At 39.8% G+C, this 144,179-nt stretch overlaps 1 protein-coding gene across 1 annotated transcript; it reads right to left on the bottom strand.

Annotated features, from left to right (window-relative positions):
* Window positions 1-35,455: 35,455 nt before the first annotated feature.
* Window positions 35,456-98,557, bottom strand: runx3 (RUNX family transcription factor 3). Its single transcript, XM_052036149.1, has 5 exons — window positions 97,554-98,557; window positions 95,807-95,963; window positions 89,734-89,838; window positions 55,021-55,194; window positions 35,456-40,743 (listed from the first exon to the last, which is right to left on the bottom strand). The coding sequence occupies exons 1-5, from the start codon at window positions 97,821-97,823 to the stop codon at window positions 40,220-40,222; spliced, it is 1,230 nt and encodes a 409-aa protein (XP_051892109.1). The 5' UTR covers window positions 97,824-98,557; the 3' UTR covers window positions 35,456-40,219.
* Window positions 98,558-144,179: the final 45,622 nt, after the last annotated feature.

Raw genomic sequence — 144,179 nt, 5'->3', positions numbered from 1 at the left:
TTTGGTTCTATAGTCTTCAATGGAACCAAATTTCAAAAAGTAGTGTTAAATGAGGTGACACTAAAAAATGTATTTTGCACTTGTGGTCAAGAAGGAATTTCTACTTTGAGACTGTGGTTATCTCCTTTCAACAGTGGAAGATTTAGTTGAGCAAATTTATATCTAATCTGAAGAATAAGTGATGATGCATGACCATCTCCTTGCAGATTTAAAAAAACAGTAGAATTCCTATGCTCAGGTGAAAAATATTCCAACCAGTTTTCAGATCAGTTTATTCAATCTACCTTGAATGACAGTGTTTGGATGTTTTAATTCTGGTTTTAATATTTGGTTTCCATAAATTTAGTGCTGTACTCAAAGTGAGAAGCCCACATTTAATGAATCATGATAGGCAATATATTGCTTTTGTCTAGAATAGTGAAAACCACTCACTCTGTGGGGCCTGAAGTACAAGGCAAACAACTAGTCTGTATGGTGCCAATTTTTCAGCCACTCCCCAGGCTAGTAAACTCCACTTAAAGGAATGCAGCAATCCTGCTGTTATTTCCAGGCGGGAGTGCATACCATATGGGATAAACAAGTAAAATATGCATCTTTGCCCATGCTTAATGTGGGCGTTAATCCTTTTAGTTGTTGAGATCCCTTCCCTGAGACTGGATTGTCCAGAGGAAGCAGTCTACCATTGGCTCGGCAAGGCCAGTTATTTGACCGCTAGGCTCAACCAACGAGATGAGTAACGTACCTGAATATAGAGCTTGGAGGAAATGGCAATCTCCTTATGACCTCATGTTAAATCATCTAATTGTCACCCTTCACCATACTTGCCATTCTCCTCATCGTGAGCATTCAACTCCCTAACTTCAACCTACCTCAATACTCATCTTCTACCATTTGGTTGCTTCACATAACCCTGCCTGTATCTCCAACATGACTGCTAGACCGGCTTGTTTGAGGGCTGCTGTAACGTTAGCATCAGCATGGTTCTATACTCATTCCAGGAGGTTCTTGTTGTCACACTAGTTCTATTTATAATGAAGTTCAAGTTCACCCAAGTGAAGGAATGTAGCCTGGGTGTTCCTGAACTTCTGGCCCAAAGTTTGAGCTGTTCCTCAGTGATCACCCCAACAGAATGTTTGTTCTAACCTTTCTCATAAGATGATGTTGGATTGGTGCTGATGCAGATACCAAAAACACAATAGCTTGGATTAGCAGAAGCCAGCATAGATAAACAATAAAGAGTAATATTACTGAGATTCCAGCCTGCACAGTGATTTATCTGGAGTTCAGAAGATACTGGCTGCAGATTCTTGAATTTGTTTTCACCACAAATGTTGGTTTCTTTGTGTGAAATGCATAGTAAAATCATCAGATCTGTTATATGAAATATGATTCCATTCTATGTAGTGAATGTGGTGAATTATAATACAAATGTAAAATACTTCAGATGCTGGAAATCTAAAATAAAGTGAGAAAATACTAGAAATGGGCAGTTTTTCAGGCAATGTCTATGGAGTACAAACTGACATGTTAGAAATGGAGGGAATCATGACCATGTTGTGAGAAATTACAAAAATGAAAATTTTTATTGTGTTTGAGTCTGTCTGGCCTTTAACAAAATTGAATATTTTTGGATTAAGTGCTGCAGTTCTTGAGTTAGGAATGAATTATTCGGAGTTGGGCACTTTTTGTCTTGGAAGAATAAATGACTTGATAGGAAAGAAATTGTATGGGAAATTTAAATTGTTCAGTGTACTCTAATATTTCATGTATTTCATATTTTCCTTCTGAGGGTATTTTGCTGTCATCACACTGTCATCCTACAATGTTGGAGTACAAGAAGTTGCTAGACTGTCGACAGAGTACAGCAGTGGAGAGTAATACCAACACCAGCCAGAGAAAAGTAGAGCTCAGCAAACCCACCATAGAGGGAATATCTTTTAAAAGAGGGGTGGGGAGGAAAAGGTTTCTGTAAAATATCTGCAGTTCTCAATAAAATCCCAATTCACACGAATTTCCCTTTATGGGAAAAGCTGATAACTAATAAAAGAGGCCAAGTTAGGGTGACTTCCGTGACATGTCTTTTAAATTTAAAATTGATTCAGAAACTGGAATAATCACAGTTCATGATATAATAGGAATATGTGCATCCTCCCTAGAGGAGTAACTTGCTATCATCTAACTATTAGCTTTCAACACTACTGATCTGAGGAGGAGATACTTGTATGTTACTAGGGAATGCTGGCTTTGGGCAGATAGTGTACTTCTTTACAATTAAATGGAGTAATATTGAGTTTATATTGTTTTATATTTGTCAGTCTCACTAACTCACTCTTGAAGGCACTCTCAGAAGCAAGCTAACAAAATTACACCATCCTTTAAAATCATAGATTTCACAGGTTTTTGAAAGTAAGGCACATAGCATAACTGAGCCTGTGCCCACTCTCCCTCTGTTACCTCATCAAAATACTCAGGCAAGTTAGCCAAACTTGTTCTGTGCTTAACAAATCACTTTTGGTTCCTTTTTATTTTTCCATGTTTTTCTAAGTGGCCATTCATTTTCTACTAGATTATATTTTTCCAGAAGCTTCCCCCACCACCTATTTAGTCTCCCTGTCTTAAATGACAATACATTACTCATGGTACTCCATTCTTCATGGAATATCTTCATATCCATGGAGGATTGAAAGATTGTGGGTAGTACTTCCACAATTTTTACTCTTGCCTCCAACCACAAATCTGTAACTAGGTATCTGTACTAGTATTACAGTTCCTAGCTTTTTTTAAAAAAAAATCTCATCCAATACCTCATGCCCTCTTTGTTTTCCATATATTTGGCAAAGTCATCTTGCTTGGGAAAACATTAATGCAAAGTACTCTTTCAGTGTCTGAGCCATTTTGCTTCCATCGGCAGATTTCTATTTTTATTCCTATTTATCCACACCATTTCCAGCAACCCTGTGAAACCCATACTGGGAGGGATTCCTTTAAGAGATTCTGTGATTCTGTTGCACTTGCCTCTCTCTAATGGTCCGATGGAAATGGATTCATAGATGGAGAACCACAATGTGAAAATTGTTGAAGTATAAGTGACCTTTTCATTTGGTTTGCAAACATTGGACAATGTCTGTAGGCACTTCTGTAGGTAGAATATGGCTAACTGTACCTGGAAAAAGTGAAGCCAAGTAGAGTAGAACGCTTGATTGTTGAATCTTCAACTTCAGATAAATAGCTCTTTCTTTCTGGTTTGTATCAGAACCAGCCACTTCTACATACCATTCCTCTCCTCCTTCCCCTTTTTTAAGCTTGTATATACTGGCCTGCTTAGCATGTCCCAGTAGGCCAGACTATACACCACCTAGACTTCACAACACTAGACACACATTCCACAGACAAAGGAGCATAATTGTCCATTCAATGGCTGCATCATTTCACCCCATACTGACATTTCATTTCTACCACCCATTGCCCTCTCCCACTTTCTCTGTTACTCGGACTTGCTTTCTCTTTCTCAGTTCAGCTGAAGGGTCTTCAACCTGAAATGTTAACTGGTTTCTCTTTCCACATATGCTGCTTGACTGGCCGAGTCCTTCCAGCATTTCTGTTTTTAATGGACAAGAGTAAAGGCAGTTGTGGCCCACATATTCAGGACTTGAGCAAACTTTAACACTCGGCATGCCTTGGGAGAACCAAGAGGGATCTGTAAATGTACAAATGTGAGCAGAAAGATAACCAATGCGCAGTTGTTGAAGAAAACTACTTCTTTTCTTCTCCGAAATCCTGTGGCTTTTGACTATGTACTAGACTCTGAAATTCATATTACATTAGCATACTGGACTCACACCCAAAGTCTTTGGAAATGCAAATGGTGAAAGGAAACCCATTATACAGCACTTCAAACTGCAGACAAACGCAGACCTTATGACATCAGTATAGTTTTATAACACTGTGTGGAGAATGGAGATGAATGATCATTTGGTTTTGCATTATGGTCTATTTCCAAAGTAGAGACGCAATACTCACTTGACAAAGACTTAGCGATTAGTATTGGTTATTTGTATATCTGGAACTTCATGATTTTCAGAGATCACAAGACTCTCCAGCATATTTCTGGTGAAAGCCAGAGTGCAGATGTGGGTGTTGGGTCAATAAATGAAGAAAGCAGCAGGTAGATAAAATCTGTAAACATGGAAATGTCAATTATATAGTTTTGCTGTAGCATTGCACTGTCTTGACTGAATGTTTATGTATGTACGTTTTCATCCATATTAAGGCAGAAGGGATTTGATAAGCCTTGTTGAGTGAGGTTCCTTTAAGAGATGTGATTCTGTTGTTATGCACTCCCTCTAGTGCGCAGATGATAGCATAAAATGAAATGGTTTCCCAAATAGAGATACATGTGATGAAATTGGCTGAACTGTGAGTGATGCTTTTATTCAATGTTTGCAGGCAGTGATTCTTGATGTTATGATATAACCCTTTAACTCATAAAATGTCATTGCAATCTTTTATGTTAGGATGCACAGTTTAAAAAAAGTTTCAACAGCTTTCAGTTGGCAATTTTAAATGCACATGTCTTTTCTGTTTTAGGATTCTGGATATTAGTCTCTGAATCAATTATCCAGGATCCTACATTTTTGAACTTTATTTCCATTTAAAACTGATAGTCTTTAATGAGCAAACAAACAAAATAATTGTGTGTAATACCATTTCAGCAACTCATCATTCCACATACACAGGGGGCCAAATCTTCCCTGCGAATGTGGTCAGTAGATGTCCCATGAAAGGTTTAATTTCTCTTTGGCGCCTACTGTCGGGACTGGAGCCAAAACAGCAGAGGTAAGTAATGTTTTTGAAGCACATATCTATACATGATCTTGCTAGCATGGTACACAAGTGGGAGGACTGCATTCCACCAAAGCTGTCTAGGGTTTTTCTTTTAATTTCAATTGCAGAATTGTGACTGGAGTCTTTAAAGCATTAACCCCTTTTCCACCCACTCCTGCTGCCTGGATTTCAACAACGATCATGTCATTCCTAGTTATTGCATACACAAGATGTTTTTGTGATGCAGTCAGATTTTCCAGGTGCTGGCAGATCATGGCAAACTTGACACGAGGTGACTAACTCCCTTTTTGATTGCGAGAAACTAAACACAATGCAAAATTTTCAAGAGGATAGAGAACATACAAGCTCATTAATATCAAATGCTATGTGACCATTCGAAATGTACCATTTTCTCAACTTCACATTGGGTTTAAAGGTATGACAAGCATTTTAATTTGAGGAGCAAGACAGGTTTAATCCACGTGTAAACTGATTTTCCATACAAAGTTATAGAAAAACAGTATTTCTGAAACTGATCTTACCTGATATGCTCTTTTCTTCCCCTATCAAATGGCTGACAGCATCACCACCCCCACAACACCACACTCTTTCTTTACATTGATTTGTTCATTGTTCAATCTCCAATGATTTGTATCCAATTGTGAATAACTTTTTAAAAAAAAACTTTAAAAATGTTACATTATTAAAATAAATGGGCAGTTGTTGGTTCAGGTAGTTAAAATGTTCGAAGTCTTCTGAGAAAGGGGATCCTGTAGGCTGGATACGGTGGGGGTGGGGGGGGGTGGCGTAGCGGCGGGGAGGGGTAGGTGGTGTGAGACTCTTTAAGAGTTAAGTGAGAGAGGAAGATTTGGCTAGGATGTCAAACACCATTGTAAGTGAAAATTACCCTCTGGGACACAGCAGCACTGACTCATGAGAATTTGGCAAGCCATTACTTAGACACTGTGCAAATTAAAAATAGGCATGTCTAGATTGGATGATGATAAGAAGCCACCATCGCACTTCCTTTGGCATCTCTGCGCTCATGTTATGGACTACTGAGGGAAACCAATTCTCTGACCCCCACTGTCTCCAACAAGAGTTGTTTTCTTCCCATTTAACAACCACAACAAATGGAAGGTGACTGGTTTGCTATATGCTGTACCTGTGATCAGCAAGAATACATCATCCAGGTAGAATCCAGTATGCTTCCAGTGATGTGGAAAGGAGTCGAGTATCATGCAATGAGTCACTGAAACAACTTTCTCAATGACTGATCACAATCTGCACTGTTTAAAAACAAGTCTCTTCTGTGATGGTCACTGTTTTCCTTTCGTTTGTTGGCATAGCCTTTCATGCATTAGACCAAAATATCAGCATTTTAATTATTTACAGGGAGAGATCCCATCCCCCACATGATTCCACCATGAAAACGTGCATGTATTGTACTGTATGAGGTAGTGGGCCTCAGAGTTGATTCTTTTCTATTCTCACGTGTAGTCGGGAAGTAATCACTGTAGAAGCATCAAGTGACCTCGTTACATTTTATCCCTTGTGTCCACCTGTCATTCTCGCAGACTCCATACTGTCTGTCCTAGTATAGTGGCCATTATTTTAGTGCAGCTATTTTATTGCAGTTTCTCACCTTGCTGCCAAGGATGAGGGATATATAGCTTTAATTATTTGTCTAGACGATAAAAAATCAAGGACAGGATATTAAATGTCAGCTGTACCTGACTTCAAGACCACTAGTAGCTCTTAGATTATTCACTGTGCTCTTGTTAAATAACTAACTTATTTTTATCGGTCCTGCTTCTGCATTTCCTAGTACCTTCTAACATTAATGCATAACAGAGGCCATGTCATTTGGATTCAGACCATAGGACTTAAGAATACTAACAAAATTAACGGTGTTTTTAAAAACAAAAAGGGCACAAAACACAGAATAACGGCTGTGTGTAAAATGTAATTTTGCTGTCCATTTTAACTCCTTTGAAAGAAGGCTGAGCCTATAGATGGGGATGGGGTTAGATATCATTACCACAAAACATGGAGGGAAAAGTCATAGTGTAATTCGCAGAGGGTCATCAAACAGCCAGACCAACATGTGGATTTTAAGGAGTTTCAAGGGAGAGAGGTGGAGAGGGATTCCAGTGAATGAGAAACTGAAGGCATAATCACCAATACAAAATCAACAAAAGAATTTAGATATAAACAAGTTTGGAACAGAAGGGAAGGAGAGTTTGGGTAGAGTTATGAGAAAGTCAAGATCATAAAGGCGCCTCTTTATTTCAATATGGACATCAGGATGTAAATTTGAGGTCTGGGACCTCAACATAATTCAACAAGATCAGGAAATATGGGGAGCAGGATTTAAAGCAGGTTAAATTTGATAGTTCCCTGAAAACAAGCTTGGAAATCATATTGTGCAAATAGTCTGTGCTCGTTGATTGCAATGAACTGCACTTTTGGCAGCTTGCATCACAGGAAGCCCACATACAACATGCTCACACTATTGAGGGCTCACCAGCACTGCTTGGTGCTGCATGAGGTAAAAGGGACGTTCACTGAGTTGGTGACGGTTGTACGGATGTGAATCCAGTGAATGAAGAAAGGTGCAACACGGGAGAGTGGCCTCCAGTGTTTTCAGATGTTGCACTGGAAGCCTTGTTCAAGGAGGTGGAAAGTGGAAAGGTGTCTTATGCCTACAGGAGATTTTGGAATCCTCCAGAATCACACACAAAGTAGAGGAAGCAGATGGTCGTGGAAAGCAATGTCAGAAATCACACCTTGGTGACCTTGACCCAATGCTGCAAGAAGTTCAATACCTCACCAGAGGATGAGTTCAGTGAAAGCATCTTCAAATGCCACATCCTACCAAATATTGTGGTGGCCTCAGACATCGCTCAAAGAACCACTACCTCTCTCTCAATGCAACAATGTTATCTATCAGACAATCATATCAGAATATTAATATCGGGATTCAAATCCAACATTCATCAGCCCCATCTCAAATCTAACGTTCATCAGCTTCATACTTTTATCACCATTCCAAACCTCACTCCTACAGTCAGAGAGAGAGCACCCTGCCAGCAATGCAACCATGGTAGCCACATCACCTAAACATACTACACAATGCTCATTGAAGCACTTCTCTCTTGCAGGAGAAAGTGACCCATAACTCAAGGAAAAGGGAGATAACCAGGTTTACTCAACCATTCCAGTTGACCTAACTACCAGTGGAGGAAACCGTGCTCGTCAATATGAGGACTTCTAAGATCAAGCATGTTGGCAGCTAATGGTCTGAAACCATGCACGATGCTGATATCACCTTCTAATGTACGGGCTTCACCACAACCTTACCCTTGTGCTTTTCTTCATTCAGATACCCAAGAGGTTTATACATAATGAATTGAGATTAGATTAGATATCTTTATTAGTCACATGTACATTGAAGCACACAGCAAAATGCATCTTTTGCGTAGTGTTCTGGGGGCAGCCCGCAAGTGTCGCCACTCTTCTGGCGCCAACATAGCATGGCCACAACTTCCTAACCCGTATGTCTTTGGAATGTGGGAGGAAACTGGAGCACCCAGAGGAAACCCATGCAGACACAGGGAGAACGTACAAACTCCTTACAGACACTGGCCGGAATTGAACCCGGGTTGCTGGCGCTGTAAAGAGTTACGCTAACCGCTACCAGGTAGCCTGCACCATGATACCAGGCAGTCTGCACTGGTGTCCTTGGGGGGGTGGTGTTGCACTATTTCAGCACAGAGCCTGGAGCCCATCATTTCAGTCTGACCAATGTTGCAATAAGCAGCAGCTGCCCCCACCCCTCATGCCTGCTGTCAGGCAAGCTCAGAGAAAGGACTTGCTTGGTTTTGTATCAGTGGAAACAGTTGCCCAACAGCTTAGCAGGATCGCTGGTGCTGAGCACTAGCATTTGTGCTCCCACTTTCATCACCTCAGGTAGCCAGCCCTAGTCACCGTCCCTCAGGCCAAGATACTGCATCCAAAACCAGGCTTTGTTGATCCAGAGCCATTCAAGATCATAAAGCTGATCTGCAATCTCCTTACCAAATCTCTGTACCCTTCCACCAACCACGTTGCATCTACCTCCTTGCACAATGTAGAGAACAAGGAGAGGCTCAAGGATAATTAGTTTACAGCAGTATGCTGTGGGCTATAAGTCCATTAATATAACTGGTTTGAAATGTTTATTTTGCTTTGGATTTTATTTTAGTGCTCTGGCCAAGCAGATGGTAAGTTGCAGAGGGAATGTGAAGTATGGGATGGCTGGTAAATGGTGAATTGGGTTGTGATTGCTGGTTATCTGTAGTGCATTGTAGTTTCTTCAGAAGTGAGTATCAATGACACTCATTCACTCACTTCGACATGAAACATCAAGTAAAAGGCATTCTATTTATTGTGGCAGTTAGTCTTTGTTTGAAGGTCCAATTATAATGTGAGGAAGTTTCCATGATTAGCCACGTGAAGCAAAAAAAAAAAGCATATGCTGCAAATCTGAAATAAAATAGAACATGCTGAAAATACCTGGGAGGCCGGGCAGCATCTGGAAAGAGAGAGAAAGGCATAGTTAATATTACTGATTGATGGCATTAGTCATGATGCATATTGGACCAAAATAGATCGAATGACGCAAAGGGTGATGGTGCTAGCCAGGGGAGGTTGGTGAAAGCTTGTTAATTGCAACCAATCTCCGTGGAGGGGATGTAACCAGCAAAACAATAATGAAAACAAAGAAAAGAAACAATCCTGGAGCCATGAGCTACAAAACACTACAGAAGCTAGAGATCAAAGATCAAAAATAAAAACCGAATGTCGGAAATACTCAGCAGATCAGGCAGCATGTATTGAGGAAGGAAAGAACAGGTAACAGACCAAAGTTTCTGAATAAAGTACTGGAAGCTATTACGTTTGTCACCAGCAAATTATCCAAGTAAAATGAATTCCTGGATGTCTGCCAGTTGCCAAATGACAGTGATGGCAGAGACCATCTATTCAGGAGAATTGACATAAGGCTTGGTCCAAAGGATCAGACGTTTATCTGATTTTGCTAAATTCATTTTTAAGTTTGGAGGGCTACAATATACCTAGTCAGAAGATGAGATGCTACTCCTTGAGTTTAGTTTTGGTTTAATGAAACAAGGTAAGAGGCCAAAAGGAGAGGTCCGAGCAGGAGGGCGATAGAAAATTAAAGTGACAGGCAATTGGAAGCTCAGCATCACCCTTGTTCACTGAATGGTGGTGATCTTCTGTGCCTGGTCTCTCTGATTCAGAAAAAAAAATCAGACTGTGGGCACTGTATGCTGTATATTATAGGAAGTCCCCGGGTTACGAACGCCCATACTTATGAACGGCGGGAAGAAGGCGCGGAATTGGGCGCAGAACGGTTTGCATGTCAGTGACTTTTTCCAGGTGGTGGAGGTGGCGAATGGCTGGATCGTGGATTTCATGTGTTACAGTCTGTACCGCTATTTCGGGCCAGGGATGTACGAGGAGTTCCAAATGATGAGGGATGAAATGAATGGTCACCAGCCCCCTCTCCTGCTGCCCCCACCCACCATATCTGTCTCTCTATCTATCTCTATATATCTCTCTCTATCTCTATCTCCCTCTCTATCTCTCATCTATCCACTACTCGCTCTCCCCGACAGGTCGTCCCCGGGTAATGACCGAGGTCCGTTTCTACAGATGTCCTTAAGTTGATTTTGTCCATCAGTTGGAAAATACACAAAATTCACTCTGTGATAACTGTACCTCCACAGTACTGTAATGAATGACACCAAACGCACATAAGACTGATGACAGTCTTCACTTGGTGACCTCTCAGAGGGTGAGCAATGAAGAGCTGTTTTAAATAAGTCCAATTCCAGCCGGGATGGAGACCACCATATAATGTTCATTGCAAGGGTCACCACGACATCCATTGACAACAAACTCCTTTATGTTGAGATATACTACAGTGTGGATGTCCTGTTGGAAGCAAAGGGACCCCAAACATTGTTCTTCACTGACGTTTTTGTTGAAAGATGCTCCCTGAGCAAGTGTGGCCTGCCAATGAGAGGCCTTCCATAGCCCTCAATTTCTGTTTTCTGGCATCTTGCCCTGCTCTGCATGCCACTTGTTCATGCTCCCATGAACAAGAGAATGCCTAACTTTGCATCATATTTAGGAGCAACTGGTATGTGCAGAACCTTTGAAGTCAAGCTGATGCCTTCATCAAAGTGGCTGCCGTATATGTGCTTGTGCCTATCAGATGCCACTTTGATATTCAATCAAATGAATGTTACCAATCCCAAATCTGCATTCAGCAGATGTTAGGATATGGATGATTGGAAGAACAGGTTATGGGGGTTGAACAATGGCAAGTGGCTAGACAGTATGGGTGCTATCAGCTGTGGAGGGGAGCACACAGATCTAATGACACGAGCAGAGCTTGAGCAAAGGCAATGGTAGAAGTCGGCATCTCTACCTTGACTGTAAGTTTTCTCCATGAAAGTAATTAAAGCACCAATTTCTTAAACTTTTCATCTGCATCATCATCTTTAGGTCATGGAATCATTCTGGTGATTTCTTTTTGTCTTTGGAGTTAGCAGGGCCAAAGGGGAATTCATATACTTTTGTAGGACCTACTTGGATCTTTGCAAAATTAATTTCTTACCAGGTTTAACTTGCGCAGAAATATATCCTGTAATATTGAATATTGTTTTTAAGTATTTTGCTGATTCAGAGCTGGAAGCTGCTTAGTAAAAATGACCCAGGTTTTTGCTGTAGCAAGGCATGTTAGTAGTATCTACTAATGGTCCAATTTGTTCTTGCGCTTTGTGAATTTGCATTTTCTGGATAAGGATTTGTAGCAAATGCTCACTGATATTGCAGTGCTCTCAGAACATGAGTGAACATGGAAAGCAAATGTGAATCTTCCAAACCAAGCAGGCAGAAAGATTGAGAACAAGAACATAAAGGTGGAAGAGGATTCATAAATTAGGATGGGTGAAGTCCATGTAAAACAAAGAAAAATAAAGCAAGGGAAACAGATGTTACATCGAGGTGGAATGGTTCGAAAAGGAAATGAAACGTGAAATGTAGTTTTTAAAACTTATCAGGCCAAAAGTTTATTCCCACAATTTTCAGCGGTGTTGAAACTCAAGTTAAGGCAGAAAAGTGCAAATTTGTGCATTTTTTTTGGATGCCCTACTGTCACTTAGGAAATTCATCTTGTCATTTTTTTTGGTGGAAAGTTTGGTCTCACTGGTATTTATTTCCAGTATTATGTTCCCACAGTTGATGAAACAGCAATGTAACATGCAACATTCATTTTGAGTAAAATTTTTAACATCACTGTTCTGAACAAAGAATAACTAGCTTTCATGAACCCTATTTCCCCTTAAAATGTACTATTTAAAAAGGCCAACACTCAAACTGCATGCTTTGTCCTCAGTAAGGTCTCTGATCTCTTGCAGCCTCACATTAATCTCATACGTGTACCTTGACTTTTGTGCATGAAGGTCAAGGTCGTGATCACCCTCTGCTTCCAGGACTCGGGATCATTTTAGACTACTGCTGCTGATTCTGCCACATCTCAAATATGCTTCTCAGTGCTCCACTAGGAGGACCACCCAAACTCCATGGAGAGCAGACTCATCACCTATCACCTCCCAGCCTCTGTCGCTATTTCCACTCTTTTGTCCTCCATCTAAATATCACCCCTCCTCACCTGGATCCATCTACCACTTCCCAGCTCTTGCTCCACCCTTTCCTCTCACCTCTTTATACAGACTTTCTCACCTCAACCTTTGTCCAGATGAAGGGTCTCGACTTGAAATGTCAATTGTCCATCTCCCTCCATAGATGCTGCCTGACCTGCTGAGTTCCTCCAGCATCTTGTTTGTTGCTCCAGATTTCAGCATCTTCAGTCTCTTGTGCCACCCCTTCGGTTGTCACTTTTCAATACAGGTCCTCCCCGGGTTACAAATGCCTCACTTATGGACATCCTGTGGATATGAATGAGTGTTTGGGAAACCAGTGGGATGGACGGGTATGGATTTTCCAGCCGCTGCAGTCTGCAGGCATCTTTCTGCCTGATGGGAATGGGCGCCTTCTCTCACCAATCACCCTTGGCCTCACCCCCAGTCTGAACCGTATTAATCTGGGCCTGGGTTAAGCAAGAGCTGTGAGCACTGAGCAGACTCACTCACTCACTCACTCACTCACTCACTCTCTCATTAGTCAGTGAGGCCAGCTGGTGGCCACTCTTTCCATGTCTACTCACTGTCCTGTCACAGTTGTTTCAGTTATCCTCTCCCACACACTGCTTTTGTTCACTTCTGACTTTGGAACAGTTCTGGTTACAAGCATTTCTCAGGAACAGAACCCTCTCGTAAACTGGGGACTGCCTGGTGGTAGGTAACAGTTATCACGTGGATAAAGGAAAAGTTGTGCTTGTAATAACAGCATTTGACTCTGTGGCAAGTTTAGTTTGTGCCTAATACAGCAACTTGATGGCATTCACAACACCACTGATAAGCTGCCAGTGAGAATGCTGCTTTCCCAAAGCTGTCCATGGGGCAGTGCTACTCACACAGCTGTTTGGCATTGGACACATTTGCTCCTCACCTGAAGTTGCTTTACTCTTCATGCTTTATAAAAAGCAAACACCATTGACTTTACAACTTTGAGAGCAAAACCTGAGCCTACATAATTTAAGCAAATCTATTCTTTTCAACAGTGGCTTCCATCAAGAATAGGCCCTTTTCTCCTTTTTGAGAACAGTGCAATGCAATGCAATAACACTAACACGGGAACAGCAGGCTGTTTGACCTTGAAGAACCTGACAACCCAATTCTGCTCTCATCGTCTGCACAATAGGCACAATTTTTAGCAGGTGTTGCCTGCCACCTTGGTCTGGCCATTGCCAATTGAAACTGAATAACATTTACAGACCACGGACTTTCTAGACTGTAGCTTTGCACCATTTGAGTTAGCGGCTTCATATATTGAATCGGCAAAGAAGTTCTTTGCTTAAATGTGTGAATAAAGCAGCCTCAATTTCTACTTTACAGCTACTGTCTTGAAATGGAGCTGTTTGCAATGGCATCTACGAATAAGTCTCTTTAAATTAATTTCCTAATGTGTTCTGTGCCATATGGTATGACTAAAATACATTTATTATTAATATAATTGTGCATGTGCTTAAAATGTTGAACACATCCTCATTTCTCGCAGCCAAGCATAATGCTATTTCTGGTGCATTTTTCAGATATTTGTGTTGTGGTTCAATACACTGCAAACCACAGATGGAATGAGAGCTGAACCACCACCTACAGCTTAAAAGAACAATTTGCGCCTGGTGTAGCCACATGTTTTTATTAACATTATTGTTATCTACGTGGAGCAAGAAAAATTCCAGGGAACGATGCTTTAGAATATACTGGACAGATTGTTTTGGGGAGACTGAGCACATCAACTTTTAAAACTTCCTTGACATACCAAAGCCATGTTTAGTTCACATCCTAATCTCATTCTAACAAAGCAGGGCTGTACTTGGAGGGCAAATGCTTTACTCCTCATCATGCAGAGTGTACTTTATTACAATCACATGCGAATAGATCATATTGTCTGGGGGGTGGTGGGGAGGACAAGTCAGGGTCAATAATTTGACAATGTCTTGCACTTAAATTCATAATGCTGCAGGAGTGTTACTTGTCCTGAAATGGAAATTGAACAAAGCACTGTTAAACATTAGTATTTGGTTTGAATTATCTGAATATTAAGCGAGCCAGTACAAAATGACAAATTTGATCACTTGGAGGACACTGATCCTCTCACCCTCTCTATTCCATTTCCTGAAATTAAATGTGTTTTTACTGTTAAATATTGATAGGACAAAGCTATTTTTACCTACTGGTTGTCCTGGATCAGACCCATGTGACCAACCTATCTGCCCCAGCTTGCCAAGATGGCATGACAAAGCAATCAATACTAACCCATAAGGAATTGACTTAAAACAAGTAATTCTGGTCTGTCCAATCTGCAGTGACTTGCAACTGTCATGTTCTTCTTAGCAGTCCATCAGGATTAAAAGATCCCTTTGTTTTACTCCTGTTTTGCGGGTTTTGAGGTGGCTTATGAGGGAACTGCAGACTCTTCCATATCTGGGGCAGGAGGTGGTTGACGGGGCAGTTGGTGGAGAGTTTGTGAGTCCTCTTCTTTGCTGCTCACATGGAGCCCCTACGTGCTCCCAATGCATGTCCGTCAGTTTCTCTATGCCTTCCAGAGTGCTTCTTCTCCACTTTGAGCAGTTGTGGGACAGATGTTCCCAGGAGCCAATGGGGATGTTGCATTTCTTCACGTAAACCTGTTCACCCATTCCTGGAATGAAGCATTAGGAAGAATAGTCAAGAAAGGCTCTTTGATCATCAGTGGCAGCAGGTACTTAAAAATTAGCTTGTTTCATCAGATTAAAAATTTCTGGGATCCCCCAGAAACCAGGGTGACTTCAGGAGTAAAAGCAAAATAAGGCTGGAAATCTGAAACGAGGAGATAATATGCAGGAAATGACCCTTAGAGCAGGCATTATTGAGAGAGAAACAGCTAGTGATTCAAGTCAATCACATCACAGCTCTTATTTTTTTTAAAAAATTATCAATCTGGAACATTAGCTCTGTTCCTCTTTCGTCAAGTGTTGCCTGACCTTCATGTGGAGACCTGAATCCATTGACTTGGACGTTATATGATTGAGGAGCTCCACCTCACCACTACACTAGATTGATACTTGCAAAAGTTGGACAGGGAACACTTGTATCCTCTGAAGTTTGGAAGAGCATATAAGCTCCCACAGGGTTTTGACAAGGTGGATGTGGAGAGGATCTTGCTTGCAGGAAAATTCAGCATTACGGAGTCACCCATTTAAGACACGAGGCAATTTTATTTTCTCTTGGATCTTTGTGAATCTTTAGAACTCTCTTCCTCAAAGAAAGCAGAGTCTTTAGTTTTTCTATATGTGGCACAAATAGATAGATTCTTAGTACGCATGAGGATGATACCTTACAGAAGTGAAATGGGAATGAGAGTTTTTTTGTTGTTTCAAATATAAACTTTATTTGTAAAAAAATATATATGCAAGAAATACAAAAAAAAGTGCTTGGCATTCTTTACACTCATAGTGTTGTCCAGTGTATACATTCAGTGTTGTCAGGTTAATACATACTATGTACAAAGCACCAATACCACTTTGGATCCTTTGGACAAGACACACTTTGTGTTTGAGGGGCTGTTGCACAGAACACAGCTCCTCAGAGTCCAGTGGCAGTCCTTCCCCCACAAAGCCTTTGTGTTGGCGGCACCAAGTTTCAGTACCTACTCCTGCAGCCTGCAGTGGTCCAGGAGGCAGCATTCCCTTATGGACATCCTACACTGGAAGACCAACAAATTTCGGGCAGACCAAATTGTCTATTGGTGATCTTCCAGCACCACTTAATGTTGGATATTAGGAGTTTTTTTTAATTTCAAAAATAAACTTAATTCAGAAAAAATATATATGAGAAATACCCAAACAGTGCTTGGCTTACATAATATTCATATGTTTTTCAGTGTATACATTCATAGCATTATGGGGTATATACATTTATAGTGTTAGCACATTCTACATAGAAGGCACCATTGCCACGCAGAGTATCTTTAAGTAATACAAGGAGGTCTTTTAATTTCAAAAGTAAACTGTATTCATAAAAAGTATATACCAGAAAAACAAAAACAGTGCATGGCTTTCTTTACATTCATAGTGTCGTTCCGTCAGTACATTCATAGTGTTGTCAGTTCTATATATTTTTAGTGTTGGGACACTCTGAGTACAAAGCACCAATGTCATTCATGTGACCTTCTGGGGTGATGCAACTTCACGTGTTTGAGAGGCTTCTACACGGGCCCCAGCCTCTCGGTATCTAGTGGCAGCAGGACCAGAGATTTGTAGGCCTTCCCCACAAAACCTATGCATCGGCTGCACCGACCTTCAGTGCATCCCTCAGCACGTACTCCTGCAGCCTGGACTATACTAGTCTGCAGCATTCCTCACGGACATCTTGTACTGGAAAACTGACAAGTTTTGGGCAGAACAAAGTACATCATTCACCATGTTGATGGTCTTCCAGCAGCACTTGATGTTTGTCTTGGAATGTGTCCCTGGGAACAGCCCATAAATCAGAGAGTCCTCTGTTATGCAGCTGCTTGGAATGAACCTTGACAAAGACCCTTGCATCCTTTTCCAGACCCTCTTTGCAAATAGACAGTACACAAAGAGTTAGACAATTGTCTCAACATCAACACAGCCGTCTTGAGGGCAGTGTGCGCTGAGGGTGAGATGCCAACTGTACAGAAAGGATCTGACAGTAAGGGTCCCTTTCACTGCCAGCTAAATGAGGACTAGGTGCTTCTTGGTGAATCTTGGGGATGAGTTTTGACAATGAAGAGCTTGTCCACCAAGGACAGGTAGTGCAGCAACGTCCAACAGAACAGACCATTGTGTGGCAACAAGGCCAGGCCCATCCTTCACAGCACCAGGAATAGGTAGAACCTAAGCATGCAGTGATACTTGTGTTTGCATGGTTCAGATCCACTCATGACTTGATGCATCCACACATCAAGGTGGACATCAAGTCGAGGGCCATGTTGGGTACATTTCCCACCTTCCCCCCAACCCCCATCTGTTTTCTGGTGACATGTGGATCATGGCCCATTGGACACCCTCCATCTTATATCCCCAGATGAAACAAGGTGGCTCTGGTGACTGCAGAGGATCTGGGTATGATCCATACCTGTGCCAAGTACAGCAGCACTAGGAGCACCTCACACTTTGAAGTTACAATTAGATCAGACATGACCTAATTCAATGGCAGAGCTGGTGTGAAGGCCAGCTGGCCTAGTCATACTCCTCATTTGCATCCAGGGATGTTCATATGTACTTGCTTGCTCTGACTGTCAATAACTGTAGGGCTACAGGTAAATGTGCTATTCAAATGACTAGAGATTGCAGTTTAGATGGCAAAAACTTTGCAGTTTTGTCCAGTAGAGGTTTTATTTGCATTTGGATGATTGGGATTGGGTGAAGTATAATTTAGATTTCTCTCAGTTTAAACAAAAGCAGAGAGTCAGTTGCCATTATGGCCAATGGTGTTTTCTAAACCACCTACCCATGCTTACTACCAGTTTGCTCCAGGTACAACATTCATGGTCCAACAGGCAGCGGTGACTCTTGCCCTCCTATATGCTCCTGAGACCTGGACTATGAACAACGGGTACCTCAAAGCACTGGAGAGATACCACCAATGCTGCCTTTGCAAAAAACCCCCTCACCAATGAAGCCCTAATTACATTCAGTCAGCTACACTGGGCAGGCCATATCACATGCATACCTAACACCAGACTCCCGAAACTCTGTTCTGAGTTCTGCCATGGGAAGAAATTACCATGTAAACAGAGGATAGGGTTCAATGGTGTACTCAAAGCCTCCTTGAGAAAATCCGACATCCCCACTGACTCCTGGGAATGTTTGGTTCATGACTGTTCAGTGAAGGAAGAGCATGTGGGATGCTATTGAAAACCTTGAGTTCATGCACTGGGAGCACATAGAAGCCCTGTGTAGGGAGGATACCACCTCACAAACTAACCACCCACTGCCTGTAAGGCCACTTCCTGCCCAATCTGTGAAAGAGTCCGTGGTTCGTGCCTTGACCTCATCAGCCACTTCAGAACCAGGGTGGAAGCAAATCATTCTCGGTGCCAAGAGACTGCCTCAGAAGAAGAAGACAGGAGGAACTATTAAGTGATTACCACTCATTGCTCAAATAATTAAATATCAGTACAAAATTCACACTGAATTGGAAGCCAGATTGGCAGCTGTTCCATATAAATGATCTCATGGTATCAGGTATATGCATGACTGCAAAAAATTTGTTTGTTGCTCCAGATTCCAGCATCTGCAGTCTCTTGTGTTCTCAAAAAAAATCTGTAATTCTCTTTTAAGACTGATTCGATTTTGACATTTATAGCTTTGCAATATATATATATATATATATATATAAAAAACAAGATTGTCTGACTTACCTTACCAGGACAGAGACAAATTATACTTTAATATTTCTCATTTCTTCTTGTTAAGTGGCTTTTAACTTCAGATTTTTCTCTCTGTAGTCTTGATTGATATCAGAAAATTTGTGCGTAGGTTCTGTAATAATTACCGTAATGTTAAACATATTACAACATTGTAGCACCCATAGTTCAAGGAAAACATTCAAAATTTCAGTATTTTTGTGCTTATCATGCAAGAATATTATGTCAGTAGGTCATAATTTGCTATGCTGGCTGTTTGCAGTTAATTAGACATGTTTACGTTTTTAGGCTCTTGAAAGTATACAGATAAACATCCAATGGGGAACAATGAGACCCATGTGAACAAGAGTGTCGGCTTAATCACTTAGACTGTGGGGTTATATGAATACCAAGTGTGGAGTGAAACATAGAGTGGGGGATCTCAATGTTTAACCAATTCCCTTCAATTACACATCAACATCAACCGTGGCTTTTCATATCTCCTTCACAGAACTTTTGAGGGATGTGTGGAATGGCCCTTGTGGAAAGAAATTGGTTAAGCTATTGCCAATGTTGATTGCATGAAATGGGGAGGTTAACTTTCAGTCAAATTAACGACATAGTATGATGGGAAAAGATAGAAGTAAGTTTAAAGGTAGACAAAGATTTCTGCCCGAGAGGCTGTTTTCACCGTTATGTTCACAACCATTTACCTTGTCTCACCATTGAAATGCATGGAATGTCATGAAGTCGGTATGGTACTGAATGCATGCAATTCTGAGACATGTGGTGCATTTCTCCGTTAAATCCATCAGGGTCTATGAGCCATTTGCTTATTTTGTGACATGGGAAGCTGTCAGATGGACTTAGTAAGAATGGATTCTGAATCTCAAATTAAATAAAGCTGAGTTGGAGAAGCATAAGCAGAGCAAGCTAGCTGGACTGTAGTATGGCATTCTTTGGATTGATAATGTATATACTTGTTTAAAGAAAATAAAACAAATGTCTCTCAGTTTATCAGTTTATTTGCTTTTTTTAAAGAACAGAAATGATTTGCAAAACCGTCCCTGCATGGAATAAGCACTAATTTAGACTGGTATTGACTTACCCTTTTGAGAATGATAGTTCTTTCCATGCCTGTCTGAATATTTTGACAACACATCATGCCTAAGTACATCACATGCTACACTGTTCTTTCATAAAATACCCACAAATTGGTCTTCTATATACAAATAGCAATTAATGAAGTCTTCCCCATAAATAGATTGGCATTACAAATATTGTTAAGGAGAGATACACTGTCAGGCAATTTAATTCCCATTGTGTCTCTTTGTTGTCCAAGTAATGAAATATATAAATGATAGGATTCATCTTTTGTAATTGCATCCGCATCCAACATTTGTGGTCAATCACTTATCTACAAAAATTAGACCTTTTAATTGCAAGTTTCATGTTTATTTAATAACTTTTAATAAAACCTCAGCAGACCCAAAGAGACCCTTTCACATCAATTTCTTTCCTCTGGTACAATACAGCCTGTTCAGGTGATCATATTATAAGGAAAGGGGACAACACTGAACATTTTTTTTTGTTGCTGACAAGTTAGCATATGATATTAATTTAGAATTAAAATAGAGAGACACTTGTAATTGAGTGCGATTGCTGATGATATTGGAATCAGCTTCTATAGGTTGGTGGAGGACATGCTTCAGGACAAATTGGTGTCTGCAAATCCTCCGTCAGCCAAATTGACACAATCATGTTCTATTACTCTTTCTACAGTGTGCCAAGCTTGTCTCTTGGCCGTTTCCTCCCAGGTCATTAAGTCCTATGCAGCTTGATGTAGTCCTTGTTACAGAGGTTGTGATCACCTATCTTCTTACTTCTTTGTACAGAATTCTCTCAGACAGTTGATTGTTGTCCAGACTTAGTGAAGACAACCCAGATCATTTGCTCTGTGCTGGCATGGCTCCATGCTTTGCATGGCTGCTAGTCATACTATGTGTTGTTCATCTTGCCAGTGATTTCATTCCCATAATGGTGTATAGGTAGCGTTACTGCAGGTAGTTAAGTCTTTATGGTTACAGCAGAGACTCTAACAGGATTAGGAGACAAAGAAACACAGCAGCTCCATAAACTTGGAGTGTTGTAGTCACTTTGACCTCTGTTTTGTCGGAAGTCTTTTTAACTAGCATCTCCATAAATTATTATCTCAAAAAGAATGTGTTTAATAAAGAGTTAAGGAAGTCGCTGTCAGTATTACAAAACTTTGTATTTGCAGCACTGACTCTAGATGAAGCTCACTACGTGGGTTAGCATGAAATTAATAGGAAAGAAGACATTGGTGCACCATTTTAGAGAGAGCTCTTCGCTCAACTGAGTATATTTGTAAATAATGCTTTATAGATTATATCTATATACGTTATGGCAACATCATGACCACTTTGATCACTTTGCACTGCAATGGACTCTTTTTGTTCTCTCTGTGTTCTTTCTTGTATAATTTTGTACAGTTTATGTTTAATTTATGCTTTTCTTGTGAATGTTGTATCTCGAATTCTCTGTGCCTGTGATGCTGCTGCAAATAATTTTTTCATTGCACCTGTGCATACATGTACTTGTGCATATGACAATAAACTCGACTTTGACTTTACTTCCTTTTGTGTAGTTCATGAAACTTTGCACTGTGTGACGTATTTTACCTTACTGAATAAACTTTCTGTATCTTCACGGTGAATCTCTGAAGCACAAATCCCTGTGTTGCACTGATTTCCCAAAAACACATGATTTGGTGCTGTTGTAAAGAACTCTTCTTGGTCATTGTATCATACCAGCCCTTTACAGTTGTCCACGAAGGATATATTTAATTGGATGGGAAGAGCAAATATCTGACACAGGCAAGAATGAGCTTCTGTGTTGTCATTGTATATGGTGAACTCTCCTCCACCTCTTTGGTTTGGGATGTGTATTAATGGTAAACATTTTTTAATGAAATTACTGCTTGCAGCCTATTCTCCTTTAGTGCACAAGGACATATCACTGAATTCATAGCACACAAGGCTGTCATGTCTGTCACTCAAACTCAATATGTATTTATACTCAAAAGTCCTGTTTAATTTCTAAGCTAAAAGTGGGGAAACTGGGAAATTTGTGGAAATCAAATTGTGCAGAAGCGTCTTGATTTTTGGTCTGGTTTGGATTTGGGGAAAGTGGGAATTTGGGCTCAACAGCTAAGTTTTAAAAATCTAATAATAAATTGCTTGTACTAATCTTCCTGGAGCTGAGTGGCCTTGCTGCCTTCAGCTCTGTAGAAGCACTGTTATCTCTTGTACTATTACTGAGTCAGACAGTTGTGGGTTTAGGTTACACACCATGTTCTTGAGAATATAATTTCATTGTAGTGAGGAGGATGTTCTGCACTGTCATAGATGCATCTATTTCAAATCAAGCTCCACCTGTCTTCTGACTTGAATACAACATCCTGCAGCTTTATAGGAACATGAACCTGGAGTTTTATTTTCCTTTATTCTGACCAAGAGTTTTCCTCTAACCAACATCAATTAAAAAAATGTAGAATCAATGTAGAACCTTGCAGTGTGTAAATGGGCTTTTACATTTCATTTGCTGCAACTGTGACTAAACTTTAGTTGTACTTCATCAGCAGTGAAGCAGCTTGGGGTGTTCTGAGATCATGAAAAGTGCTATATTAATAAAAACTATTTCATCCCTAGTTAAGGAGGCAAATTTAGAATTGTACATAAAACCTCCAAATACTGCTTCCCTCCACTGCCTCTGAACACATGCAAATGCATTTCCAAGTGGACTAGACTTCATATCGTTCCATGATGCATGCCAAATAATCTTAGAGAACTTTTGACTCAAAGTAATCAGCTTTTTCATGTACAATTCAAAATAATTTTATACTAATCTATGTTCAACAGATTAAACTGATCATCAACTCTTGCGTGCACTGAGCTGCCAGTGTCCCCACTCTCCCGCTTCCCTCTCCCCTCCCTTCCATTTCAAATTGCAAAGTGACTTGTCAGAAGGTTGGGGACTGTCAGAAATCTATTGCTTCCTGTCTCTTGCCCTATGAATTTAACACTATTATAAGGAAGGTGGTTTTAGGAGCCAAAAGGAATACGGTTTCCACATTATTTTAATAAATCTATGTTCAGATTAAAATTGAATGGGATGAAGTGTTTTTTTATCAGCTGCTTTCAGAAATGGGTTTTGTATTATCCTGCCTGGAAATATATCACCTTTCCTTTGTCATTGCTGGATCAGAATCCTGGAACTCCCTAACCAAAAGTGCCGTGGGAGTATCTTCAGCAGAAGGACTATAAATGTTCAAGAAGGCAGCTTGCCACAATCTTCTCTAGGGTACTTGGCTTATCCCATTATCAAATAAAAAGGTTAGCCATAAACAGCTTGCAATAATATACCTCCCATCACAGATCTCATTGAGAAGCAGTCCATGATGGTATTGCTGTGCATCCCATTCCAGAATCTTATGACTATAATAGGTTCTAAACAAACCCCCATATTGCCAATGAATAATTAATGTCATTCAACAAATGCTTTGTAAAGAGCATAAATTTAGACTTTTGCCTGTTGACAGGTTAAACCTTTGGGCAGCATGCAGCATTGCAACAGGTTGAGTTGCTGGATTAGATTGGGTCCAAAAGAGATGTTTATTCTTCAAGTTATTGTGTGCTAGACACTGATAGAGGCTGTATTTGTCAGTTCAATGGACCCTTGCAATTAAAATTTTTGGAACACAGGCATTTCTACAGTTGGCTGCAAGCTTACTGGATGTTGTTTGCATTGTTTTTACTAAAATTCCAAAAGTGGACAGAAAATTCTTTGTAAAATTCTATCCCAGACTTTGAATGTGGCTCTGGGCATCATACTTCTGAGCCTTATATTTTTGATTTTTCTTCACCATAAATGCATTCTGGTAAAATACAGCAAGCTGCCAAGAAAATAGCATTTCAATCATTTTAATGTCTTACAAAACGTCCTGCCAACAGTGAAGATTTGCAGACTATCTCTGGGTTATAAATGATGCATTTTTTTTGTTACCCATAATGAAGAATGTATTAGCCAAAATGCAAAGTTAGGCAGATGTACAAAAGTTTGATGTACGGAATAAGAAATAGGCAGGCTCCATTAGGGCTACAAATTTCCCCTTAGTACTGTGCCATCAAGTAGATCAGTTACTTATTTGGCATGTGAGTGTGTTGTTAGTTGAAGATTAAATTAGATCATATTTCAAAATTCTTCTTGAAACAACTAGAATCTAGATAAACTGTGGACAAAACCCCTGAATAAAAATCAACAATGTTACATATATGGTGATTGTGACATTACTCTCATGCTTCTGAGATCAAATGACTGGCTGCAGGGGCAGACAGCCACAATGCTTTAGAGTAAGATGCCTAACTGGAATTATATTTGAATGCCAGTCTAAATTGGCATTTGGACCTAATGCTTTTAAATTTTGCCAGTCTGAGCTGGGTCATGTATTGAAGGGGAAGGAAAATTTTCTGGAAACGTGTCCTTTTCCACACTGTACAGATGTGCCTTCTGTAACACAGACCAAGGAACTCTTAAGCATTTAATGTCTACTGTGATCAGACAGAACAAATGAACAATTAAAAGCCTCTGGTGCCTGCAGTTTTCTTGCCTGTAGTTGTGCTGAGTAGCAACACTAAGAGTTGTTTCTTCTGCCAAATCTGTGTGTCAGTTACACTCAAGTTGATATTGTTTTTCTCTAAATAAGATCTATAGAACAAAATTATCAGAATAGTAATGGCAAAATAAAGATTCAAAAACATTCAGGTGTTTAAAAAAAAGACAATCCCCTAAATCCAATATTTAAAATTTTTCTGATTGATAAAAGGACTTTATGTGATTATGTGATTGTAGACAGTTTCTGGCTAGCTGTGCTTTTTGGGATCTTGTAAGAAACACTGAGCTCCTGCTTTCACTTCATTGTGGTTTCTGGATTAAAGTGTTTGGTCAATATTCTTGGTCATCAGATTAATGGCTGCCGCTGGTGCAAAGTCAGTTTACCACTGCATTCAACATGGGATGTTGAGTTCTGTATTAGGGAAATCAATTTTGGAGTAAAAAAAGATTTGAAAATTACCAAAAAAAAGTTGATAGAATAGGAGAGAATTCCTTTTAAACTTTACCTGGTAGACAAAAAAGGAACTTGTTGCCACAAAGCATGGTTGAGGTGAATCACAGAGAGGCTCTTAAGAGGCAGCGAGATAAATATGCGCAGGGCAAATGGATAGCAGTAGATGAGGTCAGTACTAGATAAGGAGTAGTGAGGATGGGTTTGTAAAGCGTACCTTCCAGAATAGCATGTTTTTCTATTGACCAACAGCACTGATGTTTTTTGGCACTTATCAGCAAGGGAGGAACTTTTCTTCAAGGGATTAAGTTGCTGCAATCAAGAATTAAATAATTAACTCTGGAGGCACCCTTCTTGATAGATGCCTGTGCAGTGGCAAAGACCCATTTCAGGATAGAGCCATACTGCACAGAAGTAGGACCAACTTATCTATGCCGACCAAGATGCCCATCTAAGCTAGTCCCATTTGCCTGTGTTTCAACCATATCCTTCTATACCTTTCCTATCCATGTAAAACCTTCCCTATCCATGTAAACATCCATGGATATTTCTTTCGAACTATTGTTTGAGTTACTGCTAACCATAAACACAGTGGGCAACTAAGTCAAAGTCAAGTTTATTGTTATATACACGAGTCCATGTATGCACAGGTGCAATGAAAAACTTACTTGCAGCAGCATCACTGGCACATAGCATCATATAAGCAGCATTCACAAGAAAAGCATAACAGTTACATGTTCAATCTCTGCACTGAATGCACTTGTTAAATAAATCAGATGAAATAGTGAGTTGTAAAAAAAGTATCCTGGAAGATGATTCATCTTCCTGCTGTGGCATTGTCATTACTGGTGCTGCTTCTGAGCACCACTTACAGACATTATTTAGGCAATCCAAGGGCAAGAGAAACCTTATACTCATCAAGCCATTACAGCATAAAACATGTCTCTGCAGGACACTGCTAAAAAAGGACATTACTATGATTTGACCATCACAGGAGTATCACAAAGGCTAGACTGCTGGCTGAGACTGTGGTGAAGTGCAAGTCTTAGTTTCAAGCTAAAATATGTTCTTTCAAAGTTTTACAGCTCCACATATAGCCCTACTCCTTTTAGCTAGTCCATATTTTTGACAGTGTCCTCCACAATACCAATTGAATTTAGTAGATGGAAAACAAATAAAATTGCAGATGCTGGAATCTGAAACAAAAACAGAAGTGCTGGAAGAACTCAGCCAGTCAGGCAGCATCTGTGGAAAGAGAAACCAGGTAATGTTTCAGGTTAGAGACCCTTTATCAGTTCTTCAGTTAATATTGGAGGCATGGGAGATGGCAGATGATAAACTGCTGGAGGAACTCAGTGGGTCAAGCAGTATCTCTGGAGGCAAAGGGATGGTCAACATTTCGGGCCTTGATCCTGCATCAAGACTGAGAATGTAGATGGAAGATAGCCGGTATAAAGAGGTGAGAGAGAGGGGTGAGACAAGAGGCTGGCAGGTGATAGGTGGAACCAGATGTGGGGAGAATGATGGGCAGATGGAACTGGGTGGGGAAGGCAAGAGGGAGCTGAGACACAGGCTGGTATGTGATAGGTGGAAACATAAGGAAAAAATGGGCAGAAGGAGCTAGGTGGGGAAGGGGACAGGAGGGGAAAGGATAGAGACTGAGGTTGGTAGGTGATAGGTAGAACCAGATAAGGAAAGGATGATGAATAGATGGAAACAGGATGGGGGAGTGCAGTGTATCTGGGTAATGAGCAGGGAAGAGATGGAAAAAGTGAACAATGGTATACATATTGAACTTCCCAGTTTCAGGTACCTCACACCCCCTTGTTCCCTTCACGCTCCCACCAGCTCCCCAATGGTTTATCTCCCTTTGTTCAGCTTTTCCATTCCTCCCCCTCCCCTCATTACCTAGATTCATCACCCTCCCCCACCTGGTTCCATCTGTCCATCACCCACATGCCTGAATTTCTTCTCCCTTGGTTCACCTCCTCTATCATCTCCCCCACCTGGTTCCATCTGCCTATTATCCCTTCCTTATCAGGTTCCACCCAACCTCTGTCTCACCCCTCTCTCTCAGTTCTACACACTGGCTATCTTCCCTCAGCTCTCTCAGACCCGATACAGGGTCTCACTCATCCTTTGCCTCCACAGATGTTGTTGGACCCGCTGAATTCTTCCAGCAGTTTATCTTTTACTTCAGTTATTATTGTTTATTGTATTATTTGTAGTTTTCTGTATGATGCAATTATCTGACTTCTTTTGTCACATATTGTTGAGCTGCACACTGAGATATATTGTTTCTGAAGGCGTCATTCACTTTCCTTTGGCCTGATTCTCCATGTGCTGCAGAGCATTCTTGGCTGAAATGATGAGTGACAAGACAAGAACACCCTAAAGTCCTTTCACCCAGCCTGGAAAATATCTGGCCTTTGTTTGGGGTGATCCCAAAGTGGCGTGGCCGAGACAAGACCTGTGTATATGGAAAACTGTATACACGAGTCCTGTTACACGATGTCATCGTCATTAAGAGGAAAATGACAATGCAGGCATGAAACACTGAATTCTTATATTCTTATACACTGAAAACTAGTTTCAGTAAAAATTTGGTAAAGTACTCCTAATGTTTAGTTCATTTTCTCCCTATTGTCAAAACAGGAACTTGATAGCAAACCGTGTTCTTTTGACTTTGAGCTCTGTTTGGGAATGACAGTTTTAGCAGTTAGGGCTTGGTTCAGACTTGGTTTTAAGCATTTGTTAATCCCTAATGTAAACCGATTTTAAAGACTAAGCTCCTACACAGACGCCTAAAATTTGCATCCAGACTGTCGGGACATTGTTTGCTGGAGATGAGTAAATAGGACTCAGATTTAACCTCTCAGACTGGTTTCACCCAGTACGGATTCTGCTCCATGGAAGCCAGGTCACCAGAGTAGGACACATGGCCTAGATCCAACTTGTCTGAGATGTGAATTTGAATTCCATGAAGAATAGAGTAATCTGACTTTTTAAAATTAAATCTGAAATGAAAGTTTTAAAACTTGGTTGTGGACATGACTCAATTGTTTTAATCAGGATTGAATGGGTTTGATTGTTTGGTCTAATATAATTCTTGTCCCAGTAATTGCAAACATGATATCATATCAAACATTGTCAATTGAATTAGGAAGCTAGAAGGGGATGCTTTCATTTTATTTTGAATATTGGCATATTTACTCTTTTTGTTTGGGTGTTGGATCTGTCTTAAAGTTCTTTTTCATGCTTGTGTACAGAGCAGTGATCTATAAAATGATGAGTGATGCTGTACCAGTTCTGAGTGCGCCCATCTGCCACAGACAACCAGAATGCTGTCAGGGGGACAAAAGGCAACTCAGATGCTGCCTACTGGAAGTGAGACATAAAGGAGTGAGGCAATGTTAGAACAAAAAATGGGCAGCAAGGACCTTTACCCAACTGCCAACATATGGTGAAAAACTATCGTCTAGTGACCCCATGTAGATGGAATCCCAGGCAACATAATGCTGAGCTCTTTCTTTGATATGCACCAGCTGCAAAAAAAATTGGAATTAGATTTCCCTTTCATGTTTCAGGATTCTTGATGTTTGGGCCTAAGAGAGATATTTGCAGTGAAGGATTTTAGAAAACAAGGAGACTAGACTTGAGTATCTCACAATATTTCTAATGAGTTTGATCAGGCCTTCCAAAGCTTGGCTAACTGCTGTTTACTGGAGTATGTACACATTTGTAGCATTGGCAGCTGGTCAATTAAATAAAAGGCAGTTCAATTCTCTTGAGCCTATTTCATTTTCAGGTGCTGCCTGATCCGCTGCTCATCTCTGGCAACTTAATGTTTCTCCTTTTCCACAGCAACCTTGGTCCGGAGTAATTATCCAATCCTCAAAGTAGGCACACAATGAAATTATAGCTTCTAATTTTAATGCACAATTATCTTCTGTTTCAACTCCACATTATTGCTAAGTAAAGCTTTGTTAGTGCTTATTAAAGTTAGACCAAACTGGTTGTTATTTACTGGATGTTGGAATTGACTGCACTGAGCTCATTCAATTTTGTTTTGAGAATCTGTGTAAAATTCTTGCTGCAAGTTTTTTTTATTTGCCAGTGGGTTAATTTTACATTGTCATGTTATTCTTTATAAGGAGATATTTTGTGATAGCTAGGATTGAAGTCACTGCACAATATTTGGTATAGAACTCTTTAAGAGTGCTGTAACTCATTAATTGAAGTATTAGAACAGGCTGAAACACAAACAGGCTGCTGCTTCATGGTAGACATGTGGCACTCAAGCAGACTGTGTTCTATATTCCTGAATAGGAAATATGCAGAAAACATGCAGCTACGTGACACTGAGTGCATGCAGCCTAAATAGGCTGAATCTCATCTTTTAGATGTCATCATAAGGATTAGCAAGCAACTAAACCACCACGTTTTAAAGTCATCTTTATGCTTAAGTCTTACTCTGCTCCAAGGTCTTTGTACACATAACATAGCCTAATGTCAGCAATAGGGAAAATGGTGGAACCTACAATGAAGGATATAATAACAGAACACATTAAAAAGAATATTTGCATTGAGCAGGGTCAGCTTGGAATTAAGAAGGAGTAAGTAAGAGGGAACCAGTGTCATAGACTCATACAGCACGGAAACAGGCCCTTCGACCTAATTGGTCCACGCTGGCCAAGCTGCCCCATCCACGCTAGTCCCATTTGCCAGCATTTGGCCCATAACCTTCCAAACCTTTCCTATCCATGTACCTGCCCAACCGTCTTTTAAAAGTTGTTATTGTACCTGCCTCAACCACCTCTTCTGGCAGCTCATTATACATACATAGCATGATGAAAAACACCAGGAAAGACACTTCCTCAGGACTGAGGAAGGGTCCTGACCCGAAAAGTTGACCACCTGCTGTTCTCCATGGATGCTGCCTGGCCTGCTGAGTTCCTCCAGCATCATTGTGTTTTTCATCTAGATTCCAGAATCTGCAGTTCTTTGTTTCTCTATACATACATACTACCCTTCATGTAAAAAAGGTTGCCCCCTCGAGTTTCTATTAAATCTTTCCCCTCTCACCTTAAACCAATGCCCTCTAGTTCTAGATTCCCTAACCCTGGGAAAAACACTGAGTGCATTCACGCTGTCTATGCCCATCTTGATTTTATACACCTCCATAAGATCACCTTTCAGTATCCTATGCTCCAAGGAATGAAGTCCTAGCCTGTCCATCTTCTCCCTATAACTCAGTCCTTCAAGTCCTGGCAACATCCTTGTAAATCTTTTCTGCACTTTTTCCAGTTTAATAACATCTTTCTTATAGCATGACAACCAAAAATCAACACAGTACTCCAAGTGCAGCCTCACCAGCATCCTGTACAAGCACACGATAACCTCCCAACTTTTATACTCAGTGCCCTGACTGATGAAGGCCAACATACCAAAAGCCTTCTTCACCACCCTGTTGACCTGTGACACCACTTTCGGAGAACCATGTACTTGAACTCCAAGGTCCTTCTATTCTATAACTCTCCCAAGGGCCCTACCATTCACAGTGGATGTGGTGTATTTTGATTTTCAGACTGTTGATAAGGTCCCACACAAGAAATAGGACAACAAGGTTAGAGCACATAGAGTAATATATTGACATCAGTAGAGGTTTGTTTATTGGGCAGAAAGGTTAGCAGGCTGTGACTAGTGAGGTACCATTGGGATCAGTGCCCGGTCCCAGCTATTCATGATCTATATGAATGATTTGGCTGAGGGGACTTGTATTGCCAAGTTTGCTGATATTATGAAACCTGATTGAGTTGTATAAGATGATGAGAGGTATTGATAGGGTAGATAGTCAGAGGCTTTTCCCCAGGGCTGAATTGGTGGCCACAAGAGGACATAGGTTTAAGGTGCTGGGAGTAGGTATAGAGGAGATGTCAGGGGTAAGTTTTTTACTCAGAGAGTGGTGAGTGCATGGAATGGGCTGCCGGAAATGGTGGTGGAGGCTGATACGATAGGGTCTTTCAAGAGACTGTTAGATAGGTACATGGAGCTGAGTAAAATAGAGGGCTATGGGTAAGCCTAGTAATTTCTAAGGTAGGGCATGTTCGGCACAGCTTTGTGGGCCGAAGGGCCAGAATCGTGCTGTAATTGTTCTATGTTCTATGTCCTTGGTGGGATTGTGAGGAGGAGGAGGATGTAAAGAGGCTTTGAGGGTATATGAACAAGATGAGTGAGTGGGCAGGAACATGGCAGATAGAATATAATGAGAAAAAACGTGAAGGTATCCACTATGGTGTACTAAACAGAAAAGCAGCGTATTTTTCATTCATGAGATATTGGGTAATTTTGATGTTCAAAATGAGCTAGGCACTGCAATCAATTAACAATAGAAATGATACAGTGGCCTATATCATGAGAGTAGTTGACTCCAGGAGTACAGATACCTTACTGCAATTATGTACACCCTGGGTGAGACTGCACCCATTTACAGCCTTGGTCTACTCACCCACTGAAAGGATATACTTTCATGGAGGGAATGCAGTAAAGACTCATTCATTCCAGGCAGTCAGGTTTACTGGAAGAGGAGTGATTGAGAAAACTCAGCCTGTATTCTTTAGAGTTTAGAAAATTGAGAGGATATCTCATTGATCCTTACGAATTTCTTTCAGAACCCAAAAGACAGGATGCAGTGAGATGTTTCCCCAGCTAAACAGTCTAGAACAAGGAATCACTGTCTTAGAATAAGGGCTAGGCATTTAGAACTGCAAAGAGGAGACATTTCTTTACATAAAGGGTGGTGAATCCATCACATTTTCTATCCTAAAGGACTATGGCTGTTCAATCATTGAGTTCATTCAAAACAGAGTTCAGTAGATGAAAATAAAAAAAGCTACAAATTCTGGAAATCAGAAATAAATGTAAAAAATGCTGGCAACACTCAGTCGGACTGACAACATCTGTGGTCTGGGGCCCTTCATGCGAATAGGGAAAGAGAAATAACAAATTAGTTTTCAGTAGCAGAAAAGGTGGGGTGGGATTGGTAGAACAAAGGGAATAGCTCAAAGGGTGAGACCAAATGAGTAATTGTAGCAGTAAGAGTAGCAGTCTGTGTAATGCATTGCTGATAACAAAGCTGTGGGACATCCCCAGCATGTCAGACCATAAAACTAGACAAAGAAAAACTGACCAAAATGATGATAGGTAGAAATGGCCAGTTCTGAACCAGAGAGAGAAAAAAAGTGAGTTACCAAAAGATGGAGAATTTGATATTGAGCCCTGAAAGTGAAGGGTAGACTCCTGGTTATTAAGGGTGTCAAGAGATATGGAGAGACTACAGGAAAATGGTGTTGAGAAAGAAGATTTACTGTGATCTTGATGTATCGCAGAGCAGACTTAAGGTACCAAATAGCTTATTCCTGCTTCTAATTCTTTGTTCTTATAATATAACAGAAGAGAATATTAAATAGACAAACAATCTGCTGGAGGAACTCAGTGGGTCAAGCAGCATCTGTGGGAGGAAAGGAATTGTCAGCATTTCGGGTCGAAACCTTGCATCAGAACATTAAATATCTTCTGCTAAGCATAGAGGATCCCCATTTGTATAACATGTGCTGCATTTAGTGCTTTCATCTTTATCTTGTTGCATAAACACAAATTACATAGTGTTAATACATGAATATTATCCCTGGGCACTGCCACTTAACTCAGTAAGTAGGAATCTGTTGTCAAGGGAAGTTTTTCATCTTGCAATATTCTTGATTGGGCTAAAGTTTGTACTTAAAAGGCAAAAGAAAAATTGATTTGTCTTTTCAGTTTGTTTAGATTTGATAATGTATGGGCCTTTATGAGGATCTGGGGACAAGCAGTTTTTTCCCTGCTCCTTCCACACATGTTCAGTGTCATTATTTAAACAGTGGCAAATATGAGGTGCCGCTGTATTTGGTGAGCGGATTATAGTGGCTGGAATGGAGTCACTCTTGGAACTTAAAGAAAATCTGTGTTAAAATTCACCAGGAGATTAAGAAGTTGAAGCAGAGAGAAATCTGATATTTGTGGCAACTTCATGGGTAACACATGTAACTTCTTTGGAAGTTTCTCCCTTCTACAACTCATGCTTAATTTAAAATTCAAAATATGACCATTTGAACTTTGTGTTGTTCTTACTGCAACTTGGTTCAGATGCTCAGTTGTAGTATATTCTTTGATTCAGATCTCTCCATTTTCTCTATCCTTCCCTCGACTACACTTGAATTATGCTGTACAATTCTCCACTCCATATATGAGAGGATATATAGAGATATAGAGGATATTGGGTGGAGTTACAACCCAGAGTCACAAGGATGATTTCAGAACTGAGAGGACATATGTATCAGGAAGTCTGGACAGGCTCTTTCTTTTGAAAAAGAGAAGGCTAAGGCATGACCACGTACAGATCTGTAAGGTAATGAAAAGTTGTCCAAAATTGAATAATGCAGATTGGAGTGTGGTAAAACTGAAATATACAGTTCTGAATGTAACCCAACCAACTTGCAGGACAAGTAGTTATCTTTAAGTGTGCCAGATTATTATTCCAATGTAATTTATGCACTAATATAGTAAAACAATTGGGATTTCAGGGACATTTCCAAATGTGTTCCAAGTGGGAATCTAAGATACTGATTTGGTTCTTGTTAATCACGACGAGACTGCAGAGAGAAGTACCTCAATGGTTTCAGACTGTGAATATCTCATACTTTGATAAATCAACTTCCCTTTTTGATGTATTCATTCAAGAGTTGTGTGCTTTGCAGGCTTTCTGCACCACTGTAGCACTTATAAAAAACATAGAGAATAACAGCAAAGTGCAACTTTTCACAAAATTTGAGCCTAGAAATCATAGTCACTAACTAATACAATAGAGGATTCAGGGGAAATATATTTGTTCCGAGAATAGTATAAACGCCTACACACTACTACAGATAGTATGGCATGTAAGGGGAATCCAGGTAGGCACATTAGGAGAAACAGGAAAAAAGTAAGTTGATAGATGAGATGATGATAAGTCAGAAGGAGCTTAAGTGGCATCCGGCTGGATAAACCAAATGATCCCTGTTACTATGCTGTAGACTTGATATGATTCTTGAATTAAAAAATACAATTGGCTTTAGCAATGGACAACAGCTGGAATTTGTTGCATGCCTATCTCATCAGGTGTCCTTCTCTCTTCGTATTTTAAAGATGTTAGTACAAGTGTTTGTATTTACATCTTTATCTTTACAAAGCATGCAATGTTGTAAAGATAAAGGCTTAAATACAAACACTTGCACTGGCATTATTGCATTAGAAAGGCCATTTTATTGAAGCACAAGACTTAATTCTATCATTATTTTGAGTTTGTTTTGAAGTCTTGAAAGATTTTAGAATGTTTTTGTAAACAAAATGGTTGGTACAAAAAATTCTTTGCTCTTTGAAGTGCTGAACATCAGGAGAGTTCACTACTGTAATGATGTATGACAGTCCTTCCAAAAAGGCCAAAGCTTGGAATCACGATTTGTGCATGAAATCCCTGAGCAAGCATCTTCGATTTATGGCTAGGTTATCTGGCAGGATGCTAATCAGTGGTGAGTGTTTTCAAGACAAAGGGTTCCTTGAGATATGGGAAAAAAAGAATCAAAACTGATTTCCAAAGTCGTTGGTTCTGACGGAACCAACCTCCTGCCAAAATGACAATGAAATACTTTGATGGTATCTGTGGGAAGAAGCTACATAGAGAGAAAGGCCATTCAGGCCATCATATTTGTGTCAGAGTTTGTGCCATTCTCGGAAGAGGTAATATTGTGGTTACACTTATGGTAATCCAGGGGCCTGAATTATGAAGCGTGAATTCAGCTCTAACTCCAACAGTGGGGGAATTTACACAGTTAATGGAATAAATGTGGATCATTGTTGGTAACCAGGAAAATACCAGATTATTGTTAAAAACCCATCTGGCTCACTAATCCCCTTCAGGAAAAGAAATTGCCTTTATGCGTTTCCTGAACAACCCTAAAGTAGTGTTTCCAGAAACTCACCCCATTGGTAATGGTAAACGTGAGAGCAACAGCACATTGTCACCTGCTTCTGAATTTCATTGCAGTTTTGCGTGACTGCTTAAGGATAGATTTCAGAACAGTTAAATCTGATTGCCCTGTGAAATGCCTGGCAAGTCCCTCAGTTCGAGGGGCAGCTAAGGATAGGCAACAAATGCAGGGCTTATCAGTGCCCACATTCTGTGAATGAATAAAAATAATACCTGAAAAAAGCAGCCCTGGAGAAAAACAAAGGAAATCACACATTGTTGTAAGGATAAAGGTTTGAATACAAACACTTGCACTGGCATTATTACATCAGAAAAAGGCCATTTTTATTGAAGCACAAGACTTAACTCCAGTGATTAATCAAGAGCACAAAATGAAAAACATCTCGACAATAGAATATAATCTATGTTGCACAGGAGTTTGAAGTACAGTAATTCCATTTTAACAATATTTTGTTATTTTACAATATCAAACCATCAAAAGCGGTTTTAAAGGCAGAATTCTTATTAATTTGTTAATGTTAGAAGCAACTATTTGACACAGCCAAAGCATACAGCAGTGACAGAAATGGCTTGAGAAAGTATATTTTAAAACAAAATAGGCAGTAGTTTAGATGCATATGGTAAATATATGGCAAGCATTCATTATTTTACTATGTTTATATCATGTACATTTATGCATGGAAAATGTTTATCTTACAAAATTGAATTCTCCCCAATTACTTTTAATCTTTTAGGCTGTTATCTTCAGCATGAAAGCATAGGCCAGGAATACAGATTTCTTACATAAAAATCTCAGAATTACACATTATTACTTCTCCTCCCCTAGAAAACAAGATACCTATAAATGCGCTTCATTGATCTGATACTCGGTAGGGCTGTTCATGAAACCCAGGCCTAAGAAACAAGCCAACCCATATGGATGTTTTGGGTGAAACCTCAGCTGTTGGCTCAAGGTAATAGCAAATTCTAAGCAAATATTCAGGGTATCAAAATCAGGTAAAACCTCAAACTGGGGTCCAAAAATGGTAATGTGCATGACATTTTCCATTGGATGTAGAATTGATGCTGCTTTACCGGCTTAGTTTTGGTGCTGGGTCCTGTGAGATTGTCCATCTTGTTCAGGTGGAATTTGGCCACTGAAGAAAATTTCAACCCCACCCCAATCTCAGCCCCACCCCCTTTGCGACTGTAATGGTCAGCAGAGGTGTCAAGTACAAAAGACCTTTGGCACTATCTGAACACCTGTCTTGTGGCTTCTCATCCAAATAATTCTGTGGATCTGTGGCTGATTAAATTAGACATTCAGTCACAGTGGTGGGAGGAGGAAGAGGGTGAAACTGTGCAGCATATAGCAACCAATAAGTACTGGTCACCAAGTAAGGATAACAGAAAGTGGCCAAAAGAGTCCTTGCTTTATATTTGCTTCTGATTGTTAAAGTGCCATGTCTTTGGCTACCAGGTTTCATTTTGGCTCAGTTGTTTGTTGGCTGTGGCAAAATAAGTGATTTCCTGTCCCATGCCTCCACTGTGACTTGCTGTATTGTGCTAACTGGAAAGCCCTTGTGAGGATGAAGTTGATACATCTGATGCATCTGAACAAATTGGGATTGTATTTTGCTTTCCAGGATGCTGCCTGCAGCCCAAACTCACAGTTTACAATAGAATTGTCATTTCTCAAACAAGAAAAAGAAATAATATTCCAATCTTTTAAAAAGCCCAGCTTGGCAGATAATTAATCTTTTGAAAAACAAATATATTCAATTATTAAATAGGATGGAATTTTGCACTGAAACAAACTTAAAAAGCGTGTAACCTGACACCCTTGTATAAGTGCTACTGCTTAATCCAGATACATTTGTACAGAAATATAAACGTTTGTATGTGGACAGCTTCCAGCTCCCACTCTTAATAAATAAATTACAAAGGAGATTTAACACTCAGAAGAGATAAGCTGGAAAAAAGTGAAGCTGACACTTTTTTTTAAAGACACAGGCCTTCTAAGGCCATATTGAAGCTACGAGACTGTGATCAACAAGATTATATTTTGTATCTCTTTTGGAAAATAAATATATTTATACCAAAGGTGTGTAATACAAGCCACTGGTTAAATGCATTGCTTTATGTCAACCAAAGAGAAACTGTGGGTGAACATCTTACTTAAAATAACATCTTGGATATCAGAATCATTTACATATGATTAAAATGTTCCTTTCAGGAAAGATAGTCCCAGTCTAGACCTGTCGATGGGATACCTAGCATTATGCACTCAAGTGAGGACACTTAAGTGACAATCTTCCTCTTTCTTGAAATTTGACCGAGTATCCCAGCCTAGGCTGTTTTGACATAAAGCAGCAACATCCATAGCACGCAGAAAGACTTTGTAGTGGCATCTGTGTCCTACCTGAATGCTCAATGTGAACTGTATTTTATTGAGTTGCTAAGACATAATCTTTGACTGTCCTGGGAAATAATGCCATCAGGAAAGTTGTATGTTTTATACTTAGTAACATTAAATCAAAGCTCTCTGAAGATTTTAAAAAAACACAATTGTCTCTTTCTAAGAACTTGAGCTGAGATTGAAAAATGGTTTGGCAAATCATAATTAACCTTCAAAACTGTTTACAAAGATATAGAAATATTTATTTAATCAGCTTGGATTTTAAGTTGGACATTCATAAAGAAAATTTAATTCATAGTTAGTGTACAAGCCTCACTGTAAAACAAATAGATCATAAAGTTGAAATCAAGATGTTATGTTTTAAGTTTTTGTTGAATTCTAACTTCCTTACTGTGACTGGATGATTTCAAAATAGAGGCGCCACAAACCTTCCAATTTTGCAAATGAATTATCCATATAATCCTGGTGGAACAGACCTACAGGTAGCCTACTGATGGCAAAGGACTTAGGGGTACACCAAAGTTAAAAGAATTACATTTTGTAGACTGCCAATGGTTACAAGTAATTTCCAATTAAATAATATATGCGTGAGTATTTCACAGGGGAATTTTGGGTAGCCACTGCACATCAAGTTAGTAATTTAACAATACCCACCTTTAATCCCCTATTTTCACAAATACAAGTACATACACTGCTTCATAGTCCTGAAAAAAATTCTCCTGAGGATGAAGGAACCAGATATTTCTTCCTGGGACATGGGAATGGTGCAGAAAGAGGATCATTGGCTTGTGAGGGAATTTGGTTATGTTACCATATTATAAACTGAGTGCAAAATGAGGATGGTAGAATACCCTTTGAAACATGGAAGAAGATAGGACATAACTAGGATAAAACAAACAATGAAAAAGAAAATTTAAAAATAACTTTCAAGATTTCTTTAGTTTATATATTGGTCATTTACTAGTCTGCTCAATAAGGATAATTTTGGATAACCAAGACAGCAATGTACCCATTTTCCAATCATCTTAATCAGAAGTATTGCTGTTACTTAAGTGAATAGTAATTCATCATCCCACACTTTAAAGTAAACAGTTAAAATTCTAATAAAATTGCCACAAAGCTATGCCATTATTTGAAAAAGTAGTTGCATTTTGGTCAATTTATGGTTTATTAGATAAGTGCAGCAACTCACAGGCTATCAAATGTAAAGTATGGATGACCAACTGAAAGCTTCAATTAAGCATTGCTTTTAGAATAAATACTACACATGCATATCAGCCATGCAAGGGCTCATATAGGAAGGGCAGAGGCAGTCTCTACTAATGTGCCATTGAATTGTCATCCAGCTATATCTATAAGAACACATACTTATCACAAATCCACCAAGCATTTAAAGAATGTCACTGGCTGATCAGTAGCACTGTGTCTCAGTGCATTTTATGTTGCAGTCCACAGTGAGCAAAATAATTGGAAACTGTTCCATCTGACCACGTACCGAGTTTTTGTTGATTGAGTGGTAAACATGAAGAAATATTCTGATTTTTATAGACGTAGTATGGACATCAAGACATTTGCAGCTCATTGGAGGAGATTAACTCAAACATTAAAATAAATGTACCTGCAAGTACCTTGTGCAGTATTTCAGCTAAATAGACAGTGTCCTAAATCAACTTATGCATCTTGGCACTAAGGAGTTTGGTGAAACTGAAATCTCCAGTTCTGACTGCAGTCTTACCCACCAAGGGATGCAAGAATTTATCTTTAAGTATGCTGAATTATTATTCCAAGATATTTTGTGCAGTAATAGAGTAAAACAATTGGGATTTCAGAAACATTTCCAAGTGTGTCCTTAAGTAGAAGTCTAAGATATTGATTTGGTCCTTGTTAATCATGACGAGACTGCAGACAGAATTACCTGAATGATTTCAGAGTATGAATATCTAATGCTTTGATAAATCAGCTGGCTCTTGCACCACTGTCTCATTTGGGAAAAAAAGAATAACATCAAAATGCAATTTTCCAACATTTACTCAACAGTCATCAGACAATGTCTTGTGGCCCTTATTTTCTGTTATTGGTGTTTATGAAAAATTTAACATGGCTTGTTTAAACCTCTGGTGAAATAGACAAGTAATCTGCAGACTACAAGATTTTCTAATCCTTACACCTTTGTCTACTGAATGAGGCCGACCTTAATTTTGATAGTTGCAGAAATTCTGTCCATGTACTATCCCTTTGATAAAGTTTTAAAAAAACACAAGTGCGGAAGTACTATGGTCACACCATAGCAGAAAATAATCCAGTATCCATACAGCCATTGCCAACTATATAACCACAAACGACCAACTAATGATCATTGTAAGAGGCCAAAACATTAATTATAACCAACCTACACCAACCCACCTGTTGCTTGTGAAATATGATGGTAATCATCTTTGGTTGGAAATCATTTTGATTTGTTGGCCATTAGGCCACTGTAAGGTTTTCCACGATGGCTCATCTCTTAAGTGAAGGTATATACAATAGGTGCCTGTAGCCAAAAATCATACTCAATACACAGACATTTTGGATATTTTCTTTCCACTATTCTCTCTATTACAGCTAGAATTCATTATAGTGCATAGAGAGAAGATATTATGGACTTCTGAGCAATTACTGCTGCTCATACATCTTTGGTTGTCTAATAAGGCCTCCAGACCGATTCGTCCATCCGTCCTGTGGTTGTCATTGCTGTCGGAGAATTGCTTTGACTGCCGTCGGCATCCACAACATCATTCTGATTGGCCAAATTGGGATTCATGAGTGTGCTTCCAGTAGATACACTGGTGCAGGAAGGCAACATTCTAGTAGGTGAGCGTTCTCCTCCAGCGACCATGGAGAATTGGTATGATCCAGCAGAGGTGCCATAGTAGAGATGATATGGTGAGGCACTGGTCTGAAAGGGTCCACTTTGGTTCTGGGCTGATCCAGGATAAGGTGGTGGCAAGTAGGTATGGTACCGAGCTGTGGCTGCCATGCCTGTCATGCTGATGCCACCAATGCCCCCTGTGGATGGAGTGGAGGAGTAGGTGAAGGCAGCAGCAGACATAGCGCCGGGATAGTGCATGCGGGGATCTGAGAAACGGGATTCTGTAAGTGAAGACAATCCAGGAAACTGGCGCTCAAACTGACGAGGATCTGTGAACGGGCTGATGTCAGAGGTGCCTAGGGAGAAAAACAAATCAAGGTTAATATTGGATGGGTTGATGTTCAACACTTGGAATTTGAGTATGACATTTTTCTAACTTTATTGGAGAAGCTGTGCTTTATATTGATTTAGTTTAAATGAAATCTCTTCCACATAAAAGATCCCATGGTGCTATTAATCAGGGTACATTGCCTCCCACTGTTCCTTAACCATCATGACTGCTCAGCTATTGCACTCCTGTCAGTGGAGCCTTGATGTTTCTATTTTGGTTGTTGCAATAGTGACTAACAAGTAAATTTGACATATTACTTATAACTTCTATAGTATTAATATGACCATTAAAGGGTTAAATCAGAACAATATGAAATCAAAGAAGGATAAATTAAAAGATCAATTCACTGAACTGGGGATGTGCTGTGAATTCCTGTTTTTTTTTAAGCTGGAATTGTTTGTGTTCAGAGCAGCACCATTTGGAAGTGATTGTAAAATCCAGCTGCATCATTCTAAAAAAATATAAACATGCTCATATTATAACCTGCTGCTGAATAAAAGCCTTGTGAGTACAGAACTCTGCATAAACAATCAGAAACTGCTTCAATGTTGAGCAATGCTACTGGTCAATGAAGGACTGCTAAACCCAAACAGGAAAATACTCAGCCAAAGCGCTGAGTCACGAAGCCAGGCAACAGACTGTGTACTGCTGGAAACTCCATGACTGCAACAATTTTCCATGTGGTGTAGTTTACACAACTGCAACAGGCCTGTCAGTCAACAGGATGTCTGCACGCAGCTGCTCTAAAATGATTCCACACAGGTGACAATGAACCAGCTTATTATTGAGTCTTTTTTCTCAATTAGTCATTAATATGTTTTCATATTTAATTTACTTAATTCTACATTTTTCTAAGGGACAGAATCAGTTCCTCTACCTTTGCCTCATTTTTGTTATAAACTAGTTTGGTTTCCTATTGATTTCCAGGGAAGGCTTCACCATTAATAGCTATGTTCTTTCACAACCAATTTCCAACATCAAGTGCGCATCGGAAATCTGACTGATAAATCCAGGGTTAGAGCTCTCCCGGGCAGAAATAGGGCAACTGCAGCTTGACAACTGCCCAGAGAAAATGACAACTTCATTCTTGCTGCTATTCAATTGCTGTCAACCTGAGAGTGATGTGCCAGGGAGGACGGAGGGCCTGCCTCTTTCAGGCAGTAGGCCCTTTAATTTTGCCACAGGTCTCCAACTGCAGACCTTAGAACATAGGACAATACAGCACAGTACAGGCCCTTCAGCCCACAATGTTGTGCCGACATTTTATGCTGCTCTAAGATCTATCTAACCCTTCCCTCCCACATAGTCCACATTTTTCCATCATTCATGTGTCTATTTAAGAATCTCCTAAATATCTCTAATGTATCTGCCCCCACAAGCTCTGCCGGCAGTGCATTCCACGCATCCACCACTCTCCACGTAAAAAAACTTACCCCTGACATCCCCTTTATACCTTCTTCCAATCACCTTAAAATTATGTCCCCTCGTATTAGCCATTTTCACCCTGGGAAAAAGTCTCTGATTGTCCACTCGATCTATGCTTCTTATCATCTTGCACACCTCCGTCAAGTCATCTCTCATCCTCCTTCCCTCCAAAGAGAAAAGCCCTAGCTCACTCAACCTATCCTCATAAGACATGCTCTCCAATCCAAGCAGCATCCTGGTAAATCTCCTCTGCACCCTCTCTAAAGCTTCCACATCCTTCCTATAATGAAGCAACCAGAACTGAACACAATACTCCAAGTGTGGTCTAACCAGAGTTCTATAGAGCTGCAATATCACCTCGCAGCTCTTGAACTCAATACCCTAATTATCTTGATTACCATTTTGAGAGACAACTATCATTGTGTCCCTTCATCATGTTGTGTAGCCAATTACAGGGAAAAAGCAGTCTGTAATGATTTTTCTTTAGGACCAGGAGGAGTTGCAGCAACCCTAAAGAATGCTACAGAATATCTTCGGCAGCCTCTGAGACTGTGGCAACTTCATAAGAAATCTAAAGCATTCAACTTTCGTCACCCACATTACATCAAAAACCAAAACCGGGATTGCAACACCACAGTTCCACTGAGCTGAATACATCTCCTAATAGACACTGTAATTAAAATGTGTTACAGATGTATGGATGCAAAATGGCAAAAGTCCCCAGAAATGAATTTTGAATTGAGTTCTACATTCATGTTGGAGATGAAGAAGGTAGTTCTAACCTGAGTCACCCAAGGGATACTGATGATTCTGGGTACAGTATCGGTTTCACAGCCAGCATTTGGCTGTCCCCCAAGTCAATGGATAGGGTGTAAGACTGCCATTCCATCGAATTCCATTGGTTTCCTGCTTAGTGTGTTAGGTTAAAATAACGCCCAAAAGGTTTTCCTCTGAATTCCAGCTACACCAGAAACTGATGTCTACTCCAAATCCATGGAAGAAAAATGTGGTTTGACATTGAGGAAACTACTGGTGTCAGGAACTTTGAAAACACTTGAAAATGCTATCGCAAGCTTTTAAATGTGTCTCTGTTTCCAGCAGGTACGGATTAGGTTTGTACACAATACATTACAGTCAAGTTGTAGGTTCCTCATCTGGATAAGAGAATAACATTACCGGGGTAAACTCCATGTTCTGAAGCTCCCCGGCAGGTAGACTCATTTGTTATGAGTGAAGAGGAGCTGGGGTATTGCAGATGAAAACGCTTCCACCCTCACCCACCGTATGGCCCCCTTTAATGACAGCACTGAATTTTTTGCAGTGATTTTCAGGGTTATTTTAGATAAGTTTCCACTCGTTTGACGTTATTGGAGACACTACGACACAAATGGGGGAGGGAGGGAAATGAGGGTTAGGTAACAAGTTGCCAATATTGATCGTTATTTTGGAGCCAGCAGATTCATGCAGAGATTCAAGTTCACTCATTGAGTATTGCAAAGTAATGCCAGACGAAATAATCCCATGCCAAGGTATTTTTGTAAAGGGAAAATTTTAGCAAACAAGTTAGACATTTGTGAAGGTAAAACACAGCTAGAAGTGGCAGATCCTTTAATGAATGTGATCAGATTTAGCAATACATTTAAAAATATCCACAGACGCGTTTCTGAAAAGAATCGTTGCAAGTCATCTTGATGAGTTAAAAAGGAACAGGCTTTTGTAAGGATTTTAAGAGCATTGTAAGGAACTCCTGAGGTGTGTTTTGAGATGGAGCTGTGATCCCTGTCATTTGTGTCATCACCTCAGCCAGACTCTTCTGGGGCACAGGCAAGATGCCACAGGGGCAGACTGTTAATCAGTGCATTTGAGATGATTCACAACAATGTAATTAAATGATGATATCAAGTCTGCACTTTAGGGTAGACTGTAGGTGTGAGGCAATAATTTAAAGAAAATTATTGCTCCCAGAAATCAAAGGCTAAACTGCCAGAAACAATGAATTAGTGTGAACCCTTTCATCTTTGGTTAAGCAGCCACATGCAGGCTTTACAAAACCAGCAGGATTGCTTATTTTTAAGTAAATTTACATCCCCTTCCCAATTTTACAATTATTCTTAGCTCTTGCTATACCATGAGACATTCCCTGGCTGTGCGTATGGTAAATGTACAAATGCAGCCTGCTATGACTTGCTCACAAATTCCTCCAGACAATTGGGGATGCAAAACATCTATTAGATTCCTCCATCATGTGCGGGATTAATTACTTAAGCACTGACTTGTTCACTACTATTCTTGCCACAGTCACTGTGACTAATTTTCCAGGTAAAGGGCAAACAGTGCTAAATTCCATATTTAATTATAATTGAAACATCATTAGCAATATGTAATACATCTTATGTTGATCGTTCAAATGGGAGAAGTCCACCTTTGCACAATGTAGTTGGCAGTCTCCAGTAGGTTTGATATGACTTAGTTACTAGAAAAGGTAGGTTAAGCTTAAATTCTATATTTTGTTATGTGTTGGATAATCCAGATTGGTTTGTCACATTCTGAGTAACAGGGCATTGAATTAATAACTCCTCATCTCACAGTAGCAGCTGCCATGTTTAGTTTTCACGGTATTCGTTCCACACTTCTTATGGAAATCTGAAAAATCAATACATTTCCAGCCTTTGCTGGCTTTTAGTGAAGCAATCTTCAATGATCCAAGCACACCCATGTCATTCCAATGGGAGCTATTCATTGAGCTGTAAGCAACTGTGGTAACCACTGGCATTAGCGAGAACGTAAAGCCAATTTGTAAATAAATCACGTTCAACACATGGCAGTTTACTGAGCCATACTGCACTTCAACCAAGTGGCTAACCAGCTCCTGAAAATGAAAATTTACTGTCAGAGATATCTTTTGAAAAACAGATCTGCCATTTACTCTAAATGCACTGATCTTGTGTGATTATATAGTAGGGAACTCAGCTGAAAAATAGGAATACAAAGTAGAGACTGCCTTTACCTCCCAAGAGTCTTTGTTTTTAACAATGAATAGAAATACATGAGTAACTTGGGTTAGAAGAAGATTAGTATGAGGTTATAAGAAATGGCTTTTTGAATGCAGGATCAACGTGATGAGTCAGATCCTAGCATTGGTAGAGTATATGTGAATGGAACACAACACACACACGAGTGGCACACATCCCAGATAAATACCTCATTTGGGCTTATTGACATAAAGGTGACTGTAGCCTAACCACATTGGTCAGCAGCCCCATTAAGGGAAATCACCTTTCTGAGTTGTTTTAGTCAGACAACTAATTCTACTCCCTTGGCACTCACCCAGTCAAGCATTCAAGGAACATTTGTACAATGACAATGAAAATGATTTTTGCTTATTAACATACATATACACACACACATATGTATTCCCCACTACGCACTAGACATTAGAGCATGCTTTTGCTGTTAATGGGGCCATTTGTCCAATCAGTTAGGATTATTTCTATTTCCTGGACTGATCAGATAGATTTGGCAAATTCATCCCTTAGCAATCCTCAGGGCAATTTTCAGGATCTGAACCCTTGCCTTCCCACTCCATCAACTCTCTAAATACTTAAAGTCTTATTTAACTTAAAGACCTCAATTTCTTCTTTCCCTGATCCCAGAGATGAACATATTATATTTTAGGTGTTACTCAGTTTACCATTAGATTACCATGAACAATGCAATTTTATTGAGATCCTACAGTGAGACGGTACTGCCAACAGTGACAGATAGACATAACCATTATACTTTCTGTTTGGGTTCAGTTCACACCCAGGTGCTTGTAGTGGTTACAATGCATTGTACTTTTAGCCTGAGAGAGAAAAGAAACCCTTACAAGGAGGGAGGGATTTATTTCTATTCTATTCCCGAATAACGTAATGCAATAAATGTTTGGACAGGGGAATGAGAGTGTGTGGGAGGGGATAAAGAATGGTGGTGCTCATGCAGCTGGCTGCTCCCTTCTTAGAAGAAAAACTTGAAGACTTTTTTGATGTTTTTGCTTTTGGTTAAAAGGTGCATTGTTACATTTCCAAGATGCACTGACTTGGAGAGGTATGGCTCCTTCACTGAGATATTGACCAAACTTCCCTATTTTTCCCTTTTATTAGAATGAACAACATTAATCCTGGCTGCCTGCCTACCGCAGGGCATGATACAGACTCATCAATCACCAAAGTGTCATAATGAAACAGTATGATTCCTGACAACATACAGTATATTTAAGTATGATTAATAATTTGTGCAAGAAGGCTCCTCTAATAATACAAGGTCTGGTAATTTTTTTTTGCATTATATTTTGCTGATTCGTCGTTAAGTTTGACCCTTCAAGTAATCAAAAAAATGAAAAGTTTGCAAACAAAGGAGATCACTCTCTAGATAAAAGAGGATCAAAAAAGGCTGGGCCATCTCATTGACAGTACAATCCAGAATTAATCCCATTACCCTATTTTCTTCAGCACCTCCTCCTCAACCTTGTCTCTTAAAAACAAGTTATTTTAAAAAGTGTTATTGGGTTTCATGTGGCAAAACATCATGGAGAAGAGCTATCACCAAGAACATCTTTGACACTGTTAAAGTTAACAAAGAAGTTAACGAAGATGACCAAAAGCTTAGTCATTGAAATAGGTTTTAAAGAGTCTTAGAGGAGATTTAGGGTAAGAATTGCAGTCATTTAGGTCAAGGCAGCTAAAAGCACAGACACTAATGCTGGGATGATTGCAATAAAGAGGCCAGAATTGTGGAACAGAGATTGCAAAAGATTATAAGGTTGGAGGAAGGGGGTGAGATCATGGAAGGATTTGCAAAAAAGTTTTAAAGTTGATGAGCACAACTTTGTATAGGGTGTCCCTGTGTTATGAATGAGTTCCACTTGTACAGACGTCCAAAAGTTGATTTTGTCCATAAGTTGGAAAACATACCAAAATCACTCAATATGTTAAGCACACCTCCAGAGTACTGTAATGAATGACATCAAAAGCACATAAGACCGATAAGGAAGAACAATTACTAAAAGTGGAGAGAGAGGAAACCACTGCCGCTTGTAAGAATGAAGGTATATATGACTTTTGAATTTAATAATATTATAGGAGCTTGTTCATATGTAGACGGTGTCCATAAGTTGGGCTTCGTAACTCAGGGACAGCCTGTATTGGCTGCAAGATAGGAAGTTAGCCAGGAGACTATTATAATAACAAATAATAACAAATGCATGGATGAGGATTTCAGCAGCAGAGAAGCTATGGCAGGGCCATGGTCAAGCAATGTTCTGGATATGGAAGTAGGCAGTACTGGTTCTGGAGTAGATGGAAGTTTATCCCAGAGTCCGATATAACAGCAAGGCTGCAAATAGTCAGTCTCGACTTCAGGCAGTATGGAAACAATAGTCTACAAAAGGATTTGTGATGGATACCAAAGACAATATCATACTTCCCAAATGAAGAGGATGCTTCTTTACTGTACTTGTCATTGTTCTGATCCCCCTTCATGGTTTATTCAGCAAAACAAAGGTTAATTACATTCATGGACGGGATGACATGAAAGGCAAAAATATGAGGGAAAACAGTTATCTCAGGCAACAGGCCAGAGACAAAAGTGAAGCTTGGCTGGGAGGAGAGAAAGAGGGATGGGTGTGGCAAAAGGAAGAGTAGGTGTGTGAGACAGGGAGAGGAAGACCCACTTTGTTTTCACAGTTCTGCCTGGTTTACGTTCTGCTGACCAGCTGCTGCCTAAAAGCTGCTGGAATCTCACCGACTGGCTGGCTCCTTCCAGCTGAAGATTGGTTTGCTGCTTGGGTAAGTCATGACTTGGGAGGATTTGATGGGATGTCTTGGGTGGGAAGGGGCAGAGTCCTGCTGCAGAGCTCCAAACTTTCTTAGCTGGGATTGGAGAAGTGCAACCCTGATCCCCTGGCCCCACAAAGAAATGCTTCAAACTGACCTCATGCATAAACCAGCACAGAAGCCATTATATTCAGCCCATTGCCTCATCCTCTGCAGTAACAATGAGGTTAAAACTGCCTCAGGGTGGACTAGTTTTGGAGACTGACCCATTTCATTTTAAGTTCAACTATTCTTGGAGATTGCTGGAGTAGAGAGGGTTAAAATTCTCCATCTAGTCACTAAACTATGCCTGCTTTGAGATTGAGCCTGTGTGCACAGAACTTTACATGTGCTCAGCAGGCACAATCATTTTACTGTTTATTCCATACATGATTTAATGTGGGTGGCCTCCCTGGAGATGTGTTCTGCACGTGCCCGTGACTGTACTACTGGTTACTAATTTAACCAACCTCAACTGTTGCTCTGTAGCAGGCATTCAGAGAATGGAAAATTCTGAAAGTCATGATTAGTTACACCAGAATCATTCACTCAACCTGTTCTCTCTGAATAAGGTTTGCCTAATATTACACATTTTCATTGCTGCTGCAGGATTCTCATCTGTTCTATAGGGCAGAAGGACATAGACTGTAAGCCCTACATTAATAGCAAGCTGATTGCTCATTTCTCCAAATGGTCTGGTTTGCTCCCACATCCCAAGGACATGCGGATTAGTAATTGCCTCTAGTGTGTAGGTGAGTGGTAGGGTATGGGAGGGGTTGATGGGAATGTACAGAGAATAGTTTACAGGGAAAGTTAGTGGGGAATAGGATTGCTCTGTGAGCCGACATAGGCTCGATGGGTTGAATGGGCTTCTTCTGTGTCATAAGGAAGTATGGAATTCCTGTCTGTTTTCCAACACAGTGGAAGGCAATGTGTTAGTACGTTCCCCCCAGCTTTCACCTCTGAACTCTATGATCTGCGTTTTGCAGCTGAATTCAGCAAGAGGATGTCATCATTCACTGTAACCTCTGCACAACCCTCCATTCTTAACTTACACATACATGCCTTCATACTGCAGCTCACCCTCAAACAGCTGCTTTCTTCTGCATTGCCACATACTCCGCCTCACAGTTCTTACCCCCACCCTTTAAATAAACTACACACTACCCTTTGGCTGCTTGGCTAGGTAGATGAATACTGCAGAAACATACTTCTATACCAGAGTAGATGCAAATAAGTGTGACATTACTGTATGCTACAATGGATCATATGTGTATTTTGAATCTTAAATAAAGCAGACACACATTTTGGAGGTCTCTGTGTTTCCTACATTTAACTTTAAACATTTTGTATTTAACTGTACTTAGAATGCATAAGAGCACAGGCACTATGGATATGTTTGCAAAGAAATCCTCTCTGCTTATTCAGTTGGTAGGAGGTACGTGGGTTTGTTTGGGAAAGCTAGTAATCTAAAGGAGCTGTAAGCTATTATCAGCACCATCTACAGTCATTACTCTGAGTAACTGCACAAATTAACTTATGTGGGCAGGAGCTAGCCCCACCTTTCAGCCCACACCAATTTCCATGGGTTTGATCTTATTTGGGTATGTTCCAGGCAAGCTTTTATATACAAGAATACAGCTGTGGAATCACATAGTAACCAGAATTAGAGCATTGATCTTTTTTTTGTGATGCTGTAAATCTGGGACTACCTAGAATAGCTTCCCAGATTGTGGTCTAAAACCATGATATGGTGAGTTTTGCCACACTGATTTGATGTAACTTTTTTATAAATGTTAGTTTCTGGTTTCATCTCAAATATCACCCTGTTTACCATAGTGGCGAGGCAGAGAGTTGTGGATTCAGATCTAGGCTGGCCTTCCACTGCTGCAATCTTTTTCAGAAATGGATATGTTTCTTAATGGAGAGAGTCCGTCCACCCTCTCCAGTGGACATAAAAGACCCCATAGCAACTCTTTGAGGTAGGAGGGTAATTCTCCCAGGTGCCCTGGGCAACTCAGAGCAAATATCTAGTCACCACATAAAAAACACTATAATGCTGGATATCACCAGAGCCTTGCTGATTTTGAGAGCTTGCTGTTGCAAATTAGTGCCTTATTCATTACAACAACAACTGGACTTCAAAGCACTTAATTGGATGCAAAGTGCTTTAGAATCTTCCAAGGTTCTGCAAGGCTTTTCACCCACATCCATTTTCCTTTATTTATCTGTATCTACATATTTATGCCCCTATAAGATCACTACTCAATCCCTTCCCTTTGAGTTGAAGTTGCACAAATATTAGCTGTCTTTGCCCATGACTTGGGCCTATATAGTTCTAGACATCTTCGCTGTATTAGCACTTAACTGAGACTCTGTCTCAGTGAGCAGAACTCAGACAGTTATACAGAGATAAAGCATGAAAGTAGGCCCTTCAGCCCACCAAGTCCATGCCAACCATCAACCACCCATTTACAGTAATCCTACAGTAATCACTTTGTTTCTATCCTTCCCTCTTTCTCGTCATCTCCTCCCAGATTCTACCACTCACTTACACTCTAGTGGCCAATTAACCTACCAACTCAAATGATTTTGGGATGTGGGAGGAAACCTAGGCACTTCGGAATAAACCCACACGGTCACAGGAAGAACGTGCAAACTCCACACAGAGAGCACTAGAGGTCAGGATTGAACTCAGGTCTCTGGCACTGCGAAGCAATGGCTCTACCAGCTGTGCCACTGTGCTGCTGTACTCTATGTACCACTTAAGATGTGATTTGAACAGAGCATTGTACAGCTTTGGCAAACTTTGGTATTGTTAATGATGCATAGGTTAGTTTTACAGGGAAAGCATTCTATCCAGGCCTCTCTTTTAGAAAATCTTACTAATATATGCTTTAAAGTTAAGAACAGAAAATGCTGGAAATACTCAAGAGGTCAGACAGCATCTCCCTCATCGACTGATCAACCAGATAACTTCATCAACAGCTGATCCCCACGGTAACCCTGGTCTCATCCATCTGAGGTATTCCCTTCGTCCTATCCATCCCTTCGCCACGCTCCCTACAACTTTTTTCTCTTTCCTGATTCTGACGAAGGGTCTTCAACCTGAAACATTAACTCTGTTCTCTTTCCACTGACACTGCCTGACCTGCTGACCAGGAATTGGGTTTTGTTATAGATTTCCAGCATTTGCGTTTTTTTTTAATTTTCAATTTCCAGAGAGAGACTTTCTCCCCCCACCCTCATTGATGCTGCATAATCTGCTGAGTATTTCCAGCATTAATGTTTTTGTTTCAGGTTTCCAGCTTCTGAAGTATCTTGTTTAGTCTTTCTAATGTGTGGCCTTTCCCACTCCCTCAGATTTTGTTTCCTTCACTTCCTATTGGGGCCACTTGATGCAAGGACAATGGATGGTAAAATGATGCATATACAGTATACAGGAGGATCCCCCATCATAGCTATCACTGAAAGTTAATCAAGAGCAGAAAGTAAATGCTCTCCAAATTGGGAGCATTCATAGAGAGAGAGAAACAGAGAGTCGATGTTTCATCTGGAGAAAGACCTTTGAACTGAAACATTAACTCTGCTTCTCTCTTTGCAGATACTGCCTGACCTGCTAAGTATTCCCAGTACTCTCTGATTTTATAAATAAGCATTAACCTTGCCGCCTGCTCTTTCAGCTACTGTATGAAGAGGCACAGTAGCAACTGGACTCAAGTACTAAGCAGCCAAAGGATTTCGACCAGCATCCAGAGAGTATGTAAACAGGCATTCTGTGTAAAGGACCCCACTGGGTGTCATTCATTTGATTTCTTATTTCCACAAAATTAGAAGCTGCATTATAACACCATGCAATTTCTGTCTTCATTATGCCACAAAGGGGAGGCTTATTGGGATGAATGTGTCAGCAATGTCTGCTTCTTTGTAAAGGTGTGTCTTAGATGGTTTATGTTGTGAAACAATTTTTCCTTTTCCTTTTGTAGGCTTGGATTGCTTCATACAAGGAACGTTGTGTGTTTGTTTTGTAATGTAAAAATGAATCGGTCTGATCCCCGCCTTTTGTTTAATTGTTTTGACTGGAAAAGTAATAAAGGAGGTGTACTTGTTGTTAAGTAAAAATGCTTGCGGAGGAGTGTATTACTGGCAGGATGAGAACAGTAACAAGGGATTGAGTAGCAAGCATTCCATTACCAGTATATCTCAAGATCAACAATCACACTCTTCCACTTGGTGCATTAATGCTGCTTATCTTATTCTTTCAAGTAATTTTGTGTTTTATAATTGTAAGAGAGGATTTGTATCATGAATACTGAGACTTTATAAGATCCAGCACTAGAAAGTAGTCTAAAATGGAGATCATAAAATAATCAACTGCCGCTGTTTTTTAAACTTTTTATATCAAGGTTATTTTAGAATATTCTTTAGAATAAGCAGTCTACTCTGATGTCCTTAGTAACATTAAAGTCTCACACTGTTTGCAAGCAGAACCTTAAATATTCACCAAAAGTAGCAATTTGACCAAGTGCACAGGAAAAGGCAAAAACGTTCTCTGGTTCAGAATGATGAAACATCTTTATTATGCATACTGAAGCTGCTTTTGTGGTTTGTAAAATAGTCTGAGGTTATAAGTGGTTCATTATTTGAGAACTCCTGATTCCAGGTTGCATGCCTGAAGAGATAAATATGCTTCTGTTTTGATTTCAGAATTACTTAAGAGCCAGGAGTTCTTTTCTTTTGTTGTTATTTTGCGTTTAGATTGGACTCGTGTTCATCAACATTGATTAGGTATTAGCTTCAGTTTTGACCCTATTTTTGCCATCATCCCTTACATTATTTGCCATTTTTCAAAAACATTCCTGAAAATTCTTTGTTAATTTCTGGATAGAACTTCCAAGTTAAATAAAGGATGATAACTTTCATCCATTGCTTAATTTAGTTCAAAATGCAAATCCATACAGGTAAAAAAAAATAAGTAAAGAAGATACTCAATGATTCTTGATTTTTTTTTAAATACACTAATATTCAGCTTTCTGCAATGTTCATGAGTAGCTACACAGGGATAAAATGAAAAACAATCAATAATATATTACATTCTTTCATTTATGCTGCAGAAGGTTTTTGATCCAAGGTATTACTGAGATACTGGCTACATAACTTTAATCAAGTGCTCTGTCACTGAATTGCAGTGTCCTTGCATGTAATATGAATGCAGAGTTAAATAGATGGTCCATTATAATGAACACATTTCATGTCCTTTCTTTAATTTTCAGAGAACCATAAATGATATACACTATATTGTTGCAGAACTGACAAAATAGCTGGGTTTAGTAAGGATGTCTGGGAGTCATCAATAATGGGTGATCTATTGTTGATGTATATCAGAGGGAGCCAGAACAATGAGTATACTGTGCATGTTTCTGAGATCCAGTCTGATGTAGTTCAGTAACTACTGGTCTGAAGAATCTCAAGGAGAAGGGATGGTTGGAGGCTCCGTCCTGCTTTCAGCACCTGGTGTACCTGACAGGACATTTATCAGAAGCAGTTTTATTACATAAACTCAACAAAGCTGGATTAAATGCTATCCCAACAAGCCAATGTGAATCCAAACATGGGTTGAGTTGCATAGAGATCAGTGGATTTGGGTAAAGGAGAAAAGATCAAACATGTCAGTCCAGGTATATCAAAAACTTCTGACTATAATAAACAAGTTTTATCAGAGAATTATAGAACCACTTCAGCCAAATCAGATCATTGAGGTCAGGTCAGCTGTCAATAGAACAATTTAGTCAGTCCTATTCCCTGCTCTTTCTCTGGCCCCTGTAAATTATCCCCCCAAGTGCCAATCCATTTCCTTTTGAAAGACCCAAGTAATTCTGTTTCCATCACCCTTACCATTATTAATCACAGTGTAAAAGTTCTCTGTATCCTTTCCCCATACTTTAAATCTGTGACCCCTTATCCTTAAACCATTCACTAGTGGGAACAACCACTCTCTATTTACCTTATCTGAACCCATCACCTCTATCAGTCTCCTCTCAGCCTTCTTTATTCCAAGGAGAATTCCCCCTGACTTTGCCAGACCAATTTGCTGTAGAGATCCCTCAGCCATGGAACCATTTTAGTAAATCTTTTCTGCAGCCTCTCTTGCACCTTCACATTCTTCCTAAATTGTGATGGCCGGAACTGGACCCAATACTTCAGCTGCAACCTAAGCATGGTTTAATAAAGGTTCAACGTAACTTTCTGCCTTTGTGCTCTACGTCTCTGTTTATGAGGAAAATAACGTTAGTAAGATTACATTATCTGATGGGTCAGCAACAGACATGAACTAATGAGCTGGAGACACGAGCTCAAAGCTTGTCATAGAGAGTCATAGAGTGGTAGAGCATAGAAACAGGCCCTTCACTCTCTACATCCATGCCGACCTTTTTGCCTATCTGCACTAATCGTATTGGCTCACATTAGGTCCATATCCTTTTATGCCTGGCCTATTCAAGTGCCTGTCTACACTCCTGTTTGATTGTATCTAATTCCATCACCCCCTCTGGCAGCATGTTCCAGTTATTAACCGCTCTCTGTGTAAAACATGTTCCCTACTGATCTCTGGACCTCCTTCCTCTTACTTTACCCTTTAACCCTTTTGCATTTGATACCCCTACAATAGGAAATAGGTTCTGACTATCTATCTATGCCTCTCATTATGTTATATACCCCTATCAGGCCAGCCCTTCGCCTCCTTCACTCCAGGGAAAAAACAAGCCCAGCCAATCCAATTTCTCCCATAACTAAAGCCGTCCAATTCAGGCAGCATTCTGGTGATTCGCCACTGTGCTCGCTCCACTGATCATATTCCCATCCTGTACTACTGTAGTTGATTTTATGAAATACAGAATAGAAATCATATATTTTTACAGCCTTGAGAATTTTCTGGAGTTATCTCCTAGTTTTCATGTTCCACTTACCCTGAATCTGTGTTTGGGTTGGAGGACTGAAGTGGGTAGGTACACTCAGCGGTCGGGGGCTTGGAGTTGATGGACCAACCCTCATTGCTGTCTGCCGGTACCGTTCCAACTCGCTCAAGCGGTCTGAGAAAATGGTGTTAGGTTTTGCCTGGTCTTCAAGCTTTTGCCTGTGCCCTGCAATTGAAGCAAATATAATAAATTAAAACTGTTTTAGTTTCTTCACTTTTGCCTCATATCCTTTGCCTCAGCCAGCTAATCTTCCTTTAACTGTGAACCTGTTAATAAATAAATCTTTGTAAAGGGAAGGACATTTCCTTATAAGTGACAAAAGGGCGGGGTTGGTGGGGATCAAGGGAGCCAATTATGATCCATCCCTTGTGCACTAGAAGTTAGAGATACAAACAACAAAGAGGTTTTGTTGCCTTTAATTGAACAAAAATGTCTGAACTGGCTTCACAATGCAGTATGTGACAATCTTATCATTCAAAATGGCTACATTGCCATAGCTGTCCTTTTTGACAGCACTGTCTGTGGTAGGGTGGAGAACTAGACTGGTGCAGCATTAACAAACAACTCCCTCTGCTGGTTCAGTACAGAACCAGAGAAACTTTGCAACAAAGATCGCAAAGCCATTCCATGTAAAACAAGTGGCTTCAGAACACTGTTTTGAACTGATTTACAGTTTATAGCTTGTTGGTTATGAGCACCTTAGGACTGCATTGACTATCTTGCCAAAACTACACAACGTTGACACCACCTTATCTATCATTGATGAACACTACTCAATATCGTTGACTGCTTAAAGAAAGATCCATTAAACCTGTAAAATTCAATCAACATAACTGATTTAAATATCCAATCAGGAACTATTTGCTTCAATTCTTTAAGTTTGAATACTATATTGGTTTTACAGGTTTTGTTTATAAATCAAAAGAAAATTATATCCAATTTCTTAAATGCATTGTAATAAGCATCTTTCATACTTGTAGTTTTGAACCATTATAAACACAAATGATTGACATCTGTATAGATGTTAAAAGGGAAAGGTTGCACAACATGTGGACACTGGAGAGGATGGGAAAACTGATTTTTATTTTGGTCTAATTTTGACAAGAATGTTCTGAGATACCTGTCTCCACATAGGAAGTGCTTCTAAAAAGCAGCAGTTGTTACATCATATTGTTAAAATTTTTAGTAAACCACTCTCATGAGGTATTCAACTCTAAATATTTTTCCTGTTCTTCCATAACTCTTCTCCAGAAGTCACAGCACCAAAGAACAATACAATGCCCCATCTCCTGAAACTGTGGAAGATTCACCAGTTTTGAGAGCTTCCCATGAAGCCCATTCTGTAAGGTCCAAGAGTAAGTTAACACTGTAGCATCAACCACTAGACCTTCGAATGAGATCAGTGCACTTTCTTTTTTAATAGCAAGACTATGAGCAATGGAATATCATTCACAGTTAGCAACTTATTCTTGTTGCTTAGATTTTAGTTAATGAGGAGTGAACATGTATTGATTTGGATATTGACTGCTAACTTTGTATCTTCATGGGTTTTTCCCTGTGAAAACCTGTTATTAAGCAGATGGTGGTGGTCCTTTTATTTCATACCAATATTTTTTAACAACTGACATGCTTACTGACCCATTTTGAAGTCAATCATGTAATGGAAGTCGAGAATCACAAGAGGTCAGACAGGTGGGTTCTCATCTCTACAGAAGGGGACAGTTGGATTATTATGACATTTAGGAAGTCTTCACTCTCACAAATTAACATACTTATTAAAGGCAATTTCAAAATATGTCCAGATGAGATTTAAACCCACTGTGGTGCTGTCACGATGAGCAGAGGTGGTGTTGGGGTGAAGTGGATAGTTTCTGAATGGGCATGCTTGGAAATCATCAGTGACAAGACATGATCCAACTTTCTTCCTCACAGAGGTCTCAAGAACTACTGATGGACCCTATACAAAGGTAAGGCTAGACCAGGGCTGAATCCAAGGAGGTTGGGGTAGGAGACAGAGGCCCAGATGTTTGGGCTTGAGGATTAGAGCCTACAGTGAGGGTCTCAGAAGAACGGGAGGTGGGAGGGTGTGATGGGTCTCATCAGAGGTTTGGTTGTTGGAAGATCAGGGGCTGGGAGGAGATTTCATTGGATGGTTAAAACCTCAGGGGATGGAGAATGACGGGAAAGCGATTGCCTCAAAATTATAAGCCTGTGAGTGTTGGACAGAGGAGTGGTGAGGGGAAGGGGGAGCAACAAGTAGGTCAGGTAATGAATTAAAGAGGACCCATCTGAGCCAGGTTCCCAGCACCAAGCTGGAGTGAGCTCAGGAAGGCCCCCTTTAAATCACATTGCTGCAGAGAAAGCACTGCTTTTAAAACCTGACGATGCCTCAAAACTATGAGTTTGAATTTTCCCCATGATGCTCCAAACAAGCATTATCTGGGAATGAGGTCATTAGGTACATGGTTAATGCAGTAAACATGTCACCAACAAAAGTGTGATTCATATCCGGAAGTACCTGGTTGAATTTCCAAAGTGATCCACTTTGATGTGGAAATCATTGCATCCAAAAAACAATTATCACGCTCTGACTTTCCAAGCCCTTTTCATTTGGTTGACAAAGCTCTCAGATTCAGCAAGCCACCCATCAGTTGTCCTTGGTTGTTCACAGTTTAGTTTTCCTGGGTTATGGACAATATTGGGTCAGCAGTATGAAAGCTACATGTTGCTCTTAAAGCAATGCCTTCTGAACAGCTATAGCTGCAATCATTCAGTATTTCTTTGAGCTGAACTGGATCCCGAAAGAGTTGGACTTTGCTACACTACAGCACACTCAGAGGACGCAGGGCACAATCATGCCTGGTTTTGAACATATTTGGCAGTCATGAAGCAGTTACACCAGGATCAGAGCTGGCAAAAGCCACGTCTTATCTTTATGCGGCTGAGAGATGAAAAGCGACAAAAATCTCTTTGAAAATTCTTATACTGTAAATGTGCCTAGCGTCTGCAATAAAGGGTTTCACTGACAGACTTTAAACAATCTACTTGAAAGTCACTGTATGTTCCTGCCCATCCTTAAAGTTATGAGATTAAGCAAGGGAACAACCAGAGGAACGTGTTAATTGATAATTAATGTGTGCAAGAATTAGTCTGGGCATGAGATGAAATTAAGTATTTACAACTAATCCTAACTTGCAGGCCTTAATATATTGGCAATCATAACACAGTTTAATTTGAATTGGCTCTGCCAACAGTGATTTGAAACATCACTTATCAATTTATAAGAAAATGCTTCTTGTAAGGGACAGCAAAACTTCAATGATGAGAGTTCAGAAATGTTTCGCTAAATCTATAAATAAAGTAGATTAACCCTTTATCTCACTGTTAGTCACAGCATTTGTTTCTGCAACAGTCTCTGCACTTCAAGGTAATTCATTGTGTGGGGTGTTTTGAAATTTCCTAATGTGACAAGATACAACATAACTGAAAATATTATTAATGCTCATATGGTGAATGTTTGGCAGCTTTCTGAATGGAGTCTCTGTTATTATTTGTCTTCTGATGTCCCAGCATGCACCTTTCTCTCTAGCTTGAATGTTATCTCAGAAATGTAAAGTGTATTTAATTTTCTATCATCTAGCAACAGGTTCTGGGATTCCAGAGCATACGGTAAGTACAACATCACAGGCTGCTTTCAAGAGGCAAAGGGCTGGTGCTTATGTTCATTTTGAGTTGAAGACAAATGAGTACAATAGACACAAACCACATGGTCTTTGACAGGAATTATTCAGCACAGAGAAAAGCAGTGAAAAATATAGGCAATCGGTTTGATCCCTGAATTAACCCTTCATGCATTACTCTTACAATTAAGTAACAAAGCTCATAGTTGGGTTCATATATTCACTATTTTTTTACTGGGCTTCAGCAGGGTAAGTGACAATAGCACTTACACTTAATAATCTTCAAAATATCCAAAAACAACATTAACCATTGAAAATGCACACTGAAGTGAACAATGTGAATGCCTTAGACTAAACACAAAATCAAAATTACAGCTTTGATATCACTGAGCAATGATAGTTGGCTTCACTGGGCAATGATAATCGACTCTTCGCTAGAGCACTATGAAAAATACAACTAACAAGACGAACCATTCGAATGAAGATACATTCTAACGAAAACCAGTTCCTGCAGGCTAATCAACTCAGTAGGTTTACAGAAGTCCTGCATTAGTTCTCCAGAGTCGAGGCAGCTAAGGCCACAGGGACAAAAACAGAGGGACACTTAACATGCATGTAAAAGAAAAGGAAATATTTCCACCTGGCACTGTTGTTGCCATTCCAGGAGAGTGACATAAAGTGATCACTCTGTCTGGTGAAAAGTACCTTGTCTCCATTAAACCCTTCCACCCAATCGTCTAGCTAAGATAGAGGAACCACTATTTGAAAATTGCAGCTCTCCAGCCAGGAAGTTACATCTTCAGTCAAATGCCCATTGCACTGGCACCATGACTCCCCATAATGCGCAGTGCATGGTTTTATTCAAGAGTTGTTCTTTGGTCCACTATTAACAGAAATTGCCTTTTCTTTTGCACTTGACTTTCTGACAGGATATCAGGAATCTACGACTATGACTGAAAACTTGCTCTCCAGTGAGCATAACACCTCCCCAACAATAAAGAAAAACTTTGGGTTCCTCAGTCTAAAATAGAAGGCAACTCAGTTCTGACACATGCCCATATTTCCAGCACTGAGGAGGAGTAGCTTCACCTAAAATAGGGATGAGGTAATATTTGCACAGCAGCAATAAGTTTGTATATGTGCACCAGTTACAAAAAGTAGATAAAGTTTTCTGACACCTTTTGCCAAAATTTAACCAATATGTTTAACAGTTACACTTTTCCATTTGGCAGTTTTCATACCTCTGCACAGTTTTTTTTGTTTTTATTCAGGAAATTTTTCAGTTAAAGTTCAGTTTAAAAAAAACTCCAAACACAGATGCCCAGCTCATAATTGAACACACGCAAAAGCCACAAGACCCAGCATAAACAGCCAAAGAAATATTTAGGAGGGAACAGACTCTTCCAGCGACTAACAGAGGCAGTCACAGATAGATTATTATTCACATGTTTGAAGTTGGCCTGCTTGCGCCATTTGGAAAGGGATCCAGTCACGCCAAGTCTTTGCCTTGGCTGCACTCTGCACTGCTTAAACACTGCAGCTACTGTCTACTCCCCACAATGTTCCAAATATCAACTTTTAAAAAGAAACCCGCCCAAAGCCAAAGTGTCTGCGCTTCAGTCCGAAATTTTTTACCAGCTTTAACAAATATAGGGCAAGAAAAAAAGAATCGTTCCAACACTACAATAATTCATATTGCTTAAGGTTATATTACACTTGTGATAAATTGGCTGCCTCTAAAGGCGCAAAGAAAATATCCATTTAAAGGGAAATAGGCTGGCTGGCATCCAATTGGCAGAAGGATGTCAGCTGCTGAAGTCTGAGAGATTTGGACTCCCTTTAGTCAGAACAGTGGGAGAAATGTTCATTAAAGGCCTGATGTTGATTATATGAAGGTAAAATTTCCAGAAGTCCAGAACTACACAGAAGGCAAAGGCGGAAGCATAATAGTCAGTTTTATAACACACCGATTACATTCTGTCCTGTTGAAAGTCTGTAGCAGCCAGATGAACTATTTATATCATAGTCGTAATGGTTTTTCTCATGCCGAGGAAAAAGGAACCTGCTTCAAGCAGCTGAATTGCTAATAACATACTGCTATGCTCTTATAACCTAGCCATTACATGCTTCCTCTTAAATAGTCACTGCAAGCATTAAGAATGTATATGGAGCTGCTTAACTGTTTCCAAACCACATGTTGCAGTTATGTAGCACGCCTATAGTAGCTTGTCTCATTGCAAGCATTAAGGATACATACTGCAAACAAATGCAAAATACTGCAGATGCTGGAAACATAAAAATGCTAGAAATACTCATCAGATCAGGCAACACCTGTGGCGAGCACAAGGACATAGGAATTAGAAGCAGCAGTAGGCCATTTGACCACTGATGCCTGCATACCATTCAGTAAGATCATGGCTGTTTCTTTATCTCAATGCCACTTCCCTGCACTAATCCAATATTCCTTGATTTCCTAAATCTAAAAACCTATTTATCTTTTTTTTAATATACTCAGTGACTGAGCCTCCACAGCCCTCTCGAGTAGAGTATTCAAAATCTTCCCTACCCTCTGAAGAAATTTCTTCTTATCTCTCTCTCTTGATTGTTTGAGACTGTGAACCCTGGTTGTAGGCACTCTAGCCAGGGAAATCACCATCCCTACATCTATTCTGTCAAACCTATTGAATTTTGAGTTCTGAAGAAAGGAATAAATGCAGATCAGTGAAGCATTTATAAAAAGCACATTCTATTTTTTTCCATTGTCATAGCAATGTGAATCATCCTCATTGTAGTTGAACAATTACTACATATACATCTCACAGCCAGACATCTGTGACAATTTCTTATACACAGCAACACAACCATGAGCTGAGTTCTACTCTCCTATGTAAAAAACACCTTACATTCTTTCTAGAAGTGGATTAATGTACGTGAACCAGTTAAATACTAGAGGAAATACCCACTACTCTATTTCTCTTAATGTCAACAAGTGCTGAACAGTGGAACTATTAATAATAAGCGAGAAAGGTTGTCAAAGGGTACAACAGGATATAGATCAGTTGGAAGGTTGGGCGGAGAAATCGCAGAAGGAGTTTAATCCGGACAAATATAACGTGCCGCATTTTGGGAAGTCTAATGCAAGAGGAAAGTACACAGTAAATGGCAGGACCCTTAAGAACATTGATGTACAGTGTGATCTTGGAGTGTAAGTCCATAGCTCTCTGAAAGTGGCAACACAAGTTTAGAAGGTGGTAAAGAAAGCGTAAGCCATACAGGGCAATGAGTATAGAAGTTGGGAAGTCATGTTGCAGCTGTATAAAGCTGTAGTTAGGCCACTTTAAAAGTACCATGTAAAGTTCTGGATACCACACTACACAAAGGATATGGAGGCTTTAGAGAGGGTGCAGAAGAGGATGCTTCCTGGATTGGAGCATATTAGCTTTGAGGAAAGGTTGGACAAACTTGGATTGTGTTCTCTGGAGTGGTGGAGGCTGAGGGGTGACCTCAGAAATATATAAAATTCTAGAGGCATAGACAGGAGAGATAGAGTCTTTTCCCAGGATGGAAATGTCAAATACTAGAAGGCACAAGTTTAAGGCGCGAGAGGGAAAGTTTAATAGAATTGTAAGGCAATGTAGATGCATGGAATGTGCTGCAAGGGGAGATGGTAGATGCAGGTACCATGGCAACACTTAAGTGGCCAGTGGACAGAAACACGAATGGGCAGGCAACAGAGGGATATGGACCATCTGCATGCAGATGGGATTAGTTTAATTTAGCATCATGGTCAGGGCAAACATGATGGGCTGAAGGGCCTGTTCCTGTGCTGTGCTTTTCTATATTCTATGCTTTCTATTTAATAAGGGCTATGTTATTTAGCAAACCTTGAGATCCTGGGCACCTGTATCATGTTGGAGTGTACCTGGGATACAGGACACAGTTGATATCTCTCCAAGTCTCCTTCCTGCCCATTGCCAGTACAAAACAAAACACTGCTGTTGTCCATCTGATATTAAGTGAGACAATGGGAATATGACTCAGAAACCCAACAAATATCTTACCACAATAAAGAATAGACTGGCTTTAGATTGTAAGGTATCTCCTCCCAGCAAGTTTTCCTAAACTTTTCCTGATGTGATTGTATAAACTTCAAACAGATGGGCCTAGTTTACTTCTGCATATCTGAAGGGGACTCTTGGACCCTGCTTGCATGAGGGAAAGTGGAGGCAGAAAAGGGTCCTGCTTCTTTAAATCAAATCTTGGATACAGCAGCAGATTATATTTTAAACTAATTTTCCAGTTGATCCCAGTATAATCACAATCTTTTGAGCCTATAAGAGAACAGATATCCTAACACCCCTAGCAATTGATACAGATGTGTATTTAGTAGGCTTCATTTTGGAACTTTAAACATTGCTTTCATATTCAAATCAATTTATATTTGAAGGCTACATAATGGAAAGGAAAATGGCAGCAATATCATGAGATGCATTAGTGGGGCTAGGTCAAAGCGAAAAGAGAGATGTTCCTCATTATGATCTAGGTTATTGTGATAACAGGAGGAAGTCCTGAGTAATAAGATTCTTTACGACACTTGTACCATTTTAATCTCCTGCTTCATGAAAAGCATGTGTGTGCTGATTGTAGCGTGTCAGGGAATTCAGACTTTTTCCCAACTCTTCACGTTGGAGTGGATTGGGGTGATAAACAGGCAGAAGGTTCTTCCTCTTACATAATTAAAATTTTCTATTCCTTGGCATGTGACAGGATCTGGCTACCCAATAATCTTTCTAATTCTCACATATACATCGGTGCCCCTCTTACTGAGGCAAATGAATTCCTGATATCTAAGTTGAAAAAGTATTTTTGCAAACAAGTCAAAGAATCCCATTGATGTAAAGTTTCTTTAATGAAAGTAATTACTAGATTAAAAATATTTAATTTTAGATTTCAAAAGCTCTGCAGCACTGCAGGTGAAAATGTTACTCTGAGGACCACAGTTTTGGGAACCTCTCTGCATCTGGCAGTGTTTGAGTTACCTCTGTTCAATCATAACAGTGCACCAGCCCAGAGGTGTTCCACATCATTTCTGTAAATAGACACTGATCACTTTAACTCAGGTTAGTTCTTCCTGTTTTCCATGTGTTCCTTATCCCTGGGCAAAATGTTGCTGTATGCTTTCCCTTCCCCCTTTTTTCTTATGCTGATAAATTTCCTGCTCCACCAGTTTCCTTCACAGCACCTGCAGCATTAACTCCTTGTTCAATGCACATCCATGTATACTTAATGCATGATAACTTCCCCAAATGGCCTACTACACTGCTCAGCCCTTGATCGGGCATTAGCAGGATATTAGACTGCTGAGGCATCACACCAAGCCTAACTCTGTAAGGAGTTTGTACATTCTCCCCGTGACTGTGTGGGTTTCCTCCAGGTGCTCTGGTTTCCTCCCACATTCCAAAGACGTACGGGTTAGGAAGTTGTGGGCATGCGATGTTGGCGCCGGAAGCGTGGCGACACTTGCGGGCTGCCCCCAGAACACTGTACGCAAGAGATACATTTCACTGTGTGTTTTGATGTACATGTGACTAATAAAGATATCTTCTATTTTATACCTTATATCTATCCTTATCTGTACTTGCCTTTCTGGCAGGGTCAAAATGATTATGGGTGGCAGAGTGACACAGCCAGCAGAGCTGCTGCTGCTTCCCACCCCCCGCAATATGGTTCATTCCTCACTTCCAGTGCTGCCTGTGTGGAACATGCATGTTCTCCCTGTAACTGCATGGACTCGTTCCAAGTAACTTGGTTTCCTCCCACAACCCAAAGGCATGTGGGTTGGTAGGTTAATTAGCCACTGTAAATTGCCCAAAGTGTCTAGGTGATCTGAAGGGAACTAATAGGAATGTGGGTGGAATAAAATAGTTTAATGTATGGTTTGTGTGGATGGCTGCTTGATGGTTCGTGTCTACTCAGTGGGTAGAGGGCCTGTTTCCATGCTGTATGATTCAATGAGCTGCAAGCAGATTGCCCTCTCTCTAACAGCGGCCACAAATCACCCACTACTAACTTAACTGAGATTGGCACAGAAAAGGGAATGAACCTAGCATCGTCTGATCTTGTCGTCAATGCTCACTGGATAAATCCACTGATAGAAATTGGGGCTTAATTGTATTATGTGTGGTAAATTCCAGAAGTAATCAATGGAAGTACTTAGATGGTACAGTTTTACAGGAGAAATAAGGAAAATATGAGTCTAAAGGTGATAGATAGTCAAAGGGAGGAGTAAGCATTCACAAACTCTTAAAATTAAAAATTTAATTCATTTACACATGTAAACATGCACCTATACATACATGTATACGAAATATACGAAATATTCCGGAGCAATGTAGCATACCCCATTATTTAGACACTCTCCCCTCATTCCAATGAAAAGTTAATGCATTGTGAATTGTTGGAAGTGCGAGGGCATCTTGGGGTCCAAGTAAGTGACAGGATCATAGTGCATGTCCTTTATGAAGGAGATTTAAAGGCTGAGAAAGAAACAAAAGAATGGTGGAAGGGAAATAGCAGAAACTTAAGTGTCAAATCATGTATATAAAAAGAAATTTGGATTAAACTATAGAAGAATGATAGAAAGATATTAACATTTTTTACTTTAAAATTCCATTAATTTGCTACCTGCGAGATTGAGATTCCACAATTTCAATTGTTCCCAATCTGGGCCAGAGGCCAAATAGCATTGCAGGAACATAATTCTCATTAATAGGGTATATTGGCTGTTACGCATCAGCCCTAACTTTCTAGGATAAGCTTAATGGGAAATTAATGGACAAATGCAGCTATTTCTTGTAACTCATGGGAATGTTGATAGTTAGCTGCCATTTATATGATGCTAATGGTGGAACAACACAAATGGCAACAGAATTTTGTGACAATTTGCAATACATGGGGTATCACTTTCCACAAATTGCTAGACATTTACACACTAAAAATGGCATACACATTAAGCTCCAGCACATTAGTAAGAACAAGACTTTGCCACACTCATTTACTCATATGTATTGAGATCAGGAATATTTTGTAAACAAACATCTATATTCTCAATGCAGAAAAGTGAAATATTTTGATGGGAGAAATGAGCAGAGATAAGTGAACGTGTACAATTTTAAAGTGAGTATTTTTTCACAAATCTTTGACCTAAGTAGTTAATAAAGAATTTTGGTTGCTGAGCTTTATAAGTAGAGGGATAAGATACAAAATAAGATCAAAGAAATTGTTTTATTACACACTGAGTGGCTAAGATTTGGAATGTACTGATAGGCTGGAAGCTGGAGATTCAGTGCTAAGATTCAGAAAGAAATGTGTAACTACTTAAAGAGGAAAAAGTATATGGGAAAAAAAGCTGGAAATGATACTGTTACCCTCTGAGAGGTCTGCTGCAGATTTAACAGATCAAACACTGGACTGTACTCTCATTCTATTGTATTGGCTACATTCTAAAGTTACCAACTCAACCAGTGGTCGATTGTAACATGTCCCAAATGCCCAACGCAGGTGCTGATAACTAACTAATTCTAAGATGAAGTATAAAAAAAAGTCCCTTCCATGGGAGTGAAGCTGGATGTAAGTCTGGAGTAATGCTCAAGTTCTGCTGTCATGGGAAAATTATACTGATTGTAGTCAAGCCATTTGCTGAAATAAATGCAGCAAGGAACAGAATAGCTTGCAAGACCATCCCCATCCAGTAGAAATTCACCTCTAAACTACGTGCACAACTGCTATGCATGAATCCATCCCTCTCTCTAGAAATATACACCTGGTTCTTGTTCTTCTTAACATTTCTCCCTTCTTTCCAGGAAGCTACAAGTAATCCTATAAACCAGGGGAACAGGCCAGAGTCCTTACTCGAGTTCATTGGCTAAGATGAAGCAGGTAGAAGCCGAGGTAAATTGGGAAGTAGCGACGAGCTGATGCCAAATGGTATTGATGTAGGAAAAGTGTAAATGGGTGGTTGCTGGTTGGCATGGACTCTGTGGGCTGAAGGGCCCATTGCTGTGCTGCAGCTCTTTATGAGTCTATGATTCTAAACTTGAATATTATAAGCCTAAAGTTCGCAAGCATAAGTCAAAACTAGGGGAAAGAAAGGAGTTGTGTTAAAGCAGGTTCACTGTATGGTATTCTTCTTTGACTTAGTGCTGTGTAGTAAGCGCAGGACTCCTTTTCTATCCCCAGATTTGACCTCTCCCTGCAAGTGTCAGACTCTTAAAATTCAAGTTTGACATCAGCTCATTGTTAGTCCTTCATTTACCTCAGCTTCTACCTGCCTCATCCAAGCCAGTGCATCAAGTAAGGTCCCTGGCCTGTTCCCCTGGCTCTATCAATATAGTGAATGCACAGTCAATGATGGAGGTAGAAGACAGTAGTAGAGAGCTTTGTCAAAAGGGAAACAACAGGTGAAAAATGAAAATATGTAAGAATTGATTGCACGCCCCATAATTTGGGGTAGTCGTTTGACAGTTTGCCTTTGAGCTTATGTGAACAACAGCACATTATTCATTCTGAGAGAGTGAAAGCTCTTCTCTAGGTATGATAGATGAATCTCCTGTGGCATGAATCTCTTTGCTTTAGATTCAGCACTGTGTACTCAGAGACACTAGGAACTGCAAAGTAAATAAAGTTAAGCAAGGATGCACCTGTAAAATAAAATTACAGCTGCTGGTTTTCTTCCTGTTTTTTGTCTGCAAGCAGAGCAAGCAAGTTAACAAGGAATCCAAGAATGAGGTTTCTTTGTCAACTAGGATCTGGCCTATGGCCAATAGACATGCCATAGCCGACTGCTTTGGCTGGTAAACAGTACAGATTTATTTGCAGAGGTGACAAAGCATAACTGGACTGGAAAAAATTAAAATAACTTTAATCCCCAACATCTTGCAGTCCATGGAAATGTGTGGAATTAAAAACTCAGAATCAAGTATTTGGCCCTAGGGATCGTAACAGTGTTTATGATCTCTTTCCTATTGACTTCAGCTCACCCCAACAACACTTGCTTCTCTTCTTTTCCCACTCATGTATTTATCCAGTTTCCCCATAGATGCATTTATGCTGTTCTCCTCAGTACAGAATTCCACACACTTTGAATAAAGACTCTCCTTCTGATTTATCCTGTATTGTGGCCCCTGTCAGATGTGGACACAATACAGGATAAATCAGAAGGAGAGTCTTTATTACTTTCTACCCCTGCCCTTCCAAACACCTTCTTTATCTTAAAGTAGTTACAGCTCTTGTTGCAAAAATGAATTATTGCCAATATTTGAAAAGACACATGAAGAGGGAGAGACAGATATTTTTTCCCCTGAAGCCAAGGGAAGAAGTTGTAAAATGGAGATACCTTTGGCCTTCTTTCTACTTGTCCAACCTATTCTTCTGCCGTTCTTCAGGTGGTTGTATGGCAAAACAGTAAGCACCTTTCCCACCCAGGCAGTTAGGATTCACTTTTGCTGTTCTCGAGAACACATTGCCATGAATTTGCTCAATGTAATCAGTGAAGTTCAAATTCACAGTAAAGATGGTTACAATGACGCAACTCCTGACAGCCTAAAGCCTTTTCAGTATTAATAAGGCACATCAGGAGTGACATGTAATATTCTCCAATTGCCTGGATGAGTGCAGCTCCAACACTACTCGAGGACACCAACCAGAACAGAGCAGCCAACTTGGTTGGGACTCCTTACTATCATCCATTCACTTCCTCCAGCAAATCGTGGATGGAATGTGTATACCATGTACAAAATGAGCTGTATTTGCTTGCTTTGGCTACCCTGACACTATTGCCCACACATATAAACTCCATCAACAAGGACAAGAGCAGCAGGTGCATGGGAACACTACCACTGTCAGGTTCTCTGTCAAGTTATACACAATCCATTCATGGACATTTATTGTGGTATCTTCATTGGCACTAGATCGTGGAACTCTCTACTGGACAGCACTATGTATCTTCACGAGAGAGAGACTGCAAGTGATCAAGAAGGCAGCTCACCTTGTTAAGAACAATTCGGGATGGAGTACCAGTGCTGACCTTGTTAGCAACATCTAACATTCCGCAAATGAATAAGAGAAAGCTCTCCTTAGAAATGCATCTCCAAGCCTGTCCGTGATCCAGTCTACCTTCAGTTTGACCAGGCCTAATACTAAGTATACACAGATCCTCTCATATACAACTGAGGGATTTATGTTACTTCTGGTTCCACTGAAAATCATTTGGACTCATTTTCCAACAGGTAAAGTATTTGCAATACTTTCAGTTTTATTGGCTGATAAAACCCCTTTGGTAATCTAATGTTTAGTTCGAAACTTTAACTGCATCTAAAAGTTCACCCTTTGCAAACACCGTTCAGCAGAAAAGCAGCTGGTACAGCCACAGAGATAGTAATTTCCAACATCACTGCTACTGTTTCTGGAGGTAAATATATATCAATAAGAAATTATCCAATATAATTATGGACAGTGCTCGTGTGCCATATAAAGTCTAGTCTGGTTTGATCTTGGACACGAGCTCAATACTTGAGTCTAGATCCTGAGGCTGTCTTCTATTATCTTTCATCTCGCTCATAATTTTCTTGGTTGAAATGACAGCCTGGAACTGAAGGGTTTCTGAAGGGAAACTAAAGGGAAGGGAAAATAAATCACATTTTTCCTGCTCTTTTTCCACTTCAACCTTCACCCTCAGTGTCTCATTGTACAACTATCTACCTGAACTCCACTAACTACTTGGTAAATACTGGGAACTATTAAATTAATAAATATCACTGTTCCTGAAGTCAGTTGAGGAACACATGAGCTGTTGTGGACCATTCAACACCTCGAGGCTGTCCCTAAATTCATAACTTACCTTTCAGGATGTTGGTAGAATTACTGTACTGAAAGAAAATTAAAAATAAGAGAAATGGATGGTGATAATAGATTTTCATTTCTGAGACCTGAGTTCAAATTAAACCCAGAAACGTAGAGTACAATGGTTTCCTTTGACTGCTAGCTATAACATCCACTGGGGAAATGAGTTTGGGCAGCCTTGGAATCCCAGCGTGCACAAGTCAACACCACTAAACCTATTTGGAATCGACAGGATGTATCACTCAAACGCGCATAAAGATGGTGGGTGTGCAAAGTGCAGAAAGAACCACAGTGGTGCAGTAGAGGGTGCTCTGGCAATAGGTGGGAACATTATGCTGTATCCTGTCAATGACTGATTCTGGCTGCCTGAAATGAAGGATATTCTGTTACTTTGCATTAACACCAATTACCTGCCTCAGCAGAGAAAGGAAGGACGGAAACGATTCTAGATGCCCCCTGCATCAACGAAGGATATTCTTAGTGTTACTCTAATTTTGTTTATAATGTTCACACAGCAAGTAGATGTATTTTTCAAAGCATTCAGTAACCAAAGAGTTAATGTTAAGGAGCTTTGATTACATCCCACCAGTGTTAAAGAATCAAATGGGTTGAACTGTGGAATCTAGTTGAACAGATGAATTAGCACCAAAAGAATAATCTTTTTTTATCCAAAACCAAAGAAATGCTTCTTTCTATTGTGTGACTAACCAGTTACATGCCTCCAAAAAGTACAGTAACAAATAGCCAGTGATGTCAAAGCTTTCTTCTAGCCACAGTTAAGAACATTCAGATACCGGCCAAAGGACCAACATTACTACCCAACATGCTTCTGGCTGTAAGTAGAATTTTACTTGACGCCTGCAGTCTAGACATTATTTATGTGCATCAAGTCTCTTGTAATGAAGACTCCCCAAGTTCACTAGCTACCCTGGTATTTGCATTAAAATAAAGTACAACAATTAACCTGATTCCCAATGTCTGCAAACTGTTTACTTTGTCAACATGCAAAGCACAGAGGCACGCAGTGGAAATAAAAGCATGCACTGACTGGTGAATACAGGGGGTTGGGTGTACTTTGAATTAAATAGGAGTGTCAAGGCTGAAGCTGTACCCTGAATTCAAAGAAGAAATTGTTGGCTTGAAGCAGGATTTTGAATAAAAGGAGATTGCCAACATTTAACCTGTTTGCAAAATAAAAGCTTGACTCACCTTAAAGTTCCCTACTTCGCGTCAAAGGCTTTGACACTGTCATCAGGGATGAATAAATCTCCTGAATTTAAAATTTCAAGTAAACTTTGTTGTATCTTTCACTTACCTTTACCCTTCCTCTAGTTGACTTGAGTGAACTGTAAATGTACTAAATGTACCAAGATATTGCTGTCTCTGAGCTATACTTCATTTTCAGTGTAACAGCTCCATCCCTCTCCCTGGCAACTGTCTGAAGTTAACCACTGACCACCACTTTGCTGTTATATCTGACCCTGAATTGAACCCCAGAACAAAGACCGCTCATTTCCACCTTGGTTAAATTGCAAGACTTTGCCCCTCTTTCAGCTCATATGCTACTAAAACCCTAATCCATGCCTTTGCTACCTCTAGCCTTGACTATCAGCGTCTCTTGCTCTAACTTCCTTAAATGAGGACCTCCAAACATCTATTGTTCAAGTTCTAACCCACCGCAAGTATTGTTCACCCATCATCCTGTGGTTGTTGGTCTTCATTGGCTCCATTTTAAGCAACACAGAGTTACACAGTCACACAATTTTACAACATGGAAGCAGGCCCTTCAGCCCATCGAGTCCATGCTGACCATCAACTCCCCATTTTGACTTCAATGTTAAAATTCTAATTCTTGTTTTGAAACCCCTCTCTGGTCTTGTTTCTCTCTGTAAATTCCTCCCATGCTATAACCTTCCAAGACATCTGCATTCCTCAGATCCTGATCACGCTTGATTTTAATTGCTCCATCATTGGTAACCGTGGCCAGTCACTAAGCTCCTAACCTTCCATACCTGAACTTTAACACCTCCATATCTCTTTTAAATTCTACCTTTTTACCCCAATACATTATATTGGCATTAATTTTCTGACGTAGTGTTCCTGTGTAGTGCCAAGGGATGTTTTGCTGCATTAAAAAGTTGCTATATAATTGTAAGTTGTGATTGTTGATGCTCAGTCCTGGTCCAGGAAAGATGTAATTAAGCTGGAAAGGGTGCAGAAAAGATTTGCAAGGATGTGATTGGGACTGGAGGGCTTGAGTTATAAGGAGAGGCTAGATGGGCTGGGACTTTTTTCCTGGACCGCAGGAGGCTGAGGGGTGACCTTGTAGAGGTATATAAAATCATGAGGGGTGTAGATAAGGTGGATGGTCACGGTTTTTTCCCAGGGTATGGGAGTCTAAAACTAGAGGGCAGAGATTTAAGGAGAGAGGGGAAAGATTTCAAAGGGACCTGAGGGGCAATTTTTTTCACACAGAGCTGCCAGAGGAAGCTGTAGAGATGGGTACATGGATAGAAAAGATTTAGAGGGATATGGACCAAACACAGGCAAATGGGACTAGTTCAGATAGGCATCGTGGTCAACGTGGACAAGTTGGGCCAAAGGGTCTGTTTCCGTAGTGTATAACTCTATGACTGTCTCACACACACACACACACATACACACACACACACACACACACACACACACACACACACACACACACACGCGCGCACACAAACAGAGCTCTCAGGCAGTAGGGCAGTAGTCAGGAATCTATGTGCAACTCTTCCTATATGAAAGATGTGCTGTGGATAGCTGGCTTTCAATAAGTGCTGAGTGCGCCTGTGTTATGTGGTGGATGTGTTATTGTTTGAGTTTTATGTGTCCTGGCTTAATATTAGAGGGCTGTGGAGTCTGGGATGAATCACATCAAACCATGGAGGAGAAAAGGTTTTAAAATTGATTTTTTAATTATTTTTTTCAAAATTATTTGTTATCTGATTTATTAATTCACTGGTGGCTGAAGGGCTTTCCAGATTGCAAATTATCTCCTCAAATTCACTCAAGCCTTCTTGGCAAAAAGTAGATGCCATTAAATTATTTCAAAAGTAACTTGAGAAGGAATGGATAAATATTTTTCTGTACGCCGATTTTTTCTTTTGCATTTTTGATCGAAGTTTGAAAATAAATCCCCCCTCATATCCCACTATTTTAAACATTTTCCTCAGCCACAATGTATGAGCGAGTGAATCTTTCAGCAAAACAACTTCCCTTCACAGTGACATCATCTGTTTTGTTGGGAAAAACAAGCTTTACCAGCATGACTGTGGAGGTTTTTGCCTCCAGGCACATCTTTCAACTTTACCAGTAAAAGTTGATTTTCTCTTGAGAATCTAGGTTAGAGGTTGCACAATTTGATTAGCTCTTCAACTTGTAAGCATGCGATGCTAGAATTTGCACAACTCTGCACAATGGAGGTGTTTTAAAACACATTTCAATGAATGTTTTAATTAGCCTGGTCTGCTTGGCTCTGAGCCTGGATCTTGTATGTTCAAACTCCACTCCAGAACTTGAGTACATAATCTGGGCCAACAGTCTAGTGCATTAGTAAGGCAAAGATGCATTGCTGGGAGGTGAGATGTCAAACTGAAAGTCAACTTGCAATTGAAGGGTGCAGAAAAGGGACTTCTCCTGGGGAACCCACCAACATTCATCCCTCTCTCAACAGTAATAGTGCTGCACATAAATGTCTGAGGGCCTTCTCTTCTTCCTTGAAGAGAGTTCCAAGCAGTCTCCCCACCTCTCCTGCTTAGCATCCCCACATTCATTTGCCTGGTTGAACACATTCCTACCTTGAACAACTTCTCCCTCAGCCCCACTCACTTTCTCCAAGTCAGAGGTGTCACCATGGGAGCCTACTTGGATCCAAGCTATGCATGCTTCTTCATAGGATATGTGGAGCAGTCCTTGTTTCAGCTAACTCGGGTCCCTTCCTTCACCTCTTTTCCCATTGGAATGATGACGGTATTGGTGCTGTTCTTGCACTCATAGAGAACTCAAAAAATTCAACACCATTGCTGTCAGTTTCCACTCTCATATGGTCCATATCTAACACTTCCTTTCCCTTCATTGACATCATTATCTCCACCTCAGTGACAGCGTAACAATCAATATCCATCATAAGCCTACATTTTCCACAGCTATCTTGACTACACCTTCTCCCACCCTACTTTCTATAAGGACAACATTCCATTCTCCCATTTCATCCATTTCTGTTGCATCTATCCCGATTGCAAGACTTTGCATGCAAGATGTCTTTCTTGTTCTTTAAACTCGGCTTCCCCTCTACTACACTTGGCAGAGCTCTTAAGCATATCACCACTATTATTCTCATCCCCCTTCCTCTTATACAGAACAGGATAGGTTTCCTCTGGCCTTCCATCTGCCAGTCTCCATGTTCAATGGATCATCCTCCATACTTTCCACTGGCTTCTATGGGATTCATTCAGCTGACATGTCTTCTCCTCCCTCTCATTTCAGCATTCGGAAGGGACTGTTCCCTTCATGTCTCCCGGTTTGCTCTTCAATCTCCACTGACCATTCCTCTTCTCGTGGCCCTTTTCCATGTAACCAAGAGAGATACAACACCTGCCCTTTACCTCTTCCCTTCCAACCATACAGGGACCCAAACAATCTTTCCAGCTGAAGCAACAATTCACTTTGCAGTTCTTCCAGTTTAGTTTACAACATGTAATGGTCTCTCCATCCCAGAATCCAAATGCAGATTGGGTGATCACTTTACAGAATACCCCTATTCAGTCCACATGGGTGACCTGGAGCTTCAAGTTACCCCTCTGTTTAATTCTCCACCCCAATCCTGCTCTGACCTCTTTGCTTTTGGCTTCAATAATGCCCAACATAAACTCAAGGAATATCACCTCATCTTCCACCTGGACATATTGGAGCCCTTGGGACTCAATATTCTTCCAATTCTCACAGATGTAGAAAGATGCCATTGATTCTATTGAATCAATGCTAGATCTAAGAATGATCCCCATCAATCCCATTCCCCCATTTTTTTCTCTCCAATCTATTCTTTATCACATCTACATTAACGCCATCCTGATTCTCCTACCATCCACCTCCACTAGGGGTAATTGTAGAAGAGAATTAGCCTAACTTCCAATACATCTTTGATATGTGGGAGAAAACTGGAGCATCCAGAGGAAACCCACACATTCACAAGAAGAATCTGCAAGCCCCACACAGGCAGCATCCAAGATCAGGATTGAACATGGGTCACTATAGCAGCACTACCTGCTACACCACTGTGCCACTACTGATTCAATAATTTTGGATGACCAACGTTTTGTTTTCTCTCTTCTCGGATTCAATTGCTTCCTTTTTTCTCTTTGTCTCTAACTGCCGGTATTTGAAGTAATGGTTTCCTCGACAACTTTGGTCTGCATTCTGCCACGAACATTGTCTCTGTTCTCTCCACCCCTCCTCCTCCATGTGACTTATAACATGCTATTTTCTCACTTTTCCATTTCAAATGAAAGATCATTGACGTGAAACGTCATCTCAGTTTCATGCCTGACCTGCTGAGTTCTTCGATCATTTTCTGGTTTTGCTTTTGAAACAAATTATCTCTTCTTCACATCGAACTCGGCGACCATAAGTTAACTACATTTTCTGTCCACATAACAGTGCTACTCAAAAAAAACTGCTGTTTGTAAAGCTGCTTTCTGAAGATATGATGAGCTGTTATATAAATGTAATTCTTTTCTTTGAATCAGAATTCTGTGATATTTCCTGAGAAAAGCAACCACTGTGCTGGTGTGAAAAATTCTCCCACAGCACAAGCCTCATAATTTCTGCTGCAACAGTCATGCCAGATGACGCATGATGTCCTCAGTACGAAGCAGCGACTTATACACTGATACCTGTCCCTTTTGTATTGCAGTAACCTGTATCTTGTTGCAAGTTATAACCTGGAATGAAATGGGGAAATAAAGCTGCTGGGATATCCTGATGGTCCCACGTGGAACTACCTGCATTTCCCAGTGTAAGCTGCGCTAAATCCAAGATTTCTACATGAACATTAGAGGACCCAAATTTGCAGGCTATTCCTGTGCCTGCACTTATATGTTGGATTCCTCACTGACAAATACAAATTTGCTGCAATTCCTTAGCTGTTATTCTACAGAATCCATCCACATGACCAAAGAGTTCTGGAAATATGCAGCCTACCAAAAAAACATTTTACTTGTCTAAAATCTTCAGTCTTTTTTCATTGAAAAGCACTACCTTGTAGACCTATCCAATAAGTCCATTCAATTCATTGGTGGAGGATGTCTGTGAAGATCATGCAGTTTTTATTTTGTTTAATTGTTGAAAGTTATCTTCAAATGTTTTTAATAATTCTTTTGTTGAAAATTAGTTTGTTGATATTTAATTGTTTCTGAATGTCAGGAGTGTTATGAAGCCTTCAAAGTCTTGACAGGTTTGACAGCCAGCAACGCCTGGGGGGAGCGATTTTTCCAGTTGTCAAAGGTTTTCTCAGCTGTTATAGACACATAGAGCCCAGAAACAGGCCATTTGAGCTATTAAATCCATGCCAACCAAGCATCCATTTACATGAATACTACAATCATCTTATTTTTATTCTTCATACATTTCTATCAACCTCCCCAGATTCTACCACTTACCTACACACTAGCAACAATATACCTTGGCTAGTTAACCTATCAACCTGCACGTCTCTGGGATGTGGGCGTAAATAGGAGTATCCGGGGGAAACCCACACAGTCACAGGCAGAACATGCAAACTCCACACAGACAGCACTGGAGGACAAGATTGAACCCAGATTGTTGGAGCTGGGAGTCAGTAGCTTGACTAGTTGCATCACTGTGCCAGGGTAGGAGTTGACTCCATTACATCAAGAAAGCTCAGTCACCATTTTAGATTGGTATGACTTTGGGCAGAAGTCAGCTCCAGCAGATCAGGAGTAAGGTAATCTGTAATGCGTACATATTCAGCAGCAGGTAGTGGCACTTACTGCTGGCAACATGTTCGGGAAATGGTTGCTTCAAGTTGCAGCTTTTTTAACCATGATGCAAAAGTTTGGTGTTTACTGTTGTTGCTCCACTGCTGCTGCAATGTATGGGGCCAGCTGATAGTGCAATTAATATAAAAAGTCTCACCAAGTAACAGTGAAAATATTACCACAGGAGCAGTCACACGGTGGATTTTCTGAGTTCAGGACACTTTTGGTATGTGCACACACCAGCTGTAAGGTTCTTGTGCAGGAGTGTAACTTCTCATCAATGCTATGACTTATAGTGCAAATGTAGCAAGAATCTAAGCAAGACTCTCCACAGGAGTCATTTTTGACCATGCTCTCAGTGCGTTCTACTTCACAGCCACACTATACTTCTTGAATATGAACTTATAATTCTCCAAGCAGAACTCTAGTGCTGTCATTTGCAAAAGAAATAACAAATTGTTAGAGTCAACTGAAGCAGAGAACGGCTATCCAGTATTTTAAAGCTCCACAGGACTCCACAGTGCAAGCAATGGAATGAATCACTAAAGTACCATTAGTGTTATTTGACCAAAACTCACAGAGGATTGTGGTAAACCATTTCAGTACATTCCAAATTTTGCATGCAGAATTATTCATCTCAAAATGTCTATTTTTTGTAAATCTGTTTTCAATATACAATACAATAATGGAACAGCAAAGGAAGATCAAGTACCTCATTAAATGAGCCAGATCTGTCAGATCTGGGGTAGATATTCATCCACACATCTGGACCGCGATATGGCTGTGTACGTATGTTGTTTCTCACTTCTAAAATTCAGTTCCGTTAAAGTAAATGGAAACAAATTTCAGAAGAGGAGTACAATCTGCATCCAGTGCCATCTCATGTCATTAGCACATATTACTCAGTACGAATTCTTACCTCTGAAATGCCTGGAAATTGTAGTACAGCTAAATGGGTGCACTGGATGGGTATCGCAGACACAGGCTCATGACCTTCTTGGTTATGGGCCAGCTGCTGCAGATTTTGGTTGCCTCCAAGACCAGACTAAGCCCCTCAGCACTATCAAATTGGGAGACACACTTCTCTGTGGTAGAAAACATGCCACCCAGGCCAGCGATTGGTTGCGGGGAGTTGTTGTAGAGTGTTTGGAGAGCGGACCTTCAGTTGCAGGCTGAGGATTGAGGCCTCGGGTCAGATCAGCATGGATGTTAGTAGCTGGCAAGGAATGAGGGAGGGTCTGGGGTGGAAAGTTTGGGGCTTGGGTTTGGAGACCTGAGTTTTGGCATGATTGTAGATGTGGGAGAATAAGGGGCCTGGAACAACCGAGAGGGGGGTGGGGAACAGGGCTCAGGCTTGGAAAATTAGAGAATTAGAGGCGCTGGGCCTGGCTTTTGGGGAGACCAGGAGTCAGAGACAATGCCAGTGGGCGGGGTGGGGGGGGGTGGCAAGGGGGAGATTCGAGTGCTCCGAAAGATTAAAAGGTAAATGGATGGTAGGGAACCTAAACTTACAGATGCCCCAATTCAGCACTATGATGGAAGTGCTTAATGATGTGGTTCCCTGTCCAGTTTTTCGTTAATGTTCAAAACAGGGCATTAGACAGGAAATGACATTATCCTATGCACGAATGAAACAGAACTAGCATTTGGTACAAAGGTAAATTACTCCAGGAAGTTCTGGAGTGATGCAAAATGACTTAGAGAGAAACAGTGTTCTAGGCCACAGTGTTCAGTGTGAATGGGGATTACTCATTTGTTTTGTTTCCCCAAAGCCACTTCATTGTGTATTGTACATTGAAACCACTAAAATCCGTTCATGCCCACAGTGGCACATAGTTGCAGTTGAAGTCATTCAACTAAGGGTGGAGTTTGCTTGGTTGAATAAGAAGCCTCCAAAGTCTCAGTTGTGCTTCCAGCCCTATTTCTGCTCACCAACAACTACAAATGTATTTCTTTGAACTGCATGTAAGTATGATGCAAAAAAAACTAGGTCATAAGAAAAGATTCCTCATTTTGTTTCTTTTTTAAGTTCTACAGAAATAAACAAAAAGTATAGAAAAGTAAGATTATGTGTTGGATTGCTTTACTTCACTGACTATCCTCCACTCCCTGCTAAGCTCCCCTCTGTCTTTGCCCCTGTGCACTGAAATGTCATAGTCAGAGACGAGCAGCGGGTCAGGTGCCAATACTTCTGACCTCTTGACCTCCTGAACTCACCAATGAATCCCACAGTAAATCTCTCTTTACTGAGAACAAGAGCCCAGATCCAAAATGCACCCTGAACCTCAACTTTACACCCGAGATGGGGTGAATTAAGGTTGAAAGGGGTGGCCTATCCTGATTTCTGTTTAATTTATTTTACTTAATGTTTTAAAATAACTTTAATGTATTCTTAATAATTTTTTTAAAGTTATTTAAGTCTATTAAACAGATTTTAAGTCTATTTTAAACAGATTAAACAGATCTCTGATCATCAAAGGGTAGAGACCTGACCAAGTGCTGCCTGTGTGAAGTTAGCACGTTCTCCCTGCAACTGTGTGGCTTTCTTCCAGGTGCTCAAGTTTCCTAACGCATCCCAAAGACGTACAGGTTGGTAGGTTAATTGGCCACTGTAAACTGTCCCTCATGTTTTGCTGAGTGGTTGAATCTAAGGGTGTCGATGAGGACGTTGGGAGAATTAAATAGGATTAGTGCAGGATTACTGCAAATGGGTGGTAGGTGGTTGGTGTAGACTCAATGGACCAAAAGGGCTGTTTCCGTGCTGTATGGTTCTATGACTCTGACAGTGGGCTTACAGCCAGGGCCTCAGGATGTGCCACCTGAAGCCCAGTGTGCCTACAGATGATTGGTTGGCAGTTCTTCCACGTCTGAAACAAGTTAGTGTGGGCAAGCACTCCAGGGACTAATTTGGGTATCAGATGGGCACAGGATGATCTGTCCCAATCTTAATCAAATAATGGTGGTGCATTTAATTTTTATAATCGTGGGTTTGGCTTGATATTGCTTGCAGCACCTGAGGTCATGATCATTGTCTGGTGTCTAATCTAGTCTGCCTTATTAAGGTTGCTATTCAAATGAAGCCCATAAAGAGGCAAAGCCAACAAATAAGAACAGTTGATAAACTACTGTGATCAGTTAGGGGGTAACTGCCAGATCCTCTATATGTCTGGCTCTCAATTTGAAGAAATCAACTTGAATTAAGTTGGCTTTCTGTTTCTCTTTTTCTAAGGTCAGTTTGCATCTGCATCAAAGTGTGACATCTGGAGTGTGATGAATGTATGCTAGTCAAAATTTAAAAAAAGATTATAAACCCCAGTCAGCCTGCTGTGAATGGCCCTTAGCAAAGACTTTTAGTTCCTATAATGTTGATCAAAAGAATTGGAGCATCTGCCTCCAAACCACAAGGTCAAATGAGATGGGAGAAGGGAAACATTCCACAATCCAGTCTCTATATATAGTCCACAACAACACAGTTTCCCAATTTATTTCTTATTCTTTGCGCCAAATTGATTGTGGAATGCAAATGTTAAAAATCTGGATTGAATAATAAAATAGGATTAGCAACAATGGTCTTTTTGAACTTGTGTACTCCAGCAATATGGTATTTTTGATATCTTATGAGTCTGGGTTAATTTTCTATTGGTGTTACTGCTAAGATTAAATTTCTCACTAATTTGTTAATCGTATGTTGTTACTATATCCTTCCCCATCAGTGCTATACTGAGACATGTGGCATGCTCCCTCAATCTCTTGCACTGCTTGCAAATAGAATGATAGCAAGAAATATTTGTAGCTTTGGGGTAAGTAAAAATAAATTCAGACACTCAGGTTTTGTTTTGCTGAAAAATATTCCTCAGTGCAAAAAACCAACCCATTGTCGAAGGGCTGAAACTCAGCTAAGTCATTTCAAAACAAACTCTTACCCTCTAAAAGATGGGTGGGATCATCCTAAGCATGAGCTGTTGTCTGGAATGACAACGCCTGCCTGCCCAAAGCTGAGCAGTAACAGGGATGATGAGTCCTCAGCAGCAAGTACATGGGGCAGTGCTGAGGCCCTGTAAGAGCCATTGACAGGAAGTGGCATGGCGAATGATGTCTTGCCTAATGCAAGGTATTTTTTTACTGCTTTTATGTGCCTCTGATATTCAGAGATATTTAAATATTATGGCATTAAGGACAGCGGTGAAAATATTTCAGGGCTACCAGCCGCATCCTGCGCCCATGATGAAAATGACCACAGAATTAGTCTACCTCTGGCCTTTATTCTCTCTCAAACACTTGAAAAGTATTAGGTTACTACTTGTAGACTCTTTATAAGAACAGAACTCAGGAGAAAGATCAGCAGAATTCCAAACACTGGCTCTGGAACAGTAGGAAAATATGGCTATTTTTCAGAATATAGATACATGTTAGGATGATGATTGATTCTGTGATCTATGAAATTTTGTTCTGTGAGAAAGAATAATGAAAATAAATAAAATACTGCAGATGCTGGAAATCTGAAATAAAAACAGAAAATGTTGCAAACACTCAGTAGGTCAGGCAGCATCTGCGGAAAGAGAACCAATGTTTTCGGTTGCAGACCCTACTTCAGATAGAATAATGGATGCTGGAAAGAATTACGTTTACATTTTGAAAACTGACACTTCTTCAAGGCTCTACTATCTTGTCATCAGTTCTCCTGCCCATTTGGGTTGGAGTTTAACCTGAATCTTTGAATGATAGCACATAATGTGGGCTGTGGCTACGACTGACAAGTGAGGTGGCTTTTCGCAACTATGCAAACAGGCCACCCACACTGTTCACAGCATTCACCTCCCACGGCAAACTCCATGTGTCCCTGGGGTGCAACTCATTGAGTGATGTATACTTGTAGCAAAATAAAGTGCTCTTCCCCCAGCAACAGGACTCCTTGAGCCTGCTCTGTGTGTGCGTGCATGTGTGTGTGTGTGTTTGTGTATGTGTGCAAATGTGTGCAGTGTGCATTAGTGTCTGTTTGTGCATGGGTGCGTTCATGCATGCATGTATGTGGGTGTGTATGTTGGGCAATGGGTGGCCTATGGCAGGTTTGGAACCTGAGCTCTGAGGATGGTGAGGTCTGTGGTGGAGGGGTGAATGGCAGACATGGGTGATGCTAATGGTGTGGGGAACCTATGCAGTGTCTAGTGGGGCTGAGGTGGTGTGGAAAGGGCATGGCAGGGGAAAGGATGAATTTAAGTTGTGTCGAAATGGACAATTGTAACTCTCAGGACACTAATCCAAGTTTTCCAGCAATGATCCAACAGAAACATTGCACAAAAATGCCATCATTCCTTGTACCCCTAATATAGGAATTGTATTCGGCTGTAAGGCTTGCTCATGCCTCGAAGTGCCCGGTTGAATTTCCAAACCTATGCAAAATGACCCAGAAATTACTAATATAGACTTTCATTCCAAAGAGAAGATTTTTAATTGCACAACAGGAAAAAAAAGTTCTGCAATTGAATTTCTCAGCATTTATGCATTATAATTTTTTTTTAAAGTTTCAAAATAATACGTGCAGGTGAGAATTTTTAAAAATATGCAAGTCAGGAATATGTGTTAGAGATGAGCATGCACTGTATGCTAAGAGTTATAAATGTGCATTAATCACACTGTATCGCTCTGTGTTTTTGCCAATCAAACAATCTATTACAGACATCATCAGAGAAGGGTGGGTTTTATGATCCTGTCCTAATACTTTCCTGCATCACCTTTAATCAGGTGATTATTTTCAGTATTGCAAAGACTTTGGAGTTGATTGAGCTCCCATTCTATGTGTCAGGATACTTGTAGATAAATTATGTACAAACTTATTGCAGAGATAAATGCAATATTATTCAGTCATAAGTCACAGTTTGCTCCAGAAATTGGTCATTCAGCCTATTAAGCCTGTTCCACAACTTATTTCAATCAAGAGTTATCTCGATTGTAATTCCTCCTATCTGCCCTTAATAACTTTACTATCTAAAAAGTTCTCATCAATTGTCCTGGTTTCAACATTTTTTGAGATTTCCAGATTTTTACTATCCTTTTGTGCATGAGTTTTAAGGATATGCCTCCATGTTTCTGAACTCTGCTGCCAGAAGACATTGCAGTTCTCTGTCCTATTTAGTCCTTAAATCATCCGAACCAAAAAGCAAAATATTGTGGTTGCTGGAAAATGGAAATTAAAATAGGACATTTTGCAAATACCCAACAGATTATGCAGGACCTGGTCAAAGCAAATGATTTTTAAAAAAGTTTCAGGAAGGGAGAGAAAGGGAGAGGGGTGAGTGAATAAAAGGAAAGGTCTGTAATATTTATTCACCAGTCTCTCCAACTCTATTTTGACCAGCAGCACCACCACTAGTGTTACACAATCTCCCCGGTAGCCCCTATTACAGACCTTCTCTTTTGTTCTTTCTGCCCTTCCCCCTCTGTTTGCAACTTAAAATGTTTTTTAAAATCTCAAAATTTTCACAATGCTAATAAAAAGTCGCAGACCTGAAACATTTACTCTGCTTCTCTTCGATCTTTTTAAACACTTCAATCTGAAAGCTCTATGTTCTGGAGCTGGAGATGGTGTGACTATTCTAACACACCAAAAATAAAAAGAGGAAGTACTGGAAATACTCAGCAAGTCAGGCTGTATCTGCAGAGAGAGAAGCATAGTTAATGTTTTGTCAGTGACGTTTCACCAGAACCTGTTGGTAGTTAGAAACATTACTGTTTCTCCCTCCACATTGCTGCCTAAATATCCAGCATTTTCTGGTTAGTTATCAGTATTCACAGTAGTCTGTTTCTTTCCTTGTGATACACCAGTCAGATTACCACCAACGGTTGTCATCTGTTCAAGCAGCTTCTAAATGACGGCCTCAAAGAACTCATTTTCATTTTACTTTAATGGCTATTTTTATATTTTGGTTTATATTCAGTTTCCTTAAATGCTGTAATAGTGTGAGATCGCTAAAAGTACTGAGTCTCCAACAATGACTTCAGACCATTGAGTATGCAAAACCCTGTGCACTGGGCAATCATTGATAGTCTCCCTGTATAACACTGAAAATAATACATTGATATGTTTGCATGCGGAGAATGTTTTCCTTTGTACAGTTTATAACATTAACAGATCACAATTATATGATGTGGAGTGTATTCGGTGTGCAAAAGATTCTACAGTACTCAAAGGGTTAAATATTCCACCGCAGCGTCGTACTTTAGTGTTAAAAAAAAGCTACTGTTTCTCAACGGAAAAACATAGCTGATAAACATCTCTTCAAACTGATACACCATATTCACAGTAACATTTCTTTCTATCTGTGTGGACATGCTTAACTCCTTTACTATGAGGTGTGATTGGCAACTTTCAAAAATATTCTCACGCTTTGCATTCACATTCTGGGTTCTACTTCTAAATATTCACTTTTAATAATTAGTAAATTGGAGAAACGAAGAAAAGTTCGCTTCTTTTGCCATCAAATAAACTAAAAGAAAAAGTCACCTCATTGGTTTATAATATGCATCTGATACTTATGCTCTCCACCATTTTTAGACACTTCTTAAAACTCCAGCAAAACATTATTTTGCATTGTATATGTGGCTTACTGGTATGGGGCCCTTTATAGTTCCCTGTTTTAGAAAGGCACAGATGTATCAGTATGTAAGCTAATGCAGTTGACAACACATATAGTTCTGTAACTTTAATTCATGACCCATGGGAGAGGGACTGGTCTTAGTGGTCCCATCAAATGACACAATGCAGCAAAAACATCAGCTTGCTCAGGCAACATTGCCATTACTGACTCTGAGGTGGTCATTACTGACCCAACCTGCTTTTGGCTTCAATTAAGGAAAATAACGTCAATTCACAGTTCTCCTCACATCATTCTTTACTTATCATCTGCCACTCATTTAAAACCCACTCAGTTGTCTAATACCAATCAACTAAATGCAGGAACGTTTGAATAATTATGAGGCTTGCACATTCAATTTCTGGTTTGGTGGAAAGGGAATAATTTGTCTTTCAATGTTGCACGAAAGACTAAGGTAAACTATGCACTAGATTCACTGATTATAATTTTGCAGCAAAATCAGCCTCTGAAAAACACTCTTACCAATAGCTATTCTGAAAGTAGCATAATTTCAAAGGGATAACTCCACCAATGAACTCTATATGAAAGATACCTATAACAGGATGTGCAACAACCTAATTAGGAGAATACCTGAAATGAATTGTACAGCCTCATAGTGACAAGCATGTCGAAAATTAAAACTATTGTCACTATCATGGTCAAGCAATGCAGGATTTTCATACTATTCTCCTGTTAATAATCTCTTGTCTTCCCTTGAGTACCTTGCTTCCACATTTGCTGGAGCAAGTCTACAAGTGTAAAATGGATGAAAACAACTGCAGCAAAGGGAAGTGAACATCAAAGCCATCAAGAGATGGAGCAATGTCACTCTTGTGAGCTGTATAGATATCACAACAGTGGAAGCAGGTGGCATTAGCAATTTGATTATTTGGAATGGTATCATTTTCAATTAATTTACAATTACTGTGCACACACACAAAGAGCTGATGTTTTGTAACCTTCTCATAAATTCACTTCAAATCAGTGCACCCCATTTGATGCAGTCTCACTTCAACCTAGCAGTGTGCAAAGACAACATACATGAATGCTCCCTCAGTCTTATGAACCATCTTATTTTTCAAAATCTCTAATAAACAACTCACTTTAAAATCTGTAACGTGCCCATTAGTAAAAACAGAAATGTCCCCATTTGTTCAGATATAAAAGAAAAGACATTGTTGTCCTTTATTAATTTACTTCCCTTTAATACACCTCTAAAAGTACTGATTACTTCTTATCCATACTTATTTGTTACAATGTCTACCTTAAGATATTTGGACTGGGAATTAAATGTGTACACTAACTAAATGCATTATAAGTAATTGCTCTGCTCTATTAAACCTTGACAGCTACTTAGACAAGGCACCTTCTGCTTGGATCAGAGTTGTCCAGAAGGGTAAAAAGTGCTCCTAGGGTAGACCAGTGAGCTGTCAGCAAGTATCTAAGCCATTCAGACAAATAACAGACAGCATCATGACCTGGACAAATAAACTGTTTCTCCAGCATTGTTGGGACAAACTCCTGGAATTCCTTACCTAATACTGTTGTGGGAATACATCACCACAAAGGTTTTAGCCACAGAAAGAGACAGAGAATAACTATATTTTCAGATTATCTCTGATAAGAGTCTCAGCTTTATTTAACCCCTGCTGTACAGTTCAGATGACCCAATAGGTGGGAATTATCAGCCAAATGTGGAAGTACACAAATGTGATATTAGGTGAGGACACAGGCTGCTGAGATTCACAATCAGGATTGAAAGATGAATAATGATTCACTGTTAAATTCTGGGAAAAATAAAGGCTGTGTTTAATGAGATAAATTTAACGAGATGTGTTTCTATATAACTAGGCTTGTGGGGATTTTGTGCTGAGGTCCTGCTTTTTAATCATAGGTTTAAAAGGAGTGAAAAAAATGCCAGTTAGATCTGGATTTCGATTACATTTATTTTTCCATTTTATTGCTACTAAGGTAGTTATTGTTCCCCTCCAATTCCTCACTCCTAAATGCCGTATCTTACATAACATTAAATCAAGTTTAGTGGGAGGAGGCTTACACTGAGCATTAAAATATCAGGACAAACCATCTGGATCAAACAGGCCCTGGTTTGGTTTGTTCTGTAGATTCTAGTGCTCCCCCTTCCCCTGTACATTTTCGGTCTTGAAATCTGGAGGTAGATCTTTCCTCCATGTGTTTTATGGACACTCAGCTTGCAGCTGAGGATACTCAGTAGATTTTGAGAGCCAGGCTGGGTCTTAATGAAACAAAACTGATTGGTTGCAGGTAAGGTGTAGGGAGACTTCATCATGGTAATGTCTTGGACTGTTTTGTGGAGGTCAGGAGAGCTTGACTTCTCCTCTACCTCCCACAAAAAAACTAATACTTACCTGCTCAGCTCCTCCAACACTTCAGAGCACCAGCTGAAAATGTGTAAAGCCTGCATGGCACATACTCCTTTAGCTGAGTCCTAAAATAGCAGTCCTGGTCTGATGCTCATTATAGGACCTCAGTCTGCATATTGAAATGCTCTAAAGGCGAGTGCGGTGGTCACCCTGCGGCAGACCTTGGGGAAGATGGTGTGGAACCTGGATGGCAGGCCAGTCAGCATTGTTGGAGCATTGTTGGCAGCCTTACAGTGTCTGCCTAGGCTGGCTTCAATAGCTCCTGCTCTAACTCAAACCTTATGGCCACAACTGCAAGATGTCTTACCTTCTTGGTCATCCCTTACACTAATAATTCGCAGGCATTTAAAACCAATCTTAGTGTCACTGAATCAATACTTCTCATCTTCTTTCCTACTCTTTTGATGTCTTAGCTTTAGGCCTTGGACTTTCACCTGAGGTTTCTCAATTAAAAGTAAATAGACAGACCTTCTGTTGTAATAACTGCACTTTATCAAAATCTATAATTAATGTACTCTGAAACATTAGATAAGAGTTAATGTATTTATAATGGAAAATTAAATGGTATTTCTGCCTTTGTTTCTAGTTGTTGTGGGAACCAAGAAAAGATTCACAAGGATGTGGCTGGGACTGGAGGGCTTGAGTTATAAGAAGTGACTGGGACTGCGAAGGAGACTGAGGGGTAACCTTCTAAAGGTTTATAAAATCATGAGGAACATAGAGAGGTTGGATGGTCACGGTCTTTCTCCCAGGGTAGGAGAGTTTAAAACTAGAGGGCATAGGTTTCAGGCGAGAGGGTAAAGATTTAAAGGAGACCTGCAGGGTAAATTTTTCACACAGAGGGTGGTGGGTATGTGGAACAAGCTGTAGAGGCAGGTTCAATTACAACATTTGAAAGACATTTAAACAGGTACATGGATAGGAAAGACTTTGAAGGATTTGGGCCGAACGCAGGTAAATGGGACTAGCATGGGAATGTATCTCAGTTGGTATGGACTAGTTGGGCTGAAGGGCCCGTTTCCATACCATATAACTCTAACTCTATGAGTTATGAATATAACTCCTCATCTTATAAACTCTAGTTGTTTTAAACCTGGTGATCATTTTAAAAAGCACTGCTCTCAGATGTAGCCTCCTTTGAAACTTTCTTGCCCTCACATAAGACACCAAACACACATCCGATAGTCTGATAGTTTTCTTGTGTTCCTTTTCCATAGCTGGAACTTAGTCATGCAGAGGGGACCTTGTTATTTGAATATACCCATTCATAGAAACCCTGAGTTAAATAATTAATGCTAATTGCAGAGTTGATCTTCAGTGGCAATTAGTCAGGAATGAACACCTGCCCAATAGTTACAATGTCGTTTATGTAGGATCATATGTGGAAAAGCATTGTACTGCCGTCAAAACCTAACAAATCGCTCAGTATTTCTCAAACATTCCACAATAGAACAGAGGAAATTTCACTTTTTTTTAATTCTTAAGGGATTGAGTGTTATTTTCCTTGGCTAGCTAAGCAATAATTCACTTGGGTTAAATCAGATGCCTTAAATCGAGTCTTCACATCTCAGTGAGTGAACCTGCAGTGAACATTCTAGGTTATACACGCCTGTCACAACCGAGGAGCACGAACTAAACAAAAATTCTCATCTATGGTTTCCCATTCCAATCATTCTTTTGCACAAAAAACAAGGCACTTCATAAACCTGACACAATAGTGGGACTAACAAAAAATCTTCTTCAGAATTTCCTTTGTGGTGATAAGGTGATGTAATTTTCCTGAGGTTGTTTCTTATTCCTTCCCAAATTACGTTACATTCAGACTTGAATTTTAAAATTATAGACAGAAGTTTTTACTTGCTATTTTCAGGTACTTCTCATGAAAGATGCAGTCAAAGTCTGGGCTGTGCAGCAATATCCATGGTGCTTTGTATTACTTATTTTAATTTGATTTAAATTTACCCTATGCATAGCTGGCAACATAAAATGTAACTGTTTTCAAATGTCTGCTACTTTAGTTGTTAGGAAAGCAAATGATCACACAATGCAGAACAGGCAAATATGTTTTTTCTGAAGTTTAAGTTATCTTCAAAACAAAATTATACTTTAAATATGATCAATTAAATAAAATCCCTAGATTTTTCCAGTGGAGGTTGTATTCGCTATTTGGCCGCTAATGATGCTGACTTCTTTGTTGTCAGTTCCTGGTTCTTTGGTTAATAGGAACCAATAAAAAGAAGAGTACAGCCCAGTTAGCAAATAAACAGCAAGGTTCCATAGTTCAGATCCTTACAGGAGAGGCAGAACATTTCCGTGGCTTACCATATCTGCAATGTGATTTAAAACCTGTTTTTATTCCATCCTTGGATCAGAAGCCTTGTCTGAAAAGAACAGCAGCTTCTAAACCCTGAACATATGGGGCAGGCATAGTATCTTCCAAGACTATAGTTTGCAAAGATCCAAGCTGGCTAAAACCCACAAAATCTTCTATTTCATTTGCTTCTATTTACTTATTGATAGTAAGTAAATTATTCAGCAAAAGGACTTGAATATTTTGAATGTAAATACTAGTGGTATGTACCTTCCATGTCTCACATGCTCTGATTACAGACACAACGTAACATCAATATCTCTCTGTAGCAACATAGCCAAGAATACAAGTTGTGCAGCACATTGGTTGGTGTATTGTTTTTCCAGATGTACGTCCTCTTTCACTATTAAATATTTATAGTTTCATATCTTCAGTATCAGTTGCATTTTTAGCTCTGGGTTTGCCCATTTATGGGTTAAGTACTGCAATTAATTAATACTGCTTTGAAATGGCTGTCAATCCTGCATGAATACTCTCCATATTATCTTTTACTATGTATTTAAGTTTTCAGAGTAAATATATACTAATCGATATCACTGTATAGCACAGCTCTGCAATTGCATTTAAAGTAATGAATAAACCTATTCATGAACAGTAATTGCTGCTGATTAAAGCACCAATCTCAGATGATAATTAATGCTGAATGAATGTATTCTATGTTTGATATTTATAATATGAGTTTTGACTTACTGCGTGGCTCTCTGGGTCCGTCCACAGTGACTTTAATGGCTCTGTGGTAGGTGGCAACTTGAGGAGGACTGGTGAATACAGTGATTGTCAGCGTGAAGCTTTTACCTACAAGGGAAGAAATAGAAAATATTGTTTATTTTACCGTGTCTCTGCCAGACATGTCAAACATTGCAGACTGGGAAGGAAAGGGACTGGGGGGAGGGGGGAGAGGAGTGGCGACAACCTTCCTGATGCAGAGGGACTTAACCATCCACTGCTGACTTTTCCTTTTAAAGGCAAAACAAAATAAAGTTTATTATGAAATAAACCTTACTGTTGCATTTAATCTGCCTCTGACAGTAGGGATGAATTGCATTAGTTTGAGGGTTCACCTCTGTGGGAGTACCTCTTCTGAGATAGGGAGTAATGAACTTGCCTTCTAACAGCTTGCTTCAGAAACACCCCTTCGCACTAGCAATAGATGTCTAGAGCTTTGTTTCCAAAGCATCTCCAATGTGCTGGCTGGTGCAGTGAATAACTGTGTTAACTTTTTTTGTTATTTTACATAAATGGGTAACAACGAAATAAAATGATTAATTATGAAGCTTATTTTTATCAAGTACATTTTCTCCACTTCAGCCCTCCACGCCTGTCAGTCTTGCCCCAATCAGTGAGGTAGTATCTGCGTGGGCACTTGTCCCATGCCTGTCATCACTACTACTCCACAATCTGTTATTTTGAGGTCAGATGTAAACAGAGCAATGTTGGCTCAGTGAGTCCTTTCACCATGAGGGGATGCCCACAGAGGAACCAGGCCTCAACTGCCTCAGCCGTAAGAATCAAAATGTCGCCCAGTTAAGAGCAATGACTGAGAATCACCAGCAACCTTAGGAATAAAAATAAATCTTCCAGTCAGGTTCATAAAGGTGTTCATATTGTGGTTCGAACCACTATTTATATCAAACTAACTGTAAGTGCCTTTTAGGAGTGTCTTGAAATAATTCCTTGTTTTCCCATATATCTCACCTGTCATCATCACTGGGTCAAAATCCTAGAACTCTCTGCCTAATACCTCTGAGGGTGTACATTCACTGGAAGGAACGTAGGGGATCAAGGTGGTTCACCACCAGCTTCTCAAGGGCATTTAGGGATGCCTATAAATACCGGCCTTGCCAATGACATCCTCATCCCATGAGATAATTTTTAAAAGATTTCATACCAGATTAACAGGACTGTACAATACTTTGCAGAAGAATGCAAAACCATATATTTCTGAAACTCATGCACATTAATCAACAATATTGTTCTAAGACTGAGCATGGAAACTATTTTTGCATTAAAAACTTATCAAAAAATTCTAATGAATTGTTATACTACAAACACATCAATAATTTCATTCTATTCCTCCATTTAACTCAGTAACTCATATTTACTGAACATTTTCAATTGCAGGAGGAATAATTAATCAAATATTGTCTTATTATTGATCAGGAATCATCTTGTATCATTTAGAGAACCAAACTTTGAAAGCTGACAAATGAGATTCGAGAATAACCAAGAACAAATGTACCAAGAACTCCTGTATTACAGAGCAAGGAAAAAATCAAGTGACCTCTCCCAAATGGGGCATTTGGGAGTGAGGAGACAATCCTCAAACCCACTTAGCTCTTACCGCAGATAAACTTTTTCTATCCCAAGAAACAATGTTAACCACTGGGGTAAAATCAACTTAGACTGTTGCAGTTCTGATTCAGTAAAATTTCAAGCTGGCAATATTAAATACACAAAAACTGTTGCGATTGATGAAGGGAGTAGACAGTATGGGTGAAATAGTTTATTTAATCCAAGCCTGAAGAATTTGAAGCCACAGCAATGTTACAGCTTTTCAATGGCCCAGCTTGTATACTGTTTAACCACATTCAGATGTTCTTTCTTTAGCTTTTCGTCCCACTAAATGCTACTTTAAGTAGACTGAACAGCTTTTACAGAAGGTTACAGGTGAAAAATAAGTAAAATACAGGTGTTCCCATTTTCATATATAAAAGTGCCATTTCTTAAAATAGTCAAATTTAAATTTTGATGTGGGCACTTAATTCTATTCAAGGGGGCACGGTGCTCAACCCTATCCTGTGATGTGGTTCACTACGTACTACTGTTTTGGGACACCCTTGTGGTTCATTGTGAGAAGTGGAATCAAACTAGAAGTGAGTTGAAATTTACTTTATTAATAATATTATTTCCACTACAGATCTCTGTAGTTAGATTTATCACATCAATTCCCACTCACTGATCAGAGACATGCACATAATTAGTTCAGCAGGGAAACATTTATCAGGTAGCAGTTATATATGCAAAGAGCCATAACTTTTAACTACATTATTGGTTTCCTCTTCAGTTTTTTTTTAATATATTAATAGCACCGGATGTCAGAAAGCAATGTTTGGATGGAGCCCACAACACGACAGTAAATAACCCTGAGTAGATTTATAGATGACTTGGTGCAGTTTGACTTGACTGAAGTGAAATTGACCTTTTATATTGTTTATTAACAATAAAATGGATATGAGAACATGTTCAGCTATCAGGAATCATTCCTATATTATGCCCAGCTACCTCATTTAACTACAAACAGAATAACATCTAGTGAACCTAGTCTTAATGTGAGTTTGTTTTAAGTTGTTGATGGGAAAAGCTTCTTCCAAAATAAATGCAGGTAACATAGCCTCTAAATTAAACATGGGATGGGGAGGAGGGAGACAATCACTTCAATGAAAATACATGTAAACTGTGCAATCAAAATTAATTAATTAGCAAATTTTATGGACTAATAATATTTTCAATGTTACAGCTAGAAATATTCACTCATCAGTTTATTTACTCTCAACTGCAGTTATGCTTGTGTTAAGTTGTGGTAAACGGGTTACACTCAATAGGAGCTGGCTTCTATTTTTGTTACAATGCATAATATGTCATATATCATCACACATGTAACATGCTTCATTATAGTATTTAACCAATCATCTTGGGATTCATATTAAATAAAACATTTTGCAGGAGTTCTGTTTATTACCTAAGAAACAGGATAGGTTGTAAGATTGCAGTTTTCATTGTTTTGAATATAAAGTTTCAGTCTGCACTACAAGGTGTGTGCCAGTATAGCAGATTGCGATGGAGTTTGGAATAAAGTGTTTACTAGAGACAAATGTATTCTAACAGGATGATGCTTCTCATAAAACCTCCGTGAATATTGGCTTATTGAAGTAATAACAGAATAGTATAGCTGTGAGCCAACAATAATATTGCCAAAATTTAAAACAGTGCCAAAATATTTAGTGGGTGGAATATATTAGACATTGAGTCAGATCCTAGTGCAATTTTAATTCTTTATATAATGTGCAAATGAATCTTCATTTAGAAAAGAAAAAGCAAATTCAGGAAATGAAAGACTTTTTAAATTGTCAGAGCTGAAGACAGCACAAATAATTCCTTTTGTTTTCTATGTAAAATGCCTTTTTAGTCAAATTTAATTTCACAAAATGAAACCCACTCTCAAGCCAGGAAATTAAGAATCATTACAAATAACTTTATTTGATGAAAATATGCAGATTTAATTGATTGTTTAAATTTTGATTTGCTATAGTGTATAATTTTATACTATGCAACTGCACATTAGGAGTTTTAAGTATAGTCTTCGCCTAGGGGCTTTTCTTTTACCAAGTTAATAATTGTTTCCCATTATGTTCAAATGGTACAATTACATAAGTCAATAAATTATTTGAAATGTGCTTTCATCTAAATTTGCTTTATCCTTTGGAATAAAATAATCTTTGATGAATAACACCTGCCAAATATTACCAGCTCATCAGAAATGAATCTCTTTTGCAAATCCATGGGATATCATGTTCGGTTTTTTTAAAAATTACCATCTACTGAGACAATTGTGAGATTTGCAAAATAAAACACTGTTTCCACTACATTTTTAAAGTGATCAACCACAATTAATGTGCATTGATGAACTCCCCATGGACTGCAGCCTTGAACACAAAGTTGCATTGAGTTTGTACAAAATTATCTTAACAGTTTAATTTTATCGTATCTCCTATAGATGTTAAAATTATTTTTATATTAAATTTTGATATCAATGATAGCCTCAAAATATTCAAGCCATTATACAATGAGTATTTTTTTAAATTGTCCTTTGGTACCACTTTCCCCAGAATTAAATTGTAATTGTCAAAACTGCAAACTCCAATTATGAAGAAACAAAAATTTAGCCAGGTGTTTCTCATTATGTGAATGGAAAAATAAGATTGTGGTGCAATCAGTCACTCTTTAAACCTAAGTGTTTCTTTGAATGAAATGCTGATAAATAGCAGAAGAGTAGCAAGAATATTGTAAAGTATGTACCAATAATTAAGCAGCTAAAGCAGCATCCAAGGTCAGCTTCACATTTGCCAGAGTGTGATAAAAATATCTTCACCAGCACAACTGACTAGTGAAAGAGTAATGCCTACACATTGTTCCTAATGTCTCCCAACAATGTGTTTTGCAGTTAATAAAAATTGCCTTTCCTGCTTAATTACTTTCTGCACTATATTTACGACTTTGGTGCAGTGCCAATTTTCTTCTGGTAACCATCTTAATTCTTCTCGCATTTTTAAATGCTTTCTGCCGAAAATGATCAAATCTTGCAAGAGGACAAATGCATATGCATGGCAACAGAGTAAAGGCAATTAAATGCATCTTTAAAGTTTATGTACCTTAAGGGCATTGAAGATGTAACGTCTGACTGACATATTTGTGCATCTCGGTACGAGCCGTGATAGCTTATATTAGTTAAGACAGCCTATTTGAGGTCCTGTGGTAATTGTGAATGGTGATCCTTGGCTATTTTCAGTGCAAAGATTAACATTTGGTGCAAAAATGTAAATTGGTTAATTTTTGAAAGAACAATTTGTAGTATTAACTGACAATCGTTAAAGATTGTCTTTTTCAAAAAAAGATATGGCCTTTATGTACTTGATTTCCGATAACACTAAAATTGGTTCAACTGCTGTAATAATTTTATATGTTGAGATTTTTAATAAATTGTATTTTTGTTGAATAAATATACATAATGAATGGGGCGACATAGGCGATGACGCAGTCCGTTAATGTAACTCTCGGGATCAAGCGTAGTGGAGAATATTTGAATAGAAACCATAAAAACTGCCCCAGGTTACACGGGTTTTGTTTAAAGCTGAAAGCGGGTTATTTAATATACTTCTGAACATCACCACAATTATGGTCTTTTCCGTACCACTTAAAGAAAAACAATCACCATTGGGTTTATCTATAATTAGGATTTGGTTCAGCGGGATAAATTGATTCAGAGCCACAGGAGGAAACCTTCCTCATCCGTTAAGCAGTTAGAAATTTCAGAAGAACCTCAGATGAGGAGGGGTTGGAGAGGAGAAGACGGAAATGCCGGGGACCATACAAGTGTTCAGAGTTTGGCTGAGCAATGCGAATAGCCCCGACGCTATTAAAGCTCAACAAAGCCCAACTCTCTGCTTCTGATCAATTTAACTCGCCAAGAAAATACACAATGATCGATACAACAGTCAAATAACGATCGATTCCAGATCGAATGATTTGTTTTTGTTTGCAGTGGATAATTTTTATATAAAAATCAGAGCAAATAGAAATGTTGAAAGGAACGAAAACACGAGATACTTTAATTCGTGCAAAAGTGATCTTGTTAATGTCATTTTTTAGTTTAAGAAGACAAATTAAAACATTTAAGATTATGGAAAGAGTTAAAAGATCAGTGTGAGCATGGTTAGGATGGATTTGTCTGAACTTTGTGTCGTCACAGATCTTCGAACCAGACAATAGAGACCGTAAGATCAAATGACGATATGAAATAATGCTACATGAATTTAAATCTTCTAATCTGGGAAGAAAATGCTCAGAATAACCAACTACTGATAAGAAAGCAAAAAGCACTGAAAATAATTCCCTGTTGCGGCGATCTAGTGTTGAGGAAAAAGAGGTTACTTTAACCCCGAACCCCCAAAAACCACAAAACAGTTGGTGTTACTGGTTTAAATACCTCGTCCGCTTCTTCCCACAAATCTGAGGTCGTTAAATCGGGCTACCGTGTTCTTCATCACAGCCGAAGCGTTCCGGAGTTCTGCTGAATAATTTTCGTCGTTCCCAGCCATTACAGTGACAAGGGTTCCATCCGGAACATCTCCAAGAGCCACGACCTGCAAAACCGAATCATTGGGGTGAAGCACTTCGAAAAGAAGGAAACCTCCATTCAAAACACCCTGCAGCTCGGAAACTCTGCCCACTCGACTAAGCGCTGACATTCATGCAGTTACAATGATATAAAACTAACACAAATTACGAACTAACGCAGATAACTTAATTCTAACAGTGTTTGCAGCAAATTGCATATTGGTATGGTAGGTGTATTGATGAACATATGTATTCGTGTAAGTATGGATTAAACACAATTATGTGATTTAAAATGTTTGAATAAGATTTCAAATTCAAATAAGAGAGCAGGTTCATTGTCCATCCACTTGAATACTATTGATGGTTTTAGTGCATTACTTTGCATTTGACTATGAATTTTGTGGAAACGCCATTATTATCGTTTTTCGACATTGGTGAAGGGCCTATATTAGTTTTTCAAAAAGTATTGCTGTGATATTAAACAGCCTTTCGGTGATATTGTTAATTTAGCTTTCTCTTTTAACTGACTGGTTATTACCTGGATGAAATATTGCTGAAAATCTACATGAACCCTTTGAACTAAACCTTACAGCTCGCAATATAAAAGCTAAGTTCAATGTCTCGAATGTACTGTGCAAGGTGTAATTGTTTTTTTTCGTTACTTCAAGATAGTAGATATGCAAAATTCGAATGTGTCGAATTTACGTGACTTTTTTTTGCACTGACTGCGCCCACGATAAAATGTCCACGGACAAATTTCAACCTTTTTCTCACGCCGTGGTTTAGTATTGCACTCGCGGTGATATTTAACACCGCTCAGAGTGACTTTCTGATCATGAGAGCTTTTGGGACGTCCAGCTCAGTTTTAGGGCTGTTGACTAATAGTGGGACGGTGCAGCATAATATTTCAATCATTTGTAATGCTTGCTTAAATCTCAAAGGGTCTAACAATCCAACACCGAGTCTCTTAAATGTTCGAATTTTGCGGTAGAGATCAGTTTATAGGGACTGGGCGCATTCAGCACCGGCTATACAGCGTTGCTGGAACAAAATGAACATGAATCCCGCACAATCACTCCTTCTCCTTTATGTGCGGGGGTCAAATTTTGTTTGATTAAGCTCCTCTAAATACCTTGGGACTTTTTTTACGTTCAACAGCAGTACAAATACAAGGTTTTGTTGCGTCCTTGCGCCGATGTATAATTTATGTTTAACCTAGACAGACAATAGGCACGTTATATTCCAGTGTTACGTATATGTGGTGTAGTCCAATTATATAATCTTGCACTGCCAAATTATTAATATTTCTATAACACCAGTAACTATTTATTACAGAACTGTGCAACATTTAAAAAATACATTTTCGCCTCAGGAACACAATTTAGTTGAAGCTTTATTAGCATGGACGGTTGAACATGCAAAGTATTTTTTTTACTTATTTGATTATGTTTAAAGCGCCATTGCAAAGTTTTAAGTGACCTCTGTGCATTACGGTCTTGTCATTATTGTATTCCTACACACACTTGCACCGACCTATCTATAAATGCTGCGGTTGTGGTTGTAGTGCGGCAGAAACTTTCCCAATTTGACAACAAAAAAGTTTCTAAGATACTGACCTTAAATGCCACAGGCAGTGTCTTGTTGCACCTCCAGTGTGAAGGCAGCACCGAGCAGAGGAAGTTGGGGCTGTCAGTCCGGACTAATTCGCCAGCGTGGTCCTGCAGGACATCGACCACCGTGCGGGTCTCAGGCCGGATTCGGGACAACCCTGCCGGATTGGGCTGAGTCAGTGACACCGGTTCGCTCATCTTCCCCGAGCTGGACGTCAGCGTTGTGGAGGGAGGAGTGAAGCGCCTGCTGGTGCTGGGATCTACGGGAATACGCATCACAACACTCGGGTTAGAGGATAGCAACAAGGAGGTTTCAGACAACGGCGGTCAACCGCTTCAAACGGTGGCTGCGGCTAAGTAACCCTTAGGCTTTGTCTTAATTTGCAGGAAGTCTTTTCTCTCAAACTTTTAAAAAAACAAACTCAACTCCTACGAACAACTTTGCGTTTGAGCCAGTCAACACAGGCGTGATCAGATCGCCTATCGAAATGTCCTTTCAGTTCCAATACCCTGAATTTGCTTCCTTCCTAATTTATTGAGATACTGAATAGTCCATTCCTGCTGCTCATAGATCACTCGGAAGTATGTGGATATCCGCGTTCGGTGCCAAGGCTTTCTGCAGCCGACCTCTTCAAGCCAAGAGTTCTTCAACTTCAAAGCGGCTGAACACCATTTCCCTTCATGTAACTCGCAGTGATCATATCGTGAAGTCTTCACATCTAAGTCCACGCGCTGAGCCAACCCCAAGAGGCGACGATCACTTTCAGTATCACTGCAGCTCCGTCAAAGTCTATCGTTGGACAGATCTGGGCACCTCCAAACGCGCGCAAACAAAAAAAAAACTGGCGGTGCAGCTTTTCGAAAACAAAATGCAGAAAAGAAAGGATTTTGCTATTTTCCCCAAAACGTTGCAGTCTGCTAGAGGAACATCCACGTAAATTGCTGAAATCCTTGGGTCCCTTTCAGAAAGTTTGCTTGCTTGCTGATTAAAGCAAGGAAGTGCACTGAGCTGCCAATATACGGTCTCCGTCACCTAACCTGAGAGGCGCTGCCACTGAGTGACAAGGCTTTCAGCCACTCACGTCCTGCAATGTTGGACGCGAAACTCCTGCTGCCAATGAGCGCAAGTCTCGCCCTGAAGAAGGTTGAGCAGCCTTTGAGTCCAACCTCATTCAGAATCTTGTGCATTTTTGTATTTTATTAATATGTTTACATAGCTGACATAGCTTAATAAAAATACAAACAGTACTTTCCTAGGGTAAACGTTGACAAGCTTTTTACTTTGGGATTTTTAATTTTATAACGTAAAACTATTATCAATAAGACTACTACAACTTGGGGAACAATAAATAAAGGGAGAGATCAGGCTAGGAGGTAATGCCATACAATATATGGGTAAAATTATCTTTGTGTGCATCTCGGTGAACATAGACAATTGAATAAACTGAAAGCATGCACGCACTTTCATATAATATATAAATCTTGTAAGTAGCAGAACTCCTTTGATTATGATTATCCCTCCTTTAGATATATGTTTACGGCAATGGTTCGTCGTGCCACTTAGCTGTAAATAAACCAAGTATAAATATTATAAATATGAATATGGATGCTTTTAGATACATTTTGTATGCAGGGTATTGTTTTTTTTAGTATAATTGGAATGATTATGGGTGTAACTTTAATAATGGCACAGCCGCCCTCTCCATTAGTGAAGGGGATCATTAAAGTGTCGTCATTTCAACCAGGCGACGACAAATAAAAAAAAACTATATGGATTTTATACGTGATGGGGGAAGGGAAGAGTAGATAATTATTAGCATCCTTCCAGGAATGAGGCAAGAAGAGTTTTATTTGTCGTCCGATCAGGAAGCAAGCATTCACCACGGTTCATGGCGCCTTGAATTAACATGTACTATGACATTCGACTCTTTTGTGATTTCTTCTGCATCAAACAAACTCCTCACTTATTGCACTGCTCGCTTGTTTACTAATTAAATATTATTCATTCATTTTACTGTAGTTTGGAACCACGTATGATAGAAATTCGTATCTTGCTTCAGTGGAAAGACAGCAGTCAGATTTTCCCCTCCTTCAAACAAAAGGATTATTTTGATTTGGTCACCCGCAGAATCCCAATGTAAATTGTAAGGCATTACTTGTTCCAAATCACCAAATCAGCCCCCATAAAGAATATATATCAAATCCATTATCCAATTGGATGCTCATAAGAACAAAACTGCAACATTGTAATGATGAATTTAATAAGGAAAACGGTTTGCTTTTACTCAACTCCCGCCCCCGCAGCCCCACCCCCAATTATACAAATATTTAGAAAGTCCGGGTATTGAAGTATTCCATCAGAGTGGCAGAAATCTCCCCATAGAAATTCTAAACAGAAGATAGTAGCTACATAATTGTTGAAGCTGATCATCATAAAAAAACAAACTGCCCTCTCCCTATTTTCACTGGTCAGAGGGGAGGTGAGTTTCACAAAGGGTGTGGTGGTGAAGCTGTTTTTCAGATCAGAATCAGTCCTTCAATACAACACGTTTTATTCTGTTCAATTAACTCCTTTAAATGTTTTGTTTTGCGGTGAATATCCACCGTGATTTCTTTCTGTAAGTTCCGCCCAGTCCATCCTGACCCTATTAACCAATACTGGGTTTGCAAAATATACAGCTCCTTGTTTGAAATGACAGACAGGGATATAGAATGGTGACAGATTGTTTGTTAAGTGCGGTGTAAGACCTGTCAATAACCTTCACCATAAAATACCCACAAGAATTTGCCATAAGCCGCGTGTTGTCAGTGCCTGTTCTCTCTCTTTCTCTGCTGCATTGGCCACTGCAGTGATACCTGCAGAGTAGCGCTGAATTCAGAAGCAACTGGTCACTTTTGTTATCCTTCATACAGTGCGCGCTCTGCTCCAGCTCCGAGAATGTTTTCATCTGCAGGTTACTGTCGGACGCGCTGAGTTTACCGCGAGTTTTGTTTTAATGGCGCTTTTCTGAAAATGACTTGCGGAATCTAAAGCACAATTCACCCCAATTTTGAAAAAAAAACGCAGTCCCCGTGTGCCCCGTTACCCTCCGTGATGTTTTGCACACTAACAAATCCGCTCCTGGCTTTTTTTCCCCCTGTCAAAAGGCGAGGTTCTCACTCTCCGCCAGGACTGTTCACACTGGTTTTCAGAGGGTAACAGAAGAATCCATATTTCATCAAAGCCCCTGTATAAAGAAATCCCTCGATGGTAGTTTTTTAAAATCTATTTCTTTTTGGGGAATTCTAGTGCAAGACGGCCAACGAAATATCTAAAAGGGTGTTTTATTGATAAGGTAAACGAGGTTGAGGCGGTGGGACACGAGTTCCTTCATGACTTTATTGCTTCGGTGTTTGGTTTATTGTGTTGGGTTTATATGGGACCACTATTCAGCCACAACACGCCTCGTGATTTTTCAGTATAAGTGATGCAAAGTGTATTTAACGAAAGCTAACTTCCCTGCGAGAAGTCACACGCACCGATAGATGTCATTATTTCAGTGTTGTGAAACTAACACCTTAAATCAGTTTCCTGCAACTTCCACTAAAGATCCCTGAAAATCCGATCTTCCCGCCCCCTCCTTTTGATCTTGGTTGAATTAGGATGTGAATTTATGATCCATTATCCGCAATGTATCGGATAATGTAGCTTATTTATGGATATTTTCCTGTCTAAGAATGCGATTTGGATTTCCAATAAAAAATCCATTGGATTTCAAATTAAAAACAATATTAAAAAATCACTGGATTGATCGAATGTTCAACCTTTTCGATTTCCAAAACATTGGCACCTTTCATCAGCTCCCTTTCCATCCTCTTTCTAAACAATTCAAACATAATCATACTATCAGGAATAACATATTTTCCGTTACTATTACACAAATATGTGCTTTAGGCTGGGCAATTAAATCGTTACAAAACCATGAGGTTCTGAATTAACTCGCCACGGTCAACAGGTAAATCTGAAATCTTTCCTCTGTTCTCCAGTGCCGTGTTTGGGACGGATCTGCAATTTACATCACAGTTCCCTCCCAGTATCGACCCGTTTTACCGGAGCCGGTTCAAGATAGGTCACACCAACAACTAATGCACCTCCTGCAACAACACTCTTTTGGATTTTACACCGTTTAAATTTAGTCCATTTCACCGTTTTAATTAGATAACATCTTGAAAATGTTGCAAATTAAAATAAACAATATATTGTTGGTCCCAGAAGGAGATCCCAGTGCAGCCGCAATTACATATAAAATAAATTTGTACTTGAAGTATTCCATGAGAAGACACTTTCAACAAAATAACAGTTAGCCTGCATGAAAAGGACGTAGCCGTGTGCAAGAGTGCATTTCCTAAATGGGACAAGGGTCCTTCGGTGTTGAATGGTTTGCCTCCAATAACACGGCGTTGGCGCTAGTTGGCGCCTTCGTTGTGTAGATGGGTACCCTGCAAAACTGCGGAGTAACCAAGAGTAGAGTCTACAAATCTACGCACCTCTGACTGCTCGGAGGGTGAAGTTAGTGCATTTGTCAGTCAACTTTCGATATTTAGGGTAAAGCACTTTTAAACGGCCGTTTTAGCACCTACTGTCTCGAGTTAATGCAGTCAAGATATATATGTGTAGGTGAGATTCACACGCGCAGTTGAGATTCACTTATGCCTTGTACTTCAGTTGTGTTTTAACTTCTGTGCGTGAAATATAAATCGACACTCTAAGTCTCATATCTTAGGTAAGCGACATGATGCAGATTTCTCCAGAAGTGCAGAAACATCGAAACAATCTCCATCCTTGCAGTGCCAATAAATAAAAATCATTCACGCATCACACTTTTCATTTATAAGCTTCATTCGTGGGCATTGATTGATGGTCAAATAACGAAATGCACGTAACTGTACAGAACAACTTGACCAGTTCTCTTCACAGCACATCTTAAATGCAACACATTGGATGTATTCATTTAGATCGAAGAGTTGCCATGCAAAATTCCCTGGAACCCAAAACAGGTACATGGGATTAGTATGGAAGGGTACTTGATGGTCTGCATGGACATAGTGGGCCGAAGAGCCTGCTTCCGTGCGGCGTGGCTCTCTGTAGAGATAAAAGATCGCCCGGGCAATCCCCGCACAGGGGCGGCAAAAAGGCAGGCGTTTCAGAATTGAATTTAACGTGGGAATGGATGGTGGGATATGGGATTGTTTTCCCACTTAAAACTCCCCATTCGCTGCAGAGACCAGGGAAGAGCTAGACAGTACCTTGGAGGGAGTTTGGGAGCATTAGAAGACTCAGGGCAGACTTATTCTCCGTATATTGACTATCGTCGGGCATTGTCAGAACACATGAATTGGATTCATTTTTTGTTTGCCTTGTACGGAAAGAAAAAGTGGAAAGCTTGCAACTGAAATCCATCAACTCTCCCTAGAGCAATTAAACAGATAGAACAAATTAAACAGATTAAACAGCAGTGATAATGTTTAAGGAACATGTTCCGGTTTTAGTACCTGAGACAAAGTAGGCTCATTGAAACTCCAAAGTAGTCCGTTTAATAGATAAAACAGGAATGAGTTATGCTGTGTTATTGAAACGCTCACGTAGTGTTCTATGCTTATCATTTTCCACAATATTTACATATCTATTCCACATGCTCTTTCAAGAAAAGCTATTGTACTGGAATATACTTGAGAAAAGTGAAAAGAGGACAGACTAATTTTGTATAAATGATATGTTTCCTGAGCAGCGAGTTGTTTAATGGATCCAAGCATATGCATTCCTGTAGTGTTGCTGGCTGACACTACAACAAGAAGAACATTTGTAGTTACCCTGGGAAAATGTGTTTCACCCAAACTTTATCAATAAATGGATTGCCTGAGTCATGGAAGGAGATATTAGAACAGGTAACCAAAAGCTTTGTTAGAGCTAAGTTCTAAGGCAGAGAGATGCAGGGAGATTTAAGGAGAATCCTCCAGAAGGAGTTACAACAGTTGAGGGTATGGCTGCTAATAATAGTGAAAAGAGATTAGGGCAGCTGAGTCATGGGCATAGACTTGATGGGCCAAGTGGACTCCTTCTATGTCATAAAGAGATTTGGAATATCGAGGGGTGATATGGAGGGATTAGCTCAGAAGAGTTTTGAAAACAAAAATAAGAATTTTAAAATTTAAGCATTATTAGATCAGGAGCTAGTATAGGTCAGTAATCATAGAGGTGATGGTTGAATGAGACAGAGTCGTAGAACATGCACAGAAGGGGTATAGGCACAGAAAAAGTATTTCAACAGCAGAGGCAGAAATGGACAAAGATGTGGAAGTGTAAGGGAGTGTGGTCTTGGTAACAAAGAGGATGTGATGTTACAACGTTATCTTATGATCAAATGGGCACCAAAATTGTCAACAATATGATTCAGCTTCAGACAATAGTTGTGGCAAATAATGCAGTTGGTGGTTAGGGAAATGAATCTGTACTGGACCAGAGATAATGACTTATGTCCTCCCAATATTTAATTGAAGGAACTTGCTGCTCATCTGCTGCTGGATGTCAGAGAAACAGCATTCAACAATCAATTTGCACTTCAGAGTAGAACCTCAGTTCCATGCTTTCAGTTTTGATCTATTCGCTGCATCCAAAGGGAGCTTTCAATCTCCAAAGAGCAGCAATTGGAAATGTTCAAATCATCACACTGCTGACAGCCCTGGTTAAAAGTAATAACTGCAGAAGCTTCATATGAGCACCAACTGAGATAATCGTGCAGGTATCAGGGATAAAGAAAAATGACTGAAACTGAAATTTGCATTTGATATGCTACCATGTATTAGAGGTTGAGGTCAGGGTACATGGATCAGGAGTCAAGTAGCCAAACAAAGAGCAGGGTTTAAGCATGTCGATTCAGATGGGAGAAAAGCTGCAAGTGGTGAATGAAAGGATTGGCGCGGGGACCACTGTCTCTACAATTTTGTAAATAATTTTAACTTGGGCTATTTCAAAATGTTCAAACCACAGCATATTAGGGTTAAACCGGAGGAAAACTGAGAAATATTCTTGTAGAATTGACATGTTTTAGAGACAAGTGCGCAGCTAGCTTGATAAGTGAGGGAACGGGAAAGAGACAGAAGCAAAAGACAAAGTGGAGTAGATGAAATCGGGTGGGACAAAGCTTGTGGGAAGCATAAACAATGACACTGCCAAGTCTGGCCAAGTAGCCTGTTTCAATGCTGTTAATTATTTATAAAGTGTATAATTGCAATAAATTAACATTAGATTTTAAGCACGGCAAAGGAACAGTTGTACAAATTATTGTGCAGTCGGCAGAGTGTTAAGGAACATTTTAAGTATTGGACATTCAGCAGTGAAACCATAGCATTCCCCACATACCATAGTCCACAATATGATCAAAAATTGAAACTAAAATATAAATCTGTTTCATGGGGGGAAAATATCCTGCATTTGACAACCACAAGTTACATTATAGTCTAAAGGAGAGTTTTCAACAGTGCAGATTCCACAGTAGAACAATAGGGGTCCTTCACTCCCTCGGTATATTCTCAAATATGATCCACTAGAATGAACATTTATGAGGTCAAGGTCTAGCTTATTTATGTAAAACACACCAAATACCTTCTCTTTATCATATTGTCTAATAGGATATTGCAGCAAATTTTGAATTTTCCCTCTGTTATACAAATTCAGAAATGGTAATGTAATCATTGAAAGCTCGATGTCAGCCTATGGCAGGGCTGGCTTATATTTTTTTAACAGATCTTAGATTCCCAAATTCCCTTTAATTTGGATTTTAAATCTCAATGTCCTTCTTCTGAAATAATCCTTTTATTATCTGAGTATACATTTTTGTTATTCTTTCCTCTTTTGAAATCAGAACTAAAACGTAAGAACAGCAACCATGACTGAGTTTTGCCCTGGGCCCAATGGTGTGGCTTAAACAGTCAGGTATTTTCTTTCTAATGTTCGTTCTGGTGGTACGGTTCTCAGCAGTGTCTGTGGGATAGAAAGGGGGACATTTCCAGAGTGTTGTAGACCATAAAAGTAAGAGCCAATTGACCAAATCCTGTTTCAAATTACAGTGTGTGTGTGATCTGAGCTAAAGTATGATGTATACTGTGTTACTTTGGCTTGGAGTTTACTTTACTTTGGCCTAATACCGAAGCATGCCAAATGAAGTACAAACAATGTAAAATTTTAAGGTGCAGGAGACCAAGTGAGCTTCCAGCTAAAAAGTTAAAATGTGCACCAAGGGGAAATCTCATGCTGATCTCCCACTGGCACATTCCTGCCATAATTTCCATCCCTCTTCAGCCATATTCCTTTCACCTGAACAAGCACCCACTCCTTGGCTCTACAAAAGACAGCCTCAACATTCGTGACAACAGAACCAAACTAACTTCAGTTCCACACCGCAATGACAACCATGCCACCTGTGTGGATCCTTTTGTGTGAGTATCACATCTCGTTCTGTTGCCTTATGTTTGGTTTACTTATAAACATCTGGACCATTCCTCAGTAAAGCAGTCAAAGAGTTCCATGTCTGAACCGATTACACAGCAACCAAGAATTTATTAGCCTGGCTCCACGGTGTGCAATGTAGGTGTAACATTTGTGGGTGACATGAGCATCCTTAATGAGGTATTTTACCAGAACAATAAAAATGCATTGTATTTTTCTTTCTATGGTTCGCACAAAATTATCAAAGTAAGCACTGCTAACAGATTTCTTTAAATATATTTGCTTGACTGGCAAGTTTAAAGCAGGATTTGGCAATACTTGAGGAAAAAAAACAAATTAATTAAAGTTGGAAATGTTTTGTGTTTGTGAGTGAAATACATTTGAACTACCAGCAAATGTGTTAACCTATGAACATTAAAGACCCCAAAACTCCTTCATGAACAGTAAAGTACTTCTTTGCATAAATGACTGTTAGCATAATATTTAAAGGGTTAATTTAAAACATTGAAAGAATTATGAATTGCAGGATAATATTACATGCAATAAAGTACTGTCTGTCACATTATCATCAAAACAATTATTAATTAGTTCTTAAACTTATGTAATTATTAATTTAGAAAGGCAGACTTGATGTTCCCTTTTACCCTATTCTTTTAATGTCTAACTGAAATTCTCACTACTCCCAATATGACCCTTGACAACAATGCAAATAAAGGTAGCGTAACAGATACTTGTAACAAATCATTCAGCTCAACACAATGGTCCATATCAATGAATACATTTCACCTACACAAGAATTACTTGAGTTAATGTGAGATATCCACTTTCCTGATGACAAAGATCTTTACACAATGGGGTACAAAGGTGGAGTAGAAATTCTTCATTAGTTGTTCCGGCAAACATGCAATATATTAGCAGATACACATTGTACACCACTTCTGAAACTCAGATCCATCAACTGCAATAGAACTGAACTTTGGAAACAGTGTACCATGTGCAGTTGCTACCTAGTTGCTTATTTAGTGCTGTGACCAAGGAAGAGTTTTTACCATAGTCTATGGTATTGTCATTGGGTTTAAATCCTGGAACTCCTGGAACTGCATTGCTGGAACCCCTTCACTGAAGGACTGCTGCTTTTTAAGAAGGCAGCTCATCTCAAGAAGGTAACTCTTCTCAAAGGTAATTAGGGATAGGCAATAAATCAATAAATGCCAACAGAGAGAAGGAAAGAGAGAGAAGGGGTGTGGGGGGCAGGTGGGAAACTGGCCAGATAAATGGAATACCTATTTTTGATTAGCCTAGTTTTCGGAAAGGAATTATGCAAAGAAGTTTTCAAAGGATATCAAAACCAATGCAAGGGAAGGTTATTTTAGGAGAAAAAGGGTTGTCAGTAATATAAATGAAAACAAAGAAATGGTGGATATGTCAACTGATTATTTTGCATTAAGAAGTGGTTAGTGTACCAGTCATCCTAAGCAAACTAATATTGAATTAGGTACGAAGCTAAATTACTGTAAGCAAAAAACAGTGACAAAGGAATGATGGAGTATGAGCAGGAATATGTATAGGAAGCTATATTAGGCCATATTTGAAGAAGCACATCCAACGCTTTTTTTAGATAGTACCCTGGGATCAAGGATGCCTGGCTTCCCAGAGTGGCTGATGAGACCAATGTGCTGCTGCAGGTGGGGCAGTAGGTTCTTGACCAGATAGGTTGGTAGGTAGATTGGGAGGTGGTTTGGAGTCTGTCACTGTTGGGAATGTGTTTGAAGATTCCGATGTTCCAGGTTCCAAACTTCAAATTGAGTGGAAGTCGCCAGTGCATGATTAACGTGGGATAGGCATTGCATATCAGCTACAACATCGATTTGACGGGGTGAGGTTCTGGTTAAGTAGCAAGGGGGTCTATGATGACTGGACACCAGGTTCTGCACTATGCACATTAATACACACACACACACACACACACACACACACACACACACAGGTGTAGGCCCCTGCTGGTACACACACACTCTCACACACACTCACACAGACGCAGGTGCCCTTGTCCACTGCCACAGCCTCAGTTAAACTCCCAACCTCCCCTTGACCCCTCTCATTCTTGATCTCTTCCATCACTGGATCTCCTCCCCTTCAGTGACCCCTTTGCCTCCTGACCTTCTTCCACTCTCCTTCACATCCCTTTCCTACATCCATCACATCCATTTCCATTTCTCTTACACACAGGTGTTCTGGTTTCCACTTGATTCATAAAAAGGTTAGTATGCAGGTGATGCAATTTGTTAGGAATGCTGACAGTGTAATTCTTTATTGCTAAAGATAGTAAAAAGTAGGATGGTTAGACTTCAGCTACTCTAAACATTGGTGAGACTACATTTACAATACCGTGTACTGTATTAGTCTCCTTATTTATGGAAGGATGTTAATGTATTGAAACCAGTTCAAAGTTTACTCACTGCACTGATGTGATGAAATGATCTGTATGGATGGCAGGCAAGACAAAGTTTTTCACTGTACTTCGGTGACAATAAAAATACAATTTACCAATCTATTAGGCTAATACCTGGAATGGACAGGTTGTCTTTTGAGGAAATGTTAGACAGGTGAGGGTTTTGTCCACTGGAGTTTTAGAAGAATGAGAGGGGACTTGATAAAAACATATAAGATCCTGAGAGGTTGCGACAGAATGTTTCCTCATGTGAAAGAACCTAGAACTGGGGGTCACTATTTCAAAACAAAAGGTCATTTCAAAACAATTTTATCTCAGAGGTCGTCAATTTTTGGATTTCTCTTCCTCCAAGGGTGATGGAAGCAGTGTCCTTGAAGATCTTTAAGGCAGAGAGAGACAGATACTTGATAAGTAGTGTGGTGAAGGGTTACCATAGGTCGATGGAAAAGTTTATTTGACATTACAATCAGATGAGCCACAATCTCATTGAATGACATAGCAGGATTGAGGGGTTGAGTGGCCTACTCCTGCTCCTAATATATGTATATGTTTGTATATTCATCCAGTTTACTCACAGCACCTCTACAATTAGTTGCTGTGTAGAATTGCTCCACTGACGCAAAAGTAATTGGTTACAAAGTTTTTAGCCCTAATTTTAATCCATGGCAAGAGTTTGGCATGGGAGACACCTGGCAAGCAGCTGGTTTATCCTAGCTCCCTGATGGGAGGCCAGAACCATTTTAACCCATAGGCCTTTTTGCCAAACTCCATGGCCACTTCTAGTTTAATTCTGGCTGGAACAACTGGTGGCAGGAGCATTAAATCACATGGCAATAGGAGACACTTGGAGACCCAACAAAATGAATTGGGTACATGAATCAAAGGCAAGTAAAGGAAAGGAAATGTGAAGCCCAAAAGACCCATGAATCAATGTGGGACCGGGAGGTGCACACCTGATCCAACCTGAGGAAATTCTCAAATAAAATTGAAGCTTGTAATTTCCTTGACTTCTTCTCATCCTGCCTCTCTGCATGTGTGTTTCACAGTGGGAATGTTAAGCATCTCAATGATAAGATTATTCTGAGGTCTGAATAATATCTTCAAACCCTGGCTCTTGCATCCCAATGAAACTATCACTTGTCAGGCTCAATGGTGTTCTTAAAGGGGCTGATTAAAAGGTATCTGCTTTGAAGATCGTGAGAAATTGGCAAGTGTCACACTGCTGAGATTTGGTACCTTTGCACTCATTGTCTCAGTGCAGAAAGGTAGGGGTGAGATGATTAGGGTTGTAGGTTTAACGGATATTCAGGCTCTGATACTAATTTGAAAACAACAGTAACAGCTTGCAAGTTTCAGACTTTTGAAAACCCAGTCATAAATGATTTACTTTCCCCTTATCATTTAAAATTATCTTGCTTCTATAGCAAAATGCGACTATCTTTTTATTATCTGGATTCTGAATGATGTGTGCTCAGTGACAGGACTTGTGATATATTATTGAATTATGACATTGTACAACTCAGAAGGAAGGTATTTGGTCCATTGAGTTCATTGCCAGCTCTTCCAATTAGCTTCACTTCCTCACTTTTTCCCTGCATCACTGTAACCTCTTTTTGAAGACTATAGTTGAATCCATATCTATAATCCTCTTCGGCAGTGTATTCTAAATCCTAATCACCTGGTTAAAATTTTTTTCTCCATGCCACCTCTTGCTCTTTAGCCATTCACCTTAAATTCTTAAACTCTTAGGCCTGATGCAGGGTTTTGACCTGAAACATTGACAATTCCATTCCCCCCATAGATGCTGCTCGACACGCTTGAGTTCCTCCAACAGATTGTGTGTTGCTCCAGATTCCAGCATCTGCAGTCTCTTGTGCCTCCACCTTAAATCCATGCCCTTTGGATTCTTCAGTCACTGGGAACCATTTGTTTCATTTACTCTATCAAGACCCATCGTGATTTTAAACACTCCGAGCTTTCTCTGCTCTAACGAGAACAATCATAATATTTCCATTCTATCCATGTGAATGTCGTTCTTTGTCCTGTATCCATCCTTGTAAATTTCTTCTGTAATTCTCCAAAACCTTCATAACCTTCCTGAAGTGGACACAATGCACCAGCTGAGGCCAAACAGTGTTTTATGTAGGTTTGGTATACAAAAAATACAAAGTGAACAGCTATGGTTTAAAACAACACACACTTAATGGAGATCTTCTCACTCCTGTGCCACTCAGAACAATAAGCTCCAATTTTACCACTATCTGCAAACTACAGCTCACTGTCACATATCTCTAACATCTCTAATTTCAAACAGCAGGCAGTGAGAGAAACACTTACTAAAGTATGTGAAACACACACAGACCCAAAGCCTTTGCCCCTCCGATTATATTTGTGTGTTTTAGAAAGACCAACGGGGCTTTATGAAACATCAAGAATTGCCTAATGCCTTTTTCAGACACAATTAGTTTCCATGAGAAAAGAGCTGAGCGGCTGCCCTCATGCACAGCCAGACCTCGATCTGTCTTTTACTGTGGTTAGAAAGGAACGCTGTTTGAGACATTCCATCTCAAGCACAAACCACATGCTACAGAGATCATTTTCCTCTGAAATCACTCTTGCAAAAAAAAAGTCCAGCATTAAAGTACATTGCTCCTTATGTTGACTGCTGTCTGAAGTGCTGCCTATTGGAGTATTTTGCCCCAAATTCCAGGTGGTGGTTTGAGAGAATCCCATAAAACACGGTAGGTTTTGGCTCAGAAGGAGGTGTTTGTAATTTGAATTCCAACTTGCTGCAATGGCCATGGCTGAGTCAGGAATAAAGTTGGATCTGGTTTAGAATGTTCTGTAGTCAGACTTTGCTAGAATTCTGCTCATGACAATGAAAGAAAATTGTATTTCACAGCTAAGATCCTTCAGCTGTACTCTATTTGCTGCATGAATGGTGGCACTCATCTGACTTCCTAGGTGGGCCCGTAACATGAACTGACTGATTTCACAGTCCAAGGGTTGGAAGCAATTACAAAAATCAAAAATATGTATTCAGAAATGAAAATCTTCCACAACTTAAAAGTAATATTGTCCATTCTCTTAATAAAGGGATAAATACACCAGGCAGCACTGTATTAAGCTACAGATGTTGGCTAGATTTCTTCCTTTTCACATTGTATACTTTATTCTTAATACATACTATTGGTACATGTCATTATGTTCATTATACCAAGCAATTCAATACATTTACTTTCAATAAGTAAATATTACTAATATTTCATCCTTAAACACTGCAACAGTGAAGCGTTTGGGACACCAGAACACAGGGCCCAGTCCCTCAGTATCCAGTGTCAACAGGACCCAAGTCTGTCGTGTTTCCCCACAAAGCCTTAGTATTGGCTGCACCAAGCTTCAGTGCATCCCTCAGTATGTGTCCCTGCACCTTGGAAGGTGCCAGTCAGCAGCAGTCAGTTGCTGGCATTTCCCTACACTGGTAGACCAGCAAATTTCTGGCAGAGCAAAGCGCACCTTTCACTGAGTTGATGACCTTCCAGCAACAGTCAACGCTTGTCTCGGTGTGCAGCTGGAAGAGCAGAATGCTGTGTTATGTTGCTGCTTGGGATAAACATTGACAAAGACCATTGCATCCTACTTCAGACTTTCTTGGCAAACACCCAGACCACAGAGAGATAGACGATTATCTCACCTGCACCCCAGCTATATCCAGGGCAGCATGGGATTTAGACTATGGCAGTGTACGAAGAATCTGACATCTTGGTGCTTGTTTGAGATTTCTGATGATGAAACATTCTTCCAAATGTATTTGACAATCTGTGCAGGAAGCTACCCCACAAGATCCACTGTCTGCTTCTCCCGCAGAGCCTCCAGAATAGTCTGTGTAGACCACGGCTTGATTGACATGGCCAAAGTTGTTTTTCTTTAGAAACCTTTCTACAGGGGTTGGTGATACAGCATAGTCCAGCTGAATGGAATGTTTCAGGGCAATGAAGCCGGGCCCATTCTTCGCTGCACTGGGGACAGGTAGAACTTCAACATGTAATGACACTTGGTGTTTGTGTACCCAGGGTCCAGGCACAAGTTGATGCAGCCACTCACAAAGGTGACCATCAGGATGAGGGCAATATTGAGTATATTTTTTTGCCCCTTTCACTGGAGACATGCACATCATGCCCTATGCACACAATCAAATTTGAATTTCCACAGGATTGGAAGCTGGCTTGGATGACTTCCATGGTGCAGGAGCAACATTTGGCCACACCTTTGCCACATACAGCAACACTGAGGGCACGTTATGCCAGATGACCATGTTCTTGTCCACTATCAAGTGGAAGCACCACTCCCACATCCCGAACCTCTGCTCCAGCCAGTTCTTGCTTCAGGCCCTGGCTTCTCCGAATCGGATTCCCAGCACCTTCCAGGGAAGGAAATAGAGGTTCACTTGGATCAGTTGCCAAAGAACATGCTCTCACTAATGATGTGATGAACTCTTGCCCCAAGACCAGTACAAATTGGTCACAATGCTGATCAAATTGTGGGCTGATAGTTTTGTCTGTGGCCTTCCAATCATGCAGGATGGCATAGAAGGATTTATAGATCGTTAATATGTCCATCTGTGAAGACATTGCTGAGCTGTCCTCATCCCGCAGAGCTCCTCCTGTGAATCCTTTGAAAGACGAAGCATGAGCATGGTTCAACCTGCTCCGTGGGGCAGACTTTGGATTAGAAGATGATCTTGAAGGACTCTGAGGCAAACAGCAAGGTTTTCTGAATCTTCGTCATATAGTATACCTCTGGGCTTGTTTTATGACTGCATGTGACAGCCAAGAATCTCATTTTAATTCACTCAGTTATTTTTATCCATATGATGGTAAACATGGGAAGCAGAAATAAAAATTAGCCAAGGCATTTGGTCCTGTTAACAGTGCAATAACATTGCTGGAGAATGCCATACAAAAGCCTGAAAACATGTCCCACCAGGCTCAAGGACAGTTTCTATCCTGCTGTTATAAGACTATTGAACAGTCCCCTAGTAGACTCTTGACCTCACAATCTACCTCGTTATGGCCTTGCACCTTATTGTCTGCCTGCACTGCACTTTCTCTGTAACCGTAACATTTTATTCTGCATTCTGTTATTGCTTTCCCTTGCACTACCTCAAGGCACTGATGTGATGAAATGATCTGTATGGTTGGCATGCAAAACAAAGTTCTTCACTGTACCTTGGTACATGTGACAATAATAAACCAATGTAAGACGTGAACAAGGGTAAGTTAATTGTAGGATTCTCTCTGTGGTTAAAAAAAAAGCCTTTGAAGAAACAATTTGATAGGCTGATATATGGAGAGTGGTTATTGGATGGGGTATTGGGGATTCAATGGAACCCACTGAAACATTTACATTATTAACTTGAGGAAGAGGAAGCAAGGAGTAAATAAATTTTTGAGATTAAAAATTAATTAATTATCATTGGCAGTGAAAATCAGAAGCATAACATAAGGGCTCAAAAAGCATTATGGACACAGATTATTAGAACCCTGTTGATAACACATTTCCTTTTTGAATCTTAAAGCTTTGACTTCCCTTAACTGTACCTGTCATTTCTCACCATCAATTTTTCATGTTTCTCCTCTCCCAAGCTGATACTTTCACTTAGTCTCTGAGGTGCAAAACGCTTTTTTATCAAGTGAGGTCTTATGTTACAGACTTAAGTATGCACTGTTGATGCTTCTTCCTGCAGCAGAGAAACTTTGATGCTATCTGTGACACTTCTCTGCAAGCAAGAGCAGCTCCAACACACACACACACACGCGCACACACACACACGCACGCAAGCAAGCACATACACACACACACACACATCATGTACTGCAGCCCAATTCTTTTGTATATCTTCTATTAAGTAGCTTGATCCACCTGAAATCTATACTTCTCTCTTAACCTAACCAAAATTAAGCTATTCCTTTTATATTCTTGAATTAAATGTTTCAATTTGGAGGCAAAGGAGATGCTTATCTTTGCCAGTCTGGTTAGTCACCTAATGGTTCAACTATTAGGCCAGATTTTCGTGGCAATAAATCAAGAGCCTCCAGTGAAAAGACCAGTCTAAGCTGTTTCTGTTTGTCCCAAACCAATTACTTACTCTGCTGTAGAAACACAGACCAGCACTAAAAGTGAACATATGAAGAAATCTTATTCACTTTCTTTCATTTCTAGAGATTGTGTGGAAGTGTTACCTTTTGATGTTGAATGCCACTTTTATCTAACAATACTTATCAAACAGCTATAATTTACAGGTGATCTTTGGAGGTTCTCACCCCCTCACCAACTTTCTTGATATTGTAACCTATTAGGTGGAGCAAATATTGGGCAGCAGGTTGTTTCCTCACTTGTTCTCCCGATGGGTGGAGCTTGTCTGGAGAAAAATATTCCCCTTATTGAAAGAGGCCAATAGAAGAAAATATTATCTATACACCTCTCCAGAGGAGTGCTGACAATCATTTCCTTGCCAAAAAGGAATAGAAGAAAGGATTCAATACTTGGAGCTGGGCTGAATTTATTGCTAACATGTTGAAAACAGGCCAATACCATGTCTACCTGAAATATGCATTGCAAATATATCCAAATATCTGTTCATAAAATACTTTATACTATGTTATTAATGCATTTCAGATCAGAAAGTATTGCTTTCATTCAATACCGCACAACCAGTCATTTCCAAATTACGTTAATTCATGTATGTACACATATAAAATGTACACGTACATACATGCACAATAGTAAAAGATCACTTGGGAGAAAAAGTAGATGAATGAATTTGGCAGGTAATCAGAGCTCCTGACTCAATATCACCACAACATTTGCCTGCCAGAGTAACCACTCAGGTGCTGATGTTATTGAGAGCATTTAACAAGTGCATCACCAGAACAATTTACACCAGTATCCCAAACATCAGTAACATTTTTAATGGCTGATAAATTATTTTCACCTGTCTCTTCCTCTATCAGCAGCTAATATAATTCATCCATTGTTGTGTAGATCATGATTGTGCAGTAGTGAAGGTGGCGATAACAGATCTGGTTTATATTTCTCTAGATGTTGACTTACATTGAAGTCAAACAGAAATAAAAATCAGGTGAGCTGTGAAAGGACTTCTGGCCTGCTGTCCCTCATTTTACATAGGTTTCTCCAGTCAAGATCAATGCCAATGTGTGAAAAGCTTTCAACTATGTGGTGACATGTATCGTGACAGTTCTGTGTTTTAAGATCTACCCCTCAGTGCCATCTCTTTTATCGGCTTTTACACTCAGTTGATTGTACATCCATTTTCCCTTTAGATCCTTCTATAGTTTCTCATTATCAAAACCAAATGGCCCCATAAATAATGTTAAAGCTTGTTGTCTTGTGTTTTATTTTGAATTATGACACTCATGGCTTAGCAGGTCGTGAAAATACCTCATTCATTTCTAGAGTTGCTATATTTCAGTTGCTTAGAACTAATGCTCCATGATTCATGGCACATTCTCCATCTTAAAATGTGAGCTGATCTTGAAATCTGTAACAGTACAGCAAGTGCAGCTAAATGAAATATTACTTACCGTGAAATTTTTATTTCCACTGGTGTGACTGACCACAATTTACTCATGAATTTTTTATTCTTGCTTATTCTAGTTACCCTTCCTCCCTGTACTTCAAACCAGTGACTCTTTTCCACTAATTACCATTGGCAATCTTATCTTTTTATTTATATTTTGTTAGTACTTGAATGCAGTCACATTAAAATCATTATAATCATCATCACTGCACAATGCTGCATACATTGGTTTGAAAAAAAACAATTCATATCAATCTGGGTAAGGTACTCAGCTCTCTCCATAAAGCATGATCTACATTATAAATGATCAATAAACACTCCATCACAACCCCTCCCGAACTCTTGATGTCAAAGGATGTATTATTCTTTTGTGATAGCCTATTATATTTCCAAGGAAAACAAAAGCCTAGGAGGCTACAATAATGTTCTGTGACTTATCCCCAAACATCTTTACGTTAAGGGTCTTCCTCACACATCACAGGAAATGCAGAAAATGGATACAAGCCAAAAAAAAGTTGAATAAACTCAGAAGAGAAGGATTTTTAAAAGAGAAAAGGTAGCAGAGGGACAGATAGATCTAAGGAAGGAATAACGGAGTAGGACCAAGGAAACTAAAGAATCACCAGGGATGGTGATGGTAGGGTGAAGTGAATGGTACTAGTATTGTTCAAGGGTTTCACTTCAAAGGAGAAATGAATTCAAGCAGAGCTTATAAGAGATTGTGAAGATTGTTTGCAGAAAGACCGTGGTAGGATTGAAAGAAAAGCACGGTGGCACCGTGAGCAGAGTTGCTGCCTCACAGATCCAGCAACCCTGGATTTGATCCTGACCTCCAGTGCTGTCTGTGCAGAGTTTGTTTTATTCATTCAAGTGAGGTGAGATTTACAGGCTGAACCAGCATTTAATTGCCCATCCCTAATTGCCCTTGGGAAGGTGGTGGCAAGCTGCCTTCTTGAACACTGCAGTCCCTGAGGTGTGGGTATACCCACAATGTCGTTAAGGAGAGAGTTCCAGGATTATAACCCAGAGACAGTTTTGGGACAGTGACATATTTCCAACTCAGGATGATGTGTGGTTTGGAGGGTAACTTCTAGCCGGTGGTGTCCCCATGCTATTGCTGTCCTTGTCCTTCTAGCTGGTAGAGGTTATGGGTTTGGAAGGTGCTGTCTGAGGAGTCTTGCTGAGTTGCTGCAGTGCATCCTGTGGATGGCTCAAATTACTGCTAATGTGTGTTGGTGGCAGAGTGAGTGAATGGGATGCCTATCAAGTGGGCCTCTATGTCCTCTGTGGTGTCAAAGCTACACTCATCCAGGCCAGTGGTGAGTATTCCATCACACTCCTGACTTGACCCTTGTTGTTGGTAGACAGGCTTTGGGGAATTAGAAGGTGAGTTACCTGCTGCAGGATTCCGAGCCTCTGATGCGTTCTTGTGGCCGCATTGTGTATATTGGCTACTCCAGTTCAGCTTCTTGTGAACGGTAACCCTCAGGATATTGATAGTGGGGGATTCAGTGATGAAAATGCCACTGAATGTCAGGATAGTAATAGCTGGATTTTCTCTTGTTAGATATCATCATTGCCTGGTGTAAATATTGCTTGCCACCTATCAGCCCAGGCGTCGATATTGTCCAGGCTTTGCTGCATGTGGACGTGGACTGCTTCATTACCTGAGGAGTCGCGGATGGTGCCGAACATTGTGCAGTCATCAGCAAATATCTCTACTTCTGACCTTACAAGTGAACGAAGATCATTGATGAAGCAGCTGAAGATGGTTGGGCCTCTGACACTACCCTGAGGAACTCCTGCAGAAATGTCCTGTGGCTGAGATAAATGACCTCCAACCACCAGATTCTCAGTGTGGGTTTCCCCAGGGTGCTCTGGTTTCCTTCTATATTCCTAGGACATGTGGGTTGGTAGATTAATTGGCAAATGTATGTTGTCCCTATTGGGCAGGTGAGTGTAGAATCTAGAGGTGTTGATATGAGGAAAATAAAATGGAATTAATGTAGGATTAGAGTAAATGGGTGGTCTATGGTCAGCATACTCTCATTAGGCTAAAGGGCCCATTTCCATGCTGTTTCACTCTATGACTACAAGTATTGGGACTGGATGACCCAATAAGGCTTTATTGAAGTTTATGGAGCAAGGTGAAAGTTGGAGTTAATGAATCTTATGGTGAAAGAAATTCAGCAGCAAAGGGGCTAAAACATTGACAGACGTGGGTAATGGAGCAGAGGCAGACATAAGCAGTTTTAAGAGACGGAGATGAAATGACGTTCAAAACTAAGCTAAGGTTCAAATAGATTGACAAAAATTCAAACTAAGCTTACAGGAAAAAACTTTGCTAAGAGGAAAAGACCTAACTAGTATGAGTGAACATCATACACATTCAGTTACTTTGTTTAGTTAACTCCTATCTGACTCATCAAGTTTCCTTTGCCCTTCTGCTTAATAGTCACAAGATAACAACCCATTACCTTCTATTAAGAGTGGGACTGTTAACCAAATGGGGTGATCCTCATAGGTCTGATTAGCATTGATTAACTGTTTCATTGCCATCTTAGATTTGAATGAATGCTTTTAAATTTTGATTTTACTTCTTGAGAAAATAGTTTCCTTTTCATGACAGTTTCTTTCAGCAGCTATATTTGAAATCATTGCAGACCTTCTGACTGATCCCATTGTTCCATTTGTGATCGATCAAGACCTTACAATCCTCAACAGAATAGACAAAGGTTGAGCCCTTTAATGGAGCCCACTCTTACTAATGCATGAATACAGAGGGCAATGTAGGGGAACAGGGTGGGGGGAGGCAGGGTTAGGTCTTACTCATTGCTAATTCTAATTAATATTTCACAAATTCAGAGAAATCAATTTGCATTACAGAAATCCTTATAAAAGCATGTCTACTTTGCTAATATATGCAATGCCTAGATTGTGATCTGTATAATCTCCAGATAAAAACAAGCAATTCTGAAATGTTATGCTAGATTCACATATTTATCCATTTTGTGTCAGCCAGATCAATAAAGGGGTGGAAATATAGGACAAAACCAGATTTAGTTAGAGGCCAATAGGTTTCTATAGGATGTTGCAGTCTTAAAAGTGCTTAAGTTGATTATCTTTTGCCTGCAGATATACAGAACAAGCAATTGGGTAAAACTTTATGCCCAGTGCAGGATTTTGTATTTAAATATTATGCTTGGACCAAGATTCTATATTAGAGGAAGGAATGGAAATGGATGGTACAGTGGAATTCTATGCTTCGAGTTATGTTTGGATCAGTTTATGAAGTTGACTGTTCTTCATGTTACGCCATAAAGCTTTTGAATTACTTAAGAACAATATTTCTGTTTTTTGTCAGAACGATCACTGACACATTTATTGGCATTTGTCCCTGAGTGAAGCCTTGGAGGTTATTTTAACAATGAAGATGTTTGCATTCTGATCACATTAGGGACACCATCCCGTTTACACCTCGTTGGATTTTATTTCCCATTCTTAGCCCTTGACTTCACAATGCTGTTCCTACCATTTAAACCCTCCTGCACAGAGAGAGAAATAAAATAGGAATGTACAAAATGATTTGAACTGATATAGAACACAACAAAAGATTGTCTAGATTTCAGACAATACCAGTATAGAAGTAAAAAGTTGAGTGCAGTAAATAAAACTCAGTCCACCAAAACATGGAATTTAAAATTCCTCTGTTGAATTCCATGGCCTTTCCCTCACTATCTCTGTAACTTCATCCAATCCACAATCTTCCACATATTCTCCTTTTGTATAGTTTTGGCCTCTTGTATGTTCCGAAACTTTTGTTCCATCATTAGCAGCTATGCTTCCACCTATTTAGGATCTAAGTTGTAGAATTCACTTCTCTCCTTCTTAAAGACAGTCCTTAACCTTAACCTTTGTACAATGGTTTGGGTCATCTAACTTATTGCCTCCTTTTATAGTTTGATGCCATTTGTGAAATGTTTTGACACATGCTACAATATTAAAGTGGCCATTTAAAGAAGAAGTTTGTTGTGCATGGAGGCTAAGCTTGTAAGTTCAATTTGGGAGAGATGTTCATTTGCCATTGTTGGCCAATGATAATGCAAATGTCATGGAAATACATATGTAATATCATGAGCAAAATTTTAAAAAAATCAAGGAAGTTTTCATAATTTTGTGATAGATACAATGGGAGGACATATTCTTACCATGATTATGATGTCGCTTGAGCATAGAACTTAGAGCAAATTCACTTACAGTAAACTCAAAAATGCAATTTTGACCCAAAGCAGAATGTGCCTGTCTCAGTTTGTGGAGCTACATTTTTGTTAAAGAGAAACTAGTTCACTGACCACTTGCACCAATTACTGCCTGCAATGTTCCACATCAGCTTGAATGGTTCAAAGCTGACTGGTTGTAAAATTTGGTTGGTTTCTCAATGTTATTGTACGAAAAGAAGGCAACTTGTTGTTAGTAAAATCCCTAACTGAGTGAAAGGTATACAGAATTAATAGTATTGCTGAGGTTACCACAATGCACTCCCTATGCCAGAAGGGGATGCAACATTAAGGAACAGATCACCAGCTTAAGCATTCCACTCTTGCCAATGAGTCAAAAGGTTTTGGGTTTAAGTGCTATTCCGGGTATCAGTATAAATAATCTAGAGCAGCATAAAGGGTTTTGGAAGTGTCATCTTTCAGATGATGTGTTATCATGTGGCTTTGTCCACTCTCTTGGCTGAACATTAAAGGTGCCATGAAGAAGAGCAGGGAAGTTACCTTGGTGGCTTGTCAATACTAATCCTTTAATCAACTTTGCCAAACAGATTATTTAGTCATAATATTATTACTTCTTGTGATGGCTTGTGGTCTGGTGATTGACTGCCATATTTTTTTACATTGCAACAATGACTGCACCTCAGAAGTACTTAATTAGCTGTAAAAAATTTGGGATGTCCTGAAAGGGATGTGAAGTGTGTTATTTAATAAAAACTTTTCTTTCTTACTATGACCCATGACAAAAGCATGTCAAGTGCTCATTTCAAAAGGTTCAAAAGATGACGTGTTAGGATACGTCAGTCAGTAAGTGCCAAGGGATTTCCCAGTAGAGGTCTTATTGCCAGCTATCAAACAAGTGCTTTATTTTTGAAGTTCAGTGCACGGTTTCTATGGGTTGGTCTGACAGCAAGTGATTTAAGAGCAATTTCCCCTACTGCTTTGGAGCAGTGAATGGAAAGATGAATTCCTAATAAATGGAATTTCAATGAAGCAGGAGTTCTGTGCTGGGGAGCGCTATTTGGATTTCTTTGGAACAAGATGTATTATTTTTGGCTGTGAGGCAAGAATTCTACAGCTTTCCACAAGTTCTAAGGAAGTTGTGTTGCAAATTTCTGTAATCACATGTTGAAAAATCCATTTGGGGTGACAGTGGTCCTTCTATAAAAGCCTCTATATAGCAACCCATCAAGAAAGAATGTAATTTTTCTATAAAATTCCTTCTTGGGATATAGGGATCAATTCAGCAGGCCCCTAACTGATTGCAGATTTAGCTTATGCCATTTTTTGACTGCCAGGATACTAAATTTGACCTCAGCAGCTCTAAGAAGGAAGAAATAAAGGTTAAATAAAGTTCCTGGTCCTGGTCCTGGTCCTGATTACTGTCCGGTGACACCTTCAGGTAAATACACTTGTTTGGACATCAGGTGAAGGTGAGGTCTGGCTCTAGTACACAAAATAATCTAATAATGCTCTCCATATAATCTCAGCAGTGACTGCATAGATAGGATAGATATAAAGGGCATCTGGAATTGTTAGAAATGTACCCCAAAATTATACAGAATCCTCAGCTCATAAAAGAAACAGTAAGATGAACATCAAACTTTCCTCATTTGTCTCTTTCTCCATCTTTGTCACATTTAAGTGTTCAAATAAGTCTAATAAAATTTTTTTCTCAACAATGCTAATTAAATTCGAGATCACAATGTACACTTGTGAATCAAAAATGGAAATTACAAAACATTGCACACTAAAAACATCTTATTGATTTCTGATTCAGATCAGAAAGAAACTTCTTAAAAATTCTGGTCACCAAAGTTCTGGAATGAGGTTTGAATTTTTTATTAGCAGTAATAAATTTCCATAAGACAATCATTGGAAGGTGAGCAGCCTTAAAACAGAGACAGTAATGTTCAGCACTAGCACACAATATAGAAGCTATGTCTTTCAATTATTGCTTCCTAATTTTATCTCGGAGTAAATTAAAAAAGGTTCAGCTGAGGGGGGAGTGGAGTGGAATTTTCTGACTATACACTAGGAATTGGATGTATACTTGGGAAGAACAAAAAATCTGGGGGAGGGAGTAGAACTAACAGGATAGTTTCTTAAAGAATCAACACAGCCACAATGGGCTAAGTGGTCTCTTGCTGGTGTGAGAATTGGTGAGATTCCTGACTCTGACAAGAACTTGCAAAATCACCTCAGGTATCTTTTAATTCACAAAATGATAAATCCTACCATTGTGTGTATAGATGTGTGTGTGTGTGTGTGTGTGTGCGTGCGTGCGTGCGTGCGTGTGTGTGTGTGTGTGTGTGTGTGTGTTCTTACTTTGTCGTTGAAATAGGGTAGGTCAGCAGGTTGATTGTAAATGATTTGGATAGGATTGGAATGAAGAATTGACAGAAGGCTTCAAAGCTTTTCATTTAGGAACTTTGAGAACATGTTCATTGAAAAATGGAGTGAAGTTCTCCATTTCTGTTCATTTCTCGGATTAATTGGCTACCTCTGTACGCCTTCAATCCTTCATGCTCTCACTCATTCTGAAGTCATTGTCTCCTGCTGTGAATAATTTCATGGAATTCACTCTTTCTGGTCTTTTGCTTATATGAGTTCTTAAAGTGAAAAGAGAGGGAGATTGGATAACCGCATTTCTCAGGTCATGAAATCTTTTGAAACTAATCACAATTTTTTGTGGAAAATTTACTGGCACTTTATGTACTGTTTTAATAGGCATCACAACCAAACCTGATCCTTTATTTATCACCTGACATTCATGCAGATGCCCCATCCTTTCAGGGTTTCTGCACCGCAATCAGCAACAGCTGACGTTCCTTTTCCTAGCACAGGGTTACCTTTGTCTATATTAACCCCTATCACATCTGAGGGCAGGCATGGTAGTGTAGCGGTTAGCATAATGCTATTACAGTGCCAGTGACCCGGGTTCAATTCCGGCTGCTGTCTGTAAGGAGTTTGTACGTTCTCCCCGTGTCTGCATGGGTTTCCTCCGGGTGCTCTGGTTTTCTCCCACATTCCAAAGACATATGGGTTAGGAAGTTGTGGGCATGCTGCATTGGCACTGGAAGCGTGGCAACACTTGCCGGCTGCCCCCAGAACACTCTACGCAAAAGATGCATTTCACTGTGTGTTTCAATGTACATGTGACTAATAAAAATATCTTATCTTATCTTATCTTATCTTATAAAACATAGCAATGATGGGGCCATAGAGTTATACTGCACAGAAACTGGCCCTTCAGCCCAACCTGTCCATGCTGACCAAGTTGCCTAACTGAGCTAGTCCCAGTTGCCTGAACTTGACCCATATACCTCTGAACCTTTTCCATACATGTGCTTGTCCAAATGTCTTTTAAACATTGTAATTGTACCTGCCTCTACCACTGCCTCTGGCAGCTCGTTCCACATACTCATTACCCCCTGTATGAAAATGTTGCCCCTCAGGTCCCCTTTCAATCTTTACCCTCTCACCTTAAATCTATGCCCTCTAGTTTTAGACTCCTTTACCCTGGGAAAAAAGACTGTAACCATTCATCTTATCTGTGCCCCTCATGATTTTATAAACCTCTATAAGGTCACCCCTCAGCCTCCTACCTTCCAGGGAAAAAAAGCTCCAACCTATCTAGTCTCTCCTAACTCAAGTCCTCCAGTCCTGGTAGCATCCTCGTGAATCTTTTCTGCACCCTTTCCAGCTTAATGACACCCTTCCTATAGCTGGGTGACCAGAATTGCACACAATGCTCCAAGTGTGGTCTCACCAATGTCTTGGACAGTTGTAACATGACATCCCAACTCTTGTACTCAGTGCCCTGACCGATACAGGCAAGTGTGCCAAATGCCTTCTTCACCCCCTGTCTACCTGTGTTGTCACTTTCAGGGAATTATGTACTTGTACCTTTGGGTTTCTCTTTCCTTCAACACTCTCCAGGGCTCTGCCATTTACCGTGTAAGTTCTGCCCTGGTTTAACTTACCAAAATGCACTTGAATGAGTTAAATTCCATCTGCCATTCCCTGCCCCACTTTCCCGTTTGACCTAGATCCTGTTGTAAGCTTAGATAATTTGCTTCACTCTCCACTACACTATCAATTTTGGTGTCATCCACAAACCTACTAACCATGCCAACTGCATTCTCATCCAAATTGTTGATATAGCTGATGAACAAGAGTGGACCCAGCACCAATCCCGGCAGTGCACTGCTTGTCACAGGACTCCAATCTGAAAAATTATAACTTTCAACAAAAACCAGAAATTTGCTGAAGAGGTTGTCTTGTTACTAATAATGTATAGATTTGGAAAACAGCAATGTGATTTGCTGCCTCTGTTGAGAATGATGTTATTGTACAGCACGGCATTTCAATTCTCAATGTAGACCAGTAACTATTTGCTCCTTGTACTATTCATATTGCCCATGCCCTAGGGAATTAAAAAATGTACACGTTGAGCCCAACCATAGAATAACATCTTAACTGAGACAAACTTTAGCTTTTCCCCACACCTACTCCCTTGGCCTAACCTTCTCTCATACAGCACACTGCTACTGCATTGAAAATCCTGGGTTGCAAAAGTCCAAAATTAAACAATTTTACAGTTCATTATGAACCTCCTGGAAACTTACAGCTCTGTGACTGAGCAGTGATTCAAGAATTTACACATGTTTACAAAGCAGCAAAAACCACTTTTCACCTAAAAATCTAATGCTAACAATCTAGACATATGGTTTTAATTCACTCATAACACCTTGATTGTATATTAATGTTCATTTTCACTCCAATTTTGTTGAAGGTATCAGCAAAATCACACAACTTTATTAAGTAATATACCTTCTGTAAAGTGTACTGCCACTAACATACAATTAATGGTCAGCTATCTGGTTAAGTTGCTAGCCATATGCTTAATATACCTAAACCTGCCAAAATCATTTGCAATATTACTAATGTCTTTCATTCTGGATGAGGTAAAAAGTGTGGGAAATTTATATTCAGAAAGTCCTGGATTAGCTTTAAATATCAACTATCCCAGTTTTTACAGAGTGAGTTGTTAAAAATAGTTGTTTGCAGAAGAGTTCTCTATGAATCCCTGAATCCTGGCAACAAAGTACGTATGTTCCAAAATATAATGGGAGGTTTCTGCTATTTTCCTAAATTCAGAATTACTGGCCATTCCTGTAGACAGACCTCATATTCCTGATAATCTGGAGTGTGTCTTTTTCTGCACGTGATTTAATTGTTAATGAAACATTGAGATTGAAACAGAGAAACCTTAGATTATACTCCACCCATTGGAGAATAGATTCTATGTGATTCTCTGCACTGAAAAGTGAATTGGTTCTCTCTTTGTTCCTATTGGCACATGAATTGGGTTCAGAATCAATAAATGACATTATTCCTATAAGTGAGCAAATGATATTTTGTTTAACAAGATAAATCTTATATTATTTAATTTCCTTGAAATCAAATAATGAAGATGATTCTTGTTTGCAATATTAGGGCAGAATTTTATCTCCAGTGCCAGTTTAGGATTGATTAATCTCAGCCCTTCACTGAACACACTTGAATCTCATCCGATCCCATCCCATCCCAATTATATTAACAAATTACAGCTGGTGATGAAAATGAAGATTTATACCTTAGTTTTAATCAGAGATTCCAAGAGGATAGTTGTATGATAAGCTTGTTTCCCAACTTATCTGACACAAAACTTAATGAAAAGCTCTCAGCCTGTTATCTCCAGAACAGAAAGATTGGCTCCAAGTTGCTTTATCAGTTATGATTATCCACAAAATTCCAGTAATTGAAACTTTTTAAACACTCATTTAACATGGATACTGGAATATAAGTTTTCGTATGATACAGTTATTGATAAACAAAGCTGAATATGATGTATTTATAGCCGTCGTAGTTACAGGAAGAAAAGCGTGCATTGTCATGTCTCTGCTAAATAGTAACAGGTTTACAAATCAAATAAATATGCACCAATCGTATTTTTCATTCTTCTCTCTTTTAATTAATCCCTCCTGGTTGAGGATGATTTGTTTCCACTCCAGTTCTGTAGGTTCTGATTTATTTATTTGCAATAACACTAACTCTGAATAGATATCAGTTACTTCCAATCAAATAGGTAATGTTAAATCATGAAAATTACTCCAAATTAAGCAGTGAGGGTTTGGTCAAGAACTCAAACATTCCAGTAAATAGAATACTATAAATAAAACTCCAATAATCTGGCATCTGATTGTTCAGAAGTCTTGATAGTCTAGCATCCAGCTCACTTGTTAGTCCGGAATGTGAGTTGGGCATCCTGAGTATAAGCAGAGTATGTGGCCAGAGCTGAGGGTCCAGAGTGTGGCAGGACCTGGGGTCTGGACTAAGGGTTGGGTGTGCAGCCAAAGCCAGGGTTGTGGTCAGGAACATTGGGAGTCAGAAACATGAGTATGTTTGCAGCTGGAGCCGGGATTCGTAATGCTTGTATATTTCTCGTTCCCTTGAAGAGCACCGGAAAACTTATTATACCACTGTGTAACATGTAAAGGAAGTGAAATAAAAATGTGTTTGGGTATTATTTGTAACATCCAATAGTCTGGAAAATCTACTCATTTGGCACTGCCAAAGCCCCAAGTGTGCTGAAGTATTGGAGTTTTACTGTAGTAGAGGCCGGCAGCCAATTATAAAGGGAAAAAGCATAAATATCCAATTCAAATCCACCATTGTTGGGGAAATGCAGTGAAATCAGAAGTGTCAGGAAAGGTAAGGGCTTATCAAAATTTTTAAAGCATTTCTGGTTGCTCTGTGCCTCCAGAAGTGTTACCTGCTCCAACTTTTGAAGGTGCAGCACCTTGGTGTAACGTTGCTTATGCTGCAGAATAACACAGGTTTCTAGCCCATGGAAAGCCCAGCCCAAGGGGAACTGAAGATCAAGTGCACCAACAACGATGCTACCTCAGTTCCAGAGCCAAAGGTCAAAACTCTGCCACCAATGTGAAGATCCTCAATGTGAGGAGAAGTACCTTGCGTATCAATGTGAAACAGCAGCAAGAGGATCATTTGGCTGAGAATATTGCTGCCAGCTATGCGTCATCAGGAAGTCATGAGTATGATTATGACCAAGCCAGATCCCACATTAAAGATTCATTGATCCAGCTCATTAACTCTGTTTCTCTCTCCTTGGATGCTGCCTGACTTGCTGAGGACTTCTAGCATTTTCAGTTTTGTCTAACATTAATTATAGATCTTAAAGGGATAGGATTATTTTTGATGTTGAAAAGGAAATCACCATTGTTAGAGCTGAAAGGTTTTATTTCAAAATGGGAATGTTGTCAATACTTGTATTTTGATTCCAAGTTTTGTTCCCTCTTCATGCTGCCCCTGCAATCCCAGATCCATTAAAATAATCTGAAGGACTATGCAATCTATCAACGGTTTGGCAGTTAGAGTGCTGCTGGGAACATGCACAGCAGGCCCTTTGTACAGGCATGCAGCACTGTGGAGGGTCCATTTCTAGTGTCTGCCTTTCTAACCCAACCCTCTGTTGGGTTGTGAGATGGACTAAACACCAGCATTCATTCTCAAATCTTTTTAAGTGCCTTAGAGCAGAATCCAAGAGATGAACGTGACAGATTTTGGATCTTGAATGGAGCAGTTATTGTAAAGCACCTCACATTCATTCATTTATTTCTATCTTTGATTAGGGTCAGAGGAGTGTTGTGTGTGTGTCTGAGAGCGAGTGAATGGTGGGGGATGGATATAGAGTGAGTGTGCCATTGAGTGATGAGAACCTTGTGTTTACCTCGGACTGACTCAATGTGAGTGTTGTCCGTGTGTATGAGAGAGTGGGACCATATGGGAACATTGTATGTGAGCAATTACTGAATGAAAGCACTGTGTGTGAGTACTGAGCACAGTATGAGAGAGTGATAGTGTGTGTGTTTGTGTGTGTGTGTGTGTGTGTGTGTGTGTGTGTGTGTGTGTGTGTGTGTGTGTGTGTTGCCAAGGAATTCTGTCACTTAGCATTGTCTTTTCTGGCACCATGTGTATGCAGATCGATGTTTCCTGAAGCACAATGCAATCACATGGTCTTCAGTCCTAAATCCTGCCACACTGGAATTTTGACTGGATGTTTTCTGTCACAAAATAGTGCTTGTGCAGATGACATATTTTTAATGTCCAATGTGTATTTACTATCACCATTCCTGGGAAGATGGTCATTTAGAGCTGGGTTCAGGTTCTCACTGCCAGGCAACTCAGGAGGTCCCCCTTAACTTGTGCAATTGCAGAGTAAGCTGTTGGGAGCAATTAGGTCATATCTGATCCAAAGCATGTCTGTCTTTGGTTACTCACATCCCAATACTGGCTCTGCAGATTTAAAGGGGTCTCTGTGAGCAGATCCCAGCTCAGCACAAGGAATAAGACTCAGGTAGATCCTGTTTAAATATTTGCTTACACCTTTCCTTCAGACCTTGCCCAAGATGTAAATCATTCAACTACGTCAATCACCTGTCAACCCACCACCCATGTGTGATCTCTCAAATCAATAGCCCCACCTCTACCTGTGACATGCCACCCGACACAAAGTCACCCACTTATCATCAGCCATCTTGAGACCCCTAAACTCTAATCACACAACATGATCCACTGCAAACCATTGATTTCTCACCACAACTGACTGCAGTGTCCCAACACACCAATACCCTAACTTCTGACTGGTGATTGCTGGTCCCATTACCATTTACTGCCACCTATCAACCCTTGCCACACTCCACGATAATCCTCAACAACCACCTCCCCCCACCCCTGGTCTAGAGACCTTCCTCCTCCCATCCTGTGTCCCCCAAAACTAACCCAGGATGTGGCCTTAACTGATATCCTTTTCACTCTCAGCACTGGTGCACAGGTGACGGAAAAGCCTTTCCTAGTGCAAGACTGATTCAGTAGTGTCCAACCCCTCAGACCACAGGAGTTACTTAACTTGCAAGAAACAGGGCAATGGTCATAATGGTCATATCCCCATCTCACATCTCTGCAGGTGTTGAGAAATTCTAGACTTTCAGTGTGTATATGTATGTGTGTGTATGTGCATGTGTATGTGAGATAGAATGTGAACCACTTTGTTGGAGATATTGCAAATTCATTTACTCAGTTCAACCATTTGTAGAATTTCTCATCTGTGGATCTGTGTAGTGAGGAACAGGAATGCATTTTATTATTGTGCATTACAGGTAGTTATTCTGACCTGGATGCCTCTAGTAGGAATTTCACTGCAATCTACAATTGTCAGTACTGTGTGAAGAGGCATTAAAACACAAGTTGGAGGCAGTATTATTAGCCTTTCCAGGGTTCATCCGGTAACTTGTGACATGACCACATAATCACAGTGCTGTTCCATTTGAATGCAGAGTGATATGCAGTTGCAGAAGTTATCAGAATGTCGTCTTGTGCAAATGTATTACTTTGTTGGCTGCACAATGCACATGCACGCTTTTGAGGCAGTGTTACTCTTTCAGACCTCTGCCTGCTGACTGCCCTAGAGCTTTCAGACCATAGCTATACAACTGGTCGTATGTCAATCTTCCTCCAGTGAGGAAGGATCTGTGCAACATATACAGAGCTCCATTTACTGCCAGCTAAGCACTAGTTACAATTTAATGTCAGCACAGAGTCGGCTGTCTTACTGGTTCATTACTAACATGCAAAATTGGAAAAAGAAGTTACAATAATTCCCAGATGGTGAAATTGGTTTCATGAACTTTTTAAACTTGGCTGCTGTTATACCTCAGCTGGATTAAGTCACGTTACCAAGGTTGTTTCGTTCCCCTTGCAGAAGTGCACTTCAGTTGACCTCACACCTAAAGCTCACAGCATAATGTGGACTGATGGGAAGTCAAAACATTTTGCGTCAATGCACACTCATAAGTAGCATTCATCTATAAGAGTTTGCAGTTATACTGTGTTAGTAATACAAGAACCACTGTTTGCTTCCCACATTAACCCCTTTCCACCCCCAAAGTAACTCAGCAAGTAAATGCAATATTCAGTGCATTACATGGACACGGAAACACAAGGAACATTGGTTCAAGCTTCAGACTTGCTGGATTGTGCAGTGACAAGAAGACTGCAACCAGATTTGGAAATGCAAAGTTAAGTAGAGGATGGGGAGAGGGTAACATAGAAGTTGGAAAATAACACAGTCATCTTAACTCTGATAAGTAGCTCAGCATTTACTGTCTTAGAGCGTTACAGCACAGAAGTCGGTCCTTGGGCTCACCATGTTCATGCTGACATTTTTGCCCATCCATACTAATCCCATTTTCCCACTCTAGGTCTAGATCCTTTTATGCTTTGCCTATTTAAGTCCCTGCCTAAGTAAACATTGTGATCATATCTGACTTCACCATCTCCTCCAGCTGCAAGTTCCAGATACCAACCACACTCTGTGTAAAAAAAAACTTTCCCCTCAACTACCCTTTAAAACTCCTTTCTCTTACCTGAAACCTATGCTTCTTGATTTGGATACCCCTACCATGGAAAACAGAATCTGACTACCTACCCTATCTATATCCCTTGTAATCTTATATACCTCTATCAGGTCAGCCTTTAGTCTCTTTCTTCCATGGAAAACAAGCCCAGCCTCTCCACTCTCTCCCCATAACTAAAATCTTCCAATCCAGGCAACATCCTGGTGAATCTTCCCTGTATTCTTTCCTGCACAATCACATCCTTCCTGTAGTGTGGCGACCAGAACTGCACACAATATTTAAAGTGCAGCATAATCAGTGTTTTGTAAAGTATACCCTGACCTAAGAAGACAAGCTTGCCTTATGCCTTCTTCACCACCCTATCTACCTGTGTTGCCACTTTCAAGAACTATGGACATGGACCCCTAGGTCTCTCTGTTCATCAATGTCCCTTTTACCATTTACCATTCAATCTCCCTACCATGTACTGTCTGTGTCCTAACTGTATTTGACTTCCAAAAATGCCATCGCCTCACACTTGTCAGGATTAAATTCTATCTGTCAATGCTCTGCCTAATTTTCCATCTGACCTATATGCTGCTGTAGCCTTAGGCAACCTTCCTCACTATCCACAACTTTTGTGTCATCAGCAAACTTACCAGTCACACCTCCTACATTCACATCCAAGTCATTAATATATATCACAAATAACAAGGGTCCCAGCACTGGTCTCTATGGTACACCACTCGTTTACAATCAGAAAAGCATCCTCCCAACTCTACTCTCTGCCTCCTTTTGGATCCAATTAACCTGCTCGCCTTGCATTCCAGTAAGGAGTGGAAATGTCTTCACATGGACATTGCACTCCTTACTGGAAGGCTGCTGGTCAACATGGACCTATAGCTTTGTGTTGGCATTCTCAAATAACACACAATGTTCTGTTTCCAGAGTGTGCAGCTGGAAGGTAACAAACCAGACTTCTGTTGATCTACAGCCTCATCTGGATATAGGCACGATCGATAAGTAGACTTTGACTGAGTATTATGATGGGAGTGGGAGTAGTGGAAGGGCCAGGATGAATGGGTTCTATAAAAAACTATGTTTTAAGAAAGGAGAGAAAACTTGGGGGGGGGGGGGAAATCATCAGTGGTGCATTGGGAATAGGGTATCTAAAGATCTATGAACAACTGATAGAACTCTGCACGTGAATATGTTTTATCAGCTGATTGTTCAGTGAGTGGGTGAACCATGCACATTTTGTTTCAATTACCAGAGGTGAGAATTTTGAGTTCAATACTAAGTTGCATTAAGCGAAGTTTGCCCTAATGCTATCGTGTTGTGTGCTCCTAATGGATCTACCTAGGAATGCTCCTGGTCATTTGGATGACAACTAATTCAGATGTAGGAGAACCCTCACAAGGTAAACAAAACTAATAGTTAAGTTCATACAAGAAAAAATGTGACAGAAATACGGAACAAAAATATGACTGAGAAAGTATTACGGAAAAGATGAATATATGAAGAAGGTGTTTGCATCAGATCTCCTTTGGGAATGTGCATGGTGTGTTGGATTGTATCCTATTTTCTAATAAGTGGTGTTATTAGTAAACAGTGAAGGGAGATGTTACACGAGACATCTCTCATAGTATCAGACTTCATAGATGTAATGTTGGTGTTCTAATATATATTAATATGTCAGGATTAGTAACTTAAGCACCTATTTTCAAACATATTTTACCAATGTGCTGAATTATTAGCATTCAATGCTTCATATATATGTCTAAATATTCTGTACAGAAAAAAAATGTACATTTCAACTTTGCACAAGATTTCACCCTTGTCTCAGTGGAAGTGCTTTTACTTCTAGTTCTTCTGTTTTCTTAATTTATTTAGAAAACAGAAGAACAGGGGAAAGAGGTATAATGCCTTCTCCCAATAAAAATAGAGAAACTTCTCCAGAAAATTGATAGTAACTTATAAATTATGTGCATAAGATCAATCACAGTCACTGATCTTGATTGACAGGGGCATCACCCAATCATCTCCACTTAGGCTGGCTGTGCTGAAATCATTAAATGCAAACTTTTTAAAGCTCTGCATTGGGACTACTTTAGCAGACCAGCACTGCTCCTGTTCCCTAGCCCCAAATTCAACTTTCATTTTAACTCAATTATATTTAGCAGCTTTGTTTGAATCGTTGATAGAATATTTTGTATTACAGAAAAGGACAAGAAACACTCTGCACTACCAATATCAGTACTGGTCTCCTGTTAGATGACCAGAACATTGCTTTGTGAGAAGATTGCAAACTGACCTGCTCCTCCCACTAAATGAAGAACAGTAAAGGGGAAAGTCAGAGTAGGTCACTAATAGAAAGAAAAAGATGTAAGATAAAAGGAATAATATTTAGTGAGGTGATGCTAGCAAAATGGAATTTCACTAGGTGAGTGGTAGAAGCTTGGGGCAGTTGATGGGAGTCTGGGTTGAAAATGGGATTAATATTGTCAGACACACTTCACACATGCGTCATTTAGAAATAGGATCTCGCAAAACAGAACTCAATAGAATAATATTTTAAGACTCATATTTCCTGTAATACAGTTTCTGTGCTCTCTAGAAACTATGCCATTTGTAGCAGTATTATAAAAAGGCAACATCTGTCAGTGAGGTTTCAAGAGTCCAGCTGGTAACAAGAATCAGTCTATTCAACAAGTCCCTCCTACCCATAACTAAATAATTGAAATAACTATCAAATAGTTTCAAACCAACACAGAAAATTGGATTACGTTAGGGGGGATACTTATTGCTGACCCTGTCCTTAATTATAGTATAATAATATCAGATGAGAATTTCACGCAGTCCTTAATTTTTTTTCTTAGTCTAATCTGGTTTTGGAAGATATACAGAACAGCATTAGTAGCCCAAGGCAATTACTCTGAGTGAGACACTCAGACTGCCCAGTCTGCAATCTTCTGTTAAGTAATGGAGACATGCAGAGAGTAAAGCAGCTTCAGGAGCAGAATTTCAGCGCCTCTTGCTTTATGCGTGCACCTCATTGTAACACAGTAAATGTCTGGCTCCTGAGAACTTCATTATCATTAGGGTCAACTGTATTGGATTTTCTATAAATTTCTAATGTTGAAAATTACAGCAGCCTGTCTCTATAACACTCCCTTTGGGAGCCATATGAAACAATGTTAAAGGGCGTAGTGAGAGATTTTGTGTATGTTTTCCTTATTAATTTGAGAACCAGAAGCAATTTAATGCATCTAAACAAAAGTATAGCAGGTACTTAATGTTGAGTCAGCATACTGGACAAAGCTTCTTTCCAGTTCTCCAATGTTAGCCTTCTTCATGTATATAAACACACTATGAGAAAGTCCACAACATACTGGCAGTTAGTGTCGTAGGGAACGATTTCACAAATTTTATTTTTTCCAGTTTATTTTACTGACTGTCTGGTCACTGTCACATTTCCTGTGGGGACTCACCATGTACAATTTGATAGCTGAGTTTTCTACATTACTACGGTGACTACACTTTTGAACTTTGTCATTGGGTGGCACAGTGGCACTGCTGGTAGAGCCGCTATCTCACAGCGCCAGAGATCTGGGTTCAATCCTGACCTCGGGTGCCATCAGTGTGGATTTTGCTTGTTTTCCGTGACTGCTTGTGTTTCCTCCGTGTGGTCTGGTTTCCTGCCACATCCCAAAAATGTGGTTAATTCGTCACTTTAAATTGCCATTAGTGTGTGATTGAATTGAGGGGGCAATTGATGGGAGCATGGGGAGAATAAAAATAAATGGGAATAATGTAGAATGAGTGTAAATGGGTGTTTGATAGTTGGTGTGGATTTGGGCCAAAGGACCTGTTTCCCTGCCGTACGATTCTCTGACTCTAGATAGTACTTTAAGGTCAGGAAAGACACAGTACAAGTATGGATCCTATTTTTATGTTCTGAATTCAAGAAGCCATGAATTTTCTATGTCTCTTGGTTTAGGGTTCTTGGTGAACTTCACAAAAATGATCCTGAGATTAGATTATCCCTAGACATATTTCTGTTAATGGTTTACTTGCTCTTTTTAGGTCCTGGTTGGTTGAATCAACACATCTAAAGGCAATGATCTCTGGAACTTGATAGGCTGAAGCTCTCTAATGTTGATTAGTTGAACTACATCGCATAACAATATGTATAAAAGCTGTTAAATCCAGCCTGGGAGATATTTAGGATAAGTTTTAAAATTACCCTGATGTCTCTTTTGCAGCAATGTAAAATAATAGCTGTCATGTTTTATGAGGGTCTAATGAGCAATCAGAGGAATATAGTATTAGGAGAGCAAAAGAATTGTGTAGCAAGAAATTGAAGTTTATTTCACAAAGAACAATTCTGGAAATATGTCTATTCTTATATAGGAGAGCATACAAAAGAGAGATTCATTTCAGTTTCATAATTTATGTTAAGGTCTAAGGTTTATCTCATCTCTAATTCTGCACAATTCATATTGTGACTTTCTATGGCCAAAGGTAACTATCCTGGTTGAATTCATCAACCATGAGAAATTTTGTGACTATTCAGATTAAGTAAAGGTCATTGAGATTGAAATGAGTCTAACAGAGAATTTTGATAGGTCCTACTTTGTTTAACTTGCTGGTTAGGGGAAAACCCATTACAATCTTGCATTGATCCTGGAATTCTCTTTAGAGATAAAATCAAGGAATGTTAACCCTGACTGTGACTGGGAATTTTCCACCCAGTTGGGATTAACATCACATTATGATGGGGGTATGCTGTTCCGTCTCTGCTGAGGTTGACGATTACATTACAAACAGGCAAGTCTCAATCAATGTAATTCTTTTTCAAAAAAATTGGATAACTTTTGTATTACGCAGAAGAAAACTTAGTGAACCTTAAATGCACTGCAGGCATTATGTTAACTTCAAGCTGCCAATTGGCGACACTGTTGTCTTTGAGTCAGAGGGATCTAGGTTCAAGTCCCACTCCAGAGATTTGAACATAAATATCTGAACTGACAATCAGTACGGTGAGGTAGCACTGTTGGAGGTTTGAGCTGCATACTCATTTGGGTATAAAAGGTCCCGTGCACTATTTGTGATACAGCAAAGGGGTTGTTCATATTGTACTGGACAATATTTATCTCTCGACACTAGTCAAAAAGAGGCATCCTAGTCATTGTCAGGTTGTGGGTGAGTAAAATTGCTCTGCACATTGGCTGCCATGTTTCCTAAATTATACGCTGTCCTTCCTTTCTCTGCATGATTGGCGCATGCAGCCAATACTAACCAAGTGCAGCGTCATGGCTCTGGATGCCAGTGTTTGGAGCTAGCATGTACCACAGTGGTCTTGCATCCTGGATAACCATGACCACTGAGACTTCACTCCAGAGGTTTGCCAGTACTTCCATGGAGGAGGAATTGAAGGGATTTGCTGTCCTCTACTAGGCTGACAGCATTTGTGATCCACTGCCATTGCCAGTGTAGTGACTACTAAACTGCACGATTCCAAGTGTCTGGTTATACAACAGCTTAAAGCTGAGGTTGTGGAGTTGCTTTTATTTGGAGGACCAACTTAAGTTGGCATTTGGCTTCTGAAAGCATTATACATGCAGCCAATGGTACCCTGTACTGTGGGGAAACATACAATTCCTGCAAGAAGAAGTGAAATAAAGCTATCTCTCTTTGAACAGCAAGCTTCAGTGAGTTTCTTCACTTAACAGTGGACTGAAAATTACAGAGAGGTTCCAAATATTTATGAACCTAGCCTGGAAGAATCCCAATGCATGTGAGTTAATCAATGTGGTTACCTTGGCAACAATGGCAATGTAGCCTTTACCCTGCTGTAAGGTCAGAGCTATGGCTGCAGCAGGTGGTGTATTTCAGTAAAGATTTCCTTAAAGATGGCTAAGAGACTTTTCTTTGCTGGAGTCTAGGTAGGTTTCTATGGATATAGGCTCCAACTGAGAGCCCTTCTTCTCCTCCTTCCCTCATTTCAGCCAGCTTGGTCTGCTCTGTATATATATATGAACATATGAATTAGTAGCAGGAGTTGACCACTCAGCCCCTCAAGTCTGCCCCACCATTTAATAAGATCATGGCTGATCTCAATGTAACCTCAACACATTCTGCCCAACCCCTTGCTTATCAAGTATCCATCATACTTAAAGTCTCTGCTTCCAGGAAAGAGAGATCCAAAGACTCACGGTCCCCTGAGAAAAAAAAGGATATTTAATTTCTGTCTTTCTTGGGTGACCTTTTAATCTTAAACAGAGGCCACTAGTTTTTCCTCTCAGCATCTTATATATTTCAATCAAGTCATCTCTCACTCTTCTAAACTTCAGCGCGTACAAGCCTCACCTATCCAATTCTTCTTCGTAAGATAAACCACCCATTCCAGGCATAAGTCTGGTGAACCTTTCCTGAACTGCTTCCAATCAATCCACAAATAAGATGGCCAATACTGTCTACTGTTCCTTTCTATTTTCATGCTGAAATTGTAATGCCTACTAATACACCTTTGTCTAGGAACAACTTATTTGTGTAGAAAACGTGAACTTAGATAATGTTGTTCAGCACCTGAAAACTCACTCTCTATAGGCTTTAGCAAACTTTAAAATAATTTGGAAAGCACCAGACATCTGTAGAATAATAGGGACAGTTAATGAAAAGCACGAGTAGTTGATGACTCCTATAAATAGGACTGATGGGGTGGCCTTCCAGCTACTGAACAGATGTTAAGACTGCTAGAATATTGAGTTCTGTTATTGTAATGCTGGTGTTAAATCAGCATTGAATACTGACCAATGCCACAATCTGCATATTTTTAGAGATCATTCACGGTGCAGATACTAACGACCTCCCCAATATGATGGCCAGCATGACCTACACCATCAATTTACAGTGTACTCATACACTAGTTATCATATTGAAATCTGCTTGGCATTCATAATTTAGGAGATGAATTTTTACATATTGAGGAAACTTTTTGCTGTGATGGTCTTTTTGATATTTTTGCTATGTTAAAGGGACTGTTGAAATAGAAGTTGTAGTTGTTCTTGTTGAATCTGGATTAGATTCTACTGTTTATATTTGGATATTAATCCAATTAAAATCTGTGTCAAAATAGCACAAACAGGAATCTAAGTGGAGATAGGATCCTGGCCAATATTTATCCCTCAACTAAGATCACCAAGGGAGGTTGCCAGGTCATTCATCTCACTGGTCTTTGTGGGATCTTTCTGTGCACAAAATGGCATCTGCATTTCCCTGTGTTACAACATTATCTGCACCTTAATGAATTACTTGGTTGTCTGTAGTATGCTTCATTTCTTGCTTATTTGCTTTTATATTAGAGTTTTACACCTTCGGGGTAGCCTTAGGCTGCACAAAAGTGGAAGGGAGAGAGTGGGAGGACTCTGGTGGTGACTGTAAAGTCTATACAAGTCACATTCAGGATGAGTCATTGACCTTGTGCAGCAGGAAGGTTGTGAATGTGGTTGTCCATGATGCTGCTTGGAAGATTTCCAAATGCATTCAAGGCTTGAAGTGAGGTGAAAATAAGCACCAATGTGGATTCTGAACATGGTGAACTCATGTTCGTTTACCACATTACCCCATTCATTTTAGATTGGAGCTAGCCTGATTGATTAGAGCACACTCTGTATATGCAAGGCACCACTATGCATAGCCACTGCCAGTACTGACAGAGGGTAGGTAGCTGTCAGCACACAGGCGTATTTACAGGATGGGCTTCTTCTTAACATTAAGTGTTATTCCTCATAATCTAATAAGCATTATTCTATTTATGGTAGCATCAGTAGTATTTGAATAGCCCCATTTCTAGAAGCTGATGAGGAAATGATGCTCAGAGCGTGAATTGAGATGATAGATCAAATCTAACTTGGGTAAACCATCAGAGAGCCAGATGTTGATCTGATACAGTTAATTGTTTCTAAACTCCAGAGGATACAAAGCCAGCTTGTCCAGTCTTATGCACTCCAATCAATTCTGACCTAAAATAGCATTCAGAGCCCTATGTATCTCACTGAACCTTGATAAAATCTTAAAATGGACTGGGAAATAAGCAGACTTTTGGGACATCCAATTGCAGGCCCCCTTAAAAATTGCTAGGTCTGAAGTGTCAGCAAGTGACAGCAGAGTATAAGGGCTAAATGGCCTATGCCTGTTCCTGTGTCATAAAAGTATTGGACAGCACTCTTGTGATTGCCAAAAATGCAACCCGAGGAATACTGAACTGTACATTCACCCACCAAATGCTCACCTCTTTCTTTCTGCTGTGTACTTCCAACATTTTGAGTGTTTGTAATGGAGACTGACTTTACCTGAGCTCCTTTCTAGAACTATATCTCCCTTTTCAATCAAAAATGGTCTAAATTCCATGCTTGTTCAAAGATAAAGAAAATTAGTAATATATATCAAAACAAAATGTGTTCACAAACATTCGCTGAAATTTCAAGATTAGCCTGATTGAGCTACTCTGAAGGAAGTTGTAACTTGACTAACAGTGGTGGAAACCCCCAGAATTTCAATTTTATAAAAGAAATAAATTTACATGTTTGAGCAGAAGGGAATGCAGCAATGAAGATTTAAATGAGCTTATTTCAATCTTTACGCAGTCCCTGATCAAGAAATGTTTTTGGCATCTTTGTGCTCTTCAAGAGCAAGGTGCCAACGCTGAGAAAGACACAATTTCTATTACGGGGAACCGTTATAAAAGCAAGACATAACATCAATTACTGTAAATCTTCCTCTGTTATGGGCCACCAAAATCTCTTAAGTTCCATTTCAGATTGTGATCCATGATAGCACAAACCAAAAGTGATGAGTTTTTGCAATAATCCAATTATAAACCACTGAGTTGTGAGTCAACTTCTGGAGTTCACAGATAGAATGAAACTGGTGAACATCATGAAAGGTACAGGTAAATCCAAACATTAAAATGAATTTATAATGATCAGGTTGTGCTGATATGATTATCTGCTTTAAAAGAATAAATCACAGACTCTATAGATAATAGAAATGGTAATTCACAAAAGGATTTTTAGAAGACATTTAAAAATGCCTCAAGGGAGATATTATAGTCATGATCTTATGGCAATCATTGTGTTCACTCAGAAGACTGTGACTTTTTGGAATTCTCTGTCTCTAGAGAGGCAATGATATTTTACATATTGAAGACTTCAATCGATAAATTTTTGAACAATGTAAGAATCAATGGAATTGGAGCTATCTCTGAATTTGTACAGGTATATTAGAGTGAAGTGTAAATGTTGCTATGAAATTGGTGTGGTCGCTATTACCTTACAAAACTGCGTCATGCAGGTAATGATAGCAACATTTTATGGACTATGTTTTGGGTCTTGTTGCCGCAATAAACGGATTTGGTTCCCTTGGTGTTCCTGGTGTAAGTGAGTCATGTAATACTTAATTGTACAGAAAAAGAAAAATCGGAAGACGCTACGGTGGTGATGTGAGAGCCTCTGTTGATAGATGTGACTGGTGAAACTGTGACCTAGTGAAAGCATGACAAACAGAGGAGTGAATCCCTCAATTCATGAAGCTTTAAGCTTTAAAGAGAAAATTTACAAGCATGTTGCCGGGACTTGAGGACCTGAGTTATAGGGAAAGGTTGAATATGTTAGGACTTTATTCCCTGGAGCACAGGAGAATGAGGGGAGATCTTATAGAGGTGTACAAAATTATGAGGGGTATAGATAGGGTGAATGCATGCAGGCTTTTTCCCCTCAGGTTGGGTGAGACTAGAACTAGAAGACATAGGTTTAGGGTGAAAGATGAAATATATAAGGAGAATCTGAGGAGGAACTTCTTCACTCAGAGGGTGGTGCGAGTGTGGAACGAGCTGCCAGCAGAAGTGGTAGATGCGGGTTCAATTGTGACATTTAAGAGAGGTTTGGATAGGTACATGGATGGGAGGGGTTTGGAGGGATATGGTCTGGGTGCAGGTAGATGGGACCAGGCAGAAGATCAGGTCAGCATGGACTACATGGGCCAAAGGGCCTATTTCTGTGTTGTAGTACTCTGTAAATAGATGTATCCTTTTAAGCAAGTAAAATTACAGAAATTAAGCATTGAAAATGGTGAAGAGTACAATACAAGATCTCTGAGCAAAAGCTAGCCATAGTCTTAATGATAATCGGCTTGAATACTTATGCAACACTAACTAACTTACTAGCACCACGCAGCATGACTGTTGGCCTGATTAAAGAGATGGTTCAGGTATTAAAAATTCATTTTGCCCCAGAAAATTATCTTGTAGTTCAAAGCCAGAAATTCTGTACATACACTATAATCAGATGGTGGGGAAGAATTTGAGAAACCCAGCGGAATATTCTAGTTTTGGAATGGTCCTGCACAGAGTAACAAGGCACATACCAGCATGTAGACTCACCAATGAGAGCATTCAGGTGAAACTTCTAGGTACACTAGTGATCACTGTCCAAAGCATCTGGAGTTGCTATGGAAATGGAGATGGTGGAGAAGATTGAGGGAAAACTATGGGACACAGATAAAGCAATGACGACTTTTTCGTATTCTGCACTGGGATCTGGTCATGTGAGTGTAGAGGGTAGTGCTGGCTGGAAAGCAGAAGTCACGTGGACGTGAAGGTTGCAAAAGCCTGCGACCGTTATCAAAGCAAATGGCCACGGAGGTCACTTCAGCTATTATGATGACACGTGCAGCCCAGGAGATGATCATAATTGATGCAAGAACTTACAGTCAAGTAGAAGCTGGTAATGTTCTTAAGACCAGCACTATACAAAATTGTCTCAGATAAAAATTGAGTATTGTTATGATTACTAATCACTTCTTGATAGAACTGATATATCCCAGTACAAATTCAGCAAGCTACTCCTGACTGGTAGAAATATCGCATGGCAAACATACTAGGGATGGTACTGAAAATTTTGAGCTAAGTAATGTCCATGGTTCTGCAGAAATAACGTTACTGGTGGTTGCAAAGAACGATGCACAGTGACTAGCATTAAAGTTGTATACATGGGTTTTAAAATCAAGAGAACATGAATCTGCAATTTGAGTTTTAGTACAACACAACTTGGCTCAATAAACTGTTAATGTAGTATGTGGATTGTTGTAAAGATTCCCACAGTGGTATAACATGCACAAAGCCCATAACCAAGTGCACCAAATGGCACAGATCTATAGCGTATTTTCATAAGGCAGGTGGAGGAGCAGCTACAAATTCTGGTGTAACCCCGTAGAAAGTTGCCATATGGGTACAATCAGCCCTTACAATATTACTTATTGTAATGCTGTAAAGTTACAGGGGTTTATTTCTAGCTGATAAGAATGAAATATTGATCGTAACAAGAACCAAGCAGAGGTACTTGAAGATGTTGGAATAAGTACTCAAGAAGTTGCACCGTTTGAAGCAAAACAATTGGAATACAAGATTATATACTTGGGCTCCAGGAGGATGTAGATGGGCTGAGATGAGAGCAGGAAAAGATGGCCACCGTATTTAATGTGAGGGAATTGAACAACATTTCAAAACTCTAACCTTTCCTTAGGATGTTTCAATACAATGTTTGATTTTTGCCAGATCTTCCACACCACCTTAATGCCTCTTCATAGCTACTTTGGAAAGAACCTTGGAATTTCAAACAAGAGATATAGCAGCAGTCTCATCAGTGACTCTTTTCTTATTCATTATGATTCCTAATACGCACTGGGGCACTTGTAAAATGAATCTAATTACAAGACCAATGCAGGCATCATGCATGTGATGAATGAATCACGAACAGCCAATTACACACTACCTTCCGGAGAACTTTATCCACCCACATCTCCTCTATTTTGGAAAAGGCAAACACAGATTGGGTGACTGCTTTGAAGGACACCTCTGTTCAGTCCACAAAAAAGATCCTGAACTTCTAGCTGCCTTGCACTGTAATTCCCTGTCCCACTCTCATTCTGGCCTATCTGCCTTTGGTCTCCTATGTCGTTCTAATGAAGTCCAACATAAACTTGAGGAATAGCACCTCATCCTCCAATTAGGAAATTTGCAGTCTTTGAGAATTGATATGAAATTCAACAATTTCAAATAACTTGCGCTTCCTGTTTATATCAGAAACAGCTAGTTCTGCTGCAGGGTTGTCCATCTGCAACATAAATAGGTTCACTTATTCTATATCGTTGTTCACTTTTTTTAAAAAGCGAACTCTGTGTGGTAAATAATGAGGAAGAATGAGGGTGACAGGAGATGGACAGGCGCCAGAAGTAGTTAAATGTGGGGAGAGGTGAAGCTGTCTATTTTAAGTAAAAAGAATGATAGGAAATATACTGTGTGATCAGTGAAGAAAATACATATCAACGGAATGGAGAGTCAGTCAGTCTCAGTGTGCAGATATATAAATCTTCAACAGAGGGAGTGCAGGTAGAAAATAACATAAAGACAAATGAAAGCTTGAGCTTTACGTTGGGGTCACTGGAGGGATGCTGTCCATGGACAACACATTAGTTAGGCCGTATTTGGGGTACTGTTTAGAATGATAGAGGAGATAATGAGGCAGATTTCAATAGCTAATGCCAGTGTTTCCAGAACCACCATTGTTGTGCATATGAACAGCAGTAAATCCTTTACTTCTGCATGCGCATTGTCAAGCCCACAGGCACTAACAGATTGATTCTGAACCTGTCAGCTCACTCAGCTGCCAGACTCCTCCATGAAGTCCAGTGGTGGAGTCCAGTCTTCCTGAGATTGCCAGCTTTTACAATGCACTGCCTCTCACATCCTGCATCAGGTCAGATTTGGCACAGAATCCAAGACCCCATTGATTTTGATAGGAATGTGAGACATGGATTAGAAGACAAAGGAGAAGATAAGGTTGGCACAGTGGTGCCACTAGTAGAACTGCTGCCTCACAGCTCCGGAGTAACACAGGTTCGATGCTGACTTTCAGTGCTATCTGTGTGGAGTTTGCACATTCTCTCTGTGATTGCATGGGTTTCCTCTGGGTGCTCCAGTTTCTTTCCACATCCCAAAAACATGCGGGTTGGTAGTTCAATTCGCCACGGTAAATTGCCCCTAGTGTGTAGGTGAGTGGTAGATTCCAGGGGGAGTTGAAGGGAATGTGAGGAGAATAAAATGGGATTAGTATAGGATTAGTGAAAGTAGGTATTTGGTTATTGGTGTGGATTCGATGGGCTAAAGGGCCTGTTTGCTCTGTGACTATGATTATGGTCCTAACTTACTATTATAAAATTACTTTGTTATAATTTAGTATTACTAATTATGTATGATTTTTGATGTTTAAGTTAAGTTCATTGTTTTTTATTGATGA

The sequence above is a fragment of the Pristis pectinata genome, chromosome 22 (genome assembly GCF_009764475.1).
Source record: "Pristis pectinata isolate sPriPec2 chromosome 22, sPriPec2.1.pri, whole genome shotgun sequence".
Lineage (NCBI taxonomy): Eukaryota > Metazoa > Chordata > Chondrichthyes > Rhinopristiformes > Pristidae > Pristis > Pristis pectinata.
This window is presented reverse-complemented; position numbering and strand designations above follow the sequence as displayed.

Bases quoted from the DNA above. Each gene is read 5' to 3' on its own strand.
- runx3 (XM_052036149.1), bottom strand. From the start codon at position 97,823: ATGCGTATTCCCGTAGATCCCAGCACCAGCAGGCGCTTCACTCCTCCC. The intron at 89,839-95,806 runs GTATTTAAACCA...CTTCCCTTGTAG, and splicing joins TGTGGGAAGAAGCGGACGAG to GTAAAAGCTTCACGCTGACA. The intron at 55,195-89,733 runs GTAAGTCAAAAC...CTTCAATTGCAG, and splicing joins CGGACCCAGAGAGCCACGCA to GGCACAGGCAAAAGCTTGAA.